The 144179-nt window shown below is 47.0% G+C and overlaps 1 protein-coding gene across 1 annotated transcript; it reads left to right on the forward strand.

The window, feature by feature from the left end:
* The first annotated feature begins 11856 nt into the window (after positions 1-11856).
* Positions 11857-74346, forward strand: LOC134929014 (putative tyrosine carboxypeptidase MATCAP2). The gene is made up of 7 exons (XM_063924886.1): positions 11857-11973; positions 22664-23205; positions 24287-24430; positions 52879-53011; positions 57237-57542; positions 70328-70425; positions 73066-74346. Exons 1-7 carry the CDS (start codon positions 11949-11951, stop codon positions 73225-73227), a joined length of 1410 nt encoding a protein of 469 aa, XP_063780956.1. The 5' UTR covers positions 11857-11948; the 3' UTR covers positions 73228-74346.
* Positions 74347-144179: the final 69833 nt, after the last annotated feature.

Raw genomic sequence — 144179 nt, forward strand, 5'->3', positions numbered from 1 at the left:
TGCGGAACGGTTTGGGGCGGGTTTATAGTAATGAGCACAGACACTCCTCCATCATTAATCAAACCAATCACGGACGAGTGACAAAAACGAAACTTAGGAAAAAAACGCGTCCGGGAATGGAAAAACACTGCCGTAAAAGAAAAAATGGAGCATTCGTAAAAAAAAAAAAAAAAAAAAACACGGCCGCAAAAACACAAAATCGGCCGCATTCTACCTTGGAAAAATAAGATTTTACTTACCGATAAATCTGTTTCTCGGAGTCCGTAGTGGATGCTGGGGTTCCTGAAAGGACCATGGGGAATAGCGGCTCCGCAGGAGACAGGGCACAAAAAGTAAAGCTTTTTCCGATCAGGTGGTGTGCACTGGCTCCTCCCCCTATGACCCTCCTCCAGACTCCAGTTAGGTACTGTGCCCGGACGAGCGTACACAATAAGGGAGGATTTTGAATCCCGGGTAAGACTCATACCAGCCACACCAATCACACCGTACAACTTGTGATCTAAACCCAGTTAACAGTATGATAACAGCGGAGCCTCTGAAAGATGGCTTCCAACAACAATAACCCGAATAAGTTAACAATAACTATGTACAATTAATGCTGATAATCCGCACTTGGGATGGGCGCCCAGCATCCACTACGGACTCCGAGAAACAGATTTATCGGTAAGTAAAATCTTATTTTCTCTATCGTCCTAGTGGATGCTGGGGTTCCTGAAAGGACCATGGGGATTATACCAAAGCTCCCAAACGGGCGGGAGAGTGCGGATGACTCTGCAGCACCGAATGAGAGAACTCCAGGTCCTCCTTAGCCAGAGTATCAAATTTGTAAAATTTTACAAACGTGTTCTCCCCTGACCACGTAGCTGCTCGGCAAAGTTGTAATGCCGAGACCCCTCGGGCAGCCGCCCAAGATGAGCCCACCTTCCTTGTGGAGTGGGCCTTTACAGATTTAGGCTGTGGCAGGCCTGCCACAGAATGTGCCAGTTGGATTGTGCTACAGATCCAACGAGCAATCGTCTGCTTAGACGCAGGAGCACCCATCTTGTTGGGTGCATACAATATAAACAACGAGTCAGATTTTCTGACTCCAGCTGTTCTTGCAATATATATTCTTAATGCTCTGACAACGTCCAGTAACTTGGAGTCCTCCAAGTCACTTGTAGCCGCAGGCACTACAATAGGCTGGTTCAGATGAAATGCTGACACCACCTTAGGGAGAAAATGCGGACGAGTCCGCAGTTCTGCCCTGTCCGAATGGAAAATCAGATATGGGCTTTTGTAAGATAAAGCTGCCAATTCTGACACTCTCCTGGCAGAAGCCAGGGCTAGAAGCACGGTCACTTTCCAAGTGAGATATTTTAAATCCACCTTATTTAGTGGTTCAAACCAATGAGATTTTAGAAAATCCAAAACTACATTGAGATCCCACGGTGCCACTGGAGGCACCACAGGGGGCTGTATATGCAGCACTCCCTTAACAAAGGTCTGGACTTCAGGGACTGAAGCCAATTCTTTTTGAAAGAAAATCGACAGGGCCGAAATTTGAACCTTAATAGATCCCAATTTGAGACCCATAGACAATCCTGATTGCAGGAAATGTAGGAATCGACCCAGTTGAAATTCCTCCGTCGGAGCACTCCGATCTTCGCACCACGCAACATATTTTCGCCAAATTCGGTGATAATGTTGCACGGTTACTTCTTTCCTTGCTTTAATCAAAGTAGGAATGACTTCTTCCGGCATGCCTTTTTCCATTAGGATCCGGCGTTCAACCGCCATGCCGTCAAACGCAGCCGCGGTAAGTCTTGAAACAGACAGGGACCCTGCTGAAGCAAGTCCCTCCTTAGAGGTAGAGGCCACGGATCTTCCGTGATCATCTCTTGAAGTTCCGGGTACCAAGTCCTTCTTGGCCAATCCGGAACCACTAGTATCGTTCTTACGCCTCTTTGCCGTATAATTCTCAATACTTTTGGTATGAGAGGCAGAGGAGGAAACACATACACCGACTGGTACACCCAAGGCGTTACCAGCGCGTCCACAGCTATTGCCTGCGGATCTCTTGACCTGGCGCAATACCTGTCCAGTTTTTTGTTGAGGCGAGACGCCATCATGTCCACCATTGGTCTTTCCCAACGGGTTACCAGCATGTGGAAGACTTCTGGATGAAGTCCCCACTCTCCCGGGTGAAGATCGTGTCTGCTGAGGAAGTCTGCTTCCCAGTTGTCCACTCCCGGGATGAACACTGCTGACAGTGCTATCACATGATTCTCTGCCCAGCGAAGAATCCTTGCAGCTTCTGCCATTGCACTCCTGCTTCTTGTGCCGCCCTGTCTGTTCACATGGGCGACTGCCGTGATGTTGTCCGACTGGATCAACACCGGTTTTCCCTGAAGCAGAGGTTCTGCCTGGCTTAGAGCATTGTATATTGCTCTTAGTTCCAGAATGTTTATGTGAAGAGACGTTTCCAGGCTCGTCCATACTCCCTGGAAGTTTCTTCCTTGTGTGACTGCTCCCCAGCCTCTCAGGCTGGCGTCCGTGGTCACCAGGATCCAATCCTGTATGCCGAATCTGCGGCCCTCCAATAGATGAGGACTCTGCAACCACCACAGAAGAGACACCCTTGTCCTTGGAGACAGGGTTATCCGTAGGTGCATCTGAAGATGCGACCCTGACCATTTGTCCAACAGATCCCTTTGGAAAATTCTTGCGTGGAATCTGCCGAATGGAATTGCTTCGTAAGAAGCCACCATTTTTCCCAGGACTCTTGTGCATTGATGTACAGACACCTTTCCTGGTTTTAGGAGGTTCCTGACAAGTTCGGATAACTCCTTGGCTTTTTCCTCCGGGAGAAAAACCTTTTTCTGAACCGTGTCCAGAATCATCCCTAGGAACAGCAGACGAGTTGTCGGCATTAACTGGGATTTTGGAATATTCAGAATCCACCCGTGCTGTTTTAGCACTTCTTGAGACAGTGCCAATCCCATCTCTAGCTGTTCTCTGGACCTCGCCCTTATTAGGAGATCGTCCAAGTATGGGATAATTAATACGCCTTTTCTTCGAAGAAGAATCATCATCTCGGCCATTACCTTTGTAAAGATCCGAGGTGCCGTGGACAATCCGAACGGCAGCGTCTGAAACTGATAGTGACAGTTTTGTACAACGAACCTGAGGTACCCCTGGTGTGAGGGGTAAATTGGAACGTGGAGATACGCATCCTTGATGTCCAAGGATACCATAAAGTCCCCCTCTTCCAGGTTCGCTATCACTGCTCTGAGTGACTCCATTTTGAACTTGAACTTCTTTATGTACAGGTTCAAGGACTTCAGATTTAGAATAGGCCTTACCGAGCCATCCGGCTTCGGTACCACAAAAAGAGTGGAATAATACCCCTTCCCTTGTTGTAGAAGAGGTACCTTGACTATCACCTGCTGAGAGTACAGCTTGTGAATGGCTTCCAAAACCGTCTCCCTTTCGGAGGGGGACGTTGGTAAAGCAGACTTCAGGAAACGGCGAGGTGGATCCGTCTCTAATTCCAACCTGTACCCTTGAGATATTATCTGCAGGATCCAGGGATCTACCTGCGAGTGAGCCCACTGCGCGCTGTAATTTTTGAGACGACCGCCCACCGTCCCCGAGTCCGCTTGAGAAGCCCCAGCGTCATGCTGAGGCTTTTGTAGAAGCCGGGGAGGGCTTCTGTTCCTGGGAAGGAGCTGCGTGTTGCTGTCTCTTCCCTCGACCTTTGCCTCGTGGCAGATATGAATAGCCCTTTGCTCTCTTATTTTTAAAGGAACGAAAGGGCTGCGGTTGAAAAGTCGGTGCCTTTTTCTGTGGGGGAGTGACTTGAGGTAGAAAGGTGGATTTCCCGGCTGTAGCCGTGGCCACCAAATCTGATAGACCGACTCCAAATAACTCCTCCCCTTTATACGGCAAAACTTCCATATGCCGTTTTGAATCCGCATCGCCTGTCCACTGTCGCGTCCATAAAGCTCTTCTGGCCGAAATGGACATAGCACTTACCCGTGATGCCAGTGTGCAGATATCCCTCTGTGCATCACGCATATAAAGAAATGCATCCTTTATTTGTTCTAACGACAGTAAAATATTGTCCCTGTCCAGGGTATCAATATTTTCAATCAGGGACTCTGACCAAACTACCCCAGCACTGCCCATCCAGGCAGTCGCTACAGCTGGTCGTAGTATAACACCTGCATGTGTGTATATACTTTTTTGGATATTTTCCATCCTCCTATCTGATGGATCTTTAAGTGCGGCCGTCTCGGGAGAGGGTAACGCCACTTGTTTAGATAAGCGTGTTAGCGCCTTGTCCACCCTAGGAGGTGTTTCCCAGCGCTCCCTAACCTCTGGCGGGAAAGGGTATAATGCCAATAATTTCTTTGAAATTATCAGCTTTTTATCAGGGGCAACCCACGCTTCATTACACACGTCATTTAATTCTTCTGATTCAGGAAAAACTATAGGTAGTTTTTTCATACCCCACATAATACCCTGTTTAGTGGTACCTGTAGTATCAGCTAAATGTAACGCCTCCTTCATTGCCAAAATCATATAACGTGTGGCCCTACTGGAAAATACGGTTGATTCGTCACCGTCACCACTGGAGTCATCGCCTGTGTCTGGGTCTGTGTCGACCGACTGAGGCAAAGGGCGTTTCACAGCCCCTGACGGTGTTTGAGTCGCCTGGACAGGCACTAATTGATTGTCCGGCCGCCTCATGTCGTCAAACGACTGCTTTAGCGTGTTGACACTATCCCGTAGTTCCATAAATAAAGGCATCCATTCCGGTGTTGACTCCCTAGGGGGTGACATCCTCATATTTGGCAATTGCTCCGCCTCCACACCAATATCGTCCTCATACATGTCGACACACACGTACCGACACACAGCAGACACACAGGGAATGCTCCTAACGAAGACAGGACCCACTAGCCCTTTGGGGAGACAGAGGGAGAGTTTGCCAGCACACACCAAAAGCGCTATATATATATATCAGGGATAGCCTTATAATAAGTGCTCCCTTATAGCTGCTTTGTTATATCAAAATATCGCCATAAATGTGCCCCCCCCTCTCTGTTTTACCCTGTTTCTGTAGTGCAGTGCAGGGGAGAGACTTGGGAGCCGTCCTGACCAGCGGAGCTGTGAGAGGAAATGGCGCCGTGTGCTGAGGAGATAGGCCCCGCCCCTTTTCTGGCGGGCTCGTCTCCCGCTATTTAGAAAAATTAGGCAGGGGTTAAATATCTCCATATAGCCTCTAGGGCTATATGTGAGGTATTTTTAGCCTTTATAGGTAATCATTTTGCCTCCCAGGGCGCCCCCCTCCCAGCGCCCTGCACCCTCAGTGACTGCCGTGTGAAGTGTGCTGAGAGGAAAATGGCGCACAGCTGCAGTGCTGTGCGCTACCTTTTGAAGACTGCAGGAGTCTTCAGCCGCCGATTCTGGACCTCTTCTGTCTTCAGCATCTGTAAGGGGGCCGGCGGCGTGGCTCCGGTGACCATCCAGGCTGTACCTGTGATCGTCCCTCTGGAGCTTGATGTCCAGTAGCCAAGAAACCAATCCATCCTGCACGCAGGTGAGTTGACTCCTTCTCCCCTCAGTCCCTCGCTGCAGTGATCCTGTTGCCAGCAGGAATCACTGTAAAATAAAAAACCTAGCTAAACTTTTTCTAAGCAGCTCTTTAGGAGAGCCACCTAGATTGCACCCTTCTCGGCCGGGCACAAAAATCTAACTGGAGTCTGGAGGAGGGTCATAGGGGGAGGAGCCAGTGCACACCACCTGATCGGAAAAAGCTTTACTTTTTGTGCCCTGTCTCCTGCGGAGCCGCTATTCCCCATGGTCCTTTCAGGAACCCCAGCATCCACTAGGACGATAGAGAAAACACGAATGACATCGACATCGAAAAATGAAAATAATCAAAACACGACAGCATAGTAAATGAGGCATAATAAATTCAAAAAGTTGCAAAATCACACATTCGATGTCATTCGTGTTTAAACTTTAATCTCATTCTGAAAAATAAGAATTTTAGTAAATATACCCCAATGACTCATTTTTACCCGGGACAGTGGTTGGAGAGTGACCAAAGAACAGTAACGGCACGTTCATGCTGACTGCAAGACATGGACATATGCCTCTGTTTGGAGGTGGATCGCTTGCAGGTGCTCGGTCCCTGGTATAGCATATGAACTGGTGATGATAATGATCAGTGGCCATTTCTAATTGGCTCAGTGCATCTGAATTCTCCCCATTATTTATGGCAAAACTGTAGTACTGTAAGTATTGTTATCTATTTGCATCATTCTAGTGATATCAGTAATCATATTTCACCTTTTAAACAGGAAGGTGATAGATATACATTTTTATAGTATCTACATTGTATACACAAACACATAGCATTTATTACTATTACTGTGAAGCCACACCTCCTGCCATATGCCAGGCACATATTCTACTGTTGCCTCCAGGAATAAAGAAGATGCCTATACTACCCTTCATGCATATGTGGTCATTTCAGCAAGATGCTGCCTTTTTAGAGTGAACTTAGAATGTGGGATTTAGATGCAAAATAAATCCAACTCTGCATGAGCCCCATTCTGTAATGTACATGATGTAGTGTTTGTGGCATTAATATCACAGGTAGGCTCTCCTTAGTATTCTGTTATATGCAGGGGCATCAGAACGTTTTTTTGCTGGGGGGGGGGGGGGCAAGATAAAATCTCTTTTTGGCGCCCCTAGCATCTGGCCACCATAGATGGGTCGCTTGCACCTGTACGGCACTCTAGAGCAGCTGGGAGTGAGTGGCCTCTTGTATACATTACACCTGGTAGAGCCCATTACACACATTATGCCAGGTAGAGCCCATTATACACATTTCACCTTGTAGAGACCATTACACATGCTACATATGACGCCTGGTAGAGCCCATTTCACGTTACACATTACGCCTGGTAGAGCTCATTGCACGTTACACATTACACTTGCTAGAGCCCATTACACATGTTACACATTACGCCTGGCAGAGCCCATTACACATTACACATTACGCCTGGCAGATCCCATTACACATGTTACACATTATGCCCGGTAGAGCCCATTACACGTTACACATTACGCCTGGTACAGCCCATTACACATTACACATTACGGCTGGTAGCGCCCATTACACATTACGCCTGGTATAGCCCATTACATGTTACACATTACGCCTGGTACAGCCCATTACACATGGTACACATTACGCCTGGAAGAGCCCATTACACATGTTACACATTACGCCTGGTAGAGCCCATTACACGTTACACATTACGCCTGGTAGAGCCCATTACACATGTTACACATTACGCCTGGTAGAGCCCATTACATGTTACACATTATGCCTGGTAGAGCCCATTATACACATTACGCCAGGCAGAGCCCATTACACATGTTACACATTATGCCAGGTAGTGCCCATTATACATATTACGCCAAATATAACCCATTATACACATTATGCCAGGTAGAGCCACTTGTACACATTACGCAAGGTAGCGCTTATTATACATATTACACCTGGTAGAGCCCATTACACGTTACACATTATGCCTGGTTACCCATTATACACATTACGCCAGATAGAGACCATTATACACATCTGCTAAATAGAGCGACTCCTCCTCCTCCTTGCTCCTCTCGCTACTCCTTCCCCACAGCCAGCAGCTGTGTTGCTGCTTACCTCTGCTGCCACGAGCAGCACGTCTCTGCAGAGCGTAGACACTTCAGGAAATGTGGTGGGTTTGGCGGAGCCAGGGCCGGCCGGAGCCTAATTTTTTTGGTAAGCATGGTTTCATGTGGAAGAGGCATGGCCACAGAAAAGTACCAATTCACATTACACCTCACAGTAACATCCGTTACTCACATTACACCGCACAGTAGCGTCTGTCACATTAAACCGCGCAGTAGCGTCTGTCACATTACACCGCGTAGTAGCATCCATCACATTACACCGCAAAGTAGAGTCTGTCACATTACACCACATAGTAGCGTCTGTCACATTACACCGCACAGTAGCGTCTGTCACATTACACCGCACAGTAGAGTCTGTCACATTACACCGCACAGTAGCGTCTGTCACATTACACCGCACAGTAGCGTCTGTCACATTACACCGCACAGTAGCGTCTGTCACATTACACCGCACAGTAGCGTCTGTCACATTACACCGAACAGTAGCGCCTGTCACATTACACCACAGAGTAGCGTCTGTCACATTACACCGCACAGTAGCGCCTGTCACATTACACCGAACAGTAGCGTCTGTCACATTACACCGCACAGTAGCGTCTGTCACATTACACCACAGAGTAGCGTCTGTCACATTACACCGCACAGTAGCGCCTGTCACATTACACCGCAAAGTAGCGTCTGTCACATTGCACCGCACAGTAGCGTCTGTCACATTACACCGCACAGTAGCGTCTGTCACATTACACCGCACAGTAAAGTCTGTCACATTACACCACAGAGTAGCGTCTGTCACATTACACCGAACAGTAGCGTCTGTCACATTACACCGCACAGTAGCGTCTGTCACATTACACCGCACAGTAATGTCTGTCACATTACACCGCACAGTAGCATCTGTCACATTACACTGCACAGTAGAGTCTGTCACATTACACCGCATAGGGTCTGTCACATTACACCGCACAGTAGAGTCTGTCACATTACACCGCATAGGGTCTGTCACATTACACCGTACAGTAGCGCCTGTCACATTACACCACACAGTAGAGTGTGTCACATTACACCGCACAGTAGTGTCTGTCACATTACACCGCACAGTAGAGTATGTCACATTACAAAGTAGGGGAGAGAGAAAAAGAGAAGGAGGGGGGGTTGGAAGGGGAGAGAGGGGGGGGGGCATGAAGGGAGAGAGAGAGAGGGGAGGGTGAGAGAGTGGGGGGTGGAGAGTGAGGGGGGGAGGGGAGAGAGAGAGAGACCTTCTCTGACATGGTTCCAGCTCCCTGTCCCTCCTGCAGCCTTTTGACTTTGTGTCCCACACAGCATCTCCTTATGTTCCCTTCCCCCAGACCCCTCTAACCTGTGTCTAGTGTGAGCCACCCATGGGAGTGGAGGGCCGGGCAGAGGAGGACCGTCATCACCAGACAGGCAGGCAGGCAGGAGAGGAGGGCTGGGCGGAGGAGGTACATCACTGTGGAGCCGCTGGGATCTGGCGGGCGGCCACGCGCTGTTCAGTGAGTGAAGATGACTCACTCACTGAGCAGCAGTGCCCTCCACTGACCGGCGCTCTACGCGGCTTGCAGACCCCTCGTATGCGACGCGTCGGCGCTGGCCGGAGCACAAGGGGAAGGAAGCTTCAGCGCTGCCTGCTGTTTGAAGTATCAGTGCCGGATGCACCGCTGCAGTTCTAATACAGCGCAAGAAAAGGGAAGGGAGATTTTTTTGCTGCGCCAATGTGTCTCAATTATCTTAAATAAATTTAAACAAAACTAATATCTCAGACATAAGATCACAAGTGTCAGAAGTGTGTGCGCCTCTATAAGGAGTAGTGTGTTACTCCTAAACTGATGAGCTGGAGAAGAAATGGGTGGAAAATAGAAGCGCTCAACACTTACTGACACTGTGATCCAGGGTTAATTCACAACCAAAGGGTCCAAAAGAATTTTTGGTATATTATAAAAATTATTTATTAAGATACAATAAAAATTGCACAATACACAAGATATATATCTAACATAAAAACCCTTATCCTCACTGGATTTCTGTATCAATAATTTTCTGCACTCACATCAGTTGCAAGTATGTGTCAACAAAAAAATGTCAACTGGATGACTAGCAGCAAATTAATTGTAACAATTGTTGCAGTAAAAATACCAAGGCTGTTTGTTTGACACTATTGAATGTTCAGTCAAACACAATTGTTAGATGTGAAGGTTAAATATGTATATTGAATGCAATCATAGGCTCTATATTCAAGAGCTGTATTCTGAAACGTCTCAAAGTTCCAGGAGCCGACATAGATGATAGTGAATAGTTAGATTACCTCTCCGATAAAGCTGAGTGGTCCCGAGCGTCCTCGGGTGAGTCCAGAAAGCCCAAGTTGAATTGCAGAGTTGAAAGTATTAGCCGTGCTGGCCGGGGTCCCGCTATTTAGCCTGTTATCCCTGGGCGTGCACCGCCCGTTGCAGTGTGTAGGGAGAAACAGGTGTGCGGCTGCTATAATGAGAAGCCCGCTGCAGGGATCAAATACTTAGTGGGACGCCTCAATCTCCCTGGACTAGCACTGTCCGTTGGAAATGTAGGGGAGAGAGGCTGCTGGCCACCCACTGACGCTGTACGGAGCTGGGAGTACGGCTATGTCCTATCCTGGAGCCCGCACCGCCCGCTCCCGCAGATGGCACACCGGAGCCGTGCGGAGAGTCCCAGAACACGCAATCAGTCAGTGAGGAACAAAGGGGGAGGAGTCCTGACGCGTTTCGTCACGTGACCCGTGACTTTTTCAAAGATGACTCCAATAGCAATGTGCACTCTATTTAAGGTGTTCATAATAAACCACCCACATGTTTATTCAATACAATCAGCACAATCAGTAATTTACCTTTTACAAGGCAATTCCTTCAAGACACCTTTGGTTGTTTATACACTAATTATAACACTAATTATAACAACGGTTAGATGGAGACTCTCTCTCTCCATAGTTACTGTTTATAAATACCTATTAAAAGGCACTGCATAAGACAGTGTGAGACAATGGCGGAGTTAAAAAATATATATAAATAGAAGAAAAAATAATAATGTGCTAACACAATAAAAATAAGAATGGTTACATAATAATAATTAAAATAATTCAATTTTTATTTTTATTTTTAATTTTTAATATAGCAGCTGTCAACGAAAATCCACTGCGTAGATTCAATGTGAAGTACATTAAAAAAATATACATTGACATAATAAAAATCAAAATCAAATTGAAAATAAAAATAAATATAAAAATAGAGATCAAAAATGAAAAAAATGAATGAGCGTATAAGCTGAGGAGACAATAAACACTGAGCCCTAGTATTTTATAGTGATGGCCCTTTTTAAGGTTCCCATAATTATGATGAATTCAATAATCATGGGTAGACCCATTTTTGAGGAGGGGACTATAGATAGTTGTTCCAACTTCCACACCTATGTAATGGGTGGAGGGATCAATAGTCATTAATAACGCTCTGGCGATCCCATAATATGTAATCTGCATAAAGGACAACAGAAATAAGAAGAGACCCAAGGTTTCCTTATATCTTAAGGGAGGTCAAAGAAGACCAATGGCGAGGCAATGAGTGTGGGAATGACTGAAATGGGGGAAACAAAGAGAAGAGGGAACAGGGAGGTGCCGGTGTTCTATACACTATGTTATGGATCAATTTCAATATATTCGTTGAGGCCCTCAGGATTGAGGGTCCGCAGCCGATGTATCCAGAAGTTCTCCCTGCGACATAGTCTGCCAATCCTATCTCCCCCTCTAACTGTGGAGCTAATGGTCTCAATACCCATAATTACTAGACCTTTAGGGTCCTGATTATGGGATTGGAAAAAATGCTTCGCTGAAGCTGCTGATATCTGCTGCACAGGCATGCAGTTGTGGATCCGAGTGAATGGTGCCTCTCTCATGATTTGGGGGAAGCGAGTTGCCCCCTTGCCCCTCCCCCCCCCCCCCATTCCGACGCCTCTGGTTATATGTACATTTTAGGCGCTATTTACATAAGTTAATTTTCAGTGCAGTGCCATTCAAGCAGCTGGAGGTCCTTTGCTCTATGACATAGTACCAACTGTTGCCATGGAGATCAACATGCTACAGTTGGTGTCACTGGCCATATGTCAGCAGACAGTCTAGCTGTCAGTCGGTCCATATTTTTGGATAAATACCAGTGATACATCGCACAAAAATGATAGAATTGATGTCCATAAAAAGTGAGTAAAAAGGAATAGTAAGGATATTATAGTACAATAGGGGGTGTCTATCTATCTATCTATCTATCTATCTATCTATCTATCTATCTATCTATCTATCTATCTATCTATCTATCTATCTATCTATCTATCTATCTATCTATCTATCTATCCATCTACAACTCCCCACAACAGTTGTTAATTTTATACCCCATAATAGTGCTTTAGTTCATTTTCTAAACCATAGTAGTGCCTTCGTTACTGCATACTTGCCTACTTTAAATTTCTCCTCTCCGGGAGGAGCCCGGAGAGGAGACGCTGCAGGAGACTTCGGGGGGCAGGGGCGATTTGCGGATCCACGGGAAGGGGGGCGGCAGGGCTAAAATAACACGATTTGCATCATTTTAACACCTTCCCCGCCCCACGGACCCACGAATACGGGTGGGTATCTCTCCATCCTGCCCGCAATACTAGGGTGCGAGCAGGATGTGGGAGACCTGCCTACTCTGCCGGGGGTGCAGGGGGCTACCCCAAAATACAGGAGCCTCCTGCAGCTTCTGGGAAAGTAGATAAGCATGGTTACTGTTATGCCACATAGTAGTGCCCTAGTTTTTTTATGAACTATAATAATGCCCTAGTTCACATTGTAGGTCTGCCAGTACATATTGGGGGTCATTCCGAGTTGTTCGCTCGCTACCAGATTTTAGCAGCATTGCACACGCTAGGCCGCCGCCCTCTGGGAGTGTATCTTAGCTTAGCATAATAGCGAACGAAAGATTAGCAGAATTGCGAATAGAAAATTCTTAGCAGTTTCTGAGTAGCTCGAGACTTACTCCTACACTGCGATCAGCTCAGCCCGTTTCGTTCCTGGTTTGACGTCACAAACACGCCCTGCGTTCGGCCAGCCACTCCCCCGTTTCTCCAGACACTCCCGCGTTTTATCCTTGCACGCCTGCGTTTTTCCGCACACTCCCAGAAAACTGTCAGTTTCCGCCCAGAAACACCCACTTCCTGTCAATCACACTCCGATCACTTCAGCGATGAAAATTCTTCGTTCGGACATGAGTAAATCTACTAAGTTTTGTGCTAAAATACTTAGCGCATGCGCACTGCGTACCATGCGCATGCACATTTTTGCCTTAATCGCTCCGTTGTGAAAATCGGCAACGAGCGAACAACTCGGAAATGACCCCCAGAGTTCAGAGTTGATAGCAGCAGCAAATGTGTTAGCAGTTGGGCACAACCAAGTGCACTGCAGGGGGGGGGGGGGGGGGGGCAGATATAACATGTGCAGAGAGAGTTAGATTTGGGTGGGATGTGTTCAAACTGAAATTTAAATTGCAGTGTAAAAATAAAGCAGCCAGTATTTACCCTGCACAGAAACAAAGTAACCCACCCAAATCTAACTCTCTACAAATGTTATATCTACTGTACCTCCCCTGCAGTGCACATGGTTTTGCCCAACTGCTAACAAATTTGCTGCTGCAATCAACTCTGAATTACCCCTATTATGCAGCACAATACCCCCAATTTATATTATGTCACACTATAGTACCTTCACTTTTTGTTATGCCACATTACCATGCCCCAGTCCATATTATGTAACATTTTAAAGACCTTCCAGTTCATTTTATACCACATTACAATGAGCAGGACCAGTGGTGTAACTAGATATTTTGTGGGCCCCAAAGTAAAAGTTTGTAATGGCCCCTATGTATAACCCAGTGGTGAAAAATGCTTATAACACATGTAACTGTGACAGGGAAGGTGGCCACTCTCAGCTCTGGGCCCCATAGCAGCTGAACTGCCTGCAGCTATGGTAGCTATGCCCTTGTTACTCAGTAATAATTATTACAGTACCATTATTGTTTAAATAATAATATTCATCCCCTATAAGTCTTTAATAATTACAATACCCTCTCTGTTATTGAAAAATTGTAATTCTTTCACCCGCAATATTATTTATTATTTAGAATACTTTTTACTTTTATTTTAGTCTTATTTTTCATGGATTGGAATAACTTGTATTCCACTTAGCTGTTATCTCCATATCTCCTCTATTCAATAGAATATATTGAGAAATACTGAGGATACAATGACGCACATGTAGTGCTGGAAGCAAATGCAAACTTTTTTTCAAGCAAATTGCATTTTTGCAATTACTTATACACACCAAAATTTTATATGTCTGGTCCCATGCCGTCTCAGATGCATTTCCTGTTGTAACCCCTTGTGCCATATGGGACAGGACCAGGGGCGCTTTAAGAGAGGAGGAGGCCCGTGTCCAGTCTCCTCCGTTTGGCCCCCCCCTGCCAGGAGTGCTGTAGAGTTTGAGCACTAGAGGGCTTAGACTCTACTGCGCACGCACAGATCTCTGGGAAAATGGTGTGGAGGCCATTTTCCCAGTGATTTCTCTACTGCGCATGCGTAGAACTCCATGAAAATGGCCGCTGCGCCATTTCACAGGGATTTAACAGTGCTGGTGACGATGGCGCGGATCTCCAGAGGGGTGAGTATTTAAAAAAATAGGTGCAGCATGTTCGGTGTGGGCCCCCCTGGACTCAGCGGCCTGTGTGCACCACATACACTGCACCCATTATAAATACACCAGTGGCCAGGACAGTGGTTGGAGAATGACCAAAGAGCAGTAAGGGCATGTTCATGTGAAATGCATCCCATGTTGACCTCTAGACATGGACATGCATCTGTTTGGAGCTGGATCACTTGCAGGTCCTTGTGCCTAATACAAAATATGGTGATGATAATGATCAGCAGCCACTTCTGATCGACTCAGTATACCTGAATCCCTCCTACAAATGATGATAAAACTGTATAATGTCAGTATTGCACCATTACAGTAATATCAGTGATATTAGCAACCAGTCTGCATTAATAAAGCATATTTCATCTTTTAAAACTGAAGGTGATGAATGAGATTTGAACTTAAAATCTTTATTCTGTATGCATTGTGTGCACATAGCACTTACCACTATAATTGTGAAGCCACACATACTAGCATAAAGCAGGCACATATTCTACTGTTGCCTCTAGAGGCCTAAACTGCCCTGGCCTAGCTAGATGCATCTTGCATATGTGGCTACTTCAGTGAGAGGCGCCCTTTTTCAGAGTGGAATTAGAATGTGGGATTTAGATGCAAATTATATCCAACTCCGCATCAGCCACATTATGTACGTGATGCTTTATATGTTGTGTCTGTGGCATTAATATCACAGGGAGGCTCTCTTAGTATTCTGTTATACAGTATGTACATTTTGGCTGTTAGTTACATAAGCTGATTTACAGGGCAATGCCACCCAAGCAGCTGGTACTATGTCACAGAAGGCCTTTGCTCTATCACATAGTACCAGCCAGTGGCAGATTTTGCCTATGGGCTGCATGACTGCAGCCCCCAAGGAAAAATCCGCCACTTCAGCACAGATTTTGTGAAGTCAGATGTAGTCCGTGAGACTGCACTAGCTTCACTGAGACTGGCAGTGACTTCCTATTGGAAGTACTACCTGCCAGTCAGAGACACTACAGGCAGTCCCATTGGAAGGTCTTTCCTCCCACCTGTCACGCCTAGCAAGGTTTGAGGATCCGGCAGCTGAGACTTGCCCAAGGAAGTAGTTATCTGCGGATGAATAAGATGAGGGGGTTGGATATAGTTCCTTCTCATGGGACAAGGGGCAATGAAGAAGGCAGTGGAGCTAAGAGTCAGTGAGGTTTTAGTTCTTGAGAATGAGGCTGAGGTAGAGAACTGTGGCTTGTGAACGATGACTTAAAGACGTAGTTGTAGACAAAGAACTGTGAGTTGGGGCTTGAAAGACAAGGCTGTAGATAATGAACTGCGGAACTGTGCATGGTGGTTAAAGACGTGGCTGGAGACAAAGAACTGTGGACTGTGACTTGAAAGACGAGGCTGTAGATAATGAACTGTGGACGGTGGTTCAGAGACGTGGCTGGAGACAAAGATCTGTGGCTTGAAAGACGAGGCAGACAGCCCGGGGCCGTCCGTGCCCAAAGGGTCTTACTGGACCGGGGTTTCCAGGAGCGCTTTCACAGGCAGCAGTAGGTTAGGAACGGCAGGGCTGCAGCAGCAACTGAGAACCGGCTAAGCAGGGTTAGGAGTAACCAGAATATGGCAAGAATCCTGGGAGCACAGGGCTAAAGCACCTACAACAGGGTTGTAACTTGAAGCACTGGCCTCCCTGTCATAAACCAGCCCCCTTTTATAAAAAAACAACCTATCTAGAACAGTGACTGGCTGAAGTCATATTCATGTAAAAATAAGATTTTACTTACCGATAAATCTATTTCTCGTAGTCCGTAGTGGATGCTGGGGACTCCGTCAGGACCATGGGGATTAGCGGCTCCGCAGGAGACAGGGCACAAAAATAAAGCTTTAGGATCAGGTGGTGTGCACTGGCTCCTCCCCCTATGACCCTCCTCCAAGCCTCAGTTAGGATACTGTGCCCGGACGAGCGTACACAATAAGGAAGGATTTTGAATCCCGGGTAAGACTCATACCAGCCACACCAATCACACCGTACAACTTGTGATCTGAACCCAGTTAACAGTATGACAACGTAGGAGCCTCTGAACAGACGGCTCACAACAAGAAAACAACCCGATTTTTTTGTAACAATAACTATGTACAAGTATTGCAGACAATCCGCACTTGGGATGGGCGCCCAGCATCCACTACGGACTACGAGAAATAGATTTATCGGTAAGTAAAATCTTATTTTCTCTAACGTCCTAGTGGATGCTGGGGACTCCGTCAGGACCATGGGGATTATACCAAAGCTCCCAAACGGGCGGGAGAGTGCGGATGACTCTGCAGCACCGAATGAGAGAACTCCAGGTCCTCTTTAGCCAGGGTATCAAATTTGTAGAATTTTACAAACGTGTTCTCCCCCGACCACGTAGCTGCTCGGCAGAGTTGTAATGCCGAGACCCCTCGGGCAGCCGCCCAGGATGAGCCCACCTTCCTTGTGGAATGGGCCTTGACAGATTTAGGCTGTGGCAGGCCTGCCACAGAATGTGCAAGTTGAATTGTGCTACAAATCCAACGAGCAATCGCCTGCTTAGAAGCAGGAGCACCCAGCTTGTTGGGTGCATACAGTATAAACAGCGAGTCAGATTTTCTGACTCCAGCCGTCCTTGAAATATATATTTTCAATGCCCTGACAACGTCCAGCAACTTGGAATCCTCCAAATCGCTAGTAGCCGCAGGCACCACAATAGGCTGGTTCAGGTGAAACGCTGACACCACCTTAGGCAGAAAATGAGGACGCGTCCGCAGTTCTGCCCTGTCCGAATGGAAAATCAGATATGGGCTTCTATACGATAAAGCCGCCAATTCTGACACTCTCCTGGCTGAAGCCAGGGCCAGTAGCATGGTTACTTTCCATGTAAGATATTTCAAATCCGCCGATTTGAGTGGCTCAAACCAATGGGATTTGAGAAAATCCAAAACTACATTAAGGTCCCACGGAGCCACTGGGGGCACAACCGGGGGCTGTATATGTAGTACTCCTTTTACAAAAGTCTGGACTTCAGGAACTGAAGCCAATTCTTTCTGGAAGAAAATCGACAGGGCCGAAATTTGAAACTTAATGGACCCCAACTTGAGGCCCATAGATAATCCTGTTTGCAGGAAATGTAGGAATCGACCCAATTGAAATTCCTCCGTGGGGGCCTTCCTGGCCTCACACCACGCAACATATTTTCTCCAAATGCGGTGATAATGTTGTGCAGTCACCTCCTTCCTGGCTTTAACCAGTGTAGGAATGACCTCTTCTGGAATGCCTTTTTCCCTTAGAATTCGGCGTTCAACCGCCACGCCGTCAAACGCAGCCGCGGTAAGTCTTGGAATAGACACGGTCCCTGCTGAATCAGGTCCCGTCTTAGAGGTAGAGGCCACGGATTTTCCGTGAGCATCTCCTGAAGTTCCGGGTACCAAGTTCTTCTTGGCCAATCCGGAGCCACGAGTATCGTTCTTACTCCCCTTTGCCGTATAATTCTCAGTACTTTGGGTATGAAAGGCAGAGGAGGAAACACATACACTGACTGGAACACCCACGGTGTTACCAGAGCGTCCACAGCTATTGCCTGAGGGTCTCTTGACCTGGCGCAATACCTGTCCAGTTTTTTGTTGAGGCGAGACGCCATCATATCCACCTTTGGTTTTTCCCAACGGTTCACAATCATGTGGAAGACTTCTGGATGAAGTCCCCACTCTCCCGGGTGTAGATCGTGTCTGCTGAGGAAGTCTGCTTCCCAGTTGTCCACTCCCGGAATGAACACTGCTGACAGTGCTATCACATGATCTTCCGCCCAGCGAAGAATCCTTGCAGCTTCTGCCATTGCTCTCCTGCTTCTTGTGCCGCCCTGTCTGTTTACGTGGGCGACTGCCGTGATGTTGTCCGACTGGATCAACACCGGCTGACCCTGAAGCAGGGGTTTTGCCAGGCTTAGAGCATTGTAAATCGCTCTTAGCTCCAGTATATTTATGTGAAGAGACATCTCCAGGCATGACCATACTCCCTGGAAGTTTCTTCCCTGTGTGACCGCTCCCCAGCCTCTCAGACTGGCATCCGTGGTCACCAGGACCCAGTCCTGTATGCCGAATCTGCGGCCTTCTAACAGATGAGCACTCTGCAACCACCACAGAAGAGACACCCTTGTCCGTGGCGATAAGGTTATCCGCTGATGCATCTGCAGATGCGATCCGGACCATTTGTCCAGCAGATCCCACTGAAAAGTTCGTGCGTGGAATCTGCCGAATGGGATTGCTTCGTAAGAAGCCACCATCTTTCCCAGGACTCTTGTGCATTGATGCACAGACACTTTTCCTGGTTTTAGGAGGTTCCTGACAAGTTCGGATAACTCCTTGGCTTTCTCCTCCGGAAGAAACACCTTTTTCTGAACCGTGTCCAGAATCATTCCCAGGAACAGCAGACGTGTTGTCGGGGTCAACTGAGATTTTGGAAAATTCAGAATCCACCCGTGTTGTTGCAGCACTACTTGGGTTAGTGCTACTCCGTCCTCCAGCTGTTCTCTGGACCTTGCCCTTATCAGGAGATCGTCCAAGTAAGGGATAATTAATACGCCTCTTCTTCGCAGAAGAATCATCATTTCGGCCATTACCTTGGTAAAGACCCGAGGTGCCGTGGACAATCCAAACGGCAGCGTCTGAAACTGATAATGACAGTTTTGCACCACGAACCTGAGGTACCCTTGATGTGAAGGGCAAATTGGGACATGCAGGTAAGCATCTTTTATGTCCAGGGACACCATAAAGTCCCCTTCTTCCAGATTCGCTATCACTGCTCTGAGTGATTCCATCTTGAACTTGAATTTTTGTATGTACAGGTTCAAAGATTTCAGATTTAGAATAGGTCTTACCGAGCCGTCCGGCTTCGGTACCACAAATAGCGTGGAGTAATACCCCTTTTCCTGTTGTAGGAGGGGTACCTTGACTATCACCTGCTGAGAAAACAGCTTGTGAATGGCTTCCAATACCGTCGCCCTGTCTGAGGGAGACGTTGGCAAAGCAGACTTTAGGAACCGGCGAGGGGGAGACTTCTCGAATTCCAACCTGTAACCCTGAGATACTACCTGCAGGATCCAGGGGTCCACCTGTGAGCAAGCCCACTGCGCGCTGAAATTCTTGAGTCGACCCCCCACCGTTCCTGAGTCCGCTTGTAAAGCCCCAGCGTCATGCTGAGGGCTTTGCAGAACCCGCGGAGGGCTTCTGTTCCTGGGAAGGAGCTGCTTGCTGCCCTCTCTTACCCTTTCCTCTGCCTCGGGGCAGATATGACTGTCCTTTTGCCCGCTTCTTATAGGACCGAAAGGACTGCGGCTGAAAAGACGGTGTCTTTTTCTGTTGGGAGGGGGTCTGAGGTAAAAAGGTGGATTTCCCGGCAGTTGCCGTGGCCACCAAATCCGATAGACCGACGCCAAATAATTCCTCCCCTTTATACGGCAATACTTCCATATGCCGTTTGGAATCCGCATCACCTGACCACTGTCGTGTCCATAAACTTCTTCTGGCAGATATGGACATCGCACTTACTCTCGATGCCAGAGTGCAAATATCCCTCTGAGCATCTCGCATATAAAGAAAAGCATCCTTTAATTGCTCTAAAGTCTGTAAAATACTGTCCCTATCCAGGGTATCAATATTTTCAGTCAGGGAATCCGACCAGACCACCCCAGCACTGCACATCCAGGCTGAGGCGATGGCTGGTCGCAGTATAACACCAGTATGTGTGTATATACTTTTTAGGGTAGTTTCCAGCCTCCTATCAGCTGGATCCTTGAGGGCGGCCGTATCAGGAGACGGTAACGCCACTTGTTTTGATAAGCGTGTGAGCGCCTTATCCACCTTAGGGGGTGTTTCCCAGCGCGCCCTAACCTCTGGCGGGAAAGGGTATAATGCCAATAACTTTTTTGAAATTAGCACTTTTCTATCTGGGTTAACCCACGCTTCATCACATACATCATTCAATTCCTCTGATTCAGGAAAAACTACAGGTAGTTTTTTCACCCCCCACATAATACCCCTTTTTGTGGTACTTGTAGTATCAGAGATATGCAAAGCCTCCTTCATTGCCGTGATCATATAACGTGTGGCCCTACTGGAAAATACGTTTGTTTCTTCACCGTCGACACTAGATTCAGTGTCCGTGTCTGGGTCTGTGTCGACCGACTGAGGTAAAGGGCGTTTTACAGCCCCTGACGGTGTCTGAGACGCCTGGGCAGGTACTAACTGGTTTTCCGGCCGTCTCATGTCGTCAACTGATTTTTGTAATGTGCTGACATTATCACGTAATTCCATAAACAAAGCCATCCATTCCGGTGTCGACTCCCTGGGGGGTGACATCACCATTACCGGCAATTGCTCTGCCTCCACACCAACATCGTCCTCATACATGTCGACACACACGTACCGACACACAGCAGACACACAGGGAATGCTCTATTGAAGACAGGACCCCACTAGCCCTTTGGGGAGACAGAGGGAGAGTTTGCCAGCACACACCCAAGCGCTATAATATATATGGGAACAACCCTATATAAGTGTTGTATCCTTATAGCAGCTTAAATATAGTAATATCGCCAAAAAAAGTGCCCCCCCTCTCTGTTTTACCCTGTTTCTGTAGTGCAGTGCAGGGGAGAGTCCTGGGAGCCTTCCTCACAGCGGAGCTGAGCAGGAAAATGGCGCTGTGTGCTGAGGAGAATAAGCCCCGCCCCCTATTTCGGCGGGCTCTTCTCCGGAGTTTGTGAGATCTGGCAGGGGTTAAATACATCCATATAGCCTCAAGGGCTATATGTGATGTATTTTTTAGCCATAAAAAGGTATTATACATTGCTGCCCAGGGCGCCCCCCCAGCGCCCTGCACCCTCCGTGACCGCTGTGTGAAGTGTGCTGACAACAATGGCGCACAGCTGCAGTGCTGTGCGCTACCTCAGGAAGACTGAAAAGTCTTCTGCCGCCTGCTTCTGGACCTCTTCCATCTTCGGCATCTGCAAGGGGGGTCGGCGGCGCGGCTCCGGGACCGGACTCCATGGCTGGGCCTGTGTTCGATCCCTCTGGAGCTAATGGTGTCCAGTAGCCTAAGAAGCCAATCCATCCTGCACGCAGGTGAGTTGACTTCTCTCCCCTAAGTCCCTCGATGCAGTGAGCCTGTTGCCAGCAGGACTCACTGAAAATAAAAAACCTAAAAACTTTTTCTAAGCAGCTCTTTAGGAGAGCCACCTAGATTGCACCCTGCTCGGACGGGCACAAAAACCTAACTGGGGCTTGGAGGAGGGTCATAGGGGGAGGAGCCAGTGCACACCACCTGATCCTAAAGCTTTATTTTTGTGCCCTGTCTCCTGCGGAGCCGCTAATCCCCATGGTCCTGACGGAGTCCCCAGCATCCACTAGGACGTTAGAGAAATAGTTACTTTAAAACTTAAACTGACTTTAAACCTGTTGTATGTACTCTACCAAACATCATTGCACTGTCAGTAAAGAAGTCTGGTTAGTCAAGGTCCTAATTCATTTATACGTAACATATATCTTACATGTTAGATTTTAATCAATAGGTCAGAGACAGAAGTGGGCATCAATTACTGTCCTAGACTGCTGAGTTACAACAAGAATAAAACAGTTCTTATTGTAGCCAGGGGCACCAAAAGGGGTGGGAGGAAGGTACGCCTTACCTGTGCCTGGGTTACTTGGAATGGCCTGTGCCAGTTGCTGAGGTACTACTGCTGAGGGTGACAAATTTACTCCTTTGCAGTTTGCAGCACAACCCTTTGTGGCTCGTGGTACCCTCCTTTGCTGCGCCACACATAGTATTTTTTCATTTCTGTAGGAGGGGACATGGCCACCCCTCCCACATTTGGTCACATCCCCCTCAGTACCATCCCATATCCCCTCTCGATTACTCTTTTTGCAGCTGGAATACTATCTCAGAGATTCTCTGACTGTCCTATATAAAAAAAAAAACACTCAGTAGGCTATAACATAAATGGCCTACCCAGAAGTCAATACTCCAGAATTGTTCTTGTTCATTTGTTTTTTGGTCATTAGGAAGGTACAGAAATTTTATGAGATCATTTTAATTTGTTTAATTACACAGTGAAAACCCAAAGGATAACTGACCTCTTTTTAATCCATACATGAATATTGTTGATGTGATTATATTTCATACAGAAAGCCTTCAGTGGCCCAGAGAAGGAAGCTCAGTTTTAAGTGTGGCGAGAGCACATATTGTGGCACCTGCAAAAAACATCCAAGAATTGCCAACGAGCATCAGGCAGGACACATTTGGAGCAGGAATCAGCCACAACAACAGCTTACTTCCACCGATTGCAGCTTCCTCTCGTAACACTTTGTTATGTACAAGCAGAACCAGGCCTAGTTATAGCTGTGTGTCCAGTGGTTATAATTCACAGAACAACTCAGTAACTGGAAATAGAATAGTATTGGCAAACCAGCCTAAAGCCAATCTGAAAAACCATGACTTGCTGAATTCAACTGTAGGAAAGAACGACATCCCAGGGAAAAACGAAGAAAGCATCTCAGAGAAAACAAAATGCATCTTAAGTGCTCTGAAGCCCATAAATATTGCTCAAGAAAAATCTAAGTTTTTCAGTTCATCATATACATACAATCCTCAGTTTAAATATCAAAATCCTGCATTACCAGATGATCTAGGAAAGCACAGCGTTGCCTCCAACAGATTCCTGAAACAGGTACAGTTTATGGCATTTATTTTTGTTATACATTCTTTTTTCCCTATAAAATATTATGAAGATACTGTACATCACTTACAGGGGCCCATTTATCTTTGAATATTTGCAGCTTATTCCCCATTTGCACCCATTTTTGGGGGTAACCACAAATAATTAGTGGGCCCGATTCAGTAAGGATTGCAAATTCTGCAAATTAGCAGAATTTGCAATCCTTGTCATTGCATGCTGGGGCCGTCCATTGCAGGGCAAGGCCGCCCAGCATGCGACCCACCGCCTCCCGCCCTATGATGAAGCAGAAATTGCGATCGCATCGCAATTTCTGCTTCATCGCAGAAATTAGGGATACCTCCTGCCGGTGCAGCTTTGCTGTGCCCGCAGGAGCCCTGCTGCCATGTTCCCGACGTCACGCAGCCACCATGATCACGCCCATGCCACGCTCCTGTTCGCACCGCACCACTTCACGTTTGGCTGCCTACGCCCCCGCAACACTCCGTCTCCGCCCTGGAGATCTAAAGTTGGTGTTAGCCAGCTGTAGCCTATGGGCTACAGATTGCATAATAAGGCAGGAGAGACTAATACAGTATTTGTACTCCACAACCACCTCTTGCATGTCATGTGACTGCTGAAGAGCTATGCTTTCCTGCCATGATGTGTCTCCTCTGTTGAAGTAAAACCCACACATAACATTTACAATAAACAAAGAAAACAAAATAGGGTCAGCCAGGGGGAATCCAAGATGCAAAAAGGAAGACAACCTCCTTGGTCAACCAATTAATTGTATATTCTCCAGAAAATACTCACCCCCTTGTTTTGCATATGATACCACCCAGCAAATTAATCTACCAGTCCGCCCAGAGTAAATCCACACCCGCCTTTTTACATGCAACATGAATTTCCTTACATCTTCTGTAACCTGGTCACTTCTATGCCATCAGGGTAAAAGACCCTCCATTATCTCCTAATTGACCTGTCAGCTCTCTATATTGGAACATTAAAAGCTTTAAAAAAAGTTACTGTTTTCTTTTAAGTCTCTAAATATATATATATATATATATATATATATATTTCTCTTTGTGTACAGGCAATTAACATCATGCAGAGAGCAATTAATAAATATGGCAGCTATGAAAAGTTTGAAACAGCAACTGGAGGAAGTCATCTGTCAAAAAGTCAAATATTGCGTCATGTTGAAAAATATATAGAAAAAGAAGGTTGTCTGGGTGAGGTAAGTGGCCTAAAGTTTCTTTTCTTAACCCTTTAGTGATCTGGCTTCTCTGTAGCTTCCTTCCACTACACATTTTTTTTTTTTTTTTTGTGTGCCAGTTAAAACACAATCACCTTTTTTATTTCTTAGGGTACCAGAGTGACTTTTATATCGTTTTTATTACACTTTTTAAATCATATTTTTGGGGGTTATAAATTGAAAGGAAACAATTAAGAAATACAGTTTTCCATGATTATGGCTTTTATGCAAATATTGCACCACTAAAAAGCATGTTCTTAAATGTTTTCCCATTTTCCACCCATTTATTTTTTTTATTTATACCTAACATATATTTCTCTGACGTCCTAGTGGATGCTGGGGACTCCGTAAGGACCATGGGGATAGCGGCTCCGCAGGAGACTGGGCACAAAAGTAAAGCTTTAGGACTACCTGGTGTGCACTGGCTCCTCCCCCTATGACCCTCCTCCAAGCCTCAGTTAGATTTTTGTGCCCGAACGAGAAGGGTGCACACTAGGTGGCTCTCCTGAGCTGCTTAGTGAAAAGTTTAGTTTTAGGTTTTTTATTTTCAGTGAGACCTGCTGGCAACAGGCTCACTGCATCGAGGGACTAAGGGGAGAAGAAGCGAACTCACCTGCGTGCAGAGTGGATTGGGCTTCTTAGGCTACTGGACACCATTAGCTCCAGAGGGATCGAACACAGGCCCAGCCATGGAGTCCGGTCCCAGAGCCGCGCCGCCGGCCCCCTTACAGAGCCAGAAGCAAGAAGAGGTCCGGAAAATCGGCGGCAGAAGACATCCTGTCTTCACCAAGGTAGCGCACAGCACTGCAGCTGTGCGCCATTGCTCCTCAGCACACTTCACACTTCGGTCACTGAGGGTGCAGGGCGCTAGGGGGGGGCGCCCTGAGCAGCAATAAAAACACCTTGGCTGGCGAAAATACATCACATATAGCCCCCAGGGCTATATGGATGAATTTTAACCCCTGCCAGAATCCATAAAAAAGCAGGAGAAAAGTCCGCGAAAAAGGGGCGGAGCCTATCTCCTCAGCACACTGGCGCCATTTTCCCTCACAGCTCCGTTGGAGGGAAGCTCCCCTGGCTCTCCCCTGCAGTCACTACACTACAGAAAGGGTTAAAAAAGAGAGGGGGGCACTAATTAGGCGCAGTATTAACAATACAGCAGCTATAAGGGGAAAAACACTTATATAAGGTTATCCCTGTATATATATAGCACTCTGGTGTGTGCTGGCAAACTCTCCCTCTGTCTCCCCAAAGGGCTAGTGGGGTCCTGTCCTCTATCAGAGCATTCCCTGTGTGTGTGCTGTGTGTCGGTACGTTTGTGTCGACATGTATGAGGAGGAAAATGATGTGGAGGCGGAGCAAATTGCCTGTAATAGGGATGTCACCCCCTAGGGGGTCGACACCTGAGTGGGTGAACTGTTGGAAGGAATTAACAGTGTCAGCTCTTTACAAAAGACAGTGGTTGACATGAGACAGCCGGCTACTCAGCTTGTGCCTGTCCAGACGTCTCATAGGCCGTCAGGGGCTCTAAAGCGCCCGTTACCTCAGATGGCAGATACAGACGCCGACACGGATACTGACTCCAGTGTCGACGGTGAAGAGACAAATGTGACTTCCAGTAGGGCCACACGTTACATGATTGAGGCAATGAAAAATGTTTTACACATTTCTGATAATACGAGTACCACCAAAAGGGGTATTATGTTCGGTGAGGAAAAACTACCTGTAGTTTTCCTGAATCTGAGAAATTAAATGAGGTGTGTGATGAAGCGTGGGTTTCCCCCGATAAAAAAGTTATTGGCATTATATCCTTTCCCGCCAGAGGTTAGGGTGCGTTGGGAAACACCCCCTAGGGTGGATAAAGCGCTCACACGCTTGTCAAAACAAGGGCTCTACCCTCTCCTGAAATGGCCGCCCTTAAGGATCCTGCTGATAGAAAGCAGGAGGGTATCCTAAAATGTATTTACACACATACTGGTGTTATACTGCGACCAGCAATCGCCTCAGCCTGGATGTGCAGTGCTGGGTTGGCGTGGTCGGATTCCCTGACTGAAAATATTGATACCCTAGATAGGGACAGTATATTATTGCCTATAGAGCATTTAAAAGATGCATTTCTATATATGCGTGATGCACAGCGGAATATTTGCCGACTGGCATCAAGAGTAAGTGCGTTGTCCATTTCTGCCAGAAGAGGGTTATGGACACGACAGTGGTCAGGTGATGCGGATTCCAAACGGCATATGGAAGTATTGCCTTATAAAGGGGAGGAGTTATTTGGGGTCGGTCTTTCAGACCTGGTGGCCACGGCAACAGCTGGGAAATCCACGTTTTTACCCCAAGTCGCCTCTCAACATAAGAAGACGCCGTATTATCAGGCGCAGTCCTTTCGTTCCCATAAGGACAAGCGGGCAAAAGGTTCCTCATTTCTGCCCCGTGACAGAGGGAGAGGAAAAAGGCTGCAGAAATCAGCCAGTTCCCAGGAACAGAAGCCCTCTCCCGCCTCTGCCAAGCCCTCAGCATGACGCTGGGGCTTTACAAGCGGACTCAGGCACGGTGGGGGCCCGTCTCAAGAATTTCAGCGCACAGTGGGCTCACTCGCAAGTAGACCCCTGGATCCTTCAGGTGGTATCTCAGGGGTACAAATTGGAATTCGAGACGTCTCCCCCTCGCCGTTTCCTAAAGTCGGCTTTACCGACGTCTCCCTCCGACAGGGAGGCAGTTTTGGAAGCCATTCACAAGCTGTATTCCCAGCAGGTGATAATCAAGGTACCCCTCCTGCAACAGGGAAAGGGGTATTTTCTCTAACGTCCTAAGTGGATGCTGGGGACTCCGTAAGGACCATGGGGAATAGCGGCTCCGCAGGAGACTGGGCACATCTAAAGAAAGCTTTAGGACTAACTGGTGTGCACTGGCTCCTCCCCCTATGACCCTCCTCCAAGCCTCAGTTAGATTTCTGTGCCCGACGAGAAGGGTGCACACTAGGGGCTCTCCTGAGCTTCTTAGTGAAAGTTTTAGTTTAGGTTTGTTATTTTCAGTGAGACCTGCTGGCAACAGGCTCACTGCATCGAGGGACTAAGGGGAGAAGAAGCGAACTCACCTGCGTGCAGAGTGGATTGGGCTTCTTGGCTACTGGACATTAGCTCCAGAGGGACGATCACAGGCCCAGCCTGGATGGGTCCCGGAGCCGCGCCGCCGGCCCCCTTACAGAGCCAGAAGAGCGAAGAGGTCCGGAAAAATCGGCGGCAGAAGACGTTCCTGTCTTCAATAAGGTAGCGCACAGCACTGCAGCTGTGCGCCATTGCTCTCAGCACACTTCATACTCCGGTCACTGAGGGTGCAGGGCGCTAGGGGGGGCGCCCTGAGACGCAATAAAACATGATAAAAATACCTTACATGGCAAAAAATACATCACATATAGCTCCTGGGCTATATGGATGCATTTAACCCCTGCCAGAATATACAGAAAAACGGGTGATAAGGTGCCGAAAAGGGGGCGGAGCCTATCTCCTCAGCACACTGGCGCCATTTTCCCTCACAGCTCAGTTGGAGGGAAGCTCCCTGGCTCTTCCCTGCAGTCACTACACTACAGAAAGGGTTAAAAAAAGAGAGGGGGGCACTAATTAGGCGCAGTATTAAAACATACAGCAGCTATAAGGGGAAAAACACTTATATAAGGTTATCCCTGTATATATATATAGCGCTCTGGTGTGTGCTGGCATACTCTCCCTCTGTCTCCCCAAAGGGCTAGTGGGGTCCTGTCCTCTATCAGAGCATTCCCTGTGTGTGTGCTGTGTGTCGGTACGTTTGTGTCGACATGTATGAGGAGAAAAATGATGTGGAGACGGAGCAGAGTGTCTGTAACAGTGATGTCACCACCTAGGGGGTCGACACCTGAGTGGATGTACTGTTGAAAATTACGTGACAGTGTCAGCTCTGTATAAAAAAACAGTGGTTGACATGAGACAGCCGGCTACTCAGCTTGTGCCTGTCCAGACGTCTCATAGGCCGTCAGGGGCTCTAAAGCGCCCGTTACCTCAGATGGCAGATACAGACACCGACACGGATACTGACTCCTGTGTCGACGGTGAAGAGACAACCGTGATTTCCAGTAGGGCCACACGTTACATGATTGAGACAATGGAAAATGTTTTATACATTTCTGATAATACGAGTACCACCAAAAAGGGGTATTATGTTCGGTGAGGGAAAAACTACCTGTAGTTTTCCTGAATCTGAGAAATAAAATGAGGTGTGTGATGATGCGTGGGTTTCCCCCCGATAACAATTGATAATTTCTTAAAAAGTATTGGCTGTATACCCTTTCCCGCCAGAGGTTAGGGTGCGTTGGGAAACACCCCCTAGGGGGGATAAGGCGCTCACACGCTTGTAAGAACAAGGGCTCTACCCTCTCATGAGATGGCCGCCCTTAAGGATCCTGCTGATAGAAAGCAGGAGGGTATCCAAAAATGTATTCACACACATACTGGTGTTATACTGCGACCAGCAATCGCCTCAGCCTGGAGGTGCAGTGCTGGGTTGGCATGGTCGGATTCCCTGACTGGAAATATTGATATCCTAGATAAGGAATAGGATAGTATATTATTGCCTATAGAGCATTTAAAAGATGCATTTCTATATATGCAGGATGCACAGCGGAATATTTGCCGACTGGCATCAAGTATAAGTGCGTTGTCCAATTCTACCAGTAAAATGGTCAGGTGATGCGGATTCCAAACGGCATTTGGAAGTATTGCCTTTGAAAGGGGACATTTGGGGTCGGTCTTTTAGACCTGGTGGCCACGGCAACAACTGGGAAATCCACGTTTGTACCCCAGGTCGCCTCTCAAAATAAGACGCCGTATTATCAGGCGCAGTCCTTTGTTGGCAAGCGGACAAAAGGTTCCTCTTTTCTGCTCGTGACAGAGGGAGAGGAAAAAGGCTGAAGAGATTACCCAGTTCCCAGGAACAGAAATCCTTTCCCGCCTCTGCAAAGCCCTCAGTATGACGCTAGGGCCTTACAAGCTCAGGCACGGTGGGGGCCCGTTCTCAATGAATTTCAGTGCGCAGTGGGCTCACTCGCAAGTAGACCCCTGGATCCTTCAGGTAATATCTCAAGGGTACATATTGAAATTCGAGACGTCTCCCCCTCGCCGTTTCCAAAAGTCGGCTTTACCGACGTCTCCCTCTGACAGGGAGGCAGTTTTGGAAGCCATTCACAAGCTGTATTCCCAGCAGGTGATAATCAAGGTACCCCTCCTGCAACAGGGAACGGGGTATTATTCCACACTATTGTGGTACCGAAGCCAGACGGCTCGTGAGACCGATTCTAAATCTAAAATCTTTGAACACTTACATACAGAGGTTCAAATTCAAGATTGAGTCACTCAGAGCAGTGATTGCGAACCTGGAAGAAGGGGACTACATGATGTCTCGGGACATCAAGGATGCTTACCTTCATGTCAAAATTTACCCTTCTCACCAAAGGTACCTCAGGTTATGGTACAGAGCTGTCACTATCAGTTCAGACGCTGCCGTAGGGATGGTCCACGACACCCCGGGTCTTTACCAAGGTAATGGCCAAAATGATATCCCTTCGAAGGAAGGGAATTTTAGTTATCCCTTACTTGGACGATTCCCTGATAAGGGTAAGATCCAGGGAACAGTTGGAAGTCGGTGTAGCACTATCTCAGGTAGTGTTGCGGCAGCACGATTGGATTCTCAATATTCCAAAATCGCAGCTGGTTCCGACGACTTGTCTTCTGTTTCCTAGGGATGTTCCTGGACACAGTCCAGAAAAAAAGGTGTTTCTCCCGGAAGAGAAAGCCAGGGAGTTATCCGAGCTAGTCAGGAACCTCCTAAAACCGAACCAAGTCTCAGTGCATCAATGCACAAGGGTTCTGGGTAAAAATGGTGGCTTCCTACGAAGCAATCCCATTCGTTAGATTCCACGCAAGAACTTTCCAGTGGAACCTACTGGACAAATGGTCCGGGTCGCATTTTCAGATGCATCAGCGGATAACCCTGTCACCAAGGACAAGGGTATCCATCCTGTGGTGGTTGCAGAGTGCTCATCTTCTAGAGGGCCGCAGATTCGGCATTCAGGACTGGGTCCTGGTGACCACGGATGCCAGCCTGCGAGGCTGGGGAGCAGTCACACAGGGAAGGAATATCCAGGGCTTAGGGTCAAGCCTGGATACATCACTTCACATAAATATCCTGAAGCTAAGGGCCATTTACAATGCTCTAAGCTTAGCAAGACCTCTGCTTCAAGGTCAGCCGGTGTTGATCCAGTCGGACAACATCATGGCAGTCACCCACGTAAACAGACAGGGTGGCACAAGAAGCAGGAGGGCAATGGCAGAAGCTGCAGGGATTCTTCGCTGGGCGGAAAATCATGTGATAGCACTGTCAACAGTATTCATTCCGGGAGTGGACAACTGGGAAGCAGACTTCCTCAGCACGACCTCCACCCGGGAGAGTGGGGACTTCACCCAGAAGTCGTCCACATGATTAAAAAACTCGACAGGTATTGCGCCAGGTCAAGAGACCCTCAGGCAATAGTTGTAGACGCTCTGGTAACACCGTGGGTGTACCAGTCAGTGTATGTGTTCCCTCCTCTGCCTCTCATACCCAAGTTACTGAGATTGATAAGAGGGAGAGGAGAAAGCACTATATTCGTGGCTCCGGATTGGCCAAGAAGGACTTGGTAACCGGAACTTCAAGAGATGCTCACGGAGGATCCGTGGCCTCTACCTCTAAGAAGGGACCTGCTCCAGCAAGGACCCTGTCTGTTCCAAGACTTACCGCGGCTGCGTTTGACGGCATGGCGGTTGAACGCCGGATCCTGAAGGAAAAAAGGCATTCCGGATGAAGTCATCCCTATCCTGATCAAAGCCAGGAAGGATGTAACCACAAAAACATTATCACCGCAATTGGCGAAAATATGTTGCGTGGTGCGAGGCCAGTAAGGCCCGACGGAGGAAATTCAACTGGGTCGATTCCTACATTTCCTGCAAACAGGAGTGTCTATGGGCCTGAAATTGGGGTCCATTAAGGTTCAAATTTCGGCCCTGTCAATTTTCTTCCAAAAAGAACTAGCTTCAGTCCCTGAAGTTCAGACGTTTGTAAAAGGGGTACTGCATATACAGCCTCCTTTTGTGCCTCCAGTGGCACTTTGGGATCTCAATGTAGTTTTGGGTTCCAAAAGTCACATTGGTTTGAACCACTTAAATCTGTGGAGTTAAAATATCTCACATGGAAAGTGGTCATGCTGTTGGCCCTGGCCTGGGCCAGGCGCGTGTCAGAATTGGCGGCTTTATCCTGAAAAAGCCCTTATCTGATTTTCCATTCGGACAGGGCGGAATTGAGGACTCATCCTCAGTTTCTCCCCAAGGTGGTTTCAGCGTCTCACCTGAACCAACCTATTGGTGGTGCCTGCGGCTACTAGGGACTTTGAGGCCTCCAAGTTGCTAGACGTTGTCAGTGCCCTGAAAATATATGTTTCCAGGACGGCTGGAGTCAGGAAATCTGACTCGCTGTTTATCCTGTGTGCACCCAACAAGCTGGGTGCTCCTGCTTCTAAGCAGACTATTGCTCGTTGGATTTGTAGTACAATTCAGCTTGCACATTCTGTGGCAGGCCTGCCACAGCCAAAAATCTGTAAATGCCCACTCCACAAGGAAGGTGGGCTCATCTTGGGCGGCTGCCCGAGGGGTCTCGGCTTTACAACTTTGCCGAGCAGCTACTTGGTCAGGAGCAAATACGTTTGTAAAATTCTACAAAATTGATATCCTGGCTGAGGAGGACCTGGAGTTCTCTCATTTGGTGCTGCAGAGTCATCCGCACTCTCCCGCCCGTTTGGGAGCTTTGGTATAATCCCCATGGTCCTTACGGAGTCCCCAGCATCCACTTAGGACGTTAGAGAAAATAAGAATTTACTTACCGATAATTCTATTTCTCATAGTCCGTAGTGGATGCTGGGCGCCCATCCCAAGTGCGGATTGTCTGCAATACTTGTACATAGTTATTGTTACAAAAATCGGGTTATTATTGTTGTGAGCCATCTTTCAGAGGCTCCTCTGTTATCATGCTGTTAACTGGGTTCAGATCACAGGTTATACGGTGTGATTGGTGTGGCTGGTATGAGTCTTACCCGGGATTCAAAATCCTTCCTTATTGTGTACGCTCGTCCGGGCACAGTATCCTAACTGAGGCTTGGAGGAGGGTCATAGGGGGAGGAGCCAGTGCACACCAGTTAGTCCTAAAGCTTTCTTTAGATGTGCCCAGTCTCCTGCGGAGCCGCTATTCCCCATGGTCCTTACGGAGTCCCCAGCATCCACTACGGACTATGAGAAATAGAATTATCGGTAAGTAAATTCTTATTATTCCACACTGTTGTGGTACCGAAGCCGGACGGCTCGGTGAGACCGATTTTAAATCTAAAATCTTTGAACACTTACATACAGAAGTTCAAATTCAAGATGGAGTCACTCAGAGCAGTGATTGCGAACCTGGAAGAAGGGGACTACATGGTGTCTCGGGACATCAAGGATGCTTACCTTCATGTCCCAATTTACCCTTCTCACCAAGGGTACCTCAGGTTTGTGGTACAGAACTGTCACTATCAGTTTCAGACGCTGCCGTTTGGATGGACCACGGCACCCCGGGTCTTTACCAAGGTAATGGCCGAAATGATGATACTCCTTCGAAGGAAGGGAGTTTTAGTTATCCCTTACTTGGACGATCTCCTGATAAGGGTAAGATCCAGAGAACAGTTGGAGGTCGGTGTAGCACTATCTCAGGTAGTGTTGCGGCAGCACGGTTGGATTCTCAGTATTCCAAAATCGCAGCTGGTTCCGACGACTCGTCTTCTGTTCCTAGGGATGATCCTGGACACAGTCCAGAAAAAGGTGTTTCTCCCGGAGGAGAAAGCCAGGGAGTTATCCGAGCTAGTCAGGAACCTCCTAAAACCGAGCCAAGTCTCAGTGCATCAATGCACAAGGGTTCTGGGAAAAATGGTGGCTACCTACGAAGCAATCCCATTCGGCAGATTCCACGCAAGAATTTTCCAGTGGGACCTGCTGGACAAATGGTCCGGGTCGCATCTTCAGATACATCAGCGGATAACCCTGTCACCAAGTACAAGGGTGTCCCTCCTGTGGTGGTTGCAGAGTGCTCATCTTCTAGAGGGCCGCAGATTCGGCATTCAGGACTGGGTCCTGGTGACCACGGATGCCAGCCTGCGAGGCTGGGGAGCAGTCACACAGGGAAGGAATTTCCAGGGCTTATGGTCAAGCCTGGAGACATCACTTCACATAAATATCCTGAAGCTAAGGGCCATTTACAATGCTCTAAGCTTAGCAAGACACTGCTTCAAGGTCAGCCGGTGTTGATCCAGTCGGACAACATCACGGCAGTCACCCACGTAAACAGACAGGGTGGCACAAGAAGCAGGAGGGCAATGGCAGAAGCTGCAAGGATTCTTCGCTGGGCGGAAAATCATGTGATAGCACTGTCAGCAGTATTCATTCCGGGAGTGGACAACTGGGAAGCAGACTTCCTCAGCAGACACGACCTCCACCCGGGAGAGTGGGGACTTCACCCAGAAGTCTTCCACATGATTATAAACCGTTGGGAAAAACTCGACAGGTATTGCGCCAGGTCAAGGGACCCTCAGGCAATAGCTGTAGACGCTCTGGTAACACCGTGGGTGTACCAGTCAGTGTATGTGTTCCCTCCTCTGCCTCTCATACCCAAGGTACTGAGAATTATAAGATGGAGAGGAGTAAGCACTATATTCGTGGCTCCGGATTGGCCAAGAAGGACTTGGTAACCGGAACTTCAAGAGATGCTCACGGAGGATCCGTGGCCTCTACCTCTAAGAAGGGACCTGCTCCAGCAAGGACCCTGTCTATTCCAAGACTTACCGCGGCTGCGTTTGACGGCATGGCGGTTGAACGCCGGATCCTGAAGGAAAAAGGCATTCCGGATGAAGTCATCCCTATCCTGATCAAAGCCAGGAAGGATGTAACCGCAAAACATTATCACCGCATTTGGCGAAAATATGTTGCGTGGTGCGAGGCCAGTAAGGCCCGACGGAGGAAATTCAACTGGGTCGATTCCTACATTTCCTGCAAACAGGAGTGTCTATGGGCCTGAAATTGGGGTCCATTAAGGTTCAAATTTCGGCCCTGTCAATTTTCTTCCAAAAAGAACTAGCTTCAGTCCCTGAAGTTCAGACGTTTGTAAAAGGGGTACTGCATATACAGCCTCCTTTTGTGCCTCCAGTGGCACCTTGGGATCTCAATGTAGTTTTTGGGTTCCAAAAGTCACATTGGTTTGAACCACTTAAATCTGTGGAGTTAAAATATCTCACATGGGAAGTGGTCATGCTGTTGGCCCTGGCCTGGGCCAGGCGCGTGTCAGAATTGGCGGCTTTATCCTGTAAAAGCCCTTATCTGATTTTCCATTCGGACAGGGCGGAATTGAGGACTCGTCCTCAGTTTCTCCCTAAGGTGGTTTCAGCGTTTCACCTGAACCAACCTATTGTGGTGCCTGCGGCTACTAGGGACTTGGAGGACTCCAAGTTGCTAGACGTTGTCAGGGCCCTGAAAATATATGTTTCCAGGACGGCTGGAGTCAGAAAATCTGACTCGCTGTTTATCCTGTATGCACCCAACAAGCTGGGTGCTCCTGCTTCTAAGCAGACTATTGCTCGTTGGATTTGTAGTACAATTCAGCTTGCACATTCTGTGGCAGGCCTGCCACAGCCAAAAATCTGTAAATGCCCACTCCACAAGGAAGGTGGGCTCATCTTGGGCGGCTGCCCGAGGGGTCTCGGCTTTACAACTTTGCCGAGCAGCTACTTGGTCAGGAGCAAATACGTTTGTAAAATTCTACAAATTTGATACCCTGGCTGAGGAGGACCTGGAGTTCTCTCATTTGGTGCTGCAGAGTCATCCGCACTCTCCCGCCCGTTTGGGAGCTTTGGTATAATCCCCATGGTCCTTACGGAGTCCCCAGCATCCACTAGGACGTCAGAGAAAATAAGAATTTACTTACCGATAATTCTATTTCTCGTAGTCCGTAGTGGATGCTGGGCGCCCACCCCAAGTGCGGATTGTCTGCAATACTTGTACATAGTTATTGTTACCAAAAATCGGGTTATTGCTGTAGTGAGCCATCTTTTCTAGAGGCTCCTCTGTTATCATGCTGTTAACTGGGTTTAGATCACAAGTTATACGGTGTGATTGGTGTGGCTGGTATGAGTCTTACCCGGGATTCAAAATCCTTCCTTATTGTGTACGCTCGTCCAGGCACAGTATCCTAACTGAGGCTTGGAGGAGGGTCATAGGGGGAGGAGCCAGTGCACACCAGGTAGTCCTAAAGCTTTACTTTTGTGCCCAGTCTCCTGCGGAGCCGCTATCCCCATGGTCCTTACGGAGTCCCCAGCATCCACTACGGACTACGAGAAATAGAATTATCGGTAAGTAAATTCTTATTTTTCTTTAGTTTAATAACTATCACTGTATGGGTCACTACATATATTTTGTAGCAGCTGTTGGTTTGCTGTAGCTGATACACCATTCCTGCTATGTGATTGGGTACTGCATCCTGTACACATTCTGCAGCATTCCGTTGGACACTGTGCAGAAATTAACAGCAACCATTCATAACATTTATAGACTGTCCCACTGGAATTCTGGATGGTCATTAATAGCTTGACTCCTGGTGTGAGGACACAGAGCATGTGGCTGCCATTCCTCAAAATGCAGAGAATAGATCTAAAGCTCATGCCCATCAGATGGAGAAAAAAACAATGTCTAACAGGGTTAATCACGTACCTTATCCTTCAATATAGTTACATTACAGCTTCTCTATTGTTGCATTCATTTTGTAATGTCAGTATTTTTGATTCACCAGAATGCACTTAATTTTAACTCTAGCAAAAGCCCTTCAATGTTAATGAGTGAGTAGATTGGCATCAGATTCCATTATGGTTATGATTATTTCTAGCCTTTAGTACCTTTAGTATTATTTGTGGTCCTCACTAAAGAGGTGGATAGGATTCTGTGGCCGGAGAGGCTCCAGCCACGCGGAAAATGGCCGCCGCGGCACTGAAGGGGTTAACCCCTAGTGCCCGGCGCCATTATACAGGACAATGGGCGCTTGGCGCCATATTTAAAAATGTTGTGGGCGCTTGGCGCCAGATTTGAAAAACTGTGGGCGCTAGGCGCCGTGTTTAGAAAAATGTAAAAAGGAAATGTATGTATGCTGTGCCGTGGTCCCGGAGCTCTCCGGAGACTACGGCAGTGAGGGCAGCCCCCGGCGCGCTCAGCAGAGTGTGCGCGCCGGGGGAGAGGGCAGCCGCTGACCGATCGGTGCAGCCCCGGGCGCACTGGAGTGTGCGCGCCGGGGAGAAGGGAGAGCCGCCGCTGGGGGCCGGGAGCTCTGCTCCCGGCGCCTCAGCCCAGCACGGGTGGCCAGCCGCAGCAGCCGGGACGGACGTCCCGGGCTGCTGGCCGGCGAGGGGGGGGGGGGGTGCGCCGCAGCCCGGCTCCCCGCCGGACGCTGCGGCGAGACACCAAAATCAGCGCCGCATACAGGGGACCGGGCTAGCTGGTTCCCTGCGCGGCGAGGCCACCACAGGCGCCGCTCATGGGGGACCGGGCTAGCCGGCTCCCTAGCGGCGTGGGTGCAATTAGGCTGGTGAGCAGGATGATGAGCGCTGGGGTCCGGGAGCTACGCTCCCGGCACCTCAGCGCTGCAATAGAGCCAGAGTCACGGCGGCCGGGACAAGTGTCCCGGGCCGCCGGGCTTCGGTACAGGGGGGTGCGCCGCTGCGTGCGGCGAAGCCACAAAGTTAGTGCCACACTGGGGGGACAGGGAGAGCCAGCTCCCTGGACCCCAGTGGCAGGCAGGCTGGAGGGTGGGGGAAGCCAGCCCCATACCTCCAGCACTGAGAGAGCCCTAGCAGCCAGGCTGCAGGGCTAGGGGAGCCAGCACAGACAGGGTCCTAGCAGCCAGGCTGCAGGACTAGGACACAGTATTCCACAAACCAGACATTGTGTAAAAAATAATAGAAAGTACAGTGTGTTGTAAGGCACTGCAGTGCCTAGGTATGTGGAGCCTGTGCAGGCTCAGAGTGTATTTAAATGTATAACATGTACAGTGTGATTTAAATGTAATGTATTTAAAGGTAAATTGCACTTACTTGGTTGTGTGTCCCAGGAGGGGGGAATCCATGGCTGTGCAGGCTGATGGATTCTCCCAGACCTTTTCCCCAAAACGGAATGCTTTCCCATCCAGCCTCACACTTCGAAGGGGCACAGGGAGAAAGAGAAGCAGCTCAGCTATGAAACAAGCTGAGTGGTTTCTTGGAGCTCCATGGAGATCACCCGTAGTGGCCTAGAAACCTGGACCGGGGAGCCAGGCTGCCCAGCAGGGGAGCCCAAATCCAGGCTGCAGGCAGTAAGCTGGGTCCCGGGCAGGTTTCTGGAAGTCAGATTTAGGAGGGAAAACTTCCCCCCAGCCAGACTGAACGGCATCGGGGCGTATCCTGATCCTCCAAGATGGGAGAGTCAAAGGAGACCGACCACTCCCCACTGTCCATAGGGGACAATGTAAGCTGTGCATGAGACCAAGGCATGCACAGCTCATGGGTAAACATTGATTGGTTGTGCACCACAGGGCGGGCTTACCCCCTGTGGTAAGGGGTCTTGGAGAGGGATAAAAGGAGGGCAGTTGGCCCATAGGATTGTGTATTGTAACATCTTATTCTGCTGAAAACATCTGATTGTATGCTGTTGCCCCTAGCAATAGGGAGGAGCCTTTTTAAAGGTTATTGAGCAAATAAACATCATTGCCTCAAGAAGACTGCTTCATCTTGTGACCAACAGGGTTAGGCCAAACCTAGCCCCGTCCTCCGGCTATCCAGGGAAGCACCTAACGTCTCCAAGCTCCGCCTTCCGCCAGCTACCGGTAGAGGCCTAGCAAGTGGCTAGTGGGGATTCGTCAGCACCACACAGCTGTGGTAAAGCAGTGCGTCAGCACATACAGAGCAGAACCGTGGTTCCAATCGCCACGGCAGGTTAGGAGTTTGGTGGTGGCAGCGAGAACCCGCCCACAGCGCAGTGGGTGGAGTCAGTAACAGGCGGTTACTGACGGTAAGCGGGAATCCCCTATGTGGTCAGGCCTCGTGCGGCTTGACCTTCCATTCTGTGCGCAGCTAACGGGACGCGAAAGCGGCGAGTGCTTTCGTACGGTACCGTCCTGTCACAGAAATTGGTGGCATAGTGGTGGGATATTCCCAGGCGGCTTTTCATCACCCGATTGGAGAAGCCGAGTTACTCAGGAGAGGAGTAACTGCAGCGCAGGAGAACGCACAAGATGGCGGAATTCAGTGGAATGTCCAAGGGCGATCTGGAGATCGTGTGCCAGGAGAAGGGTGTGGATATCCCTTCCAACGCGTACAGAAGCGTCATGAAGGCGGCGCTCAGGAGCGTGGAGGAGTCTCATCGGGCGGAGGTGGAAAGCACTGACGGCGTCAGCATCGCAGAGGACGGCCCAACAGTGGACCTTCGTAAGGAACCGGTGAGAACCACAAGCCCCGCCCTCTCTCACAGCAGCAGTGTTTCCCAGCAATCCCTAGCAGGGCCAGGATCCCAACGTCCCAGGGGGGGCGGCCCGGATACCCTAGCAGATCGGCTAGCGGAATTGGGGGAAAGGGCAACGGAGCAAGAGCGCTTGATCATCATCCAGATGTGGCGTGATGAGCGGGCACCACAGGCTGTGGTACCCCGGGAGCCGTTGTCAGCTGTTGTACACAGATCGGGACGCATTCAGTTTGCCAAGTTTGCAAACAGTGATGGGGACATTGATGGACATTTGCAAGTTTTTGAAAGGACTTGTAAACTACACGATTTACCCAAGTCGGAGTGGGTGAGACACCTTGTACCCACTCTGTATGGAGAGGCCTTGGAGGCCTATCGAGGAGTGGCCACGGAGGACTGTGGGAACTACGACGAAGTCGCGAAGGCCCTCCTCCAGCGATTCTTCACCACTCCAGAGTCTTACAGGAAGAAGTTCAGAGACTTGCCCAAGAATCCTAGCAGCACCCATGAGCAGTTCGCCACCCAGCTGCGGCAGTACGTGGTGAAGTGGGTGAAGGATTCGGAAGCCACTACATGGGACGCACTGATCGACCTGATCTGCAGGGAGCAGTTCTACCGCAGGTGCGCCCAAGAAGTGAAGGAGTGGGTGCTAGATCGGGAGCCACCCAGTTTAAAGATGGCTGCCCAGTTAGCAAGTATGTGGCAATTCGGCCACAGGGGCAGAAGCGCCCAGCCAGCAGCCAGCTCCAAAAGACTGCACCACCAAGGGGACCCCCCTCTTCAGCTCATCACCCCCAAAGACAAGCATATTCCAACCCGGGTGCTTTTGGCCAGCAACCGCACCGCAGCATCCCTGCAACTGATCAGAGATCATCGGTGCCACGACTGGAGAAGAAGTGCTATGGCTGTGGGAAAATCGGACATCTGAGGATGAACTGCCCTGCATCCCAAGCACCCCAGACTCGTGCCCCAAATCTGAGTGCTGGAGCCCGGCTCGCTTGTTTGACGAGAGGAGATGAGCCTACAGAGACTGTTCCCCCTCCAGTCAGTCCGATGGAGTGTGGCGAGAGACAGGTGCACTCTGCGGAGAGAGTCACCTGCATGGCCAAACAGCCCCTACACAACATGTGGAGGCACCTGCAGCCAGTCCACGTGGGATCCCTGCAGGGAGAAGGCCTAAGAGACTCTGGGGCCTCAATCACTGTGGTGAGCCCCCACCTTGTAGATCCTGCTGCAGTATTGCAGGGTCGCACTGCCACGGTCACCCTGGCAGAAGGAACAGAGAAAGCGGTTTCCATGGCAAGAGTCTACCTGGACTGGGGAGCTGGACCAGAGTTGCGAGAAGTTGCCGTCATGGATGGTCTCCCAACTGATGTGGTCCTAGGAAATGATCTGGGTGGTGGGATCGTCACTACGTTTGTTGGCGCCATTCCCCGGAGTCAAGATCCAAAACCACCGTTGACATCAGCTACTCCAGCACAGCCCAGCCCAGAGGAAAAGACTACAGCTGCTAGACAACTGCCAGCACAGCCAACCACAGCATCAACCAGCCCAGAGGAAAAGATTACAGCGGCTAGATCAGCACATCGACCCCGCATGCCTTTTGCCTCTGGTATGCCTACGTCCCCTAGCAACGCAGAGGATGTCGGTTCCAGCTCGTTTGATCCTGTGGGGGTGCCCAATGATGCTCCTGACCCAAGTGGTTTGCCAACTCCGGCGGTGAGTATGAGAAACCACACTGACTTTTCCATGACTGACCCCTACCAGACTGACCCTAGTAGTCCCCACCTAGATCCCCCTGTAGAGTGTCCCAATTTAGGAGAGATTGAGGGCCACAGGCAGGAGTTTAGAGAGGCTCAACTCTCTGACCCATCCCTGATAGGCATGAGGCGCCACTCTGGCAGCGGCCTTGACAGGGTTGGGGCGGGAAGTATGACCTGGCGGGAAGGGTTAAGGTACAGGGTAGCCAGGAAAGTGGGAGGGGATAGACCAGATAGGGAATGTGTCCAACTGGTCCCCGCAGGGAACTTTCCTGCGCAACCGGTGTCGGTTGCCAGCGAAACCCCTTTGGACAGTAACCCGGAGAGAGAGACCGTACCCTGAAGTGCCTGACACAGAGCTTACCCTGGTCTGGAATGTCGGATGACGCCCAGACCAACTGTAAGGCTGGTGCCATGCGTTGGCAGCCGGGGCACTCCAGCGGTTGTGTTGTCTCTGGGCCTCTGCCCATAGGAGAACCCTTGCAGCAAGTTGCTGTGGACATAGCAGGTCCCCTGCCTGTGCGCCGTAGATCGGGGAAGACATGCAGCCTCCCTGTAGTGGATGCCACACAGGATCCAGAGGCTGGTGGTCTGGCCGCCATCACTGTGGCACAGGTAGTGGACGAGGAGGAAGGAGTAGGCCTAGGTGACAGGGTAGGTTTCCCGAGTCATAGGTCAACAGAGGAGGATGGGAGGGCAGGTCTGACAGTTCGGGCAGACAGTTAACAGATAGGTATGACGGAGGTGCAGTGCCTGGGGCACCATGTGGGAGGAGACAGGGGTAGGCCCAAACCAGAGGGGGTGGAGGCAACCAGAGGCTGTCCCCGACCCACATCCCCCAGACAGGTACTGACCTTAGAACCTGTAAGGCCCTACGGACATGTTGTCATTGACTTTAGTCCTGTAGTGAACCCCTTGACAGAGATGGCTAGGAAGGGCATTCCCAAGTCAGTGGACTTTGCACCCGCTTGCGAGTTGGCATTCCAGTCATTGAAGGAGGCTCGGGTACCCGCTCCAGTGCTGATGGCGCACATTCTTGACCAGGACTGTGTGTTACGAACTATTGCTCCACTGCACGGACTGGGAGCAGTACCGAGCCAGAAAGAGCCATATGGGCAGGAGCACCCTGTGGCCTGGTTGAGCAGTATACTGCTATTGTGGGAGGTGGGGTATGCCACAATTGGGACACCGTGGGTGGCACTTGTTTGTAACCGGCCCCCCACCGTGGTGACTTACCACCTACCTGTTAGGTGGCTGCAACCTACCTTGGGGGAATTGGACAGACTTTTGTGGTGGAGCCTTGAACTTGGACTTCAGGTGGACTATTTGAACATTGGCCCTCATTCCGAGTCGTTCGCTCGGTATTTTTCATCGCATCGCAGTGAAATTCCGCTTAGTGCGCATGCGCAATAATCGCACTGCGACTGCGCCAAGTATCTTTGCTATGAAGAAAGTATTTTTACTCACGGCTTTCTCATCGCTCCGGCGAACGTAATGTGATTGACAGGAAATGGGTGTTACTGGGCGGAAACACGGCGTTTTATGGGCGTGTGGCTAAAAACGCTACCGTTTCCGGAAAAAACGCAGGAGTGGCCGGAGAAACGGGGGAGTGGTTGGGCGAACGCTGGGTGTGTTTGTGACGTCAAACCAGGAACGACAAGCACTGAACTGATCGCACAGGCAGAGTAAGTCTGGAGCTACTCTAAAACTGCTAAGTAGTTTGTGCTCGCAATATTGCGAATACATCGGTCGCAATTTTAAGATGCTAAGATACACTCCCAGTAGGCGGCGGCTTAGCGTGTGTAACTCTGCTAAATTCGCCTTGCGACCGATCAACTCGGAATGAGGGCCATTGTGCACCCACGAAGAGAGGCCCACTACACTATGGATGAACTGTCTAGGCCAGAGCCTACAACCCCCAGGTAGCGTCCCCTTCACCCCAACGGACTGCGGGACCAGGACCCAAATCGTTGGGACATAGGTCCCTGGTTGACCCACTTGAATGGGGGGGGAGGAGTGTGGCCGGAGAGGCTCCAGCCACGCGGAAAATGGCCGCCGCGGTACTGAAGGGGTTAACCCCTAGTGCCCGGCGCCATTATACAGGACAATGGGCGCTTGGCGCCATAATTAAAAATGTTGTGGGCGCTTGGCGCCAGATTTGCAAAACTGTGGGCGCTAGGCGCCGTGTTTACAAAAATGTAAAAAGGAAATGTATGTATGCTGTGCCGTGGTCCCGGATCTCTCCGGAGACCACGGCAGTGAGGGCAGCCCCCGGCGCGCTCAGCAGAGTGTGCGCGCCGGGGGAGAGGGCAGCCGCTGACCGCCGGAGTCCGGGAGCTCCGCTCTCGGCAGAGATCGGTGCAGCCCCGGGCGCACTGGAGTGTGCGCGCCGGGGAGAAGGGAGAGCCGCCGCTGGGGACCGGGAGCTCTGCTCTCGGCGCCTCAGCCCAGCACGGGTGGCCAGCCGCAGCAGCCGGGACGGACGTCCCGGGCTGCTGGCCGGCGAGGGGGGGGTGCGCCGCAGCCCGGCTCCCCGCCGGACGCTGCGGCGAGACACCAAAATCAGCGCCGCATACAGGGGACCGGGCTAGCCGGCTCCCTGCGCGGCGAGACCACCACAGGCGCCGCTCATGGGGGACCGGGCTAGCCGGCTCCCTAGCGGCGTGGGTGCAATTAGGCTGGTGAGCAGGATGATGAGCGCTGGGGTCCGGGAGCTACGCTCCCGGCACCTCAGCGCTGCAATAGAGCCAGAGTCACGGCGGCCGGGACAAGTGTCCCGGGCCGCCGGGCTTCGGTACAGGGGGGTGCGCCGCTGCGTGCAGCGAGGCCACAAAGTTAGTGCCACACTGGGGGGACAGGGAGAGCCAGCTCCCTGGACCCCAGTGGCAGGCAGGCAGGCTGGAGGGTGGGGGAAGCCAGCCCCATACCTCCAGCACTGAGAGAGCCCTAGCAGCCAGGCTGCAGGGCTAGGGGAGCCAGCACAGACAGGGTCCTAGCAGCCAGGCTGCAGGACTAGGACACAGTATTCCACAAACCAGACATTGTGTAAAAAATAATAGAAAGTACAGTGTGTTGTAAGGCACTGCAGTGCCTAGGTATGTGGAGCCTGTGCAGGCTCAGAGTGTATTTAAATGTATAACATGTACAGTGTGATTTAAATGTAATGTATTTAAAGGTAAATTGCACTTACTTGGTTGTGTGTCCCAGGAGGGGGGAATCCATGGCTGTGCAGGCTGATGGATTCTCCCAGACCTTTTCCCCAAAACGGAATGCTTTCCCATCCAGCCTCACACATCCAAGGGGCACAGGGAGAAAGAGAAGCAGCTCAGCTATGAAACAAGCTGAGTGGTTTCTTGGAGCTCCATGGAGATCACCCGTAGTGGCCTAGAAACCTGGACCGGGGAGCCAGGCTGCCCAGCAGGGGAGCCCAAATCCAGGCTGCAGGCAGTGAGCTGGGTCCCGGGCAGGTTTCTAGAAGTCAGATTTAGGAGGGAAAACTTCCCCCCAGCCAGACTGAACGGCACCGGGGCGTATCCTGATCCTCCAAGATGGGAGAGTCAAAGGAGACCGACCACTCCCCACTGTCCATAGGGGACAATGTAAGCTGTGCATGAGACCAAGGCATGCACAGCTCATGGGTAAACATTGATTGGTTGTGCACCACAGGGCGGGCTTACCCCCTGTGGTAAGGGGTCTTGGAGAGGGATAAAAGGAGGGCAGTTGGCCCATAGGATTGTGTATTGTAACATCTTATTCTGCTGAAAACATCTGATTGTATGCTGTTGCCCCTAGCAATAGGGAGGAGCCTTTTTAAAGGTTATTGAGCAAATAAACATCATTGCCTCAAGAAGACTGCTTCATCTTGTGACCAACAGGGTTAGGCCAAACCTAGCCCCGTCCTCCGGCTGTCCAGGGAAGCACCTAACGTCTCCAAGCTCCGCCTTCCGCCAGCTACCGGTAGAGGCCTAGCAAGTGGCTAGTGGGGATTCGTCAGCACCACACAGCTGTGGTAAAGCAGTGCGTCGGCACATACAGAGCAGAACCGTGGTTCCAAACGCCACGGCAGGTTAGGAGTTTGGTGGTGGCAGCGAGAACCCGCCCACAGCGCAGTGGGTGGAGTCAGTAACAGGCGGTTACTGACGGTAAGCGGGAATCCCCTATGTGGTCAGGCCTCGTGCGGCTTGACCTTCCATTCTGTGCGCAGCCAACGGGACGCGAAAGCGGCGAGTGCTTTCGTACAGTACCGCTGGCAAAAAGTACTCCCCATGAGCCAGCTGGGGCTGCGTCCGTTACAATGGTTTTGGTATATTCTTTGTGACATAGTTAGTGGAGAAAAAATGGAACACTTGATTGGGTGTTGGCCTACCACATGTGGCCAGTACAGCCTTTATGCACCATGGAAGTGGTCTACCAATGTCTGCAATGTGTGGGATAAAGAAAGTCACTCCAATGACGCTTTGTTGATAGTGATGGAAAATTATGTTTCTAGTGTCACCCCATAGTGTCTAGTGTCAGCTCTCACCCCATGTTTCTAGTGTCAGTCTAAACCCAATCGATTGGGTTTAGAGCTGACTAAGCGAGCTATATATACGTATGTTGCTCATGAAACTATTGAGTAACCATACATGCTCTGTGGATGGAGGCATAGCCTTACTTGTAGGCTCCATTTCATCAGGAAAGAAATGCTCCAACATACAGTAGGATGAAAATAATCCCTATGGGACAGATTTATTAAGCCTGGTGAAGTGATAAAGCAGAAGGTGATAACGCACCAGCCAGTCAGCTCCTAACTGTCATTTTTCAAACCCAGCCTGTGACATGGAAGTTAGGAGCTGATTGGCTGGTGCGTTTTCACCTTCCACGTTATCACTTTACCAGGCTTAATAAATCTGCCCCTGAGTACCAGTATGTAATGTTTAGCATTGACATTGCTGTCTGTGACTGACTGCACCTAAAGCATGTCAGGAAAATACATCCCAAAACATCACAGAACAGCTAATCACAGTTAACAAAAAGCACTCTGGCCTCTGGAGCTGTTGGGTTAGCACCATATATATATATATATATATATATATATATATACTGCTCAAAATAATAAAGGGGGAACACTAAAATAACACATCTTAGATCTGAATGAATGAAATACTCTTATTAAATGCTTTGTTCTTTACATAGTTGAATGTGCTGACAACAAAATCACACAAAAATTATAAATGGAAATCAAATTTATTAACCCTGTAGAATGTTCTGCTGCCTGCAACATCCTCCAGCATGACCGGTTTGGCAGTGGGTCAGTAATGGTGTGGGGTGGCATTTCTTTGGGGACCTGCACAGCCCTCCATGGGCTCGCCAGAGGTAGCCTGACTGCCATTAGGTACCGAAATTAGATCCTCAGACCCTTTGTGAGACCATATGCTGGTGCGGTTGGCCCTGGGTTCCTCCTAATGCAAGACAATGCTAGACCTCAAGTGGCTGGAGTGTGTCAGCAGTTCCTGCAAGATGAAGGCATTGATGCTATGGACTGGCCCGCCCGTTCCCCAGACCTGAATCCAATTGAGCACATCTGGGACATCATGTCTCGCTCCATCCACCAACGCCACGTTGCACCACAGACTGTCCAGGAGTTGGCGGATGCTTTAGTCCAGATCTGCGAGGAGATCCCTCAGGAGACCATCCGCCACCTCCACAGGAGCATGCCCAGGTGTTGTAGGGAGGTCATACAGGCACGTGGAGGCCACACACACTACTGAGCCTCATTTTGACTTGTTTTAAGGACATTACATCAAAGTTGGATCAGCCTGTAGTGTGTTTTTCCACTTTAATTTTGAGTGTGACTCCAAATCCAGACCTCCATGGGTTAATACATTTGATTTCCATTGATACTTTTTGTGTGATTTTGTTGTCAGCACATTCAACTATGTAAAGAACAAAGGGGGTCATTCCGAGTTGTTTGCTCGCAAGCGGATTTTAGCAGATTTGCTCATGCTAAGCCGCCGCCTACTGGGAGTGAATCTTAGCATCTTAAAATTGCGAACGATGTATTCGCAATATTGCGATTACACACCTCGTAGCAGTTTCTGAGTAGCTCCAGACTTACTCGGCATCTGCGATCAGTTCAGTGCTTGTCGTTCCTGGTTTGACGTCACAAACACACCCAGCGTTCGGCCAGACACTCCTCCGTTTCTCCGGCCACTCCTGCGTTTTTTCCGGAAACGGTAGCGTTTTTTCCCACACGCCCATAAAACGGCCTGTTTCCACCCAGTAACACCCATTTCCTGTCAATCACATTACGAACGCCAAAACGATGAAAAAGCCGTGAGTAAAATTCCTAACTGCATAGCAAATTTACTTGGCGCAGTCGCAGTGCGGACATTGCGCATGCGCATTAAGCGGAAAATCGCTGCGATGCGAAGATTTTTACCGAGCGAACAACTCGGAATGACCCCCAAAGTATTTAATAAGAATATTTCATTCATTCAGATCTAGGATGTGTTATTTTAGTGTTCCCTTTATTTTTTTGAGCAGTGTATATATATATATATATATATATATATATATACAGAAAATCCCTGCACTCTCACAAATACTACAGCCAATTGCTGGGGTGCCTATCAGAGTCCAGCCCTTTTTGGGGCGGGGCCCATAGAACAATACAGGATATCCCACACTCATGGGAAACGATAGCACTCTCCAGACTTAGCATCCAATAAAGCAAATAGTAAATTTAATGTAAGGGTAATCTCACAGTTCAAGTGTTGTTTCAAAAGCGATTTCCAACGTTTCGGTCCCTGGCGGGACCTTTTTCAAGGATTAAACAGTCAGTCAGCAAGGTCAGCGATACAGCATGGGTCAGCTTTCCAGGAAACTGGAGACACAGATAATGCCTCACCGGCCCCTGCTAAATACCCATCTAGAAGGCGCCAGACACGCCCCCTACACGGCCGTGGGCCATGTGGAACACATAGGTGGAACGCAAGCATATCACTACCGCCGGAAGTGAGCTGCGTCCAGAGGTTTGGCTCATACAATAAATCAAAGTAGCGGTCACTGTGAAAGTGTGAACCGCACTTGGAACGCAGTGCGTCACTTCCGGTGACGCGCTGCGTCCATGGCAACCGCTGTCAGCCACTCTAAGTTGCGGACACCATGTCCGTTAGCATCACGGGTCGCGGCGCCGGGTAAATTGCACCTAAGCAACATAAGATAAAGGGTGACAACTTAATGGTGTCGTGGGGCTCTTGTAGTCAGTATTGTTCATATAACTATATAGGTGGTGCCAACCCAACATATATATACATTTGTCGAGAACAGTGTGAAGGATCAGTACATGTTAGGCTGTAAAGTCACTTAGCTGTGAAGTATGTTAGCGTAAAGTATGAGGATAATATTAATATAAACATCGGAACTATACCGGAAATAAACAGGACAAACAGAAGGACAGCATACTATCTTCCCCACCTCCACAAAAAGAACTGCAATCAACATACTACAGTGAGTTACCTAATCCACTACCACCAATGCCTGCAGACTGCATAGCCTGGACACTGAACTCCCTGTCTGATTAACTAACAACCCTACTGCTCTCACACATTGCTTTCTGCTCCTCAGTTACGCTATCTACATCCACTATCGAACAATCTCAGCCTTCCGAGCCTTCCATTATTTCCCAATAATTCCTGTTTGCACTGTCTTTGCTTTTACTACACCCCCCTTCTCATTGTCCATTCTATATTACACCCACTCCATTCTATATTATTCCTCTGAACAACACTACTGTACTGGAATTATGTCTCCTCAATCCTGTCCCATACCAATCCTCAATACTAGGTCACCCCCCCCCCCCCAATTTCCAGACCACACACACACATTCAGAAACCAGCTAACCTGATCCCCATCTCCCCTGTCCCATCCCTTCCTTTCTCCTGTGCACTCTGGAATGCTAGATCAATCTGCAACAAGCTGCCAACTATCCACGACCTCTTCATCTCCCACTCTTTTAGCCTTCTCACCATCACTGAAACCTGGCTCTCCTCCTCTGACACCACCTTCCCTGCTGCCCTCTCCTATGGAGGCCTCTCCTTTCCCACTTGGTCAGACATGATGACCGCCAGGGTAGAGGAGTGGCCATCCTTCTCTCCCCAAACTGCAGCTTTCATGTCATCCCACCTGAGCCTTCCCTCACCTACTCCACCTTTGAGGTCCACACTATCCACCTCTTCTACCCCATTCACCTCCTTGTAGCAGTTGTCTACCGCCCTCCTGGCCGATGTTCACCATTCCTTGACAACTTTGCTGCCTGGTTTCCCCACTTTCTCTCCCCCGACCTCCCCTTTATCATCCTCGGTGACTTTAACATCCCTATTGACATCACTAATGCAGCTTCCAGTAATCTTCTTGCCCTTTCCTCCTTCTTTGGACATTCTCAATGGACCTCCACCTCTACTCACAATCTCGGCCACTCCCTTGACCTTGTCTTCACCCACCGATCTGATCTCTCTGATTTCTCTAACTCTTCCTTCCCTTTCTCTGACCACATCTGCTTTTTTTCACCCACTCATCTTCCCCTCTCCTCTCCACGCCCAGACCCACCATCACCAGACGCAATCTTGGGTCTCTCGAACCTGCTATCCCGTCCTCCCTCGAGACTTTCCTCTCTCCTCTTTCCACCATGGCCTGTTCCGACCAGGCAGTCTCCTTCTATAACTCTTCCCTAACCTCTGCTCTCGAGCCTGTGGCCCCCCTCTCCTCTGTCCCCCTCCGCCGCTCTAAACCCCAACTCTGGCACACCAAAATAACATGATTCTTACAAAAATGTTCATGCTGTGCTGAATGCTTCTGGAGGAAATCTCACACTCTGGCGGACTTCCTCCATTTCAAGTTTATTCTCTCCTTCTACAGCTCTGCTCTTTCTCTTGCCAAGCAATCCTTTTTCCAAGTACTCATCTCTTCACAGTCCTCCAGTCCATGCTGTCTCTTTGAAACTTTCAACACTCACCTTCACCCCCCCCTCCTCCTCCCCTCCCATACTGCCACTGTCTTTGCCTAATTCGTCATCTCCAAAATTAAGGAAATTTGTCACAATAGCTTCTCCCGTCACCACTCTGCTGCCTCCTGCCCCCATCATCCTTCCCCTCCATCTATCCCACCATGTCCTCCCAGTACAGACAAGGAAGTCTACTCCCTCATCTTATCCTCCCACCCCTCAACCTGCCTCCAGGACCCCTCCCTTCCCGTCTTCTCTACCCCACTGCCTGCTCCAAAACATTGGCCTCTCTAGCACTGTCCTTGACTAGTTTACCTCTTACCTCACTAACCGCTCCTTCTCTGTGTCTGCCTCTGGCACCACCTCACACCCTTCCAATCTTCTTGTTGGTTTCCCTCAGGGTTCTGTCCTCAGCCCCCTTCTGTTCTCCCTGTACACCTCTTCCCTGGGTGCGCTCATTAACTCCTTTGGCCTTCAATACCACCTCTATGCTGATGACACACAACTCTACCTCTCCTGATCTGTCCTCCTCTGTCCTCTCTCAGGTTTCCAGCTGCCTCTCCACCATCTCCTTCTGGATGGCTGAGTGCTCTCTGAAGCTCAACATGGACAAAACTGAACTCATTATCTTTCCCCCAGTCAGAGTAACATCCCCTACCAATATCACTGTTAACACCATCATCTCCCCCGTTCCCCAACTCTGCTGCTTGGGCGTCACTCTTGACTCCTTCCTCTCCTTTGAACCCCACATCCAAGCTCTGGCACAATCCTGTCGGTTCCAGCTACGCAACATTGCTTGTATCAGGCCATTTCTCTCTCAGAGTGTAACTAAACTCATCATACACTCACTGGTCATCTCACGGCTTGACTACTGCAACGTTCTCCTCACCTGCGCCCATCTTGCTCCCCTCCAATCTGTCCTTTTCTCCGCAGCTAGGTCTATCTTCCTCTCCCGCCGCTCCACATCTGCCATTCCCCTTCAACAAAATCTGCACTGGCTCCCATTACCTACAGAATCCTCTTTAAACTCCTCACCCTCACATACAAGGCTATCTCTAATTCCACTGCTCCTCCTATCCCTTCATACTCCTTCCACCCACTATGGTTGGCCAATGAGCGTTGCCTCTCCTCTACCCTGGTCACTGCTTCCCATGCTTGAGTTCAAGATTTTGCCTGTGCTAAACCCCTTCAGTGGAAAGCGCTCCCCCACTCCATTAGACTCTCAACAACCTTGCAAAGCTTCAAACGGCACTGAAAACCCACCTATTCATCAAAGTGTACCCTTCCGATGCATAACCTAGTCCTAAGGCTGCTCCTCCATCACCCTGCCTCGTGCCTTGACCATCTCTGCTTTGATTACATCCTGCCATCAGGCTACCTCCCGCTTGCTTGCACCTCATGTCATCTGTCTGTCGCCTCTTCCTACAAGATTGTTAGCTCCTCCCCGCAGGGCCCTCTTTCCTCTTGTTGTCAAAACCCTCTTCTCAACACATTTCACTCACAACCCTCTCCTACTCAGCGCCCACCTTTACCCGCTCTTTCTTCTGTTGGTAAAGGCTCATCTCCATCTACAGATGGAGTCTCCGTTATCTTTGCCTGTCTAGTCGCAGGTGTGCACTCCCGGCGTGACTGACTAGGCGATCCGTCCGCCTAGTCACGCCGGGAGTGCACAGAGACACTCCCATTCAGAGCGGCTCTGTTCAGGCGCGTGGATGGAGACGCTCTCCATTCAAGTGAATGGGGCGCGTCTCCATCCGGGCGCGCACTCCCGTCCAGACAGAGACGCTCACAGTGACTAGGCTAGTCACACACGGAGCAAAGATAACCGAGGCGCCATCTGTATGGCCACCAGCTCCTAGTGGTACGCTGATCACTCACTCACTACTTACATCTTAGCTGTATTATGTTTTGAGAATTGTGGTGCACTTTGTTACCTGTACTCTATTTTTATTATTTATTTTCTGTAATGTTAAGTTTTGTCTCCCTGTACTGTCCTTTGTACGCCGCTGCGAATCACTTGTGGCGCCTTATAAATATAATGTAATAATAATAATAATAATAAAAAGGATATTTCCTGTCTCCATATCACTTTCTCCACTGCGTGGTATTCCACCGCCTGTGCCTTTTACCCGCTGAATGCAGAAACATGCACAATCAGGTGATATGAGCATTGTATGCTCTGCAATCAGACTATGTTACTGTATGCTGCTCTTTGGCGCTGTGTTTATGATTAATCTGTACTGATCACTGAAACTCTCCGTAAACATGTCACAAATATCATCTCATAGCCAAAGTCACTGAGGTCACCTCTTGTAGCCATGCTAACCATAATTTTAGGCAATCAGAATAGTCTCGTATTTTATACATAACCCTGATGACACTGAGAAATCATTTGCCTAATGAACAAATGAGCCGCACTTTCTTGCTTTCAATATGCATGGTCACTCAAACCTAATTAACATCACTAAATGATTAAATGTTATATTTCAGCTTGTCGCAATGTAATTCCAGTAATATATGGGTTTCTTATATACAGTATATGAAATCAAGATGTGTGAGCTAGTATACAGGGGGAGATGTGGTCAGAGACCGCTCAACACACATCTCTCCCCCCACTCAGAACAGCACGATGTGTGCTGAGCGAGGGGAGGGGGGGGGGGACGCTCATTTCACCCAGCGGTGAAATGAGTGATGTGCTAGATTGTGCCTGCATGCAGGACAATCTAGCACAGGCTATCGCTGTGGGGCATATACATGGAGAGATCCGTGCTGAACTTCTTCAGATTGCTTAGAATTTAAGCACGGATCTCTCCGTGTGTACCCCCCTTAAAGTATATTTATTTTTGTGTTACTGTGCAATCATAAAACTGTTGCCATTCAATATATTGAAACAGTTCATGTCTTATTTTTGATTAATTGTTGTTTATTGTCTGTCAATAGTCTGTGGCTCAAACTTTTTAAAAATCAGTAAACTAACAGGTTTCAACTTACGTATGCTTTAAAATGTTTGTACTGCTTCCAGCCTATTATGTTCTGCCACATAAGATGACCATGTTCTTCTCCATGTTACAGATTGCTGTCCACCTTTCAGATGACATGATTTCGCGAGCATGTATGTCAGAGGTGAAGGGTCAGCCGACAGTGACCATTAATGTTTCTGTTGCCCGGGAAAAGTGGCTTGAAGGGACACTTAGACATGAAATAGGTACTGTACTCTGCTGCTTTATATTCCCTGATGTTTTCTTTCCAATCTAAAAACAGTCTCCTCTGGTTCCTTTTCTGTATATTGTTTGAGACAATATTTTCTATTATAGAGAACATAAACACATTTTTTTCTTCACTGTTGTACTAAAGCACTGCTGGATGTAGATTTGGATACACTGGGGGAAAACAATTATTTTAAGCGCTGCTATAATTAATGAGCAATTCCATTGTTCTGGGTGCCCATTAATGGGCACTTGGCCCACCTAAAGAGACAGGGTTTAGTTGCATACAGCGGCTAAACATGTCTAAAGTCCTGGATGGTGCCCAAACATCTGTACGAGTACCCAAATCTCAGACTTTTTGGACATTTCTTCTTACCATCTCAGAAGGCTGTTAGAAGAAATGTGTCACCATCCCTCCCCCCTCCCTTCCCCGCAGCACTCGCGCCCAAACAGAGCATCAATTGAACAATTAAATTGCTCCATTAGGCATCCACTAGCTAGTGACAACAAGTCCCATTATGGGGCTGATGGAGTGTGGATTCTCACACTGCACATGCTCAGGAAATAATCGGTCCCAATCACACACAAAGGTAGCTCTATTCCAAGTTATTTGCAAAGTGCACAAACTTTTGCTTGTGGCCAAAGATGTGGAACAAGGTAGAACATGATTGTTCTAATCTATGTCATAAGACACTTGACTAAGACTTTCCATGGTGTTCTCCCATTTTTATTCTATCATCATGTATAATCACCTTCCATAAAACATAACCACTCAAAATCCATGCTTTCTCATTTGTGTAAATCTGTGTTTGCAATTCTCATTTGTGTAAATTTATGTGTTTGCATAATATACATGTCTGTGCCATAGTTGTCACGATCCAGGTAATTCCTTATCAGTATTTACCTTCCAATTGCCTCCTGAGACTGTCCCAGTGTTCCAAGCCTGGATTCCATCTGCACTGTCTGTGTGCAGCACGCTGCATCTCTGTCTCTAATCTCCTTACTGTGATTCTGGCAGCATCAGGGTTAAGTTTCACATGCAAGTTACAAACAATCTTTCCCTCCAAAAGCTAACATGGGCGCAGCCATGTTTTCCTAATCACGATACCTTTCAGCCTATCAGCTGCACTCTGCTCTCAGCCTGATTACCCAGCAGCTGCACTCTGGTCTCTGGTTAATCAGCCAGCCAATCCCTGTTTCCCAGCTGGTATAAATATCTTGTTCCTGGGGTGGAAAGATGTCAGTGCTTCAATAGTCTTCAGTGATTCCAGTGTGCAGTTCTTCCATGGACTTTCTCTGCAGTACAGCCTGACTCTGCAGGGTCTCAACATTGCTCCCTGTGACTGGCAGTTACCTGAGACCGGCTTCCAGCTTCTAGCTTCCAGCGGTGCTCTGCTCTGCCAGTAACCATCGGTGTTCCGCCATCGATCCCAAGTCTCCATCGGTGTTCCGCCATCGATCCCAAGTCTCCATCGGTGTTCCACCATCGATCCCAAGTCACCATCGGTGTTCCGCCATCAATCCCCAGTAACCATCGGTGTTCCGCCATCGATCTCCAGTCACCATCGGTGTTCCGCCATCGATCTCCAGTAACCATCGGTGTTCCGCCATCGATCCCAAAGTAACCATCGGTGTTCCGTCATAGATTCCAAGTCATCAGTATTCCTCTGAACTGTGTTTAATAAACCTTTGAACTTTCCTTCGTTGTCTTGGTCACGCCTTCGGGCATTTGTTCTAAAGGTTCCCTGCATGTCTAAGAACCCTGTACTGCCTCCCAGGTACACATATACCTCAGCCCCTACAACTGAGGCTTCCCCCTGGTCAGCACCAGCCCTCAGTTGTGACAGTAAGCACTGACCTAATGGATCCGGCCGAAGACCAGGTCCAAGCGACCAGGCCGATGCAAGAACTTGCAGCCTGCCTTGAACGTCAGGAGACTGCACAGGGCCATGTGATCCGCTGTCTCCAGGACCTCTCCTCTCGGCTGGATGGATGGAATACAAGTAACCCTCCGTGGTTCAGGGGCGTCCAGTGTGCCGACTGCAGTACCTTTGGTGGTATCCCCACCCACCATTCCCGTTTCTGCTCCTTGTCTCCATTTACTGACACCTGCCAAGTTTGATGGTTCCCCAAAAGCCTGTCGGGGTTTCCTAAATCAGTGTGAGATATATTTTGAGTTACAGCCTGGCAGTTTCCCAACTGACCGCACCAAGGTTGCTTACATCATCTCCCTCCTCAGTGGCTCCGCCCTCGATTGGGTATCACCTCTATGGGAGAAGTCTGATGCCCTGCTCTCTTCATATGCAGATTTCGTGGCAACCTTCAGGCGCATCTTTGATGAACCAGGTCGTGTGACCTCTGCCTCCTCTGATATCCTCTGGCTACGTCAGGGGACACGAACAGTCGGTAAATATCTGTTACAGTACCAGATCCTAGCGTCCGAACTTTCCTGGAATGATGATGCTCTTTTCTCAGCCCAAGGAGGGGCGTCTGTGTCTACAGCCCAAGGAGGGGCGTCTGTGTCTACAGCCCAAGGAGGGGCATCTGTGTCTACAGCCCAAGGAGGGGTATCCAATGTTCAAGCTCTAGTAGGGGCATATGAGTCTTCTCAAAAAGGAGTTTCTGATCTGTCAACCCCAGGAGGGGTGCTGGAGAAAACAACCCTGAGAGAGGTGTCTGATTCATCAACCCCAGGAGGGGTCACCAAAGTTTCAGTCCCAAGGGAAGTATCCAGAGCCAAGTTCCCAGATGGAAATTTTTGTGCTACAGATGCAGTTATGAACTCCTGTTTGCCGTCTTCAGAGAGCACCACCCTGTTGGCATCCAGCATGGACCAGGTCCAGGATGGTCTAACTGAACACTCAGATACCACTCATTCCGGTTCTAACCGGATTCTGACTCTTTCAGTTCCAGCTGATTCAACGGTCTCCAAACTCAATCCTGTCCTATCCGTCGGCCCAAAGTCTCCGCCGGCCTCAGCCGGTTCAAGTTTGTCTGGACTCAATCTGGTCTCGTCCATAGGTCCAGTACAGTCTCCTCTGGTTCCAGCCAGTTCAAGTTCATCAGGATTCAATCTAGATTCTTCCGTTTGTTCAGGTAAAGAATTTATAAGAAGTGTCCTGGGGCCACTCCTAAAGGAGGGGGTGCTGTCACGATCCAGGTAATTCCTTATCAGTATTTACCTTCCAATTGCCTCCTGAGACTGTCCCAGTGTTCCAAGCCTGGATTCCATCTGCACTGTCTGTGTGCAGCACGCTGCATCTCTGTCTCTAATCTCCTTACTGTGATTCTGGCAGCATCAGGGTTAAGTTTCACATGCAAGTTACAAACAATCTTTCCCTCCAAAAGCTAACATGGGCGCAGCCATGTTTTCCTAATCACGATACCTTTCAGCCTATCAGCTGCACTCTGCTCTCAGCCTGATTACCCAGCAGCTGCACTCTGGTCTCTGGTTAATCAGCCAGCCAATCCCTGTTTCCCAGCTGGTATAAATATCTTGTTCCTGGGGTGGAAAGATGTCAGTGCTTCAATAGTCTTCAGTGATTCCAGTGTGCAGTTCTTCCATGGACTTTCTCTGCAGTACAGCCTGACTCTGCAGGGTCTCAACATTGCTCCCTGTGACTGGCAGTTACCTGAGACCGGCTTCCAGCTTCTAGCTTCCAGCGGTGCTCTGCTCTGCCAGTAACCATCGGTGTTCCGCCATCGATCCCAAGTCTCCATCGGTGTTCCGCCATCGATCCCAAGTCTCCATCGGTGTTCCACCATCGATCCCAAGTCACCATCGGTGTTCCGCCATCGATCCCCAGTAACCATCGGTGTTCCACCATCGATCTCCAGTCACCATCGGTGTTCCGCCATCGATCTCCAGTAACCATCGGTGTTCCGCCATCGATCCCAAAGTAACCATCGGTGTTCCGTCATAGATTCCAAGTCATCAGTATTCCTCTGAACTGTGTTTAATAAACCTTTGAACTTTCCTTCGTTGTCTTGGTCACGCCTTCGGGCATTTGTTCTAAAGGTTCCCTGCATGTCTAAGAACCCTGTACTGCCTCCCAGGTACACATATACCTCAGCCCCTACAACTGAGGCTTCCCCCTGGTCAGCACCAGCCCTCAGTTGTGACAATAGTATTGTGAGTTAGTTATTATGAATTTATCCATGCACCAAAATGTCATTTCCATTTTAGAGATAATTTAAAAAGCTGTATTTCTTGTTTAAATGCAGGAACCCATTATTACCGTTTAGTGAACAACAAGCAGCAGCCATGGTGTAACAGTCACTGGCGCGAACAATATGGTCTAAAGCCTAGCAATATCACTGAAGAAGGCCTGGCTAGCATCCACAGTGTTGTGACAGACAAAAATCCTTTCCTGTGGAGAGCTGCACTGCTGTATTACACAGTTTACCAAGCCAGCCAGATGTCCTTCTGTGAGCTGTTCAAGATCTTGGCTCAGTATGTGGAAGACCCTGACACAAGATGGCATTACTGTATGCGTGCAAAGAGAGGCTGCACTGACACATCCCAGCCAGGTATAGGACAGCTTTCTATTTCATAAATCAGTATGGGGTATATTAATCGGGTTGGGGCTAAAATGCTGGAGGGTGGGATGCCAGTGGTCAGAATATTGACAGCGGCTTCCCGCTGTTTAGAATCCCAACAGGGGGCAGGAAGCAAGCTGCCCTTCACCCCCCCTTACTGCAGCCTAACCTTAACCCTCCCCGGTGGTGCCTAACCACCCCTCCCCACAGCCAAACCTAACTGTCCACGGCAGGGGCGTTTCAACAGAGGAGGGGGCCCGTGTGCACCACCGGGAGGGCCCCCTCCTCTGTACGGCACTGTAGACTCCGGCATTGTGCCGGAGTCTACTGCGCATGCGCAGGTCTCCGAAAACATGGCGCCCGCCATGATCCGGAGACCAATTTGGCTACAGCACATGTGCGCCGGCCATTTTGGCGGCGATTTCCGCCACGATCGCAGCACCCGACACTGGACTTTGGAAAGGTAAGTATTAAAATGGGTGCAATATGTGCGGTGTGGGCCCCCCTTGACCCAGAGGCCCATGTGCACGGCACACATTGCACCCATTCAAAAAACGCCAATGGTCCACGGGGGTGCCTTACCCTAACCTCCTTCCCAACAGCCTAAACCTCCCCCCCCCCCCCCCCCCACAGCCTAGCCCAAACCGAGTCCTAATAGGGGTGCCGGCATTCTGATTAGCATCGCCATCGGTCTTTCGACAACTGGGATCACGACCGCCGGAATCCTGACCGGATCCCAAATTAACTAGGTGGTAGGTTTTCAAAACCGCTGAGTTTCAGTGGTGTGCCAGCAGGATTTAAACTGGCAATAATATTAAGCGCATAACATGCCTGTTTTTTACATTTAATTATTATTAATTTTGAAGACCCACCACTTATATGAGCTTAGGAAGAAAATATGTCCCACCATTTTGCAAAGCATAAGTTTTAAGAGTAAACAAAAATACTGAACCACTCTTCAAGTTTTAAGGATCTTATAGACCAGGGGTGTCAAAGACAAGGCCCGCGGGCCAAATCCGGCCCGCCAGACCTCGTCTGATGGCCCGCGGTGCCGCCGCCATGAAACCCCCTTCTCCCGAGTGCCCAGCTGGGGGGGGCGGGGTTTCGCGGAATGACGCGATTGCGTCGTGACGTCACGGCGCAAACGCGTCATTCAACGAAACCCCGTCGGAGGAGGGAGAAGGGAGCCGCGCAGACGAGGAGGGAGAGGCGGCTGAAGAGCGGCGAGAACCGCTTCAAATGTAAGTCAGCCCCTCTCCCTTCCTCTCTTTCTCTCTCTCTCCCTCCTTCCACCACCTGCCACAATGTGTAAAATGGGGACCTGTACCTGCCGCTATGTGTAAAATGGGGACCTGTACCTGCCGCTATGTGTAAAATGGGGACCTGTGCCTGCCACAATGTGTAAAATGGGGACCTGTGCCTGCCACAATGTGTAAAATGGGGACCTGTGCCTGCCACAATGTGTAAAATGGGGACCTGTACCTGCCGCTATGTGTAAAATGGGGACCTGTGCCTGCCGCAATGTGTAAAATGGGGACCTGTGCCTGCCGCAATGTGTAAAATGGGGACCTGTGCCTGCCACAATGTGTAAAATGGGGACCTGTGCCTGCCACAATGTGTAAAATGGGGACCTGTACCTGCCGCTATGTGTAAAATGGGGACCTGTGCCTGCCACAATGTGTAAAATGGGGACCTGTGCCTGCCACAATGTGTAAAATGGGGACCTGTACCTGCCGCTATGTGTAAAATGGGGACCTGTGCCTGCCACAATGTGTAAAATGGGGACCTGTGCCTGCCACAATGTGTAAAATGGGGACCTGTACCTGCCGCTATGTGTAAAATGGGGACCTGTGCCTGCCACAATGTGTAAAATGGGGACCTGTGCCTGCCACAATGTGTAAAATGGGGACCTGTACCTGCCGCTATGTGTAAAATGGGGACCTGTGCCTGCCGCAATGTGTAAAATGGGGACCTGTGCCTGCCGCAATGTGTAAAATGGGGACCTGTGCACTATAAAAGGGGGCACATGGCTGGGCACTATAAAAGGGGGCACATGGCTGGGCACTTTAAAAGGGGGCAGATGGCTGGGCACATATAAGGCAGGTGGAGCGGTAAATTTTGGATAGACCTACAGATACAACCGGCCCTTTGATGGGGACCAAACTGCTGATGCGGCCCCCGATGAATTTGAGTTTGACACCCCTGTTATAGACTGTAGCTCTATCTGGGCCATTTTAATATATGGGCAGAAAAAAAGAAAGAACATTTTTATGACTTGCCAAGACTGGGAAGCAGTATCACCACATGGGTGGGTGACACCCCGAGTGGCGCTGTGAGGTATTCTCATGCAGGCCAAAGGCACATACAATAGAGCTTGGCATAGGCGACGGGGGGTGTCAAATGGGAAACCTGAACCAGGCTTCAGAGCTCAGAGGGGCCCCAAGGACACAACACTTAGTGAGCTGTCTTATCCAAATAGGGCAGCGAGCTGTAGGTGGTGTGGCCGCCTTCACAGGAGAGTGTGTGCCCGCTCTTCCGGGTCCAGCTCTGTTGCAGGGACATATGGCAGCAGCTCCGCTGGCCAGGATTCCGGTGCCCTGCACCAGCCCGTTCTAGTGGGGTCTGCTGTGTGGTGTTGGGTCTGGATACTGGGGAGTGCAGCACAGGTGAATCTCTCCCCAGGATAAGAATGGCTTGGTGAGGGGGTACAGTCCTTTGGGATGAGGTGGGGGAGCTGGGAATGCAGCATGGAGTCATTGGGGAGAGATAGACTGCGGGATGTGGGGGAGGAAGGAAAGAGGGAGACAGACTGTGGTGTGTGTAGGGGAGGAAGGATAGCTGCACACATTTATATGTGTATAAATATATTATAGCACAGCAAATTCTGTTGTACTTTGTTTAATGCACAATGTTATTAAAAATATTGTATTAAATGACCTTCAGGCTGTGTTTATAAGGTGTATATGAAACATAAATGCATTCTGTGCTTAGACTTGGGTCCCATCGCCATGATATCGCATTATGATATGCAATTATTCCAAAATACGGAAAAATCCTATATCCAAAATACTTCTGGTCCCAAGCATTTTGGATAAGGGATACTCAACCTGTATTGACAATTTTATTGCTAGGGATTTTCCCAACTTAGTTGCCTTGAGGTCCTCTCAAACCTTAATCTGGCCCTGAATGTGTATTGCACATCCTGCACTTATTGAATGGGGATTGTAATATCCTGTGTTAATTTGTCCTCTATGATATATCCTGCATTAGCAATGCATACCATCCAACTGTCCCGAATTCGGTGGGACAGCAGCTCAGATTGCTGATCATGACCCCTACAGTGACGAAAATGGGGGCATGGCCCGCAATTGCGGCACATAAGGCCATACCCCCTAGCTTGGAGACCACGCCCCCTAATTTTGGACGCACGACTTCGGCGCACGTCTGTGTCCTGCCTCCCAATGTTAGAAAGTTGGAAGGTATACATTAGACATGTGTTAAGTTGCAGGGATACTTAATTCATTTGAAAACTTCCATATCTGCATCATCTTTTAGGTCCCATGGTCACATGCCCATTATCAATAGTTCTGATATTGATTCACATATAACTAGGTCTAGCTGAGTCTAAAAGGCACAATGCATTTACAAGATGTTGCCACATTATACCAATAATGACCTATATGATAATACTGTAAAGTATACTTGCCTAAACTCCCGTAACGACCAAGATGCTCATGAAAACTGGCCACTACCTCCCGAGATGGGCAATGATGCAATTTGTGTTGGACTGCGTCATCATAGTCACGCCCCCTGTTGTACAATGCTGGTATTCTCTGCATTGTATGGTGAGTGGCGTGGCTATGATTACACAATCACGGAAACTGCGCCCGTGTACAGCCTTCTGTAACTTGTGATGTCATCACCCTGCCCACTGTGATGCGTTAAGCCGCTGTTTAGGGGGCGCGGTCCGGCCAACGCAGGCGTGGCCGGACCGTTGGGGGGGGGGGGGGGGCGGGCTGCGGCGGCTGGGTGACGTCACACGCAGCCGCTGCGACCCGGGCAGTGAGGAGATTCTCCCTGGCCAGGAGTTACTCCTGAAATGCAAAAGCATCGCCACTGTGCGATGCTTTGGCATTTCTGTGTGTGTGTGTGGGGGGGGGGGGGGGGGGCACTGACATGTGGGGCCTACTAGCCCTGTGCTGGGTGTGTCCCCCGCATGTCTGAGTGCCTGATCGTAGCTGTGCTAAATTTAGCACAGCTACAATCAACTTAGAATGACCCCCTATGTCAGGGGTGTCAAACTCAAATTCATCGGGGGCCGCATCAGCAGTTTGGTCCCCATCAAAGGGCCGGTTGTATCTGTAGGTCTATCCAAAATTTACCGCTCCACCTGCCTTATATGTGCCCAGCCATCTGCCCCCTTTTAAAGTGCCCAGCCATGTGCCCCCTTTTATAGTGCCCAGCCATGTGCCCCCTTTTATAGTGCACAGGTCCCCATTTTACACATTGCGGCAGGCACAGGTCCCCATTTTACACATTGCGGCAGGCACAGGTCCCCATTTTACACATAGCGGCAGGTACAGGTCCCCATTTTACACATTGTGGCAGGCACAGGTCCCCATTTTACACATTGTGGCAGGCACAGGTCCCCATTTTACACATTGTGGCAGGCACAGGTCCCCATTTTACACATTGCGGCAGGCACAGGTCCCCATTTTACACATTGTGGCAGGCACAGGTCCCCATTTTACACATTGTGGCAGGCACAGGTCCCCATTTTACACATTGCGGCAGGCACAGGTCCCCATTTTACACATTGTGGCAGGCACAGGTCCCCATTTTACACATAGCGGCAGGTACAGGTCCCCATTTTACACATTGTGGCAGGCACAGGTCCCCATTTTACACATTGTGGCAGGCACAGGTCCCCATTTTACACATTGTGGCAGGCACAGGTCCCCATTTTACACATAGCGGCAGGTACAGGTCCCCATTTTACACATTGTGGCAGGCACAGGTCCCCATTTTACACATTGTGGCAGGCACAGGTCCCCATTTTATACATAGCGGCAGGTACAGGTCCCCATTTTACACATTGTGGCAGGCACAGGTCCCCATTTTACACATTGTGGCAGGCACAGGTCCCCATTTTACACATAGCGGCAGGTACAGGTCCCCATTTTACACATTGTGGCAGGCACAGGTCCCCATTTTACACATTGTGGCAGGCACAGGTCCCCATTTTACACATTGCGGCAGGCACAGGTCCCCATTTTACACATTGCGGCAGGCACAGGTCCCCATTTTACACATAGCGGCAGGTACAGGTCCCCATTTTACACATTGTGGCAGGCACAGGTCCCCATTTTACACATTGTGGCAGGCACAGGTCCCCATTTTACACATTGTGGCAGGCACAGGTCCCCATTTTACACATTGTGGCAGGCACAGGTCCCCATTTTACACATTGTGGCAGGCACAGGTCCCCATTTTACACATAGCGGCAGGTACAGGTCCCCATTTTACACATAGCGGCAGGTACAGGTCCCCATTTTACACATTGTGGCAGGCACAGGTCCCCATTTTACACATTGTGGCAGGCACAGGTCCCCATTTTACACATTGCGGCAGGCACAGGTCCCCATTTTACACATTGCGGCAGGCACAGGTCCCCATTTTACACATAGCGGCAGGTACAGGTCCCCATTTTACACATTGTGGCAGGCACAGGTCCCCATTTTACACATTGTGGCAGGCACAGGTCCCCATTTTACACATTGTGGCAGGCACAGGTCCCCATTTTACACATTGTGGCAGGCACAGGTCCCCATTTTACACATTGTGGCAGGCACAGGTCCCCATTTTACACATAGCGGCAGGCACAGGTCCCCATTTTACACATAGCGGCAGGTACAGGTCCCCATTTTACACATAGCGGCAGGTACAGGTCCCCATTTTACACATAGCGGCAGGTACAGGTCCCCATTTTACACATTGTGGCAGGTGGTGGAAGGAGGGAGAGAGAGAGAAAGAGAGGAAGGGAGAGGGGCTGTCTTACATTTGAAGCGGTTCTCGCCGCTCTTCAGCCGCCTCTCCCTCCTCGTCTGCGCGGCTCCCTTCTCCCTCCTCCGACGGGGTTTCGTTGAATGACGCGTTTGCGCCGTGACGTCACGACGCAATCGCGTCATTCCGCGAAACCCCACCCCCCCCACTCGGGAGAAGGGGGTTTCATGGCGGCGGCACCGCGGGCCATCAGACGAGGTCTGGCGGGCCGGATTTGGCCCGCGGGCCTTGTCTTTGACACCCCTGCCCTATGTCTTGTAAAGAGCAGGGAGTAGAAAAAAAAACTATTATGACAAAAGTATATAAATGTTAACAACAGGTTTTATAATGAGATTTTAGTCTACAGGTATATAGTATAAGTGCTGAGGTTCTTATTAGTGATGAGCGGGTTCGGTTTCTCGGAAACCGAACCCCCCCGAACTTCACACTTTTTACACGGGTCCAAGGCATACTCGGATTCTCCCGTATGGCTCGGTTAACCCGAACGCGCCCGAACGTCATCATCCCGCTGTCGGATTCTCGCGAGATTCGGATTCTATATAAGCAGCCGCGCGTCGCCGCCATTTTCACTCATGCATTGGAAATGTTAGGGAGAGGACGTGGCTGGCGTCCTCTCCGTTTATTAATAATATTTGTGCTTATTGCTTAATTGTGGGGACTGGGGAGCAGCTGTATTATATAGGAGTATAGTGTAGAGTTTTGCCGACAGTGACCACCAGTATACGTTGTCTGCCTGAAAAACACTCCATATCTGTGCTCAGTGTGCTGCATATATCTGTGCTCACACTGCTTAATTGTGGGGACTGGGGAGCAGCTGTATTATATAGCAGGAGTACAGTGCAGAGTTTTGCTGACAGTGACCACCAGTATACGTTGTCTGCCTGAAAAACACTCCATACACTCCGTGTATTGTTGATGCAAATATGTGTGCTTGCTTTACTTATTGCTTAATTGTGGGGACTGGGGAGCAGCTGTATATTAATATAGGAGGAGTACAGTGCAGAGTTTTGCTGATCAGTGACCACCAATTTTATCCGTTCTCTGCCTGAAAAAAATGCTCCTTATCTGTGCTCAGTGTGCTGCATATATCTGTGCTCACACTGCTTAATTGTGGGGACTGGGGAGCAGCTGTATTATATAGCAGGAGTACAGTGCAGAGTTTTGCTGACAGTGACCACCAGTATACGTTGTCTGCCTGAAAAACACTCCATATCTGTGCTCAGTGTGCTGCTTTATTGTGGGGACTGGGGACCACCAGTAAAATATTATATAGGAGGAGTACAGTGCAGAGTTTTGGTCACCAGTGACCACCAGTATACGTTGTCTGCCTGAAAAACACTCCATATCTGTGCTGCATTGTAGACAGTATATAGTAGGAGTACAGTGCATAATTTTGCTGACCACCAGTATATAATATATAGGAGTACGGTACAGAAGGCCACTGCTGTACCTACCTCTGTGTCGTCAAGTATATATCCATCCATACCTGTGGTGCATTTCAGTTTTGCACAGTTTGCTGACCACCAGTATATAATATATAGCAGTACGGTACAGTAGGCCACTGCTGTACCTACCTCTGTGTCGTCAAGTATACTATCCATCCATACCTGTGGTGCATTTCAGTTTTGCACAGTTTGCTGACCACCAGTATATAATATATAGCAGTACGGTACAGTAGGCCACTGCTGTATCTACCTCTGTGTCGTCAAGTATACTATCCATCCATACCTGTGGTGCATTTCAGTTTTGCAGTTTGCTGACCACCAGTATATAATATATAGCAGTACGGTACAGTAGGCCACTGCTGTACCTACCTCTGTGTCGTCAAGTATACTATCCATCCATACCTGTGGTGCATTTCAGTTTTGCACAGTTTGCTGACCACCAGTATATAATATATAGCAGTACGGTACAGTAGGCCACTGCTGTACCTACCTCTGTGTCGTCAAGTATACTGTCCATCCATACCTGTGGTGCATTTCAGTTTTGCACAGTTTGCTGACCACCAGTATATAATATATAGCAGTACGGTACAGTAGGCCACTGCTGTACCTACCTCTGTGTAGTCAAGTATACTATCCATCCATACCTGTGGTGCATTTCAGTTTTGCACAGTTTGCTGACCACCAGTATATAATATATAGCAGTACGGTACAGTAGGCCACTGCTGTACCTACCTCTGTCTCGTCAAGTATACTATCCATCCATACCTGTGGTGCATTTCAGTTTTGCACAGTTTGCTGACCACCAGTATATAATATATAGCATTACGGTACAGTAGGCCACTGCTGTACCTACCTCTGTGTCGTCAAGTATACTATCCATCCATACCTGTGGTGCATTTCAGTTTTGCACAGTTTGCTGACCACCAGTATATAATATATAGCATTACGGTACAGTAGGCCACTGCTGTACCTACCTCTGTGTCGTCAAGTATACTATCCATCCATATTTGTGGTGCATTTCAGTTTTGCACAGTTTGCTGACCACCAGTATATAATATATAGCAGTACGGTACAGTAGGCCACTGCTGTATCTACCTCTGTGTTGTCAAGTATACTATCCATCCATACCTGTGGTGCATTTCAGTTTTGCACAGTTTGCTGACCACCAGTATATAATATATAGCAGTACGGTACAGTAGGCCACTGCTGTACCTACCTCTGTGTCGTCAAGTATACTATCCATCCATACCTGTGGTGCATTTCAATTTTGCACAGTTTGCTGACCACCAGTATATAATATATAGCAGTACGGTACAGTAGGCAACTGCTGTACCTACCTCTGTGTTGTCAAGTATACTATCCATCCATACCTGTGGTGCATTTCAGTTGTGCGCAGTATATATAGTAGTAGGCCATTGCTATTGATACTGGCATATAATTCCACACATTAAAAAATGGAGAACAAAAATGTGGAGGTTAAAATAGGGAAAGATCAAGATCCACTTACATCTCGTGCTGAAGCTGCTGCCACTAGTCATGGCCGAGACGATGAAATGCCATCAACGTCGTCTGCCAAGGCCGATTCCCAATGTCATAGTAGAGAGCATGTAAAATCCAAAAAACAAAAGTTCAGTAAAATGACCCAAAAATCAAAATTGAAAGCGTCTGATGAGAAGCGTAAACTTGCCAATATGCCATTAACGACACGGAGTGGCAAGGAACGGCTGAGGCCCTGGCCTATGTTCATGGCTTGTGGTTCAGATTCACATGAGGATGGAAGCACTCATCCTCTCGCTAGAAAAATGAAAAGACTTAAGCTGGCAAAAGCACAGCAAAGAACCGTGCGTTCTTCTAAATCACAAATCCCCAAGGAGAGTCCAATTGTGTCGGTTGCGATGCCTGACCTTCCCAACACTGGACGGGAAGAGCTTGCGCCTTCCACCATTTGCACGCCCCCTGCAAGTGCTGGAAGGAGCACCCGCAATCCAGTTCCTGATAGTCAAATTGAAAATGTCACTGTTGAAGTACACCAGGATGAGGATATGGGTGTTGCTGGTACTGAGGAGGAAATTGACAAGGAGGATTCTGATGGTCAGGTGGTTTGTTTAAGTCAGGCACCCCAGGAGACACCTGTTGTCCGTGGGACGAATATGGCCATTGACATGCCTGGTCAAAATACAAAATAAATCAGCTCTTCGGTGTGGAATTATTTCAACAGAAATGCGGACAACAGGTGTCAAGCCGTGTGTTGCCTTTGTCAAGCTGTAATAAGTAGGGGTAAGGACGTTAACCACATAGGAACATCCTCCCTTATACGTCACCTGGACCGCATTCATCAGAAGTCAGTGACAAGTTCAAAAACTTTGGGTGACAGTGGAAGGAGTCCACTGACAACTAAATCCCTTCCTCTTGTAACCAAGCTCCTGCAAACCACACCACCAACTCCCTCAGTGTCAATTTCCTCCTTACCCAGGAAAGCCAATAGTCCTGCAGGCCATGTCACTGGCAAGTCTGACGAGTCCTCTCCTGCCTGGGATTCCTCCGATGCATCCTTGAGTGTAACGCCTACTGCTGCTGGCGCTGCTGTTGTTGCTGCTGGGAGTCGATCGTCATCCCAGAGGGGAAGTCGGAAGACCACTTGTACTACTTCCAGTAAGCAATTGACTGTCCAACAGTCCTTTGCGAGGAAGATGAAATATCACAGAAGTCATCCTGCTGCAAAGCGGATAACTCAGGCCTTGGCAGCCTGGGCGGTGAGAAACGTGGTTCCGGGAACCACCGTTAATTCAGAGGCAACTAGAGACTTGATTGAGGTACTGTGTCCCTGGTACCAAATACCATCTAATACCATCAAATACCATATCTCTAGGCAGGCGATACCGAAAATGTACACAGACCTCAGAAAAAGAGTCACCAGTGTCCTAAAAAATGCAGTTGTACCCAATGTCCACTTAACCACGGACATGTGGACAAGTGGAGCAGGGCAGACTCAGGACTATATGACTGTGACAGCCCACTTGGTAGATGTATTGCCTCCCGCAGCAAGAACAGCAGCGGCGGCACCAGTAGCAGCATCTCGCAAACGCCAACTCGTTCCTAGGCAGGCTACGCTTTGTATCACCGCTTTCCAGAAGAGGCACACAGCTGACAACCTCTTACGGAAACTGAGGAACATCATCGCAGAATGGCTTACCCCAATTGGACTCTCCTGGGGATTTGTGACATCGGACAACGCCACCAATATTGTGCGTGCATTACATCTGGGCAAATTCCAGCACGTCCCATGTTTTGCACATACACTGAATTTGGTGGTGCAGAATTATTTAAAAAACGACAGGGGCATGCAAGAGATGCTGTCGGTGGCCCGAAGAATTGCGGGCCACTTTCGGCATTCAGCCACCGCGTGCCGAAGACTGGAGCACCACCAAACATTCCTGAACCTGCCCTACCATCATCTGAAGCAAGAGGTGGTAACGAGGTGGAATTCAACTCTCTATATGCTTCAGAGGATGGAGGAGCAGCAAAAGGCCATTCAAGCCTATACATCTGCCCACGATATAGGCAAAGGAGGGGGAATGCACCTGACTCAAGCGCAGTGGAGAATGATTTCAACTTTGTGCAAGGTTCTGCAACCCTTTGAACTTGCCACACGTGAAGTCAGTTCAGACACTGCCAGCCTGAGTTAGGTCATTCCCCTCATCAGGCTTTTGCAGAAGAAGCTGGAGACATTGAAGGAGGAGCTAAAACAGAGCGATTCCGCTAGGCATGTGGGACTTGTGGATGGAGCCCTTAATTCGCTTAACCAGGATTCACGGGTGGTCAATCTGTTGAAATCAGAGCACTACATTTTGGCCACCGTGCTCGATCCTAGATTTAAAACCTACGTTGTATCTCTCTTTCCGGCAGACACAAGTCTGCAGAGGTTCATAGACCTGCTGGTGAGAAAATTGTTGAGTCAAGCGGAACGTGACCCGTCAACATCTCCTCCTTCACATTCTCCCGCAACTGGGGGTGCGAGGAAAAGGCTAAGAATTCCGAGCCCACCCGCTGGCGGTGATGCAGGGCAGTCTGGAGCGAGTGCTGACATCTGGTCCAGACTGAAGGACCTGCCAACGATTACTGACATGTCGTCTACTGTCACTGCATATGATTCTCTCACCATTGAAAGAATGGTGGAGGATTATATGAGTGACCGCATCCAAGTAGGCACGTCAGACAGTCCGTACGTATACTGGCAGGAAAAAGAGGCAATTTGGAGGCCCTTGCACAAACTGGCTTTATTCTACCTAAGTTGCCCTCCCTCCAGTGTGTACTCTGAAAGAGTGTTTAGTGCAACCGCTCACCTTGTCAGCAATCGGCGTACGAGGTTACTTCCAGAAAATGTGGGGAAGATGATGTTCATCAAAATGAATTATAATCAATTCCTCCGTGGAGACATTCACCAGCAATTGCCTCCAGAAAGTATACCCTGAGATGGTGGATTCCAGTGGGGACGAATTAATAATCTGTGAGGAGGGGGATGTACACAGTGAAAGGGGTGAGGAATCGGAGGATGATGATGAGGTGGACATCTTGCCTCTGTAGAGCCAGTTTGTGCAAGGAGAGATTGATTGCTTCTTTTTTTGGTGGGGGCCCAAACCAACCAGTCATTTCAGTCACAGTCGTGTTGCAGACCCTGTCGCTGAAATGATGGGTTCGTTAAAGTGTGCATGTCCTGTTTATACAACATAAGGGTGGGTGGGAGGGCCCAAGGACAATTCCATCTTGCACCTCTTTTTTCTTTCATTTTTCTTTGCATCATGTGCTGTTTGGGGACTATTTTTTTGAAGTGCCATCCTGCCTGACACTGCAGTGCCACTCCTAGATGGGCCAGGTGTTTGTGTCGGCCACTTGTGTCGCTTAGCTTAGCCATCCAGCGACCTTGGTGCAAATTTTAGGACTAAAAATAATATTGTGAGGTGTTCAGTGTTCAGAATAGACTGAAAATGAGTGGAAATTATGGTTATTGAGGTTAATAATACTATGGTATCAAAATGACCCCCAAATTCTATGATTTAAGCTGTTTTTGAGGGGTTTTTTGTAAAAAAACACCCGAATCCAAAACACACCCGAATCCGACAAAAATTTTTCAGGGAGGTTTTGCCAAAACGCGTCCGAATCCAAAACACGGCCGCGGAACCGAATCCAAAACCAAAACACAAAACCCGAAAAATGTCCGGTGCACATCACTAGTTCTTATTCTAGTATCTCTTCTTTTCATCCTCACAGGCTGCTGCAGCAAAGATCAGGTGTACCTAGACGGGATTTTACATCTTTTGAGGCACAGAGACACCATCAATTTCCGCCTGCTAACGTGCATGGGCCAGGTATAGTTTATGAGCAATATGTCTTTCAGTAATGAAATACCGTAATATGAAAGTAATAATTATTGCATTTAATTTATAGTCAAACATTGCTCGTATAGTAACACAGTGTACAATCTCTGTCCTAAGATTGAAGTTTCCAAAGAATCTCTGTCCCCAAGACTTTATAGAGGCAGGGTTGGCCCCAGGTTTTCTGGAGAACCCTGCCACCTACACCCACCCCAATCTCCCCCACTCACACTTATACACACAGTTAAGCCCCGTACACATTGGGGGGACATGTGTGCTAAGCGATCTAGCACAGACCGCTCAGCACACATCTCTCTCCACGCTCAGCACTCTGCACCAAATCTAGAGTCAGCGATAGCGTCACGCGGGACCGCGCACCGCTGTCGCTGGCACCCTACAAACGGAGAGATCCATGCTTATTTTCTAAGCAATCTAGTCAGATTGCTCAGAATTTAAGCACGGATCTCTCCGTGGGTACCCCCCTTAATAAAAACCACACATTGGACCCCACAGGAAAAAAACACATTTGGCCCCACAGAAGAAAAAACAACAACACATATCACCCTTTATATGCCTCAAAGTCCCCTTCATGCCAATCAGCTTAGGGTTCTCTCGTGTCCTTATATGCTATACCAGAGCAACCTCATGCCCTTGCCTTGGGTTACTTACCTACACCACTGAATGTCCAGTCTAAAGTATGATAGACATAACTCCTTTCTGTACACCATAACTATCTCTCTTCCCTGCTTCTGCTTAGGCTCACTGTCCACTGACACTCCAGTCAGGGGCGTTTCTAGAAAGGATGAGGCCCATGTGCAGGATCCGTCTGGGCTCCCTCCTCTCTAGTCGGCAGCACTGTTACTCTGGGCACTAGGATGCCAGAGTCTAGAGGGCATGCGCAGATATCCGGGAAAATGGCATGAAGGACATTTTCCCAGTGATTTTTCCTACTACACATGCGCAAAACACCAGGATAATGGCACTGTGCCATTTCCCCAGTGATTTCTGCAGCGCTGCTGCAGCGCCGTGGAACTCCGGAGGGGAAGTGTGAAAAAGAATGGGTGCAGTGACTCCAGGCATGCCTGTGGCCGGAGGGATTATTTAGAGCAGAGCTTCCAGAACCACTATTACAGTCCAGATTTTAAGGATATCCATGCTTGAGCACAGGTCACTTAATTAGTACCTCAGTCAATTTAATTTAACCGTCTGGACTCAAACATGGGATATCCTTAGAATCTGGACTGTAATGGCATTTGGAAAGCTGTTTTTGAGGACATAAATAGATAGATATATGAACACACAGTTACCCACTGACAGTGACGTCACTGGCGACGGTCCCATGTGCTTTAGCTGGCGGTCCTGGTGGAGGTAGCTGCATTGCTCACCCTGTGGGGTGGTGCCACTATGCAGCTGCACGGCTCGAATGGCCCTCAAGCTCGCCCTGTATGGAGGGCAGCATTATTGTTTGTTAATAAAATGTATTGGATGGAAGCTGCAGCTGCCCAGTAACAAACTTAAGTATGGAACTCCCTGTTTTGCAAAGATGCCTACTGATAGATACTGTGTGTGCTGATAACATTATACATGAACAGTATCTGTTGTTGGAAACCTTGGGGGTAATTCCGACCTGATCGCATGCTAGCTATTTTTTTAAGCACTGCGATCAGGTTAAAACTCGGCAAAACTGCGCATGCGTATGCACCGCAAATGCGCAGGCGTGTCGTACGGGTACAAAGCGGATCAGTGCTGGGCGATGGATGTAACGAAGAATCCATTCGCACAGCCGATCGCAAGAAGATTGACAGGAAGAAGGCATTAATGGGTGTCAACTGACCGTGTTCAGGGAGTGGTTGGAAAAACGCAATAGAGAACTTCCCAATGATAACATAACAATACACAGAGGATCCAAATGACAACCATACAACAAAGAGAACTTTATAATGCCCCTCTACAGAAGAGGACATCCCAGTGACCACCATGTATAAGAGGACATCCCAGTGACCATGAAACAGGACAGACAACCTTCCAGTACAGTACATTGAGTATTCCACTGACTGACAGAAAATACATTGCAGTATAGTGAGCATCCCAGTGACTGGTATAGAGTACATTGAGGATCCTAATGAGCACAGCAAAATAAATAGAGCATCCAACTGACGTTTATATATAACACCATTGTATACCTCATTGGGTATGGTATGCCGGCGGCTGGGATCGTGGCGGTCAGCATACCACGCCGGGATTCTAGCAGCCAGAATGCTGGCATGGGGGCAAGTGCAAAGAAGCCCTTTGCGGGCTCTGTGGCTCGCCACAAGTTCTATTCCCACTCTATGGACACCCACGAGTGGGAATAGCCCGTTAGCCGGGATTCCGACTGTAGGCATTGTCAGTGGTCGGGATTTCGGCGTCAGTATCCTGACCGCCGGTATCCTGACTGCCGGCAATGTAACCTTTTTTTTTCTTCTTTATATGACAGATTTATTTGTTTTAGTGAGTAAAATCCAAGAGAAAATCCATTTTAATTCCATAATATAAGAAAATAAATGTGAAAAATGCCAAAGTAGGTGAATTGTATAGCCACTTCATTTTAAGGCTTATATTTATCTAATAAAAGTATTTTGTTATTTTTTCAAGGTGTCCTATGAAGATATGTACCGTTTGAAGCAGTTTGCTGTATTTCCCAATGCTAGAATTCCTCAGTTCCTAAAAAATCGAGGACAATACATGAAACATCTGACAAACATTATGAAAGTGAATGGCCTGACAGACAAAAAGCTGAGGAAATTAATCATGTGACCACACCACTGACTACAGTTGGACTCCATTGCAGACCAGGAGAATGTTTAAGGTTGCTTCAAGATGTCTGCCCAAGGAGGTGGTTCCAGCTTCAGTAGGTGACTCTCAGGCCACAGCTCCAAGAGAGGACTTTCAGGCCACAGCACCATGAGGGGTTTCTTGGGCCAAAGCCTCAGTAGGGGACTGCCAGACCACAGCTCCAGGAGGGGTTTTAGAGGCCATAGCCCCAGGATGGAGTTCAGAGGCCACAGCCCCAAGAGGGGGTTCAGAGGCCACAGTCCCAGGAGCTAATTTGGGCCACAGCCCCAGGAGTGGATTTTGGGCCGCAGCCCCAGGAGTGGATTTTGGGCCACAGCCCCAGGAGTGGACTTTTGGGCCACAGCCCCAGGAGGGGACTTTTGGGCCACAGCCCCAGGAGGGGACTTTTGGGCCACAGCCCCAGGAGGGGACTTTTGAGCCACACCTCCTGGAAAGGACTTTTGTGCCACACCTCCTGGAAAGGACTTTTGAGCTACACCTCCTGGAAAGGACTTTTGAGCCACACCTCCTGGAAAGGACTTTTGTGCCACAACTCCTGGAAAGGACTTTTGAGCCTCAGCTCCTGGAAAGGACTTTTGGGCCACATCCCACGGAGGGGACTTTTGGGCCATAGCTCCTTGAGAGGACTATTGGGCCACAGCTCCTGGAAAGGACTTTGGGCCACAGCCCCAGGAGAGCACTTCTGGGTCACAGACCCAGAGGGAGACTTTTGGGCTACAGACCCAGGAGTGGTCTTTTGGGCCACAGCCCCAGGAGCGGACTTTCTGGATTCAGAAACACAAGTGGAATCCTAACAGACACATTATTCATTATTTTTAATTTTCAACCAACATCTTGCAAACATATAATTAAATTATTAGTATACACAACCTAAATGTAAAGTGTTACATACTCCTTATGGTTTTTGTAACAGTTATACAGGTTTTTCTGGTGATTCTATAATAATCTGCCTTTAACAATTGATAATAGTACAGGTTGAGTATCCCATATCCAAATATTCCGAAATACGGAATATTCCGAAATACGGACTTTTTTGACTGAGAGTGAGATAGTGAAACCTTTGTTTTTTGATGGCTCAATGTGCACAAACTTTGTTTAATACACAAAATTATTAAAAAATATTGTATTAAATGACCTTCAGGCTGTGTGTATAAGGTGTATATGAAACATAAATGAATTGTGTGAATGTAGACACACTTTGTTTAATGCACAAAGTTACAAAAAATATTGGCTAAAAGGACCTTCAGGCTGTGTGTATAAGGTGTATATGTAACATAAATGCATTCTGTGCTTAGATTTAGGTCCCATCACCATGATATCTCATTATGGTATGCAATTATTCCAAAATACGGAAAAATCCAATATCCAAAATACCTCTGGTCCCAAGCATTTTGGATAAGGGATACTCAACCTGTATTAAGTGTGGTAGCAAAACCATAAGGTGCAGTTTCAGCACTGCCTTTATATTTCATGATCATTAATTCATAGTTTTAGAATAGATAAATTGGGCAGGATGTGACTGAGGACCCTGGCGTGCAGACTGGTAAAAATGTTGATGCTCCTGAAATGCTCCTATCTGATAGGCAAGTATATACAAGTTCATACCCAATCATCTATTTACAGTACTAGTTATGTTGGGAATACACGGTCAGATAAAATGGATAAAATATGCAGGAGGTGCAATAAATGACATCAATGAAGGTGCAGCAGAGCACATATATTGTACTAGGTTATTCATCGCGCCCTACGGACGCTCTTCACACTGTTGCAACCCTTGCACACCCTTGGGGCGTGCAATATTTCTATTATATGGAGTATTAGCTCCAATCAGAAATTTGTGAGTGGTTAAATATTGCACGGCCAAAGGGCGTGCAATGGTTAACCATAGCCCTTGTGACGGCGTGAACATCGCACGCAGGGCATGATGAATCACCTAGTAGGTGCTGTGTATAAAGAAATAGTGAAACCAAGTGGCGCCACTTTACACATTCAGTGATAATAAAATTGCTTACACGATAATGATGTACCAAATACTTCAAAATTTCAAATAGGTTGTCATAGATTTTCCTTTGGATGATCAGCACTATAAATAAAAAGGAAGACAAAACATAGTGCAATCCTGTTGATAATAAAGATGAATTTTTATTTGTTACTGGTCCCACTCACATGAAGGAACAAGCAAAATTGCATGTAGCAATCAAAACTCTGGATATGCACAATTCCACTTCATAAACACTGATTAAAATTGGCATATAACAAAGATGTGCTGAAGAAACATCTGGGGAGCAAGATCCCGCAAGATCTCTGGCTCCCTGGTCCTTAGAACAGCACACACAGTCCCCTGCTAAGCACACACAGGCCCTCATTCCGAGTTGATCGCTCGCTAGCTGCTTTTAGCAGCAGTGCAAACGCTAGGCCGCCGCCTTCTGGGAGTGTACCTTAGCTTAGCAGAAGTGCGAACGAAAGATTAGCAGAACTGCTCCAAAAATTTTTCATGCCGTTTCTGAGTAGCTCCAAACCTACTCCTACCTTGCGATCACTGCAGACAGTTTAGTTCCTGTTTTGACGTCACATACACGACCTGCGTTCGGCCAGCCACTCCCCCGTCTCCCCAGGCACGCCTGCATTTTTACCTGACACGCCTGCGTTTTTTAGCACACTCCCGGAAAACGGCCAGTTACCTCCCAGAAACGCCCCTTTCCTGTCAATCACTCGCCGATCAGCCGTGCGACTGAAAAGCGCCGCTAGACCTTGTGAAAAACTGCATAGTTTTGTGTGAAAGAACTTCGCGCGTGCGCACTGCAGCCCATACGCATGCGCAGAAATGCCTGATTTTTGCCTTATGACCGTGCTGCGAACGAAAGCAGCTAGCGTTCAACTCGGAATGAGGGCCCCAGTCTCCTGCTAAGCAGGGGACTGTGTGTGCTGTTCTAAGTAACCTGGGGTATACCTGAGTAAGCGGGACTTTTGGTGACTATACTCCTGAATTACGAGTTGCGGGATCTTGCTCCTCAGATGTTTCTTCAACACATCTTTGTTATTTATTTATTTATTTATATGTGTTTGTGAGTGTGTCTTTTATTAAAATTCTTAACTATAGCCCTCATTCCGAGTTGTTCGCTCGCTAGCTGCTTTTAGCAGCATTGCACACGCTAGGCCGCCGCCCTCTGGGAGTGTATCTTAGCTTAGCAGAATTGCGAACTAAAGGTTAGCAGTTCTGCTACTAAATATTTACCTGCAGTTTCTGAGTAGCTCCAGACCTACTCCTAGATTGCGATCACTTCAGACTGTTTGGTTCCTGGTTTGACATCACAAACACGCCCTGCGTTCGGCCAGCCACTCCCCCGTTTCTCCAGCCACTCCTGCGTTTTTACCCTGGCACGCCTGCGTTTTTTAGCACACTCCCTGAAAACGCTGAGTTGCCGCCCAGAAACACCCACTTCCTGTCAATCAAACAACGAACACTCGAGCGACGGAAAATCGTTGCTCGAGCTTCAATAAAGCTACTAAGTTTTATGTAAAAGTACTTAGCGCATGCGCGCTGCGTACCATGCGCATGCGCATTTTCCACCTGATCGCTGCGCTGCGAAAAACGGCAGCGAGCGAAGAACTCGGAATGAAGGCCTATATTCACAGACGGTACTGTTACTACACTATTATTATTTTATATTTCAAGTGCCTGATGGAGAAAAAATATGTGTACAACATATTTATGAAGTCGAATCGTGCATATCCAGAGTTTTGATTGCTACATGCAATTCTGCTTGTTCCTTCATGTGAGTGGGACCAGTAACAAATAAAAATGAATCTTTATTATCAACAGGATTGCACTGTGGGGGTCATTCCGAGTTGATCGCTAACTGCCGTTGTTCGCTGCGTAGCGATCAGTGAAAAAAACAGCTAATCTGCGCATGCGTATGCACCGCAATGCGCACGCGCTTTATACCGGTACGTAGTCCATTGTGGTTTTGCACTGGTTCTAGCGACGATTCCAATCGCACAGCCGAACACAAGGGGATTGACAGAAAGAGGGCGTTTATGGGTGGCAACTGACCGTTTTCTGGGAGTGTTTGGAAAAACCCAGGCGCGGACGGGCATTTGCAGGGCGGGTGTCTGATGTCATTACCGTGTCACTCGTCGCAGCAATCATCGCACAGGATAAGTAACTACAGGGCTGGTCTTGTTTTGCACAAAATGTGTTTGCAAGCGCTAGGCTGCACAGGCGTTCGCACTCCTCACTCCTGCAAAGCAAAAATACACTCCCCCGTGGGCGGTGACTATGCGTTTGCACGGCTGCTAGCAAGCGATCAACTCGGAATGACCCCTTATGTTTTGTGTTCCTTTTTATTTATAGTGCTGATCATCCAAAGTAGTGATGAGCGGGTTCGGTTTCTCGGAAACCGAACCCCCCTGAACTTCACCCTTTTTACACGGGTCCGAGCCATACTCGGATTCTCCCGTATGGCTCGGGTAACCCGAGCGTGCCCGAACGTCATCATCCCGCTGTCGGATTCTCGCGAGATTCGGATTCTATATAAGCAGCCGCGCGTCACCGCCATTTTCACTCGTGCATTGGAAATGTTAGGGAGAGGACGTGGCTGGCGTCCTCTCCGTTATTGTTGAACTTGATTGTGCTGTGCACTATTGCTTAATTGTGGGGAGGGCTGGGGAGCAGCTGTATAATATAGGAGGAGTACAGTGTAGAGTTTTGCTGATCAGTGACCACCAGTTATCCGTTCTCTGCCTGAAAAAAACGCTCCATATCTGTGCTGTGTGCTGCATATATCTGTGCTCACACTGCTTAATTGTGGGGACTGGGGAGCAGCTGTATATATAGCAGGAGTACAGTGCAGAGTTTTGCTGACAGTGACCACCAGTATACGTTGTCTGCCTGAAAAACACTCCATATCTGTGCTCAGTGTGCTGCTTTATTGTGGGGACTGGGGACCACCAGTATAATATTATATAGGAGGAGTACAGTGCAGAGTTTTGCTGACCAGTGACCACCAGTATATAATATATAGCATTACGGTACAGTAGGCCACTGCTGTACCTACCTCTGTGTCGTCATTAAGTATACTATCCATCTACATTCTATACCTGTGGTGCATTTTAGTTTTGCAGTTTGCTGACACAGTGACCACCAGTATACTATATATAATAGCAGTACGGTACGGAAGGCCACTGCTGTACCTACCTCTGTGTCGTCATTAAGTATACTATCCATCTACATTCTATACCTGTGGTGCATTTTAGTTTTGCAGTTTGCTGACACAGTGACCACCAGTATACTATATATAGCAGTACGGAAGGCCACTGCTGTACCTACCTCTGTGTCGTCATTAAGTATACTATCCATCTACATTCTATACCTGTGGTGCATTTTAGTTTTGCAGTTTGCTGACACAGTGACCACCAGTATACTATATATAGCAGTACGGAAGGCCACTGCTGTACCTACCTCTGTGTCGTCATTAAGTATACTATCCATCTACATTCTATACCTGTGGTGCATTTTAGTTTTGCAGTTTGCTGACACAGTGACCACCAGTATACTATATATAATAGCAGTACGGAAGGCCACTGCTGTACCTACCTCTGTGTCGTCATTAAGTATACTATCCTTCTACATTCTATACCTGTGGTGCATTTTAGTTTTGCAGTTTGCTGACACAGTGACCACCAGTATACTATATATAGCAGTACGGAAGGCCACTGCTGTACCTACCTCTGTGTCGTCATTAAGTATACTATCCATCTACATTCTATACCTGTGGTGCATTTTAGTTTTGCAGTTTGCTGACACAGTGACCACCAGTATACTATATATAATAGCAGTACGGAAGGCCACTGCTGTACCTACCTCTGTGTCGTCATTAAGTATACTATCCATCTACATTCTATACCTGTGGTGCATTTTAGTTTTGCAGTTTGCTGACACAGTGACCACCAGTATACTATATATAATAGCAGTATGGAAGGCCACTGCTGTACCTACCTCTGTGTCGTCATTAAGTATACTATCCATCTACATTCTATACCTATGGTGCATTTTAGTTTTGCAGTTTGCTGACACAGTGACCACCAGTATACTATATATAGCAGAACGGAAGGCCACTGCTGTACCTACCTCTGTGTCGTCATTAAGTATACTATCCATCTACATTCTATACCTGTGGTGCATTTTAGTTTTGCAGTTTGCTGACACAGTGACCACCAGTATACTATATATAATAGCAGTATGGAAGGCCACTGCTGTACCTACCTCTGTGTCGTCATTAAGTATACTATCCATCTACATTCTATACCTGTGGTGCATTTTAGTTTTGCAGTTTGCTGACACAGTGACCACCAGTATACTATATATATAATAGCAGTACAGAAGGCCACTGCTGTACCTACCTCTGTGTCGTCATTAAGTATACTATCCATCTACATTCTATTAGAGATGAGCGGGTTCGGTTTCTCTGAATCCGAACCCGCCAGAACTTCATGTTTTTTTTCACGGGTCCGAGCGACTCGGATCTTCCCGCCTTGCTCGGTTAACCCGAGCGCGCCCGAACGTCATCATGACGCTGTCGGATTCTCGCGAGGCTCGGATTCTATCGCGAGACTCGGATTCTATATAAGGAGCCGCGCGTCGCCGCCATTTTCACACGTGCATTGAGATTGATAGGGAGAGGACGTGGCTGGCGTCCTCTCCGTTTAGAATAGATTAGAGAGACACTTGATTTACTAATTTTGGGGAGCATTAGGAGTACTCAGTACAGTGCAGAGTTTTGCTGATAGTGACCAGTGACCACCAGTTTTATTTATAATCCGTTCTCTGCCTGAAAAAAGCGATACACAGCACACAGTGACTCAGTCACATACCATATCTGTGTGCACTGCTCAGGCTCAGGCCAGTGTGCTGCATCATCTATTATCTATATATAATATTATATATATCTGTCTGACTGCTCAGCTCACACAGCTTATAATTGTGGGGGAGACTGGGGAGCACTACTGCAGTGCCAGTTATAGGTTATAGCAGGAGCCAGGAGTACATAATATATTATATAGTGAGTGACCACCAGACACACAGTGCAGTTTATTTAATATATCCGTTCTCTGCCTGAAAAAAGCGATACACACAGTGACTCAGTCAGTCACATACCATATCTGTGTGCACTGCTCAGGCTCAGGCCAGTGTGCTGCATCATCTATATATATTATATATCTGTCTGACTGCTCAGCTCACACAGCTTATAATTGTGGGGGAGACTGGGGAGCACTACTGCAGTGCCAGTTATAGGTTATAGCAGGAGCCAGGAGTACATAATATTATATTAAAATTAAACAGTGCACACTTTTGCTGCAGGAGTGCCACTGCCAGTGTGACTAGTGACCAGTGACCTGACCACCAGTATATATAATATTAGTAGTATACTATCTCTTTATCAACCAGTCTATATATTAGCAGCAGACACAGTACAGTGCGGTAGTTCACGGCTGTGGCTACCTCTGTGTCGGCACTCGGCAGCCCGTCCATAATTGTATATACCACCTAACCGTGGTTTTTTTTTCTTTCTTTACACATACATACTAGTTACGAGTATACTATCTCTTTATCAACCAGTCTATATTAGCAGCAGACACAGTACAGTGCGGTAGTTCACGGCTGTGGCTACCTCTGTGTCGGCACTCGGCAGCCCGTCCATAATTGTATATACCACCTAACCGTGGTTTTTTTTTCTTTCTTTATACATACATACTAGTTACGAGTATACTATCTCTTTATCAACCAGTCTATATATTAGCAGCAGACACAGTACAGTGCGGTAGTTCACGGCTGTGGCTACCTCTGTGTCGGCACTCGGCAGCCCGTCCATAATTGTATATACCACCTAACCGTGGTTTTTTTTTCTTTCTTTATACATACATACTAGTTACGAGTATACTATCTCTTTATCAACCAGTCTATATTAGCAGCAGACACAGTACAGTGCGGTAGTTCACGGCTGTGGCTACCTCTGTGTCGGCACTCGGCAGCCCGTCCATAATTGTATATACCACCTAACCGTGGTTTTTTTTTCTTTCTTTATACATACATACTAGTTACGAGTATACTATCTCTTTATCAACCAGTCTATATTAGCAGCAGACACAGTACAGTGCGGTAGTTCACGGCTGTGGCTACCTCTGTGTCGGCACTCGGCAGCCCGTCCATAATTGTATATACCACCTAACCGTGGTTTTTTTTTCTTTCTTTATACATACATACTAGTTACGAGTATACTATCTCTTTATCAACCAGTCTATATATTAGCAGCAGACACAGTACAGTGCGGTAGTTCACGGCTGTGGCTACCTCTGTGTCGGCACTCGGCAGCCCGTCCATAATTGTATATACCACCTAACCGTGGTTTTTTTTTCTTTCTTTATACATACATACTAGTTACGAGTATACTATCTCTTTATCAACCAGTCTATATTAGCAGCAGACACAGTACAGTGCGGTAGTTCACGGCTGTGGCTACCTCTGTGTCGGCACTCGGCAGCCCGTCCATAATTGTATATACCACCTAACCGTGTTTTTTTTTTCTTTCTTTATACATACATACTAGTTACGAGTATACTATCTCTTTATCAACCAGTCTATATATTAGCAGCAGACACAGTACAGTGCGGTAGTTCACGGCTGTGGCTACCTCTGTGTCGGCACTCGGCAGCCCGTCCATAATTGTATATACCACCTAACCGTGGTTTGTTTTTCTTTCTTTATACATACATACTAGTTACGAGTATACTATCTCTTTATCAACCAGTCTATATATTAGCAGCAGACACAGTACAGTGCGGTAGTTCACGGCTGTGGCTACCTCTGTGTCGGCACTCGGCAGCCCGTCCATAATTGTATACTAGTATCCAATCCATCCATCTCCATTGTTTACCTGAGGTGCCTTTTAGTTGTGCCTATTAAAATATGGAGAACAAAAATGTTGAGGTTCCAAAATTAGGGAAAGATCAAGATCCACTTCCACCTCGTGCTGAAGCTGCTGCCACTAGTCATGGCCGAGACGATGAAATGCCAGCAACGTCGTCTGCCAAGGCCGATGCCCAATGTCATAGTACAGAGCATGTCAAATCCAAAACACCAAATATCAGTAAAAAAAGGACTCCAAAACCTAAAATAAAATTGTCGGAGGAGAAGCGTAAACTTGCCAATATGCCATTTACCACACGGAGTGGCAAGGAACGGCTGAGGCCCTGGCCTATGTTCATGGCTAGTGGTTCAGCTTCACATGAGGATGGAAGCACTCAGCCTCTCGCTAGAAAAATGAAAAGACTCAAGCTGGCAAAAGCAGCACAGCAAAGAACTGTGCATTCTTCGAAATCCCAAATCCACAAGGAGAGTCCAATTGTGTCGGTTGCGATGCCTGACCTTCCCAACACTGGACGTGAAGAGCATGCGCCTTCCACCATTTGCACGCCCCCTGCAAGTGCTGGAAGGAGCACCCGCAGTCCAGTTCCTGATAGTCAGATTGAAGATGTCAGTGTTGAAGTACACCAGGATGAGGAGGATATGGGTGTTGCTGGCGCTGGGGAGGAAATTGACCAGGAGGATTCTGATGGTGAGGTGGTTTGTTTAAGTCAGGCACCCGGGGAGACACCTGTTGTCCGTGGGAGGAATATGGCCGTTGACATGCCAGGTGAAAATACCAAAAAAATCAGCTCTTCGGTGTGGAGGTATTTCACCAGAAATGCGGACAACAGGTGTCAAGCCGTGTATTCCCTTTGTCAAGCTGTAATAAGTAGGGGTAAGGACGTTAACCACCTCGGAACATCCTCCCTTATACGTCACCTGCAGCGCATTCATAATAAGTCAGTGACAAGTTCAAAAACTTTGGGTGACAGCGGAAGCAGTCCACTGACCAGTAAATCCCTTCCTCTTGTAACCAAGCTCACGCAAACCACCCCACCAACTCCCTCAGTGTCAATTTCCTCCTTCCCCAGGAATGCCAATAGTCCTGCAGGCCATGTCACTGGCAATTCTGACGAGTCCTCTCCTGCCTGGGATTCCTCCGATGCATCCTTGCGTGTAACGCCTACTGCTGCTGGCGCTGCTGTTGTTGCCGCTGGGAGTCGATGGTCATCCCAGAGGGGAAGTCGTAAGCCCACTTGTACTACTTCCAGTAAGCAATTGACTGTTCAACAGTCCTTTGCGAGGAAGATGAAATATCACAGCAGTCATCCTACTGCAAAGCGGATAACTGAGGCCTTGGCATCCTGGGTGGTGAGAAACGTGGTTCCGGTATCCATCATTACTGCAGAGCCAACTAGAGACTTGTTGGAGGTACTGTGTCCCCGGTACCAAATACCATCTAGGTTCCATTTCTCTAGGCAGGCGATACCGAAAATGTACACAGACCTCAGAAAAAGAGTCACCAGTGTCCTAAAAAATGCAGCTGTACCCAATGTCCACTTAACCACGGACATGTGGACAAGTGGAGCAGGGCAGGGTCAGGACTATATGACTGTGACAGCCCACTGGGTAGATGTATGGACTCCCGCCGCAAGAACAGCAGCGGCGGCACCAGTAGCAGCATCTCGCAAACGCCAACTCTTTCCTAGGCAGGCTACGCTTTGTATCACCGGTTTCCAGAATACGCACACAGCTGAAAACCTCTTACGGCAACTGAGGAAGATCATCGCGGAATGGCTTACCCCAATTGGACTCTCCTGTGGATTTGTGGCATCGGACAACGCCAGCAATATTGTGTGTGCATTAAATATGGGCAAATTCCAGCACGTCCCATGTTTTGCACATACCTTGAATTTGGTGGTGCAGAATTTTTTAAAAAACGACAGGGGCGTGCAAGAGATGCTGTCGGTGGCCAGAAGAATTGCGGGACACTTTCGGCGTACAGGCACCACGTACAGAAGACTGGAGCACCACCAAAAACTACTGAACCTGCCCTGCCATCATCTGAAGCAAGAAGTGGTAACGAGGTGGAATTCAACCCTCTATATGCTTCAGAGGTTGGAGGAGCAGCAAAAGGCCATTCAAGCCTATACAATTGAGCACGATATAGTAGGTGGAATGCACCTGTCTCAGGCGCAGTGGAGAATGATTTCAACGTTGTGCAAGGTTCTGATGCCCTTTGAACTTGCCACACGTGAAGTCAGTTCAGACACTGCCAGCCTGAGTCAGGTCATTCCCCTCATCAGGCTTTTGCAGAAGAAGCTGGAGGCATTGAAGAAGGAGCTAAAAGGGAGCGATTCCGCTAGGCATGTGGGACTTGTGGATGCAGCCCTTAATTCGCTTAACAAGGATTCACGGGTGGTCAATCTGTTGAAATCAGAGCACTACATTTTGGCCACCGTGCTCGATCCTAGATTTAAAGCCTACCTTGGATCTCTCTTTCCGGCAGACACAGGTCTGCTGGGGTTGAAAGACCTGCTGGTGACAAAATTGTCAAGTCAAGCGGAACGCGACCTGTCAACATCTCCTCCTTCACATTCTCCCGCAACTGGGGGTGCGAGGAAAAGGCTCAGAATTCCGAGCCCACCCGCTGGCGGTGATGCAGGGCAGTCTGGAGCGACTGCTGATGCTGACATCTGGTCCGGACTGAAGGACCTGACAACGATTACGGACATGTCGTCTACTGTCACTGCATATGATTCTCTCAACATTGATAGAATGGTGGAGGATTATATGAGTGACCGCATCCAAGTAGGCACGTCACACAGTCCGTACTTATACTGGCAGGAAAAAGAGGCAATTTGGAGGCCCTTGCACAAACTGGCTTTATTCTACCTAAGTTGGCCTCCCACAAGTGTGTACTCCGAAAGAGTGTTTAGTGCCGCCGCTCACCTTGTCAGCAATCGGCGTACGAGGTTACATCCAGAAAATGTGGAGAAGATGATGTTCATTAAAATGAATTATAATCAATTCCTCCGCGGAGACATTGACCAGCAGCAATTGCCTCCACAAAGTACACAGGGAGCTGAGATGGTGGATTCCAGTGGGGACGAATTGATAATCTGTGAGGAGGGGGATGTACACGGTGATATATCGGAGGGTGAAGATGAGGTGGACATCTTGCCTCTGTAGAGCCAGTTTGTGCAAGGAGAGATTAATTGCTTCTTTTTTGGGGGGGGTCCAAACCAACCCGTCATATCAGTCACAGTCGTGTGGCAGACCCTGTCACTGAAATGATGGGTTGGTTAAAGTGTGCATGTCCTGTTTTGTTTATACAACATAAGGGTGGGTGGGAGGGCCCAAGGACAATTCCATCTTGCACCTCTTTTTTCTTTTCTTTTTCTTTGCATCATGTGCTGATTGGGGAGGGTTTTTTGGAAGGGACATCCTGCGTGACACTGCAGTGCCACTCCTAGATGGGCCCGGTGTTTGTGTCGGCCACTAGGGTCGCTAATCTTACTCACACAGTCAGCTACCTCATTGCGCCTCTTTTTTTCTTTGCGTCATGTGCTGTTTGGGGAGGGTTTTTTGGAAGGGACATCCTGCGTGACACTGCAGTGCCACTCCTAGATGGGCCCGGTGTTTGTGTCGGCCACTAGGGTCGCTAATCTTACTCACACAGCGACCTCATTGCGCCTCTTTTTTTCTTTGCGTCATGTGCTGTTTGGGGAGGGTTTTTTGGAAGGGACATCCTGCGTGACACTGCAGTGCCACTCCTAGATGGGCCCGGTGTTTGTGTCGGCCACTAGGGTCGCTAATCTTACTCACACAGCTACCTCATTGCGCCTCTTTTTTTCTTTGCGTCATGTGCTGTTTGGGGAGGGTTTTTTGGAAGGGCCATCCTGCGTGACACTGCAGTGCCACTCCTAGATGGGCCCGGTGTTTGTGTCGGCCACTAGGGTCGCTAATCTTACTCACACAGCTACCTCATTGCGCCTCTTTTTTTCTTTGCGTCATGTGCTGTTTGGGGAGGGTTTTTTGGAAGGGACATCCTGCGTGACACTGCAGTGCCACTCCCAGATGGGCCCGGTGTTTGTGTCGGCCACTAGGGTCGCTTATCTTACTCACACAGCGACCTCGGTGCAAATTTTAGGACTAAAAATAATATTGTGAGGTGTGAGGTATTCAGAATAGACTGAAAATGAGTGTAAATTATGGTTTTTGAGGTTAATAATACTTTGGGATCAAAATGACCCCCAAATTCTATGATTTAAGCAGTTTTTTAGTGTTTTTTGAAAAAAACACCCGAATCCAAAACACACCCGAATCCGACAAAAAAAATTCGGTGAGGTTTTGCCAAAACGCGTTCGAACCCAAAACACGGCCGCGGAACCGAACCCAAAACCAAAACACAAAACCCGAAAAATTTCAGGCGCTCATCTCTACATTCTATACCTGTGGTGCATTTTAGTTTTGCAGTTTGCTGACAGAGTGACCACAAGTATACTATATATAATAGCAGTACGGTACGGAAGGCCACTGCTGTACCTACCTCTGTGTCGTCATTAAGTATACTATCCATCTACATTCTATACCTGTGGTGCGCCTCTTTTTTTCTTTGCATCATGTGCTGTTTGGGGACAATTTTTTTGAAGTGCCATCCTGCCTGACACTGCAGTGCCACTCCTAGATGGGCCAGGTGTTTGTGTCGGCCACTTGTGTCGCTTAGCTTAGTCACACAGCGACCTTGGTGCGCCTCTTTTTTTCTTTGCATCATGTGCTGTTTGGGGACAATTTTTTGAAGTGCCATCCTGCCTGACACTGCAGTGCCACTCCTAGATGGGCCAGGTGTTTGTGTCGGCCACTTGTGTCGCTTAGCTTAGTCACACAGCGACCTTGGTGCGCCTCTTTTTTTTCTTTGCATCATGTGCTGTTTGGGGACAATTTTTTTGAAGTGCCATCCTGCCTGACACTGCAGTGCCACTCCTAAATGGGCCAGGTGTTTGTGTCGGCCACTTGTGTCGCTTAGCTTAGTCACACAGCGACCTTGGTGCGCCTCTTTTTTTCTTTGCATCATGTGCTGTTTGGGGACTATTTTTTTGAAGTGCCATCCTGCCTGACACTGCAGTGCCACTCCTAGATGGGCCAGGTGTTTGTGTCGGCCACTTGTGTCGCTTAGCTTAGTCACACAGCGACCTTGGTGCACCTCTTTTTTTCTTTGCATCATGTGCTGTTTGGGGACTATTTTTTTAAAGTGCCATCCTGCCTGACACTGCAGTGCCACTCCTAGATGGGCCAGGTGTTCGTGTCGGCCACTTGTGTCGCTTAGCTTAGTCACACAGCGACCTTGGTGCGCCTCTTTTTTTCTTTGCATCATGTGCTGTTTGGGGACTATTTTTTTGAAGTGCCATCCTGCCTGACACTGCAGTGCCTCTCCTAGATGGGCCAGGTGTTTGTGTCGGCCACTTGTGTCGTTTAGCTTAGTCACACAGCGACCTTGGTGCGCCTCTTTTTTTATTTGCATCATGTGCTCTTTGGGGACAATTTTTTTGAAGTGCCATCCTGCCTGACACTGCAGTGCCACTCCTAGATGGGCCAGGTGTTTGCGTCGGCCACTTGTGTCGCTTAGCTTAGTCACACAGCGACCTTGGTGCGCCTCTTTTTTTCTTTTCATCATGTGCTGTTTGGGGACTATTTTTTTGAAGTGCCATCCTGCCTGACACTGCAGTGCCACTCCTAGATGGGCCAGGTGTTTGTGTCGGCCACTTGTGTCGCTTAGCTTAGTCTCACAGCGACCTTGGTGCGCCTCTTTTTTTCTTTGCATCATGTGCTGTTTGGGGACTATTTTTTTTAAGTGCCATCCTGCCTGACACTGCAGTGCCACTCCTAGATGGGCCAGGTGTTTGTGTCGGCCACTTGTGTCGCTTAGCTTAGCCATCCAGCGACCTCGGTGCAAATTTTAGGACTAAAAATAATATTGTGAGGTGTTCAGAATAGACTGGAAATGAGTGGGAATTATGGTTATTGAGGTTAATAAAACTATGGGATCAAAATGACCCCCAAATTCTATAATTTAAGCTGTTTTTTAGGGTTTTTTGTAAAAAACACCCGAATCCAAAACACACCCGAATCCGACAAAAAATTTTCGGTGAGGTTTTGCCAAAACGCGTCCGAATCCAAAACACGGCCGCGAAACCGAATCCAAAACCAAAACACAAAACCCGAAAAATGTCCGGTGCACATCACTAATCCAAAGTAAAATCTATGACAACCTATTTGAAATTTTGAAGTATTTGGTACATCATTATTGTGTAAGCAATTTTGTTATCACTGAATGTGTAAAGTTGCGCCACTTGGTTTCACTATTTTAGTGGGTTGGGGAGGGGGGGAACGCCAAGGGAGGGGGAGGGTGCGGGGGTGCCGCGGGTGGGGGAGGGGAGGGTGCAGGCCTGCATCCAGCCATCTCTCCTATATATTTGGGCAGATCTGTGACTGTATGACTCTGACTCCGCCCAGCATTGTGTCTCCACCCAGCGTTAGGAAATGAGTCACAGAGTCATAGATTTGGGCTAATATATAGGAGATGTACAGTGCACTTGAGAGGACATACATCCCAGGTGTAGTCCTGACTGTTCCTCCTGCATCCGTGACTGCACGTACAACCGTCATAAAGTTAAATGGCATAAACTGGCATTATATAAATATTAATAATAAATCATGTGTCGGCAGCCTAAGTGATGCAACCTTGGAGACTGACAGAGATCAGGCTCAGGGGTAAATTTCTGAAAGCTTGGAGAGAGATAAAATGGGAGAGATAAAGTACCAACCAATCAGCTCTTGTCATTTTTTAAACAATCGCAGAAGCTGATTGGTTAGTACTTTATCTCTCTCCAATCTTTGCTAAATCTTCCCCTTGGTGGTGTTGAATGCAAAGCCTAAGAGTGATGTTCATATTGAAGAATACATAAAAAGCTACTGTATTAGATCAAGCAAGCACTCACCCATAATCCTAATCTCATGGAGCTGTTAATAAAAAGATGGTGCTAGAGCAGGCATTCCCAACTGAGGTACTCAAGGCACACTAACAGTCCAGGTTTTAGTGATATCCATACTTGAGCACAAGTGACTTTATTAGTACCTCATCTATTTTGATTTAATCATCTGTGCTGAAGTATGGATATTACTAAAACCTGCGCTGTTAGTGTGCCTTGAGGACCAAGGTTGGGAATGCCTGTATTAGAGTAATGGGTCAGCCTATGGACTGTTAAGGGCCCTACATATTTAGCGATCCGCCGCCGAGCTGCCCGATGGCGGATACGGCCGACGGGCGACCCGGTGGCAGTGACGGGGGGAGTGAAGTTTCTTCATTCCCCCCGTCACCCGGCTCCATAGAAGTGCAGGCGAATATGGACGAGATCGTCCATATTGGCCTGCATGCACAGGCGATGGGGCATCAGTGATGAACGAGCGCGGGGCCGCGCATCGTTCATCGCTGCTGCCTCCACACTCAAATATATGAACGATATCTCGTTCATTAATGAATGCGATCGTTCATATCTTTGAGTATTATTGCCCAGTGTGTAGGGCCTATTAGCCTATATGAAAGACCTGGGCATGGGTACAGAAACTTTGTTCCTACCATTATCTCAACATATTCTATATGATTGATGTGGACTATAAGGTAAAAAGGGGTGGTCTTCTGTTTGCCGGCGGTCGGGCTCCCGGCGCTCAGTATACCGGCGCCGGGAGCCCGACAGCCGGCATACCGACACTTATTTTCCCTCGTGGGGGTCCACGACCCCCATAGAGGGAGAATAAAATAGTGTGGCGCGCGTAGCGCGCCACCGTGCCCGTAGCGTGGCGAGCGCAGCGAGCCCGCAAGGGGCTCATTTGCACTCGCCAAGCTGTCGGTAAGCCGGCGGTCGGGCTCCCGGCGCCGGGATGCTGGTCGCCGGGAGCCCGACCACCGGCCAGCCGTAGTGAACCCGGTAAAAAGAGGGTGGGTTCCAATGGTTTGACTAAGAAGGGGCAGCTTAATTAGAGTGGGAGTCTTGACTTGACTGTCTTTGGGATTGGAGTGCGAGTGAGGTGTTTTGTTCATATGTTTGTAAATCCAGTCATCAGGACCCAGAGACATGTGAGTTCACTGCTGTGCTGTTTTTATTCGATCACCAACTCCAGACACACTGCACACTGGACCACCCACTTCCCAGCATCCCCCTGGTCCCAGGGACCATCACTGAAGATTCAGGCTTACACATGTTAGTAAGGGAGTGTCTACAAATATTAAGCATTCTAATACACTAACATCACATCCTCTTTTCTATAAAGATAAGCCCTGTACGCTTCAATGCAACAATTAACAACGTCATATTAAGAACATCATCTAACACGTTTCAATGAGTCTCTCAGGTCTGCGTATTTCCCTTTTGGGTCTTTTATACACAGTCTGTGTTTCATCGACCATGTTGGACCTTTCTAGAATCGTGGTTTGTTCACCATTATGAGGATCATCATACATGTCAGATGAAGGGTATTCTTCAGTCATGTTGTCTTCATTATGGTTAGGTTGAGATCTTAAATCCACCCGATTTCTTCTTACTTCCGTTCCACGCTCTGTACGTATAGTATAAGATCTTGGTGCTACTTGTGCTTGCACAATACCTTTCTGCACCCAAATACCTTTCTCATGATCTCTGAGACGGACTTGGTCACCCGATTTTAGATCAGATAAGCTTTTTGCTCGCCTGTCATGGAACAGTTTCTGTTTCACCTGTTGACGTTCCGTACTCAGTCTGACCAACGCTGAGTTATGTGTATTAAGCAGTTCATCATGTATCGGGAGATTTACTCTAATCCTCCTTCCCATCAGCATTTGTGCAGGAGAAAGTTCATTCTGTAAAGGTGTACTGCGGTAGATTAAAAGACTTTTGTAGAAATCTTCTTTACCTTCTTGAGCTTTTTTCATGAGACTCTTTACAGTTTTTACTGAACTTTCCACCAACCCATTTGAGCGTTGATAGTGGGGACTTGACGTAGTATGGACAAATTCCCACTCATCAGCAAATTGTCTAAATTCAGCACTGGAAAACTGAGGACCGTTGTCAGTGAACACTTCCATATGAACACCATGCCTTGCAAAGATTGACTTCATGCAATTGATTACGGCTTTACTAGTAGTTGTATGTAGTGTCTTCACCTCAGGGTAGTTAGAGTAATAATCAGTCACGACAATGTACGTTTTCCCATTACAATCAAACAAATCTGCGCCAACTTTCTGGTAGGTCTCTCTGGCACTGCGTGAGGACTCAGCGGCCCGACTTGTTGTTTCGGTCTATACGTAAGACATAATTCACATGTAGCTGTAGTCTGTGCTATGTCTTGGTTCATTCTTGGCCAATACATAACTTCACGCGCTTTCCGCTTACATTGTTCTTCTCCTAAGTGGCCTTCATGTATCTTGCACAGCATAGTTTTTCTTAGTCGTGCAGGTATTACAAACCTATTACCTTTGTAAATAATACCATCGACAACTGTAAGGTCACTGCGGTACATCCAATAATCATGGATAGACAGCGGGCACGCATGTTTTTCTGCTGGCCAACCTTTCAGAATGATATCTTTCAACACTTTCATTGTGTCATCTGTCTCAGTTTCTTTCCTAATCTGTTCTTGTTTTGCAAGAGACACTGGTAGAGAAGCTACGATCAAATTAACATAGGCTTCTATCTCTTCATCCATCAGACTTTTGGAACCTTCACTTTTGTCCACAGCACGAGAAAGTGTATCAGCAATGTACATGTATTTGCTGGGACAGTACAGCAAGTGTACATCATATTTCTGTAGTCTGATAAGCATTCGTTGAATTCTCATGGGACAGTCATGTAATGATTTAGTCATGATATCTACCAATGGCTTGTGGTCAGTTTCCACTGTAAATGTTTGACCATACACAAACAGATGAAATCGCTCACATGCATATGTGATCGCTAGAAGTTCTTTTTCTACCTGAGCATACCTTGTTTCAGCACTTGTCAGTGCTCTTGATGCATAGATTACTGGTTGCCATGTATCCTCATGCTCTTGTAACAGCACTGAGCCTAGGCCAAATTGCGAAGCATCTGTTGAAATTCTTATTCTTTTCGCAGGATCAAAGAATTTTAGCACTGGTTGCTCTGTAATGATCTGTTTCAAGTTTTGCCAACTTTCTTGTTGTTCATGTAACCACATCCACTCATTATCTTTGTCCAACAACCATCTAAGAGTGGCTGTTCGTTCAGAGAGTTGAGAAATAAACTTTCCTAAGTAAGTAATCATTCCTAGGAATCTTCTGACGTCGTCTTTGTTGTTAGGACGTTCCATGTTCACTATGGCTGATATTTTCCTTGGGTCTGGTTTTACACCTTGATCCGAGACCACGTCGCCCATAAAGGTAAGTGTATTCACGCCAAATTCACATTTGTCCTTGTTTAGCTTTAGATTCACTTTCTTGACAAGTTCCATTACTTGTCTCAATCTAGAATCATGTTCTTCCTTTGTAGATCCCCAGACAATAATGTCATCCATCATTGTTTCAACACCTGGAATATGTTAAAAAATCATGTGTATCTTTTTGTGATATACTTCTGGAGCCGACAATATTCCATATGGTAGTCGAAGAAATCTGTATCAACCTTCTGGTGTATTAAATGTACAAAGCTTTGAGCTGGCCTCATCTAGCTTCATTTGCCAGAATCCTGAAGATGCATCCAATTTACTGAACCATTTTGCTCCCGCAAATTGCGACATGATTTCATCTCTGGTTGGTAGTTTGAAATGTTCTCGTTTAATAGCTTTGTTTAAATCTCTGGGGTCTAGACATATTCTGAGTTGTCCATTTTTCTTTTCAACAATTACTAAGGAACTTATCCATTCAGTAGGCTCATCAACTTTCTGTATCACACCCAAGGCTTCCATGCAATTTAACTCTTGTTTCAGTTTTTCTCTCAGCGCAAACTGCACTTTTCTACAGGGGTGTATCACTGAAGAAACTTGCGTGTCTATATTTCTTTTTTGCTCTCCAGGCAAACAACCTAGACCTTCAAACAAGTCTCTGTATTCTGTAAACATCGATTTGCAGTCATCTTCTACTTGTGATGTCACCATAAAAACTTTCTTTAGCAAGCTTAGTTTCTCACAGGAACTTAATCCTAGAATCGGTTGCACATTTTTATCCACAATCAGTAGAGATGTTTTAAACTGTTGTCTCTTATATTTCAGTGTCACTAAGCATGTACCTTTCACAGGAATTTCCTCCCCAGTGTACCCTGTAACTTTCACTTTGGCTGGATGAAGTTTAGGTTTTACTCTAAAAGTCTTATAGTCTTGAAACGATATTAAATGCACCTGCGCGCCAGTATCAAGCTTAAACGGAATGACAATCTCATTCACAGTTAAAGGGACAATCCATTCTTTCTTATCTGCACTGCAAAGTTCAATGCAATCCACAAAGAATTCCTCTGTTTAACAGCATGCAGATTGGTTGTTTCACTTTTCATTTTACAGCATTTGGCAAAGTGATTAAGTCTACCACATTTCATGCAGGTTTTACCATAAGCCGGGCACATTTTAGGATTGTGAGCATTTCCACATCTACTACACATTTCCTTATTAGACTGTGGCTTAGACTGCTTCATTCTTGAGAATGGAGGTTTGCTTGGCTCTGTTTTCTGCACTACATGTACATCAGCTTCCTTGTGTAATGTTTTTGCTTGAAATCTAGTTATTTCTGCAGATCTACACATAGTCACTGCCTTGTCTAGTGTTAGGTCTTGCTCTCTCAGCAGTCTCTCTCTGAGTCCATTATCAGGTATTCCACAGACAATGCGATCTCTAATCAGTGAATCCTTTAAATCACCAAACTCACAGGTTTTACTGAGTGATTGCAGCTCTGTAACATACTGATCAAATCCATCTACAGACTTCTGATCACATGTGAAAAACTTATATCTTTCATATGTCACATTTTTCCTTGGCACAAAGTAATCTTCAAACTTTTGCATTACAGAAGATAGCACCATATTCTGCCCCTCAGCAAACTGAAAACTATTATAAATGTCCAGCACATCCTCTCCTATCACATGGAGGAAAATGGATGCCTTAGTTTTGTCAGCCTCTGTATCAGCTCCACATGCAGCAAGATATATATTAAACCTTTGCTTAAATCTTTTCCAGTTTTCAGACAAGTTACCAGACATCAGCATGCCGGTTGAAGGAGCTAGTTTATCCATGGTTACTCACTGTTTGAAGAGAGCTGCACACGGCAGGCTTTGCAGACACTGAGTATCACAGCCTTACAGACTTCTGCAAGATTCTTTCACACTCTGAGAGCACTAGCAGTCCAAGTTATACTTCTTCTGACACCATGTTTTGTTCATATGTTTGTAAATCCAGTCATCAGGACACAGAGACATGTGAGTTCACTGCTGTGCTGTTTTTATTCCATCACCAACTCCAGACACACTGCACACTGGACCACCCACTTCCCAGCATCCCTCTGGTCCCAGGGACCATCACTGAAGATTCAGGCTTACACATGTTAGTAAGGGAGTGTCTACAAATATTAAGCATTTGAATACACTAACATCACATGAGGGAGGTTCCTGAGGAAGAGGTAAGCCATATTACTGTAATGGCAAGGATGCTGATGGACATTGAAATAAGTAGATCATAGATGGATGTAAATTTGCTACAAACAGATCTGTTACAGAGTGCACAGGAAAAGGGGACGAAGAGTGGTAGAAAGATGTGAGTAAGTACAAGGTTAATGAGAGTTTTGGATAGAAAAAGATGGGGTCTGAGTCTCGGTAAGTTGTTGACAGAGTCAATAAATAGAGGAAGTTTTGCACTGGGGCATGAAGGGCCCACCGCAGTGTGGGGTGCAGTGGTAGGGTCCCATACTTAGGTGTGTGGTCAGTCTCCAGAAAGAGCGTGGCCAGGTGCCACACTGGTTTGCCTGATCATGAGAGAGCATTGGCTAGGCCCCTTGATATATTATATATATATATATTTTAGACTGCTAGTGCAAGCATGATATTGTACCAGAGTAATAGCAGCAATGCACTATAGAGAATACACCATAGTCTTGTGCGGTATAAAGTAACACATGTATATTTCAAGTGCACAGTCTGGAAACTCATCCCTAGAGGAGGAGGTGGGGCCCCCAGATGCTTCCCCTGCACCTCTGTGGGCCAATCCAACCCTGAATAGAAGTATTGTGATAATTAGGACATGAGAGCATGATTTGTGATTGTGAGGCGTGTGTCTGCTTGTGTAAATCAGTGAGTGCAGTGGTAGCAGGGAGCAGAACAGATCATCATATGAAAAAGGAAAGGGTGAGGGGAAAATACTGATGGGTGGGGGGAGACAAAGGACCTGATTCAGAGACCAACGCAGATCGCTGCATATGCAGCCAGATCTGCATCCATCTCCTCACATGTTGGGGGCCACCCAGCACAGTGCAAGGCCGCCCAGCATGTGTGATAGGCCGCCTCCCAATGCGTCCACAATTACATTGTGGACACATCGAATTAAGGTTGACCCCAGGCAGCACAGCCTGGCTGCGCTGTCAGGTGATCCACCGCCATTTTTCTAATGGAGCAGTTGCGTGTGATGTCTCGCAGCCACCCCAAAAATGCCCCGCTCGGCTGCTGCATACGGACACTCGGCTGCGTCCATCTCTGAATAAGCCCCATAGGCTGCTGGTGAGAGAAGAAGTTTAGAGAGAAGTATTATGGAAGTGAGTAGGAGTAACAGAGATGGTAGAATTGAGTAGGTGCATGGTAGTGATGTCAATTAATGTGTATTATTAGGCAATGAGAGATTTTTCACACCACCGCATTAAAATGGGTTATTGCTGAGTTAACCCGGGTAGTGGCTCTGTGTGAAAAGGTCCCAGAAACATAACCCAGGTCCAGTGACCCGGGAATCCAACCCTGATAGCGAGCAGGGTTGGACACAGCAAGGACCAGAGTAACGTGGCGATGTGAATAGGTGACCCGGGACCTGTTTACAGCACAGGGAGAGCTGTCTCAGTGGCACTTGGAGATGATGTCATTTACCCTGTAACAATGTCATCTCCAAGCAGGGGCGGATCCAGAAGAAAATGACAGAGGGGGCACCATAGAAGGGACAAGTACATTTGCGTGCGCCTTCAGCGTATTTGCTCCCAGAAAAGGGGTGTTTCCCCACTACAAGGGGTGTGGCCTCACAGGACAGGGAGAGAGCGAGAGAGTGACTTGCAGTAGGTGACAGGGAGAGTTACTATCAGTTGGTGACAGCTAGTGGTTGATGGAGAGTGGCAGTGGGAGAGAGGGTGACTGGTAGTGTGTGACTGGGTATAGAGTGGCTGGCAGTGGGTGACAGGGAGAGGGTGAATGGCAGTGGGTGACAGGGAGAGGGTGAATGGCAGTGGGTGACAGGGAGACTGGCAGTGGGTGACAGGGAGACTGGCAGTGAGTGACAGGGAGAGGGTGACATATGATTCAGTGTGATGTGGGACCCTATGACACACATATACGTGGGGAGGGAAAGTGGCACAGGTTAAAAAAAAAGTTTTCATTTTTTTATACAAAAAAATGTCTATTGTCATCTTGCATAATATACCACATACACATAAAAAACACACACATCTCACTGACTCACCTTCCCTAGCATATCACAGGCGGATCCCTCTAGCCAGAGTTCTATTATGCACAATAACTGTAGGCTGGAGTGAACAGAGGATACGGTAAGTCTCCCCCAGCACTGAGCCCACTCCCGCGAACTCCAGTAATGCTCCCCAGTCTCCAGCACAGTCCGCAGCTCTGGGCACACAACAGCACCTGCTGTATTGTAGCAACAGGCAGCCGCCGGGTCTCCTGAAACTACCGTAGTTCCATGAGTAGGTTTGCGCACACAGCAGCACTTCGCTGCACCTAGCCTACTACATTAGCAGTATGGTAGCAGCAGACAACAGCTGGCAGAGCTGGATTAAGGCTTTGGGGGGCCCGGGGTATTTAAGACAGGGAGAACATAAGGTATAAAATGAAAAGTATATATATATATATATATATATATACACTGCTCAAAAAAATAAAGGGAACACTAAAATAACACATCCTAGATCTGAATGAATGAAATATTCTTATTAAATACTTTGTTTTTTACATAGTTGAATGTGCTGACAACAAAATCACACAAAAATGATCAATGGAAATCAAATTTATTAACCCATGGAGGTCTGGATTTGGAGTCACACTCAAAATTAAAGTGGAAAAACACACTACAGGCTGATCCAACTTTGATGTAATGTCCTTAAAACAAGTCAAAATGAGGCTCAGTAGTGTGTGTGGCCTCCACGTGCCTGTATGACCTCCCTACAATGCCTGGGCATGCTCCTGATGAGATGGCGGATGGTCTCCTGAGGGATCTCCTCCCAGACCTGGACTAAAGCATCCGCCAACTCCTGGACAGTCTGTGGTGCAACGTAGCGTTGGTGGATGGAGCGAGACATGATGTCCCAGATGTGCTCAATTGGATTCAGGTCTGGGCAACGGGCGGGCCAGTCCATAGCATCAATACCTTCGTCTTGCAGGAACTGCTGACACACTTCAGCCACATGAGGTCTAGCATTGTCTTGCATTAGGAGGAACCCAGGGCCAACCGCACCAGCATATGGTCTCATAAGGGGTCTGAGGATATCATCTCGGTACCTAATGGCAGTCAGGCTACCTCTGGCGAGCACATGGAGGGCTGTGCGGCCCCCCAAAGAAATGCCACCCCACACCATTACTGACCCACTGCCAAACCGGTCATGCTGGAGGATGTTGCAGGCAGCAGAACGTTCTTCTTGGCGTCTCCAGACTGTCACATCTGTCACATGTGCTCAGTGAGAACCTGCTTTCATCTGTGAAGAGCACAGGGCGCCAGTGGTGAATTTGCCAATCTTAGTGTTCTCTGGCAAATGCCAAACGTCCTGCACGGTGTTGGGCTGTAAGCACAACACCCACCTGTGGACATCGGGCCCTCATACCACCCTCATGGAGTCTGTTTCTGATCGTTTGAGTAGACACATGCACATATGTGGCTTGCTGGAGGTCATTTTGCAGGGCTCTGGCAGTGCTCCTCCTGTTCCTCCTTGCACAAAGGTGGAGGTAGCGGTCCTGTTGCTGGGTTGTTGCCCTCCTACGGCCTCCTCCACGTCCCCTGATGTACTGGCCTGTCTCCTGGTAGCGCCTCCATGCTCTGGATACTACACTGACAGACACAGCAAACCTTCTTGCCACAGCTCGCATTGATGTGCCATCCTGGATGAGCTGCACTACCTGAGCCACTTGTGTGGGTTGTAGGGAGGTCATACAGGCACGTGGAGGCCACACACACTACTGAGCCTCATTTTGACTTGTTTTAAGGACATTACATCAAAGTTGGATCAGCCTGTAGTGTGTTTTTCCACTTTAATTTTGAGTGTGACTCCAAATCCAGACCTCCATGGGTTAATAAATTTGATTTCCATTGATCATTTTTGTGTGATTTTGTTGTCAGCACATTCAACTATGTAAAGAACAAAGTATTTAATAAGAATATTTCATTCATTCAGATCTAGGATGTGTTATTTTAGTGTTCCCTTTATTTTTTTGAACAGTATATATATATATATATATATATATATATATATACACACTTAGGGGATAGCGAACAACCAGTCACTAGACACTTTAGCCAAGCTGCCCATCCACTTGCAACATTACGTTACAGAATGATAGACCATGTACCACCGATGGTAAGGGGTGGTAAAAGACCTCTCAGACTACTACAACTAGAGTCTGAATGGATCTTTAGAATGGGGACAATAAGCCCCAAAGGTTTAAATGAGCAGCTTGGACTCAATTGTTTTTTATAGGGTTTACGTTTATAGTAATGTATGTTTATGTAAATTATGTCCTATATAAGCCGTCTTGAAGCATACGATTGAATCATGACCGATGTATTTATTTGTATATCTTGATACAATGCATTGTTTATGTGGGATAGCCGGTCTCATTACATATAAAGAAATTGATTGATCTAATATTGCTATAACATCAGTATGTGTAATTATATATCCATTAAGCAGGTTGTTTTGACCATTGAAATGTTTGGAACATTATTGATAGGATATGGCTGTTGTTCATGTATATGCAGCATTGTTTGTTTGACACTGTGGTGATTTTTTATCTACTTGTGACATCATTCTAGCCCTAACCGCATGGGGAGGGGACTGAGGTGAGGGCATTACTTACGTGTAACCAGATGGGAGGGGATTCCCGACCCCGGTGATTGGTCTTTTGGAGGTGTACACGTCTTTAAATGCTATCAGTTTTTGTATGTTTGTTGTCTGAGGAAAGTGCCACTACACAATACACGGGCACTGAAACGTTACTTGAAAACTTACCACTTGTACATGTGATTTATCTTCGTGTCTCGGAGTGCCGCTCCTGAGTATCTGGATTACACACACACACATATATATATATATGATGAAATAGTGGTAGTACGGCGCCACAGGTGTATGCAAATAGAGTAAATACAGGGTTAAGGTAATATACTCAACCGTGGACACCCCTTAATGAATATAAGGTGTCAGCTAGCCCCCAAATAAATTTAGGCAGTGATAAGCTGCCTTAAACTTAGAAATAAAGAAAAGGGGGGGGGGGGGGGGGGGCGTCAGCGACCAACAGTGTCAATTAGATTTAAATTAAGTATGAAGAAGTAGCAGGATACGTTCCGATAAAAAGATAAAATATATTTATTTATAAAAAAGGGGGTTTAAGATAACAAAGGTATGGGATACAATTAAATTACATCAAAAAAAAAGAAGAGCTAAAAAGTATAAAACAGTACAAAACATGTAAAAATCTAATAGGATAAGAGAAAGGTGCTTATCTTAAAAAATGGAGGGTCAATTAGAGGTACACCCAGGGTGTACCTCTAATTGACCCTCCATTTTTTAAGATAAGCACCTTTCTCTTATCCTATTAGATTTTTACATGTTTTGTACTGTTTTATACTTTTTAGCTCTTCTTTTTTTTTTTTATGTAATTTAATTGTATCCCATACCTTTGATATCTTAAACCCCCTTTTTTATAAATAAATATATTTTATCTTTTTATCGGAACGTATCCTGCTACTTCTTCATACTTAATTTAAATCTAATTGACACTGTTGGTCGCTGACGCCTCCCCCCCCCCTTTTCTATATATATATATATATATATATATAAATACTGTGAAAATATATATATATATACTGTATATACACACACACACATGTATATATATATATATATATATATAGGTGAGGGAGAGAGACAGGGTGGGGAGGGTACTGAGGGGGAGAGACAGGGAGGGGGAGGGTGCTGAGGGGGAGATACAGGGAGGGGGAGGGTGCTGAGGGGGAGATACAGGGAGGGGGAGGGTGCTGAAGGGGAGATACATGGAGGGGGAGGGTGCTGAAGGGGAGATACAGGGAGGGGGAGGGTGCTGAGGGGGAGATACAGGGAGGGGGAGGGTGCTGAGGGGGAGATACAGGGAGGGGGAGGGTGCTGAAGGGGAGATACATGGAGGGGGAGGGTGCTGAGGGGGAGATACAGGGAGGGGGAGGGTGCTGAGGGGGAGATACAGGGAGGGGGAGGGTGCTGAAGGGGTGATACATGGAGGGGGAGGGTGCTGAAGGGGAGATATAGTGGCATGTAGTGCACTGATGTAGTGTAGCATATAAGGGCATGTAGCGTAGTGATATAGGCCCTCATTCCGAGTCGTTCGCTCGGTATTTTTCATCGCATCGCAGTGAAATTCCGCTTAGTGCGCATGCGCAATATTCGCACTGCGACTGCGCCAAGTATCTTTGCTATGAAGAAAGTATTTTTACTCACGGCTTTCTCATCGCTCCGGCGAACGTAATGTGATTGACAGGAAATGGGTGTTACTGGGCGGAAACACGGCGTTTTATGGGCGTGTGGCTGAAAACGCTACCGTTTCCGGAAAAAACGCAGGAGTGGCCGGAGAAACGGGGGAGTGGTTGGGCGAACGCTGGGTGTGTTTGTGACGTCAAACCAGGAACGACAAGCACTGAACTGATCGCACAGGCAGAGTAAGTCTGGAGCTACTCTAAAACTGCTAAGTAGTTTGTGCTCGCAATATTGCGAATACATCGGTCGCAATTTTAAGATGCTAAGATACACTCCCAGTAGGCGGCGGCTTAGCGTGTGTAACTCTGCTAAATTCGCCTTGCGACCGATCAACTCGGAATGAGGGCCATAGTGTAGCATATAGGGTATGTAGTGCGGTGCATAGGGTCATGTAGTGTAGTGATGTAGTTCAGCGTGTAGGGGATGTAGCATAGTGATGTAGTGCAGTGGATAGGGGAATGTACTGCAGTGATTAAGTGTAATGATATAGGGCAGGGGTGTCAAACTCAAATTCATCGGGGGCCGCATCAGCAGTTTGGTCCCCATCAAAGGGCCAGTTGTATCTGTAGGTCTATCCAAAATTTACCGCTCCACCTACCTTATATGTGCCCAGCCATCTGCCCCCTTTTAAAGTGCCCAGCCATGTGCCCCCTTTTATAGTGCCCAGCCATGTGCCCCCTTTTATAGTGCACAGGTCCCCATTTTACACATTGCGGCAGGCACAGGTCCCCATTTTACACATTGCGGCAGGCACAGGTCCCCATTTTACACATAGCGGCAGGTACAGGTCCCCATTTTACACATTGTGGCAGGCACAGGTCCCCATTTTACACATTGTGGCAGGCACAGGTCCCCATTTTACACATAGCGGCAGGTACAGGTCCCCATTTTACACATTGTGGCAGGCACAGGTCCCCATTTTACACATTGTGGCAGGCACAGGTCCCCATTTTACACATAGCGGCAGGTACAGGTCCCCATTTTACACATTGTGGCAGGCACAGGTCCCCATTTTACACATTGTGGCAGGCACAGGTCCCCATTTTACACATAGCGGCAGGTACAGGTCCCCATTTTACACATTGTGGCAGGCACAGGTCCCCATTTTACACATTGTGGCAGGCACAGGTCCCCATTTTACACATAGCGGCAGGTACAGGTCCCCATTTTACACATTGTGGCAGGCACAGGTCCCCATTTTACACATTGTGGCAGGCACAGGTCCCCATTTTACACATTGCGGCAGGCACAGGTCCCCATTTTACACATTGCGGCAGGCACAGGTCCCCATTTTACACATAGCGGCAGGTACAGGTCCCCATTTTACACATTGTGGCAGGCACAGGTCCCCATTTTACACATTGTGGCAGGCACAGGTCCCCATTTTACACATTGTGGCAGGCACAGGTCCCCATTTTACACATAGCGGCAGGTACAGGTCCCCATTTTACACATAGCGGCAGGTACAGGTCCCCATTTTACACATTGTGGCAGGTGGTGGAAGGAGGGAGAGAGAGAGAAAGAGAGGAAGGGAGAGGGGCTGACTTACATTTGAAGCGGTTCTCGCCGCTCTTCAGCCGCCTCTCCCTCCTCGTCTGCGCGGCTCCCTTCTCCCTCCTCCGACGGGGTTTCGTTGAATGACGCGTTTGCGCCGTGACGTCACGACGCAATCGCGTCATTCCGCGAAACCCCGCCCCCCCCAGCTGGGCACTCGGGAGAAGGGGGTTTCATGGCGGCGGCACCGCGGGCCATCAGACGAGGTCTGGCGGGCCGGATTTGGCCCGCGGGCCTTGTCTTTGACACCCCTGATATAGGGGGTAATTCAGAGTTGATCGCAGCAGCAAATTTGTTAGCAGTTGGGCAAAACCATGTGCACTGCAGGGTGGGGCAGATGTAACATGTGCAGAAAGAGTTAGATTTGGGTGTGGTGTGTTCAAACTGAAATTTAAATTGTAGTGTAAAAATAAAGCAGCCAGTACTTACCCTGCACACAGGCCCGGCGCATCCCGCTCAGCAGGTAGGCGCCAGGCTGGAGAGGCGATCTGCCTGCTCTGCATCCCTGCCCCCCCTTCCCCCTTCTGCTGCCGGCAGTTGCGCCTGTAACACCGTATGTCAGGCAGCGACGCCGGCAGCTGTGCAGATAGAGACAGACGACCAGACTACAGCAACCCCCTCTGCCCCGGCCCGTCTCGTTCTGCAGTGCCTCATATTGCGGGTGCTGCTGCGGCCACTCACCCTACCGCTCACTTCTCCCGTGCGGCCACCAGAATCGGAAAGACCCCAGACTCCTTCCAGCGGCGGGTGTTACCGCGCAGGCATGGGCTGAGACGGCGGGCAGCGCTGGAGCCAGAAACCCGGCATCACCAGCAGGTGGTCGCGGGCCGCAGATATAAGTTCTTGTCACTGAGCAGGCTGCAGGGGGAGGGAACGTGGGAGCAGCAGCCGGGTTAACATATAAACAGAGACTCCTGGAAGTCTCTCATCAGCCGAGAGTCACTAGGTCTCATAGGTAATAAGGAAGGGGTTCGTATCGCCGGCCGTCAGGGACACAACAGTGACCACCCCCCACCCTTTGTGTTCTGTCCCAGTCATTGTCATCACCCCCCCCCGTGTTCTGTCCCAATCCTTGTCACCACCACTGTATTCTGTCACTTTGTCACCCCCCCACATGTTCTGTCCCAACCATTGTCACCCTTCCTGTGTTCTGTCCCAGTCATTGTCACCACCCCTGTCTTCTGTCCGGGTTCAGTGACAGGGGTGTACAAATGGCACACCCCTCCCGGGCTAGAGGTACAGAGGGGCCCCCAGGTACGGAGGGGCACAAAACGAGCCAGCTGCTGCTAACTTTTATTTATAATACATACTGCACCAGCCATCCATCTGCCGCCATCCGTCACCCCCTGCTCGCTGACCCCCTCCCCAGCAACTCCTGTCACTTGCTGTGTGTAGCGCAATGATGCTGCCATTGCGGTGTCATGAAATGCTATCCAGGATAGCATTTCATGACACCGCAATGGCAGCGTCATTGTGCTACACACAGCAAGATTCTCACAGCAAGATAGTATGCTGCACCTGTGCTGAAAATCTCCTGTCCTCATTGCCACGGCCAGCATACAGCAGAAGGATGCGACCTGTCCAAGCACCACAAGCAAGCTGCAGGAGCATTGTGTGTCTACTCCGCACTTGCAGAAACCCTCCCTACCAAATGTGCGGTAAGCGTATATTTATTTAATTTAAATCCAATGTACTGTAATACTGACAACTTTCCACAGCCATGAGTGCCGCACCACTAATACTGTATCTACCTAACTTTCATGTGAAGGCACCAGATGTGTGTGTGTGTGTGTGTGTGTGTGGTGTGTGTGTGCGTATTTATATGTCCCCTTAGGGCTTACTTGCTCCTGTGCCCTCCTTAGTAGACCTGTGTCTCTATAATAGAATACAGATGAAGGCGGCACTCAGAGGCTGGTGAATGGTGTAAAAGCGAATTTAATTAAGTCAACGTTTCGGAGACGTGGATTGCTGTGCCTAGGAAGGGTAGTACAGCTATGAAATGTTGACTTAATTAAAACCACTTATACACCGTTTAGCAGCCTCTGAGTGCATTCTTCATCTCTCTCTATCTATCTATCTATCTATCTATCTATAATATACAAATAGAGAATTCAGCACTCACCATAACAAGCTCACTTGTCCTCACAACATCAATAAATAAATGATGGGGGTTTAGTTAGTGAATTGGCCAATGCACGGAAGCCTGCATGCCGCTCCACGGTACCCCACCTACATGCAGGTCCTACACTATAACAAAGCCTTAAGAAAAGATATGTGGCAGGCATACATTAAACTTAGTGGGCATATTTGCAGTTATATTATGTGATACAGTTGCCAGGTTTTAATTCTTAAGGCTTTGTGATAGTGTAGGACCTGCATGTAGGTGGGGTACCGTGGAGCGGTATGCAGGCTTCCGTGCATTGGCCAATTCACTAACTAAACCCCCATCATTTATTTATTGATGTTGTGAGGACAAGTGAGCTTGCTATGGTGAGTGCTGAATTCTCTATTTGTATGTATTTGGGTAGGTGGCCATGGGCTGCATGCACCCCACCCTATGAGTGGTGAGTGCAGACACTGCACCCCGCTTCTGGGGTGGCGAGTGCTGTGGTTTTCTATATTTGTTTGTATATTATGGGTTTAATCTTTGGTTAACTCTTATTAACCATGGTCACAGGCCTTTTCATGCACCCCTGTGTAATCTCAATTGTTCTAAACCTGTGTCAGCTGCTCCTTAGTAATTTACCGGCTGTGTCAGGTGACTAGTATGCCTTTAAAAGCCACTAGATATGTGGCAGGCATACATTAAACTTAGTGGGCATATTTGCAGTTATATTATGTGATACAGGTGTCAGGTTTTAATTCTTAAGGCTTTGTGATAGTGTAGGACCTGCATGTAGGTGGGGTACCATGGAGCGGTATGCAGGCTTCCGTGCATTGGCCAATTCACTAACTAAACCCCCATCATTTATTTATTGATGTTGTGAGGACAAGTGAGCTTGCTATGGTGAGTGCTGAATTCTCTATTTGTATGTATTTGGGTAGGTGGCCATGGGCTGCATGCACCCCACCCTATGAGTGGTGAGTGCAGACACTGCACCCTGCTTCTGGGGTGGCGAGTGCTGTGGTTTTCTATATTTGTTTGTATATTATGGGGTTAATCTTTGGTTAACTCTTATTAACCATGGTCACAGGCCTTTTCATGCACCCCTGTGTAATCTCAATTGTTCTAAACCTGTGTCAGCTGCTCCTTAGTAATTTACCGGCTGTGTCAGGTGACTAGTATGCCTTTAAAAGCCACTAGATATGTGGCAGGCATACATTAAACCTAGTGGGCATATTTGCAGTTATATTATATGTGATACAGTTGCCAGGTTTTAATTCTTAAGGCTTTGTGATAGTGTAGGACCTGCATGTAGGTGGGGTACCGTGGAGCGGCATGCAGGCTTCCGTGCATTGGCCAATTCACTAACTAAACCCCCATCATTTATTTATTTATTGATGTTGTGAGGACAAGTGAGCTTGCTATGGTGAGTGCTGAATTCTCTATTTGTATGTATTTGGGTAGGTGGCCATGGGCTGCATGCACCCCACCCTATGAGTGGTGAGTGCAGACACTGCACCCTGCTTCTGGGGTGGCGAGTGCTGTGGTTTTCTATATTTGTTTGTATATATATATATATATATAAAAAATATCTTTCCTGAGATCACGCTCTTATTTGCGACGCTGTCCCTTTGTGAAGTAAGGGAGGGCACAAATTTATAGTTTGCAGGAGGGCGCCGAACACCCTAGCACCGGCCCTGCCTGCACAGAAACAAAATAACCCACCCAAATCTAACTCTCTCTGCAAATGTTATATCTGAGAACCTACAGTGCACATGGGGGGTAATTAAGACCTGATCGTAGCAGCCAATTTGTTAGCAGTTGAGCAAAACCATGTGCACTGCAGGTGGGGCAGATATAACATTTGCAGAGCCTTGCCCCGGGGTGAGGAAAATCAGAGTTTTGGCCCTGTCAGAGAACCCAAATTCGACCTATACAGCAATCTGGCAAATCCCCAATGGAAAATCCAATTCCCAGATAGGCAAAATACAACCTGTTAAAAAGCCCCAACTCGCCGATTGTGATCATTTTAGATCGGAAATGGCACATTGAGCTTATACATGTTGGATTTTGACAATTTTGAAAGACAATAGTCTTTAGACAAAATGCAGGATTGTGCCAACTGCTTGTTGGTGCGTGGGCTACATAACAGTGCAGTTTCCTCTCAGACTTGCAAGTGAAATTTTGTACCACATGCAGATCTTTTAAAATGTGTCAGTAACTAATCAATACACCTGTGGTCCTGCAAAGAGTATGGAAAACATTATAATTTATTAATATTATCAGTTATTTATATAGCGCACACATATTCCGCAGTGCTGTACAGAGAAAGTTTGCCCATTCAAATCAGTCCCTGCCCCAGTGGAGCTTACAATCTATATTACCTATCACATGTACACACAGACACATTCACACTAAGGTTAATTTTTTTTTTTCGTTTGGTGCCAATTAACCTACCAGCATATTTTTGGATTATGGGAGTAAACTGGAGTACCCAGAGGAAACCCACGCAAGTACGGGGAGAATATACAAACTCCACACAGATAGGGCCATGGTGGGAATCGAACCCATGACCTCAGTGCTGTGAGGCAGTAATGCTAACCATTACACCATCCGTACTGCCCCTGAGGGAAACCCTGGATTAGAACCTTGCCAACAATGTGCAAAGAAGAATATGTAGTGGAATGAGGCTTTGGTCGCTGCCTGATGTTTGAGTACGGAATACTGCCAGTTTTCTAATAGTGTATGAAATACCAGTGAGTGAAACTCAGCTACCAGTGCAGAAAGAGAGAAACAAATGGTAATCTTTGTAAAGTGCACAATAACCAAAGACATTTAGGTTAGCTGAAATTACTTGCATGGTTAAAAGAGACACAGAGACATCAAGCTGGCCCTGAGCTAGAGTGGGGGCGTGGGCCCTCTTAGCGATGTAACCTGTCATATTGTGCACTGCTACAATTGTGCATGCTCACTGGGGTAGGGCATTTGCTCCACCTCCGTAGCTGGCTTGGCTCTCGGTGGGTCCTAGACAGGTCCATGCGCAAGGAAATTTTTTTTATCAACCAACACTCTTCTCTTCTCACCTGATGGTTAATGAAATAATGATCAATATTAGAGATGAGCGGGTTCGGTTTCTTTGAATCCGAACCCGCACGAACTTCACTTTTTTTTTCACGGGTCCGAGCGACTCGGATCTTCCCGCCTTGCTCGGTTAACCCGAGCGCGCCCGAACGTCATCATGACGCTGTCGGATTCTCGCGAGACTCGGATTCTATATAAGGAGCCGCGCGTCGCCGCCATTTTCACACGTGCATTGAGATTGATAGGGAGAGGACGTGGCTGGCGTCCTCTCCATTTAGATTAGATTTAGAAGAGAGAGAGAGAGAGAGATTGCTGTGATACTGTAGATTAGAAGAGAGTGCAGACAGAGTTTAGTGACTGACGACCACAGTGACCAGTGACCACCAGAGACAGTGCAGTTGTTTGTTTTATTTAATATATCCGTTCTCTGCCTGAAAAAAACGATACACAGTCACACAGTGACTCAGTCTGTGTGCACTGCTCAGCCCAGTGTGCTGCACATCAATGTATTGTATATAAAGCTTATAATTGTGGGGGAGACTGGGGAGCACTGCAGGTTGTTATAGCAGGAGCCAGGAGTACATGATAAATAATATTATATTAAAATTAAACAGTGCACACTTTTGCTGCAGGAGTGCCACTGCCAGTGTGACTAGTGGTGACCAGTGCCTGACCACCAGTATATTAGTAGTATTGTATACTATCTCTTTATCAACCAGTCTATATTAGCAGCAGACACAGTACAGTGCGGTAGTTCACGGCTGTGGCTACCTCTGTGTCGGCACTCGGCAGGCAGTCCGTCCATCCATAATTGTATTATAATATATACCACCTAACCGTGGTTTTTTTTTCATTCTTTATACCGTCGTCATACTAGTTGTTACGAGTATACTACTATCTCTTTATCAACCAGTGTACAGTGCGGTAGTTCACGGCTGTGGCTACCTCTGTGTCGGCACTCGGCAGGCAGTCCGTCCAACCATAATTGTATTATATACCACCTAACCGTGGTTTTTTTTTCATTCTTTATACCGTCGTCATACTAGTTGTTACGAGTATACTACTATCTCTTTATCAACCAGTGTACAGTGCGGTAGTTCACGGCTGTGGCTACCTCTGTGTCGGCACTCGGCAGGCAGTCCGTCCATCCATAATTGTATTATAATATATACCACCTAACCGTGGTTTTTTTTTCATTCTTTATACCGTCGTCATACTAGTTGTTACGAGTATACTACTATCTCTTTATCAACCAGTGTACAGTGCGGTAGTTCACGGCTGTGGCTACCTCTGTGTCGGCACTCGGCAGGCAGTCCGTCCAACCATAATTGTATTATAATATATACCACCTAACCGTGGTTTTTTTTTCATTCTTTATACCGTCGTCATACTAGTTGTTACGAGTATACTACTATCTCTTTATCAACCAGTGTACAGTGCGGTAGTTCACGGCTGTGGCTACCTCTGTGTCGGCACTCGGCAGGCAGTCCGTCCAACCATAATTGTATTATAATATATACCACCTAACCGTGGTTTTTTTTTCATTCTTTATACCGTCGTCATACTAGTTGTTACGAGTATACTACTATCTCTTTATCAACCAGTGTACAGTGCGGTAGTTCACGGCTGTGGCTACCTCTGTGTCGGCACTCGGCAGGCAGTCCGTCCATCCATAATTGTATTATAATATATACCACCTAACCGTGGTTTTTTTTTCATTCTTTATACCGTCGTCATACTAGTTGTTACGAGTATACTACTATCTCTTTATCAACCAGTGTACAGTGCGGTAGTTCACGGCTGTGGCTACCTCTGTGTCGGCACTCGGCAGGCAGTCCGTCCAACCATAATTGTATTATAATATATACCACCTAACCGTGTTTTTTTTTTCATTCTTTATACCGTCGTCATACTAGTTGTTACGAGTATACTACTATCTCTTTATCAACCAGTGTACAGTGCGGTAGTTCACGGCTGTGGCTACCTCTGTGTCGGCACTCGGCAGGCAGTCCGTCCAACCATAATTGTATTATAATATATACCACCTAACCGTGGTTTTTTTTTCATTCTTTATACCGTCGTCATACTAGTTGTTACGAGTATACTACTATCTCTTTATCAACCAGTGTACAGTGCGGTAGTTCACGGCTGTGGCTACCTCTGTGTCGGCACTCGGCAGGCAGTCCGTCCATCCATAATTGTATTATATACCACCTAACCGTGGTTTTTTTATACCACCTAACCGTGGCAGTCCGTCCATAATTGTATACTAGTATCCAATCCATCCATCTCCATTGTTTACCTGAGGTGCCTTTTAGTTCTGCCTATAAAATATGGAGAACAAAAAAGTTGAGGTTCCAAAATTAGGGAAAGATCAAGATCCACTTCCACCTCGTGCTGAAGCTGCTGCCACTAGTCATGGCCGAGACGATGAAATGCCAGCAACGTCGTCTGCCAAGGCCGATGCCCAATGTCATAGTACAGAGCATGTCAAATCCAAAACACCAAATATCAGAAAAAAAAGGACTCCAAAACCTAAAATAAAATTGTCGGAGGAGAAGCATAAACTTGCCAATATGCCATTTACCACACGGAGTGGCAAGGAACGGCTGAGGCCCTGGCCTATGTTCATGGCTAGTGGTTCAGCTTCACATGAGGATGGAAGCACTCAGCCTCTCGCTAGAAAACTGAAAAGACTCAAGCTGGCAAAAGCACCGCAAAGAACTGTGCGTTCTTTGAAATCCCAAATCCACAAGGAGAGTCCAATTGTGTCGGTTGCGATGCCTGACCTTCCCAACACTGGACGTGAAGAGCATGCGCCTTCCACCATTTGCACGCCCCCTGCAAGTGCTGGAAGGAGCACCCGCAGTCCAGTTCCTGATAGTCAGATTGAAGATGTCAGTGTTGAAGTACACCAGGATGAGGAGGATATGGGTGTTGCTGGCGCTGGGGAGGAAATTGACCAGGAGGATTCTGATGGTGAGGTGGTTTGTTTAAGTCAGGCACCCGGGGAGACACCTGTTGTCCGTGGGAGGAATATGGCCGTTGACATGCCAGGTGAAAATACCAAAAAAATCAGCTCTTCGGTGTGGAGGTATTTCACCAGAAATGCGGACAACAGGTGTCAAGCCGTGTGTTCCCTTTGTCAAGCTGTAATAAGTAGGGGTAAGGACGTTAACCACCTCGGAACATCCTCCCTTATACGTCACCTGCAGCGCATTCATAATAAGTCAGTGACAAGTTCAAAAACTTTGGGTGACAGCGGAAGCAGTCCACTGACCAGTAAATCCCTTCCTCTTGTAACCAAGCTCACGCAAACCACCCCACCAACTCCCTCAGTGTCAATTTCCTCCTTCCCCAGGAATGCCAATAGTCCTGCAGGCCATGTCACTGGCAAGTCTGACGAGTCCTCTCCTGCCTGGGATTCCTCCGATGCATCCTTGCGTGTAACGCCTACTGCTGCTGGCGCTGCTGTTGTTGCCGCTGGGAGTCGATGGTCATCCCAGAGGGGAAGTCGTAAGCCCACTTGTACTACTTCCAGTAAGCAATTGACTGTTCAACAGTCCTTTGCGAGGAAGATGAAATATCACAGCAGTCATCCTACTGCAAAGCGGATAACTGAGTCCTTGACAACTATGTTGGTGTTAGACGTGCGTCCGGTATCCGCCGTTAGTTCACAGGGAACTAGACAATTTATTGAGGCAGTGTGCCCCCGTTACCAAATACCATCTAGGTTCCACTTCTCTAGGCAGGCGATACCGAGAATGTACACGGACGTCAGAAAAAGACTCACCAGTGTCCTAAAAAATGCAGTTGTACCCAATGTCCACTTAACCACGGACATGTGGACAAGTGGAGCAGGGCAGGGTCAGGACTATATGACTGTGACAGCCCACTGGGTAGATGTGTGGACTCCCGCCGCAAGAACAGCAGCGGCGGCACCAGTAGCAGCATCTCGCAAACGCCAACTCTTTCCTAGGCAGGCTACGCTTTGTATCACCGCTTTCCAGAATACGCACACAGCTGAAAACCTCTTACGGCAACTGAGGAAGATCATCGCGGAATGGCTTACCCCAATTGGACTCTCCTGTGGATTTGTGGCATCGGACAACGCCAGCAATATTGTGTGTGCATTAAATATGGGCAAATTCCAGCACGTCCCATGTTTTGCACATACCTTGAATTTGGTGGTGCAGAATTTTTTAAAAAACGACAGGGGCGTGCAAGAGATGCTGTCGGTGGCCAGAAAAATTGCGGGACACTTTCGGCGTACAGGCACCACGTACAGAAGACTGGAGCACCACCAAAAACTACTGAACCTGCCCTGCCATCATCTGAAGCAAGAAGTGGTAACGAGGTGGAATTCAACCCTCTATATGCTTCAGAGGTTGGAGGAGCAGCAAAAGGCCATTCAAGCCTATACAATTGAGCACGATATAGGAGATGGAATGCACCTGTCTCAAGTGCAGTGGAGAATGATTTCAACGTTGTGCAAGGTTCTGATGCCCTTTGAACTTGCCACACGTGAAGTCAGTTCAGACACTGCCAGCCTGAGTCAGGTCATTCCCCTCATCAGGCTTTTGCAGAAGAAGCTGGAGGCATTGAAGAAGGAGCTAACACGGAGCGATTCCGCTAGGCATGTGGGACTTGTGGATGCAGCCCTTAATTCGCTTAACAAGGATTCACGGGTGGTCAATCTGTTGAAATCAGAGCACTACATTTTGGCCACCGTGCTCGATCCTAGATTTAAAGCCTACCTTGGATCTCTCTTTCCGGCAGACACAGGTCTGCTGGGGTTGAAAGACCTGCTGGTGACAAAATTGTCAAGTCAAGCGGAACGCGACCTGTCAACATCTCCTCCTTCACATTCTCCCGCAACTGGGGGTGCGAGGAAAAGGCTCAGAATTCCGAGCCCACCCGCTGGCGGTGATGCAGGGCAGTCTGGAGCGACTGCTGATGCTGACATCTGGTCCGGACTGAAGGACCTGACAACGATTACGGACATGTCGTCTACTGTCACTGCATATGATTCTCTCAACATTGATAGAATGGTGGAGGATTATATGAGTGACCGCATCCAAGTAGGCACGTCACACAGTCCGTACTTATACTGGCAGGAAAAAGAGGCAATTTGGAGGCCCTTGCACAAACTGGCTTTATTCTACCTAAGTTGCCCTCCCACAAGTGTGTACTCCGAAAGAGTGTTTAGTGCCGCCGCTCACCTTGTCAGCAATCGGCGTACGAGGTTACATCCAGAAAATGTGGAGAAGATGATGTTCATTAAAATGAATTATAATCAATTCCTCCGCGGAGACATTGACCAGCAGCAATTGCCTCCACAAAGTACACAGGGAGCTGAGATGGTGGATTCCAGTGGGGACGAATTGATAATCTGTGAGGAGGGGGATGTACACGGTGATATATCGGAGGGTGAAGATGAGGTGGACATCTTGCCTCTGTAGAGCCAGTTTGTGCAAGGAGAGATTAATTGCTTCTTTTTTGGGGGGGGTCCAAACCAACCCGTCATATCAGTCACAGTCGTGTGGCAGACCCTGTCACTGAAATGATGGGTTGGTTAAAGTGTGCATGTCCTGTTTTGTTTATACAACATAAGGGTGGGTGGGAGGGCCCAAGGATAATTCCATCTTGCACCTCTTTTTTCTTTTCTTTTTCTTTGCATCATGTGCTGATTGGGGAGGGTTTTTTGGAAGGGACATCCTGCGTGACACTGCAGTGCCACTCCTAGATGGGCCCGGTGTTTGTGTCGGCCACTAGGGTCGCTAATCTTACTCACACAGCTACCTCATTGCGCCTCTTTTTTTCTTTGCGTCATGTGCTGTTTGGGGAGGGTTTTTTGGAAGGGACATCCTGCGTGACACTGCAGTGCCACTCCTAGATGTGCCCGGTGTTTGTGTCGGCCACTAGGGTCGCTAATCTTACTCACACAGCTACCTCATTGCGCCTCTTTTTTTCTTTGCGTCATGTGCTGTTTGGGGAGGGTTTTTTGGAAGGGACATCCTGCGTGACACTGCAGTGCCACTCCTAGATGTGCCCGGTGTTTGTGTCGGCCACTAGGGTCGCTAATCTTACTCACACAGTCAGCTACCTCATTGCGCCTCTTTTTTTCTTTGCGTCATGTGCTGTTTGGGGAGGGTTTTTTGGAAGGGCCATCCTGCGTGACACTGCAGTGCCACTCCTAGATGGGCCCGGTGTTTGTGTCGGCCACTAGGGTCGCTAATCTTACTCACACAGCTACCTCATTGCGCCTCTTTTTTTCTTTGCGTCATGTGCTGTTTGGGGAGGGTTTTTTGGAAGGGACATCCTGCGTGACACTGCAGTGCCACTCCCAGATGGGCCCGGTGTTTGTGTCGGCCACTAGGGTCGCTTATCTTACTCACACAGCGACCTCGGTGCAAATTTTAGGACTAAAAATAATATTGTGAGGTGTGAGGTATTCAGAATAGACTGAAAATGAGTGTAAATTATGGTTTTTGAGGTTAATAATACTTTGGGATCAAAATGACCCCCAAATTCTATGATTTAAGCTGTTTTTTAGTGTTTTTGGAAAAAAACACCCGAATCCAAAACACACCCGAATCCGACAAAAATAATTCGGTGAGGTTTTGCCAAAACACGTTCGAACCCAAAACACGGCCGCGGAACCGAACCCAAAACCAAAACACAAAACCCGAAAAATTTCAGGCGCTCATCTCTAAATTGTAGTAAAATGTTTTTTTCATTCCTACAGTCAGGGTACAAAATATATTGGAGGTTAATAGAATCTTAGACTATACAGTACTTAGAATATACAGTAAATATAAACTTTAAAAAGACCAAATTGGCTTGGTATATAATAAATGCTTGTACTATCTAACAAAAGCTTCTAGCTAGAATGAATGAAACAACAGAGAAGCAATATCCAAAGGTAAAATATAAAACTAGATAGAAAAGTGGATAAAAGAAATAGTAATAGTAGCAATAATGAATCTATAGCAGGGCCGTTTCTAACCAATTTGGCTCCCAGTGCGAGATTTAAAAATGCGCCCCCCCCCCCTTCATAGATATAAAGAGGAAAACCATGCGGCGCGTGCTCCCGGCAAGGGGGTGTGGCCTCGTTAAAATGGGCATTGCTTTAAGATGGGCGTGGCCTCATCTGATCTCATCATCACGGCCACCACAGGATTAAAAAAAAAAAGGCCTCATTTTACACATTACAGCAGGCAAGTGTCCCCATTTTACACATTGCGGTAGGAAAGTGTCCCCATTTTACACATTGTGGCAGGCACGTGCCCCCATTTTACACAGTACGGCAGGCAAGTGTCCCCATTTTACACATTGCGGCAGGCAAGTGTCCCCATTTTACACATTGCGGTAGGAAAGTGTGCCCATTTTACACATTGTGGCAGGCACGTGCCCCCATTTTACACAGTACGGCAGGCAAGTGCCCCCATTTTACACATTGCGGCAGGCACGTGCCCCCATTTTACACATTGCGTCAGGAAAGTGTCCCCATTTTACACATTGCGTCAGGAAAGTGTCCCCATTTTACACATTATGGCAGGCACGTGCCCCCATTTTACACAGTACGGCAGGCACATGTCCCCATTTTACACAGTACGGCAGGCAAGTGTCCCCATTTTACACATTGCGGCAGGCAAGTGTCCCCATTTTACACATTGCGGCAGGCACGTGCCCCCATTTTACACATTGCGGCAGGCACGTGTCCCCATTTTACACATTGCGGCAGGAAAGTGCCCCCATTTTGCACATTGCGGCAGGCACATGTCCCCATTTTACACAGTACGGCAGGCAAGTGTCCCCATTTTACACATTGCAGCAGGCAAGTGTCCCCATTTTACACAGTATGGCAGGCAAGTGTCCCCATTTTACACAGTATGGCAGGAAAGTGCCCCCATTTTACACATTGCGGCAGGAAAGTGCCCCCATTTTACACATTGCGGCAGGCACGTGTCCCCATTTTACACATCACGGCAAGCAAGAGTCCCCAATTTACACATTCCGGCAGACTGCGTCCCCATTTTACATATTACGGCAGGCAAGTGTCCCCATTTTACACATTCCGAAGACAGGTGTCCCCAATTTACACAGTACGGCAGCTGTTGGTGGTGAGGGGCGAGGGAGGGAGGGAGAGAGAGAGAGAGAGGGAGAGGGGCTGACTTACATTTGAAGCGGTTCTTCCCGCTCTTCAGCCGCCTCTCCCTCATCTGCGCGGCGCCGGCCGGCTTGGCTCCCCCTTCTACCTCCTCCCGAGCGTCCAGCTCGGGGGGGGCGGGGTTTCGCAAAATGACGCGATGGGTCATGACGTCACGACGCAAACGTGTCATTCCGCGAAACCCCGCCAACCGAGCGGGGCACTCGGGAGGATATGGGAGGGGGGATTTAGTGCTGAAGAAGTGCCGCGGCGGGCGCCCCGTGCGGTTGCACGGCTCGCCCGCCGCAAGAAACGGCACTGATCTATAGTACAGTGATGAAATGCAATGTATGTAGAAAATTTTTCCATACTCTTGAGATTTTATTTTCAGAGATATCTGTGAGACACATTTACACGTGTGAGCCTCAAATGGACATTGGGGGTAATTCAGAGATGATCGTAGATGTGCTAAATTTAGCACATCTACATTCATTTACTCTGACATGCGGGGGGATGCCCAGCACGGGGCTAGTCCGCCCCGCATGTCAGGCCCTACCCCCCCCCACCTCCCGCACAAGTACAATAGCATCGCACAGCTGCAATGCTTCAGAACTTGATAAGTAGCTCCCTACCTGCACAGCCCCTGCACACTGGCAGGGAGCTACTTGTCGCTTGTGTGACGTCACGCAGCCACATCGGCCTGCCCCCCACATGGTCCAGGCACGCCTGCATTGTCTGGACTACGCCCCCAAAATGACGGTCAAACGCCGCTGGCCCGCCTCCTCCCGCCCAACGAACACCTCTGCCTGTCAGTCAGGCAAAGGCGATCGCAGGGCTGAGATGCTGGTAGCATCTCTGGCATGCACATGCGCAGTTCCGATCTGATCGCCCGCTGTGCGAAAACGCACAGCAGCTATCAGGTCTGAATTAGCCCCATTGTCTTTTAAAGTAGTTAGAGTAATTGATCCAAAAGTTCTGTATGTTGATTGTGTCTGTGTGAGAAGCAATGAAAGAGCAGTGTATTTGTGTGTATAGTGTAAGTAATAGGTATTGTGGAATGTAATATACCCCTTTCACACAGAGCTGAGAACCAGGGTTATTGCTGGGGAAAGCTGGTGTGACCTGGGTCCAGACTCGGTGTGAAAAGGTAGACCCGGGTCTTGCATCCTTGGTCCGACTTGGGTCCGCTAGCCAAGTCGTAACCATGGTTATTAACGTGGAACCGACAGTAAAGACCTAATTCAGAGATGGTCGCAGCAGCAAATTTGTTAGCAGTTGGGCAAAACCATGTGCACTGCAGGGGAGGGCAGATGTAACATGTGCAGAGAGAGTTAGATTTAGGTGGGGTGTGTTCAAACTGAAATCTAAATTGCAGTGTAAAAAACAAAGCAGCCAGTATTTACCCTGCACAGAAACAAAATAACCCACCCAAATCTAACTCTCTCTGCACATGTTATATCTGCCGCACCTGCAGTGCACATGGTTTTGCCCAACTGCTAACAAATTTGCTGCAGCGATCAACTCTGAATTACCCCCAAAGTTGTTTGTCTAAAATAATCACATACAATGGAGGAGATCAGTTAAAAAACTTTTTATAGGTTTTAATAAAAAACAATCAAAACATATAATATAAAAACACTAGTTCTGAGAATCATTTATGTATTAATGCAGTTCTGTCATCTAGGTAATATTCTACCACTTGGATCCCGGACTATAAAATGATGATTTAACTCCAATAATCAAACACTTATTAGAAACTGACAGCTGGTATTACCCATCCATGAGGAAGAAATGCAGTCTTTAGGCAATTTGCAGGTGTCTTAGCTACATTATGTGGCTCAGTGGGTTTTTCATATAGATGCTGCTGCAGTATAGAAATGGATTCTTGGAAAGATCAATCCTTAGAAGTTTGATGAGACAAAGTCCATATCAAGATCCCTTTTTAGTAGGTGGATAAATAGACAGTTCCAGTGGAAGATTGCTGTACTTAACGCGTTTGCCTGGGCTCGGTCACCCAGGTTCATCAGAAGTGATTCTCAGTGAGACCTGTGGTCTATTTAAACCCCCCTAATGGGTTTGTACAGCAATTAGCAGGTGTTATCATAATAAACTCATCCATCATTCATAAAAGCATGCAAACATTTCTATATTAATGCAATCCCATATCAAGTATAAATATATCTGTTTTTTAACATTTTGTAAAGAGATAATATAATATTATACTATTCTTATTAAAGTTACTGTGGTCACATGACCGTTTTTAAAGACTCTCAATTATCTGCAGGTGAATATTCAGTTGTGTCCCCGGGTTGCCATGTGTCCCAGAATGCATTAGTGCACTCCACATAGGAGAACTGGGGCTGTTCGTAGCAAGCTCCCCATCTGGCATGAAAAGCCCACAGGTCGCACTGCCGGGAAAGCCGGAAGTGGCCTGTGGAGCAACCATGGTTATATCTGGGTCCGACCCAGGTTGGCTGCAGCGTGTAAGGCAGAATTGGGTTCTGGCAGAGGTATACAAGGGGTAAGTATAGCTGAAGCCCTGGCTCCAACCCTTGTTCAGTATCGCTGATCAGAGCCGGGACTTCAGTGTGAAAGGGCTGTAAGAGTATAGGAAACCAGTATAACAAGGAAGATAAGATTTCTGATATGAGGTATAACCATCTGTAAGTAATGCACTGTGGGGCTAATTCAGATGTGTACATTGTTGCTATCACTTCTGCTTCCTTGAGCAGTGATAGCTTTGTATGTATGCATCAGGAGGCATGTATTACAAGTACATGTCTCCTGCTCTAGTATTGATCCAAGCTGCGTCCTAGAATGCAGGCATTGGATCACTGCGACACCAACGGGGTGTCTTGTTACACCCATAGGACGGCGCAGGCTGGCCATCGCATTTCCTTGTAAGAGGCCGGGAAATCCCCGTCCAACAATGGAGATCCTGGCCTCTTCCCTCCCCTAAATGTCGGTGTCACGCCTCCGTTTTCACAAATGGAAGACATCGATGCCCCCTCCCCGCCCCGAACAGCATCATACTGTCATCACTGACACTCTGATGCTGTACTGTTTGGGCACGCGCCGAATGTTATCTGCACATGCGCAAAGTACCATACATCAGTAGTGATGTGCACCTGAAATTTTTCGGGTTTTGTGTTTTGGTTTTGGGTTCGGTTCCGTGGCCGTGTTTTGGGTTCTGACGCGTTTTGGCAAAACCTCACCGAATTTTTTTTGTCGGATTCGGGTGTGTTTTGGATTTGGGTGTTTTTTTCAAAAGACCCTAAAAAACTGCTTAAATCATAGAATTTGGGGGTCATTTTGATCCCATAGTATTATTAACCTCAATAACCATAATTTCCACTAATTTTCAGTCTATTCTGAACACCTCACAATATTATTTTTAGTCCTAAAATTTGCACCGAGGTCGCTGGATGGCTAAGCTAAGCGACCCTAGTGGCCGACACAAACACCTGGCCCATCTAGGAGTGGCACTGCAGTGTCACGCAGGATGGCCCTTCAAAAAAATACTCCCCAAACAGCACATGACGCAAAGAAAAAAAGAGGCGCAATGAGGTAGCTGTGTGACTAAGCTAAGCGACCCTAGTGGCCGACACAAACACCTGGCCCATCTAGGAGTGGCACTGCAGTGTCACGCAGGATGGCCCTTCAAAAAAATACTCCACAAACAGCACATGACGCAAAGAAAAATGAAAGAAAAAAGAGGTGCAAGATGGAATTGTCCTTGGGCCCTCCCACCCACCCTTATGTTGTAAAAACAGGACATGCACACTTTAACGAACCCATCATTTCAGCGACAGGGTCTGCCACACGACTGCGACTGAAATGACTGGTTGGTTTGGGCCCCCACCAAAAAAGAAGCAATCAATCTCTCCTTGCACAAACTGGCTCTACGGAGGCAAGATGTCCACCTCATCATCATCGTCCGATTCATCACCCCTTTCACTGTGTACATCCCCCTCCTCACAGATTATTAATTCGTCCCCACTGGAAACCACCATCTCAGGTCCTCGTGTACTTTCTGGAGGCAATTGCTGCTGGTGAATATCTCCATGGAGGAATTGATTATAATTCATTTTAATGAACATCATCTTCTCCACATTTTCTGGAAGTAACCTCGTACGCCGATTGCTGACAAGGTGAGCGGCGGCACTAAACACTCTTTCGGAGTACACACTGGAGGGAGGGCAACTTAGGTAGAATAAAGCCAGTTTGTGCAAGGGCCTCCAAATTGCCTCTTTTTCCTGCCAGTATACGTACGGACTGTCTGACGTGCCTACTTGGATGCGGTCACTCATATAATCCTCCACCATTCTTTCAATGGTGAGAGAATCATATGCAGTGACAGTAGACGACTTGTCAGTAATCGTTGGCAGGTCCTTCAGTCCGGACCAGATGTCAGCATCAGCAGTCGCTCCAGACTGCCCTGCATCACCGCCAGCGGGTGGGCTCGGAATTCGTAGCCTTTTCCTCGCACCCCCAGTTGCGGGAGAATGTGAAGGAGGAGATGTTGACGGGACGCGTTCCGCTTGACTTGACAATTTTGTCACCAGCAGGTCTTTGAACCTCTGCAGACTTGTGTCTGCCGTAAAGAGAGATCCAAGGTAGGTTTTAAATCTAGGATCGAGCACGGTGGCCAAAATGTAGTGCTCTGATTTCAACAGATTGACCACACGTGAATCCTGGTTAAGCGAATGAAGGGCTCCATCCACAAGTCCCACATGCCTAGCGGAATCGCTCTGTTTTAGCTCCTCCTTCAATGCCTCCAGCTTCTTCTGCAAAAGCCTGATGAGGGGAATGACCTGACTCAGGCTGGCAGTGTCTGAACTGACTTCACGTGTGGCAACTTCAAAAGGTTGCAGAACCTTGCACAACGTTGAAATCATTCTCCACTGCGCTTGAGACAGGTGCACTCCACCTCCTTTGCCTATATCATGGCCAGATGTATAGGCTTGAATGGCCTTTTGCTGCTCCTCCATCCTCTGAAGCATATAGAGGGTTGAATTCCACCTCGTTACCACCTCTTGCTTCAGATGATGGCAGGGCAGGTTCAGGTGTTTTTGGTGGTGCTCCAGTCTTCTGTACGCGGTGCCTGTACGCCGAAAGTGGCCCGCAATTCTTCTGGCCACCGACAGCATCTCTTGCACGCCCCTGTCGTTTTTTAAATAATTCTGCACCACCAAATTCAAGGTATGTGCAAAACATGGGACGTGCTGGAATTTGCCCAGATGTAATGCACTCACAATATTGCTGGCATTGTCCGATGTCACAAATCCCCAGGAGAGTCCAATTGGGGTAAGCCATTCTGCGATGATCTTCCTCAGTTGCCGTAAGAGGTTTTCAGCTGTGTGCCTATTCTGGAAAGCGGTGATACAAAGCGTAGCCTGCCTAGGAACAAGTTGGCGTTTGCGAGATGCTGCTACTGGTGCCGCCGCTGCTGTTCTTGCAGCGGGAGGCAATACATCTACCCAGTGGGCTGTCACAGTCATGTAGTCCTGAGTCTGCCCTGCTCCACTTGTCCACATGTCCGTGGTTAAGTGGACATTGGGTACAACTGCATTTTTTAGGACACTGGTGAGTCTTTTTCTGACGTCCGTGTACATTCTCGGTATCGACTGCCTAGAGAAGTGGAACCTAGATGGTATTTGGTAACGGGGGCACACTACCTCAAGAAATTGTCTTATTCCCTGTGAACTAACGGCGGATACCGGACGCACGTCTAACACCAACATAGTTGTCAAGGCCTCAGTTATCCGCTTTGCAACAGGATGACTGCTGTGATATTTCATCTTCCTCGCAAAGGACAGTTGGACAGTCAATTGCTTACTGGAAGTAGTACAAGTGGTCTTCCGACTTCCCCTCTGGGATGACGATCGACTCCCAGCAGCAACAACAGCAGCGCCAGCAGCAGTAGGCGTTACACTCAAGGATGCATCGGAGGAATCCCAGGCAGGAGAGGACTCGTCAGACTTGCCAGTGACATGGCCTGCAGGACTATTGGCTTTCCTGGGTAAGGAGGAAATTGACACTGAGGGAGTTGGTGGTGTGGTTTGCGCGAGCTTGGTTACAAGAGGAAGGGATTTACTGGTCAGTGGGCTGCTTCCGCTGTCGCCCAAAGTTTTTGAACTTGTCACTGACTTATTATGAATGCGCTGCAGGTGACGTATAAGGGAGGATGTTCCGAGGTGGTTAACGTCCTTACCCCTACTTATTACAGCTTGACAAAGGCAACACACGGCTTGACACCTGTTGTCCGCATTTCTGTTGAAATAATTCCACACTGAAGAGCTGATTTTTTTGGTATTTTCACCAGGCATGTCAATGGCCATATTCCTCCCACGGACAACAGGTGTCTCCCCGGGTGCCTGACTTAAACAAACCACCTCACCATCAGAATCCTCCTTGTCAATTTTCTCCCCAGCGCCAGCAACACCCATATCCTCATCCTGGTGTACTTCAACACTGACATCTTCAATTTCACTATCAGGAACTGGACTACGGGTGCTCCTTTCAACACTTGCAGGGGGCGTGCAAATGGTGGAAGGCGCAAGCTCTTCCCGTCCAGTGTTGGGAAGGTCAGGCATCGCAGCCGACACAATTGGACTCTCCTTTGGGATTTGTGATTTCGAAGAACGCACAGTTCTTTGCTGTGCTTTTGCGCAAGTCTTTTCTTTTTTCTAGCGAGAGGATGAGTGCTTCCATCCTCATCTGAAGCTGAATCACTAGCCATGAACATAGGCCAGGGCCTCAGCCGTTCCTTGCCACTCCGTGTCGTAAATGGCATATTGGCAAGTTTACGCTTCTCCTCAGACGCTTTCAATTTTGATTTTTGGGTCATTTTTTTACTGATCTTTTGTGTTTTGGATTTTACATGCTCTCTACTATGACATTGGACATCGCCCTTGGCAGACGACGTTGATGGCATTTCATCGTCTCGGCCATGACTAGTGGCAGCAGCTTCAGCACGAGGTGGAAGTGGATCTTGATCTTTCCCTATTTTTTTAACCTCCACATTTTTGTTCTCCATATTTTGCGCACAACTAAAAGCCACCACAGGTATACAATGTAGATGGATGGATAGTATAGTATTACTTATACTTATGGACGACGAGTGAAGACACAGAGGTAGGTACAGCCATGGCCTACCGTACTGCTGCTTAGTGCTTATATATAAATATAATATACTGTATAACGGACCTGGTGGACAGTGTCAGCAGCAGACTGCTAAACTAATATGAAGAAAGAAAAAAAAAACACCACAGGTATACAATGTAGATGGATGGATAGTATAGTATTACTTATACTTATGAACGACGAGTGACGACACAGAGGTAGGTACAGCCGTGGCCTACCGTACTGCTGCTTAGTGCTTATATATAAATATAATATACTGTATAACGGACCTGGTGGACAGTGTCAGCAGCAGACTGCTAAACTAGTATGAAGAAAGAAAAAGAAAAAACACCACAGGTATACAATGTAGATGGATGGATAGTATAGTATTACTTATACTTATGGACGACGAGTGACGACACAGAGGTAGGTACAGCCGTGGCCTACCGTACTGCTGCTTAGTGCTTATATATAAATATAATATACTGTATAACGGACCTGGTGGACAGTGTCAGCAGCAGACTGCTAAACTAGTATGAAGAAAGAAAAAAAAAACACCACAGGTATACAATGTAGATGGATGGATAGTATAGTATTACTTATACTTATGGACGACGAGTGACGACACAGAGGTAGGTACAGCCGTGGCCTACCGTACTGCTGCTTAGTGCTTATATATAAATATAATATACTGTATAACGGACCTGGTGGACAGTGTCAGCAGCAGACTGCTAAACTAGTATGAAGAAAGAAAAAAAAAACACCACAGGTATACAATGTAGATGGATGGATAGTATTACTTATACTTATGGACGACGAGTGACAAGTCGACACAGAGGTAGGTACAGCCGTGGCCTACCGTACTGCTGCTTAGTGCTTAATTATATATATAATATACTGTATAACGGACCTGGTGGACACTGCAGTGTCAGCAGACTGCTAAACAAACTAGCATGAAGAAAGAAAAAAAAAACACCACAGTGTTTTTCGGGCAGACAAACGTATACTGGACTGGTGGTCACTGTCAGCAAAACTGTGCACTGTACTCCTGCTATAACTGCTCCCCAGTCCCCACAATTAGGCAGTGTGAGCAGTGCACTCAGCACAGATATATCATGCAGCAGTGCAGCACACTGAGTGAGCACAGATATGGTGGAGCGTTTTTTTTCAGGCAGAGAAACAACGGATTAAACTCAAAACCCTGCACTGTACTCCCTAACAGCTTCTCCCCGTCCCCAATCCTCCCCACAATTATAACTAACTAAGTTCTAATATAATACAACGGACTCGGAGAGGACGCCAGCCACGTCCTCTCCCTATCAATCTCAATGCACGTGTGAAAATGGCGGCGACGCGCAGCTCCTTATATAGAATCCGAGTCTCGCGAGAATCCGAGTCTCGCGAGAATCCGACAGCGGGATGATGACGTTCGGGCGCGCTCGGGTTAACCGAGCAAGGCGGGAGGATCCGAGTCGCTCGGACCCGTGTAAAAAAAAGGTGAAGTTCGGGCGGGTCGGATTCCGAGGATCCGAACCCGCTCATCACTATACATCAGTACTTTACAGCATGGGGCGCAGATGCAACTGGACCTGAATGAGGTCTAGTGTACACTGATGATTCTAACTGTATTATCTTACAGTGAATTTCTTACTTCAAAGTCAGTATTCATGCCCTTGAATACCAGGGTGCCTATCTAGTAAATCCATTTGGCTTCTTCTTGGGACATCTTGGTTATGAAATCTCCCCTTTCCAGCACATAGCAACTTTTTGGGGCACATAAATAAGGTTCACTGTGGTGTAAACAGATCAATGTATCATGATGTCATTTTCTGCAGTGCGGTCCCATCCTGCATTGCTGCTTACTGCAGAGGTGTGGTATGTCTTCTTAAGGGATGCGTTTAGCATCCAGGTGGATGGGATGCCGGTGGTCATGTGACTGATAATAGAATCCTAACACTACTCAGGAGACCTTGCGTCGGAACACTGACAGCCGACATCCCAAAGTTAAGTATCGGGGTTTGGGGGGGACTTCCTGAGGGTTAGCCCTAGCCGCCACCCCTGGAAGGTTAGTGTAGGGGCGGATAAAAATACTTACCCCTTTCGATGATGGGATCTTCAATGTCGGGATGCCACTGTCGGCATCCCAACCACCAGTATTTCTTACCGAACCCCTTCTTAACACTGCAATGTATCAAGTAGTTGCCAGACGTGTTGCACAAACTCTTTGGTGATCTGCTGACCCCCCAGTGTCACATCTGCATAGTGCTGATCAGTTAAGTTGTTCAATGCAGTCATTTTTTTCTCACAAGCAATATATGACATATACTGTATAACAGGCACTAAGTTATAGAAATAAGGCTGTAAGTTAAAACCAGCGTGCTTTACCATCTGATACACCCAGTGATGTGCGGTGGTTTGAGGCAGGTGAGGCAGAGCCTTTCCTGTCATACTATCGTTTGTGCCAGAGTTTTGACTGTATAAAGTATATGAAAAATACAAATAATTTGTTTGAAATATCTTCTTTGCATTATTCTATTGATTTTTATAGCCAAAACTCTGGAGTAAAAAGTCTACGGCAGGTGAGGCAGTGCCTCACCTGTCTATCTTTTCCTCACATCTCTGATCAAAACTCACCAAATTTCCAGGAGTTTATACTGCTGCACCTGTGTATAATGCCCAGATGTACCCTTTGGCCCATATATTGGCTGTAAATCTGTCTCTGCGGCTTGCCATTGCCTCCTGAGCCATTTAGCTCACCGCACATCCTTGGATACACCTGTGTTATTGCTCATAAGAGGTCTGATGCTGAATTGAATGTACACCTGTTGATGGAGTTTATCTCACATGTTTTTGCACTGCATACTCTCCGACTCCAAGCATACGCAAGTACAAGTGTTGTACAGTTGTATGCACATCTCCACTCATGGCTGCAGAGACTGGGCTTTAAGGGTGAGCTCTCATGTAGGCAAGGTTCAGTGAAGGAGTGATGACAAAACTGCGGGTCACAGAGTTGGTTGTGTAAGAATAATACATCCATTTTCCAGGCATATCTTTTATAGCAAATGATGCGCATTGATGATTAATAGCAAACCAAACATAAATTAGGATAGCAATGGGTGCACAGCAACGGGCATACACTCCTCTGCATATGGAAATGCACTTTCTTTTCTATAGAGACACATGAGGGAGCATATTTGCCTGATTTCCGTCAAAATCAGCATCACATCTTTGGGAGGAACTGACCTCTCTTATAAACTAAACTAAAATCAGCAAACAAGTGTAAGCTCTCACGAGCAGGGCCCTCTTCCCTCATGTGCCTTTCCTTCTCTTACTTAAACCATCTTCTACGCCATACTCCCTTCAAAGGCACCAAATCTGTCTGTTTTCTGTCACCCTAATATTTATTTCAGTTCCGTCTGCTGATGTAGACATGTTTATATACCCTGTACTGAACTATATTGTCTTGACCTGTAAGTAACAGTTTTCCTGTTTTGCTTATTTGGTTATGTACACTTGTGGCGCTATATAAAGGATAAAAATAAACGGAGTAAAAACAACAGGAATGTTACCGACTTCGCATAGAGACATACTGTACATTATTTATATCTTAATAGCAAACTAAATACTACGGGGTAAATTTACTAAGGTGGGAGATTTTTAGAACTGGTGATGTTGCTCATAGCAACCAATCAGATTGTATCTATTATCTTCTAGAAGCAGCTAGACAAATGTTAAGTAGAATCTGATTGGTTGCCATGGGCAACATCACCAGTTCTAAAAAACTCCCACCTTAGTAAATTTACCCCTACATGTATGCAAACAATTTGAGGGCAAAATAGTTATCACCTCCCAATGGCAAAATACATAAATAATCAATCCCAATGCTTTTCTTATATTTATCTGGTCTGAGATCTGACTGCCCCCTCAATTAAATAAATACCCCAGTTGTGACATCATCCCATCTCCGGTCTAAATTACTGTTAAACCCCAGCTTTGACAAATAAAATCATACCTCAGATTAATGGTTGCAATCCAATTCAACTACTAAAAAGTTTGACATAATGCAGGGATAGGAGAGGTGATGTGGACCCACATCGGAAGCACCTTTTTCTAGCTGCTGGCACAACAGGCAAAAATAATTCCTGCAGCCTTTAAACCTCTAGGTAACATTCCAGAAATGGCCAACGGCACCTTCTAGAAGAAAATAATAAATCAAATTCTTACTTTTCTTAGCACTGGTTGCAGAATTTCTGACCTTGTACAGTGATACTGTATATTGGATGCATATCATCTAAAACAGTGGGTCTTAAAGTCGATTCTCAGGATGAGATATAGTTATGTGACCGGCGGTCAGGAGACCGGCTTTCGCAATACCGACAAGTAAATCCCGCCCCCTCACAATCCCAACAGTCGGTATGCCGACTAACAGGGACTATACCCATAGAGTGGGAACAGAACCTCGCCACTGAGCCTGCAAGGGGGTTCATTGCGTTTGCACCCCACCCCCACCTGGCGTCGGTATGGTGACCGGCGCTCAGGACCCCGCACAGTTCATGTTTTCCAGGTCACCTGTGGATCTTTGAAATGTCACAGTTGGTGATACACCTGTGCCCAGCTAGGTGACATGGATGAATTGTATGTGGTCCTGAGGACATTATTGTGCTGCTCAATAATTTCACATTTACTTATAATAAATACAAAAATGTATTACTGAAATCTTTATTCTGATTTAGATTTACAATACACAGCATTCCCAAGAAAAGCTCTTCTAAAATTAACTTGGATTAAAGGTTTGTTTTGTATCAGATATAACTAAGTAACAGTTCAGAGTTTACTTTCTGGTCTTAATTTTTCTGATGCTTAGGTTGTATCATAGTGAAATACAGGATTTTGTGCTTATTCTGCATCAATATAAATTACAATAACATACTGTTTCTTCCAAAACTGACCTGCAGCGAATCAATACAAGCTGTGGCTGCAACTAGCACACAGTTGTTTTGTCAACCTTACAATGTGGACAGTGATAAAATGGACAGCATAATGCCAGCAGCATTTTACTGACACGGTACCAGTGGCGGATCTAGACTTTACTTTTAGCAGGGGTGGTTTAAGAATTAATACCGACTCTTCCACTTTCTACTCAATGCTCCTCTCACTTACAGTCCTGCCCCTCCCAAAAGGGTTGGGTATGCATGACCGGCGAAAAGGAGACCACCGGTCAAGCATATCTCTGCCGGTATCCTGGCAGCGGAATGGCGGGGGGACGGACGGGACGAGCGCAACAAGCCCCTTGCGGGCTCGCTGCGCTTGCCACGCTGCGGGCTCGGTGGTGACTGGTTCTTTTCCCACTCTATGGGTGTTTTGGACACCCATGAGCGTGAGAAGTCCCTGCTAGTCTAGTCGGTATGCTGTCTGTCGGGATTATCAGGGGGCAGGATGTAGGGTGAAATGTTGTGACCGGCAGTCTCCTGACTGCCGGTCACATAACTACATCCCCTCCGCCAACACATTACATGCCACACAGTGTCCCCAAACACATTATATGCCACAAAGTGTCCCCCAAACACATTATATGCCACACAGTGTCCCCCAAACACATTATATGCCACATGATACCCCCAATCACATTATATGCCACACGCTGCCCCCAAGCACATTATATGACACACAGTGCCCCCAAACACATTATATGACACACAGTGCCCCCAATCACATTATATGCCACACGGTGCGCCCAAACACATTATATGCCACACGGTGCCCCCAAGCACATTATATGACACACAGTGTCCCCAAACACATTATATGCCACATGGTGCCCCCGAACACATTATATGCCACACAGTGTCCCCCAAACACATTATATGCCACATACTGTCTTCTAGTACCTCTCTGTGCATGAAAGGGCACACGGGCAGCTACTGATCCAGTAATCTGTGTCACACGGCAGGTGCTTACCGCCGCAGGTCCCGGGATCCATCTTCTGCTGGTGCGGCTGCCTGCGGCCGCACGGGGACGTGGCTGGGTCGGCGGCGGGAGTGACGTCTTCCGGAGGCTGGAGGGAGGACCTAGTGGCCTGCAGCTTCCTGGCGTGTCTGCAGTGCTGGGAGCGGCCATGTTGGAGACCAAGAGCAGCACCAATGAGCGTGATGGGTGAGTGTCAACCAATCCTGTTTTCCTGCTGCCTATAAATAGGCTGGGATCATAGCATTCTGTGCCAGTGCTTTGTTGTGGTTACTCTGTGCCTTAAGCTCTGTGCTCCCACAGCTTGTTCTGTGCGTCTCTTGTTAATTGCTCCCATCAGGCTCTCCGAGTTCTCAGCCGACTCTCGCTGCACAACGCGCGCGAGCTCTCCAGTGCACGGACAAGGTCAACCGCTCTCCCACCGGTGCCTTCGGATTCCGCAGGATTCTCACGGTGGTTCGCCAGCTTCAGCCTGTGCTCTTCATTCCCATCTTCACATCATACTGCAACCAGTCTTCACAGTTCTTCATTCACATCCTCGCACCATCCGGCAACCAATAAAACAGAAAAATAGGAAAGTGTCTCAAGTGGCGCAATGCAGCTATAGTACTCGATGGTTTAAAATAAATGTCACCACATTTAAAAACGAGAATAGATACAACAAATATAAACCTTCCTAGTACACACAGCGCAATTAAAAAGAGAGGTAAAATTGCGTTCCTGATTGGATTATGCGGACTCAGATGTCTCTGTCCGGCCTTCCAGGTGAGTAGAATCCGACTCGTATTATTTCAAATATGAAACAGAAAAAAATAAAAGGACAACCAATGTGTAGTATTTCACAACAACAAATGGGTCAGAAGTGTCTTTGAATCCACACAAATAGATATCCAGATTCAGCGTACCCCACTCACTCAGTGATAGGTGGATATATGCATATAAAGGTATCTTTATGTCATCAAATGTCGTGTCTATACACCCTTGGAGTGCGTCGTAAAGACCGATGGGAAGGGGAGAAATTCGTCAATATGTAGAGCGTACCCGAAAACTCACAGGAAAAAGAATGATGTGAGGTACATAAAGGTTTCTTTCAAATGTGTCATTTAGTTGCACACAGCGTACCCAGACTCACTCTTGATGATGTGAAGCAATTCCTATGAAGGTATCTTTACTTGGATTTCTTGGTAAATAATTCTTTCTTCTAAGTTATACCGTATGTCCTCAGTGTTTTTACATAAGGAAATGAAGCAAAAAGAAAAAAGCCAATGTGTAGTATATATCGATTGATATATGGATCTGATAAATTGATCTCCTATTAAAATACCAGATATAAGGTGCAGGGGGAGCAATTTGTAATGGACTTACACCGTATAAAGCAGCAAATTAAATGGTGTGTTAGGCCTTATAGCAGAATATTTGCAAATAGAGTGGCGTACCCAAACACTCACAGAAACACCACCAGTGACAAACACATCAAGGTATCTTTTTCAAGGGTGCAGATAATCTTCATATATCGCGTACCAAGACTCACACGTGTAAATCAGGCGCCGTTCCTATCAAGGTATCTTTATACAATGGGTCAGGTAATCTCATTCCAAGTCGTGGTTTTCCATAAAAATAAAAATTTATTGGACTCCACAAACTCCGCAAAGGAGTATACAAAAATACAAACACATAAATAAAAAAGGAAAAAAAATCCAGCAAACAAAAAAAGGATGACTTTTTTTTAAAGTATAAAAAGCAAAGTCCACATGGATTCAATTAAAAATGGCTACTCACGCTCCTTGTAGTATAATCAACGCGTTTCGGTCTAATAGACCTTTATCAAGATGAACTGGAGTGTCTAGGAGTGAAATATTTATAGTACAGGTAGCCAATAAGAATTTACAGGAAGTGACATCATTAGATTACATCTATTTAATTCTATGGATCCGGACTGATTATAATAACATTTGCCCACTAAACACCTTTATACATGCTTTTCCAATCAAATAGGTATGTCCTTATTTTATTTTTAAACAAAAGTAACAGACCTAAAACAAAGAACTATAGAAGTCAGCGCCGAGCGGAAGTTCCGGTCCTCCGGGGGTAGATGGGAAATGTAGTCCTGTTGAAGAAGACATCTATTCCATTCATATGCGGCTCCCGGAACCGGAAGTGAGGCTCCGTCGACGGAGCTAATATTTCACTGGGGTTTCATGGGAAATGTAGTTCGAGTGGGACTTCAATAAAAGGAACTGTAGTCAATAAATATATGCTGAAGATTATGGAAAATGTAATCAGTAATCGTTACATCCAAAATTTTGCATGATAAGCAAAACATGTTTAGAATCACTTAAACATGTACCTTAGCGTTAAGTCGACATAGAGATCACATACATCAGTAAAAAGGAAACAATCACTAAACCAAAACCGTATTATTATAAGAACCACTTGAGTTCGAAATCACAATTAAGGCCGTGGGGACTCAAGGTATTATAATTATAGATACAATTCATTTCAGATCTAGCCAAGGCACATACTGTGTTTTTGTTTCTCAAAGACCCTTTTATATGTTTTATACCGAAGAAACCTGTGATGTCAGAAACCAGACAATTGTGTATATTTTTAAAATGTAGGGATAAAGAGTGGGTGTCTAGCCCCTTCTTTATATTCCTTATATGTTCTCCTATTCGCACTTTAAAAGGGCGTGATGTACGTCCTATATAAAATAAATTGCATTTGCATCTGATCGCATAAACAATATTTTTTGTATCACATGTTATAAAGTCGATAATATCTATATCCATATTATTAATCGAGATCTTCGTGATTTTACTTTGTCCTTCACTTTTGATATTTTTGCAGCCAATGCTGCTCCCACATCTAAAAAAAACCTTTAGATGTGACCCTTGGTCCAGACGGTAAAGAAAGAAGGGCGCTGAATACTAATTTATTTTTTAGGTTGGGTGCCTTACGATATATGTGTACCGGTTGAGCTGGTACCAGGAATCCAATAATTGGATCTCTTTTTATAAGACCCCAATGTTTCTTTAAGATATGTTCAATGGACTTGTATTGGGTGTTAAACTCTGTGATGAACGCCCATTCGTACCTGTCGATCTTTGTGTTCTTATTATTACTTATTAAAAGATCCTTATGTTCTGTCTCATTAGTTCTTAATCTAGCTTCCTCTATTTTTCCTTTATTATAGCCACATATTTCAAATTTCTGAATTAAATTCGATGCTTGACTCTGAAAAGTGGCTTCTTCACTACAATTCCTTTTCAACCTTTTTAATTGGCTCACAGGGATTGAATTAAGCCAATTGCTGTGGTGGCAGCTGGTGGCTGCAATGTAGGTACCACAGTCAGTGGGCTTAGAAAAGGTCTTGGTATTAATTTTCTTTTCTTTGATGTAGACCGTGATATCTAAGAAATTAATGGTTTGCTGGTCCATCTCAAAAGTGAGTTTGATATTTCTATCATTTGCATTGAGTGTGGTACAAATTTTTTTTTTTTTTAGAGAAGCTTCATCACCCCTCCATACAAAAAAGATGTCATCTATGTATCTTGCATAGGACACCAGGTTCACCCCGAGTTCGGGACTAGACCAGATGGAATTGGTCTCCCACAACCCCATAAAGAGGTTGGCGTAACTCGGGGCAAACCTGGTGCCCATAGCAGTGCCCGTTTTTTGGATGTAAAATTGATCTTTAAAAAGAAAAAATTATTATGAAGAATGAATATACTATTATAAATCATAAACATGGAATAGAGGCGGTTTCTTTCTTTTTGAATCAAACTGATCTAACAGGTGATATAAGGAATCTTGTATTAGAGGGTATACAATACATTCTTCATAATAATTTTTTTCTTTTTAAAGATCAATTTTACATCCAAAAAACGGGCACTGCTATGGGCACCAGGTTTGCCCCGAGTTACGCCAACCTCTTTATGGGGTTGTGGGAGACCAATTCCATCTGGTCTAGTCCCGAACTCGGGGTGAACCTGGTGTCCTATGCAAGATACATAGATGACATCTTTTTTGTATGGAGGGGTGATGAAGCTTCTCTAAAAAAATTTTGTACCACACTCAATGCAAATGATAGAAATATCAAACTCACTTTTGAGATGGACCAGGAAACCATTAATTTCTTAGATATCACGGTCTACATCAAAGAAAAGAAAATTAATACCAAGACCTTTTCTAAGCCCACTGACTGTGGTACCTACATTGCAGCCACCAGCTGCCACCACAGCAATTGGTTTAATTCAATCCCTGTGAGCCAATTAAAAAGGTTGAAAAGGAATTGTAGTGAAGAAGCCACTTTTCAGAGTCAAGCATCGAATTTAATTCAGAAATTTGAAATATGTGGCTATAATAAAGGAAAAATAGAGGAAGCTAGATTAAGAACTAATCAGACAGAACGTAAGGATCTTTTAATAAGTAATAATAAGAACACAAATAGCGACAGGTACGAATGGGCGTTCATCACAGAGTTTAACACCCAATACAAGTCCATTGAACATATCTTTAAGAAACATTGGGGTCTTATAAAAAGAGATCCAATTATTGGATCCCTGGTACCAGCTCAACCGGTACACATATATCGTAAGGCACCCAACCTAAAAAATAAATTAGTGTCCAGCGCCCTTCTTTCTTTACCATCTGGACCAAGGGTCACATCTAAAGGTTTTTTTTAGATGTGGGAGCTGCATTGGCTGCAAAAATATCAAAAGTGAAGGACAAAGTAAAATCACGAAGATCTCGATTAATAATATGGATATAGATATTATCGACTTTATAACATGTGATACAAAAAATATTGTTTATGCGATCAGATGCAAATGCAATTTATTTTATATAGGACGTACATCACGCCCTTTTAAAGTGCGAATAGGAGAACATATAAGGAATATAAAGAAGGGGCTAGACACCCACTCTTTATCCCTACATTTTAAAAATATACACAATTGTCTGGTTTCTGACATCACAGGTTTCTTCGGCATAAAATATATAAAAGGGTCTTTGAGAAACAAAAACACAGTATGTGCCTTGGCTAGATCTGAAATGAATTGTATCTATAATTATAATACCTTGAGTCCCCACGGCCTTAATTGTGATTTCGAACTTAAGTGGTTCTTATAATAATACGGTTTTGGTTTAGTGATTGTTTCCTTTTTACTGATGTATGTGATCTCTATGTCGATTTAACACTAAGGTACATGTTTAAGTGATTCTAAACATGTTTTGCTTATCATGCAAAATTTTGGATGTAACGATTACTGATTACATTTTCCATAATCTTCAGCATATATTTATGGACTACAGTTCCTTTTATTGAAGTCCCACTCGAACTACATTTCCCATGAAACCCCAGTGAAATATTAGCTCCGTCGACGGAGCCTCACTTCCGGTTCCGGGAGCCGCATATGAATGGAATAGATGTCTTCTTCAACAGGACTACATTTCCCATCTACCCCCGGAGGACCGGAACTTCCGCTCGGCGCGGACTTCTATAGTTCTTTGTTTTAGGTCTGTTACTTTTGTTTAAAAATAAAATAAGGACATACCTATTTGATTGGAAACGCATGTATAAAGGTGTTTAGTGGGCAAATGTTATTATAATCAGTCCGGATCCATAGAATTAAATAGATGTAATCTAATGACGTCACTTCCTGTAAATTCTTATTGGCTACCTGTACTATAAATATTTCACTCCTAGACACTCCAGTTCATCTTGATAAAGGTCTATTAGACCAAAACGCGTTGATTATACTACAAGGAGTGTGAGTAGCCATTTTTAATTGAATCCATGTGGACTTTGCTTTTTATACTTTAAAAAAAATGTCATCCTTTTTTTGTTTGCTGGATTTTTTTTCCTTTTTTATTTATGTGTTTGTATTTTTGTATACTCCTTTGCGGAGTTTGTGGAGTCCAATAAATTTTTATTTTTATGGAAAACCACGACTTGGAATGAGATTACCTGACCCATTGTATAAAGATACCTTGATAGGAACGGCGCCTGATTTACATGTGTGAGTCTTGGTACGCGATATATGAAGTTTATCTGCACCCTTGAAAAAGATACCTTGATGTGTTTGTCACTGGTGGTGTTTCTGTGAGTGTTTGGGTACGCCACTCTATTTGCAAATATTCTGCTATAAGGCCTAACACACCATTTAATTTGCTGCTTTATACGGTGTAAGTCCATTACAAATTGCTCCCCCTGCACCTTATATCTGGTATTTTAATAGGAGATCAATTTATCAGATCCATATATCAATCGATATATACTACACATTGGCTTTTTTCTTTTTGCTTCATTTCCTTATGTAAAAACACTGAGGACATACGGTATAACTTAGAAGAAAGAATTATTTACCAAGAAATCCAAGTAAAGATACCTTCATAGGAATTGCTTCACATCATCAAGAGTGAGTCTGGGTACGCTGTGTGCAACTAAATGACACATTTGAAAGAAACCTTTATGTACTTCACATCATTCTTTTTCCTGTGAGTTTTCGGGTACGCTCTACATATTGACGAATTTCTCCCCTTCCCATCGGTCTTTACGACGCACTCCAAGGGTGTATAGACACGACATTTGATGACATAAAGATACCTTTATATGCATATATCCACCTATCACTGAGTGAGTGGGGTACGCTGAATCTGGATATCTATTTGTGTGGATTCAAAGACGCTTCTGACCCATTTGTTGTTGTGAAATACTACACATTGGTTGTCCTTTTATTTTTTCTGTTTCATATTTGAAATAATACCTTCCGGCAACCAGTCTTCACAGTTCTTCATTCACGTCTTCACATCATACTGCAACCAGTCTTCACAGTTCTTCATTCACGTCTTCGCATCATCCAGCAACCAGTCTTCACAGTTCTTTATTCACGTCTTTGTATCATCCAGCAACCAGCCTTTACTGTTCTTCATTCACGTCCTTGCATCATCCAGCAACCAGTCTTCACAGTTCCACATTCACATTTTCACATCATCCGGCTAACAGTCTTCACAGTTCTTCAGCCTCGCCTTCGCATCTCTCAACAATTCAACTTAACAGTTCTTCAGTCTCGTCTTTATATCAACCTAAGTATATTCCTCACATTTCTTCAATATCTGCCTTGTATAATTCAATGACTTCATTTCCTGCAGTTTCCCAATCCTGAACTAATTAGTCTCAGTCTTTCCACAGTCTCATTCTGATCTGTTATCCTTAATAAATATATGAAAAGGAATTATCTTCATCCGCCTTGTTTCCAGCACTCAGGGGCAACTGTTCCTTTGGTTGGTCAGAGTCCAATGGATCCACAAACACAGCCTGTTCTGACAAGCTGCCCAGGATTACCGCTGCCACAGACATGCTTGCGGTGGCCGTCTTTGGAGGGAGCAATCCATCATGGAATTTATAGTTTATCTTTTACTGCTCAAAGCCTGATCAGTAAAAAAATAAACAACAAATCTCATGCACCCCTCCTCCTGCTCTGGCAGGCTGGGGCTGACAAGCTGAATGTCTAAGCTGCTTTATTGAGAGTGGCCAGTATGGCCAGGTCTTGGCTGATGTTTGCAGCTCTCCCAACCTCTGCTGCCTGCAGGAGCAGCTAAGTGGGCAGGGGCTTGGGCTGTGTGCTACGGGGAGTGATCACCCTCCCCCATAAATCTGCCTATGCATGATACTAATGCTAATTAAAGCATTTTAGCAAATGTTGGCAGTGTCGAAGTCAAAAATATTACATACACACAAATACAAACTCCAAACAGAGGTCTCTGTTCGTGCGCATACACGCAGCGTGCACAGGATATACGGTAGCATACGCATCCACACAGACAAGCCACAAAGAAATTTTCAACACTTATTTCATACAACACATAATTACACATAGACAAAACATGTCAAGCACCAGACATTATAATGTATTTATATAATAGAGTGTAACATCAGATATATATGTATTATTGGAACAGAACAAGTTAAATATATCATGCTTAGTGTCAAAATGATCAGGACAATGTGTGGAGTAATTTGATAGCTATGGGTAGATTGTAGCACATTGCAACGATTAGTTATTAGTTATAGTTATACAAAATGTATGAATACAAAGGACTTTCTGAGACTGGAAACTGGGTTCACAGTCATGGCCCTGGGGGCAGACACATGTGTTTGTAACATATGACAAAAGCCCTCACACTGACCTATGAGCTGTCGAGTTCTTGAGAGGTCTAGCCTCTGGACCAATGGAAGAAGATGAAACCCACTGTTGTATACACCCATTATTTTACTGTATAAAAATAGGGACCCAGAAGCAGGCAGCTCTCTGATACATTCTCATTCACTCTCACACACATTCTCATTCACTCTCTCACACACACACACACACACACACACACACACACACACACATTCACACACACACACACACACACACACACACACACACACACACACACACCCTTATCAGAAGTCTCCTACCTGATGACTGGCTGCCTGGGACCAGTGAAACTAAGCGTATGTATATTGGCTGGAACTGATTCATATGTAACTACAACTGCTTCTTTTATAACTGTAACTCTGTAACTATATTTATATATATTATAACTGAATGATATACTGTACATATGTAATTTTGTATGCATACCCTTTTAATATAAAATATATATATATATATATCTGAGCGTTGGACCTCAGCTTACAATGTGTGCGACTGCTTGCTTTCTCTTAAGGGATATAGTGCTGTGACGTTCAGCGCACTTTTATCGTATATGGTAATAAGATGCGCCTTGCGTCCGCAGTATATATTAACGCTGGCATTGAAATGTTTTTTTAAAATAATTGGAAATTCGCAGTTGGGTTCAATGCCCGCGATATCACGTACTTAATGATGCGCAGTACAGACGCGCTGTGGTCTACCCGATAAGGATGGACGCATCTAGATGCTGCTGAACTGCATACTTTTTCTGCGTTATCAGTAAGGCGCTGATATGAATCAAGGGAGAATAGATTTCTTTGTTGCCTGTGAGTGTGACAAAAACGCACAATATTAGAAATGCTACAGTGTACCTAACAATTGTTGCTAAACAAGGTTCAATAAGTTATTGTGTTTGATTCAGATTGGATTGTTTATCTGTTAAGTAAATTTAAAGAGCATTTAAAAGTTGGTGCATGACGGATAAAGCTGTGTTAGCATACTGCGTCCTATTCGCATACTGCTAACATAGGCCTGAAGTAGCAAAGCTTTGTTTGTGCTGAAAACACAGCGTGTGGAAATTTTTGTTACCATGCAGTGGGAATAGTCTATTTGGGTGATTTCCGCTGCTTGTATAATTTGTGATTTATTTGTGACAAAGGATAGAGTGTTTATATTCTGGCCGCATGGTATGGACACCATTTTGTCAAAGCACATGGTTTGGAAGGGGGAGGAGCAGTGGCCATTTAAGGTCTAATGTAAGGTACAGTAATGAATAGCAAATATTACCTGTTGTTCCTGATGTACAAATATGCATTAGTCTTAGAAGCCACTGTTAAGTTTGTTTAACTTCCAGGGAAAATGCAGTACCTTATAATACTACGGTGCGGGCCGCTGTGGCCGCTGAATGTAGACAATACCCCTACGACGTGAATGCACGTAGCATATGCACGCCGGCACGCTATGCGCACTATACAGCAACACGTGTGGTTGAATACACTTCTATACCCAAACAAAAATGGAATGCGACACCATTGTATATGTTATGTTGTGGTCCAACGCAGCAACAAATATTTACTTAAAATGATATACACAGAAATACAATATAACAGAGAAGAAGCTACAACCAATAGTACATACATTTGTTCGCCTGCGCCTCCCGGATCCGGTCCTCAGTCAGTCTTAGCAAGATAACCTTCAGAGAATAGACTGAGACCAGCCAGGAGGCCTTGCTTTTATACAATGTTCTAAAACACAATACAAAGGTAACTATAAACTCTTCTTCCATAGGTCAAGGGGCGGGTAATTTACAGTACATGAGGGGTCATAGGTTGGATGGAATAGGTGGGCGATGCTTTGTCCAGGTGTACTTGCAGAGGTCCTCCACTGGGTTCCCGCCGAATATGACGAGTACAGTAATTACAGTAAGTTATGAATATTGTATTCCTGCGCATATCTATGCGCAGGAGCATGCTATAATCTGAAAACTGCGATCGGAATGTAGCCCTGGGAAATACTGTACATCTGGATATCAAACACCATGTCCTAACCTAGTTCTGTCCCCTCACATCCTGTAAAGCTAAATATCTCTGTTGTTCTATTTCCTAAGCAAATGTAAGTTGCTGCTGTGGTGTGTGTAGACTATGTGTAAATTATGCACTATGTGGATAAAATATTAGATATGTCTTTGTGGCTTTTCTATGCGAATGGGTATGCTACTGTATTTACTCATGCCACGCGCTAATACGCAGGGCTTCACGAGCCAATGTACACAGCGTGCGCACGGCAGAACACGCGCCTTCACAGAGGCCACTCTGTGTCGTTTTTGCACGTGTTGAGTGTGGGTGTAATATTTTCAACTTTGACAGTCCACCCTTTGTCAGTAAACAATAACTGCCATAAATTACTAATTACAATGAAAATATTTCCTATACAATATGCACAACATTCCAGTAGGTACCTTGGAACAGGAGGAAGAGTTGTAGGTGGGAAATATATGGCCTAGTGGGATAGGAAAAAAAGCGTGTATGTATGAGTAAATGTTTGAGCGGGATGTATCATCGTGCCGTGTGAGTTCTATAAAAGCTTCAAGGTTCTGCGAAGTATACATTTAATCCTTCTCATCCCGTATTAAGGGCCTCGGACAACGAGTCACATTTGGTGTGTCAAGTACTCCAGTGGTTCCCCGTGTTCCTCTCATCATTTCATTCCATTCATCATTCTGGATTTCTCCTGTTCGCTTCAGACTCCAGCCATAGCCTGCCACAGCTCATCAGCAGTAAGAGACTTTCCTCAGGTGTTTGTTTCATTGCCTAAACCTGTGCACCTCGTTAATACATACCATCTTGTGCAAGCTTGCTTCATTGGGACTGTCTCCTGCCTGGGTCTTGTGTAGTTATAAGAACTTGAGTTATATACAGAGACTGTGTTCTTTCCAAGTAATACCAGAGTTCTGTTTACAAAACCATTTGCAACCAGTTACCAAATTATTCTATGTTTATGTTACCAGAGACTTTGTTTTATTTTAAACCATTTGCATTCAGTCATCAAGTTATCGTCAATATATATTTGTGTTGCCAGAGACTTTTGATTATTATCTTGGATTCAGTTACTGCTTGTTATTTCAGTTCTGTTACTGCCGGTTCTAAGTTATCATCCATTGCTATATCATTACTCTGTGACCTTTGTGTTTAATAAACATCAGTGCATATGCGCAGGACTTTATGCAGCCTCCACGATTCATACGTCATTCCAGCACTGACCCACTAGTGCCCCCTCCGGGAACAGACAAAATCAGAATCCTGACACCTTCACCTTGTTCGGCTCCTTCTAATAATAAATGGGGAGCAAATTTATCTGATAATACATGCAGGGAGATGTATGTGTATGCCATTATGTGTGGATTAACGTTTATCGGCTATGTGTGTTATTAACTGAAGATTGCAGAGATGAGGGTAAGACATATAAAGGTACACATAAATCAGGGTACACTGATGTAATTTCCGGTTGTAGATCTCTGGGTAGAGGGGAAAACAAAGAGATGGTGAAAGAAACAGGCCATAAAATTCATTTACACTCCTTATCACAACACTGTTTCTATGGTTGGGTCATATATCAAATCTGCCGCATTTACAACGCACCCGCTCCTTAGACTCATCAAATTTGTGTTATGTCTTTTTCGCCGCGTCAAAATTCGAACACATTTAAATATCAGGTTGATAATTATGACAACATCCAGGATACAGAGGAGGAACTTTCCTACACTTGCAATCACACTTTGTGCCCACTCTCCTAACCCAGAGAACCATTTGAGTGGGTTCAACCATGAGGCCCATCCGGTCAATTCATTACCCACAGCCGCTAAAGTGAGATTGTGTTTCCTTCTGAACTCCCACTTCAACTGCAAGATCTCGTCCATCTTTTGATCGATGATCTCCGTTGGGTCCTCGGTACTGTTCGTAATATATGTGCAGCACTTCACACCATATTGAGTCGCCAAAGTAACACAATAGCCACCTGTCACGGCCGTGACATAATTTAAGACCATCCTGTGGTGGACCAGTTTCTTCTTGTAGGTCTGTAGTTCCCTACCCGTATACCTGAAGGTGTCATCATACATCTCAGTGATATTATCTATCAAGTTTGCTAGCACATGGATGTACCTATAATTTATAATTCCTCTGACAGTATGGGTGATATCTAATGCGAGAAAAATCTGAATGCCGGTAGATTCATGGATCAAATTGGAGGTTATGAGCTCTCGCCTATCTATGAGGTGTCTCTTGAAAATGTGTTCATAGTGGGTGTGAGTATAAGGAGGCTGAGCGCTGCAGTGAATATCTTTTATTTTGTCATGTGTGATGGTCATGACTTCTGGTAGTACTCTGTCTATGTAGCACAACCCTTCAGAGCTCGGAGTAAGCCACTTGTATGCCTTCCTTCCACATATGAAATAGGTGTCATCTGGAAGAACATAGGGGACAAAATGTGTCAAGATCATATCACAAATAGTTTTCACGAAGAAACCGGTCCCCAGCTCTTCCCTCTGTTTGATACAAGTATCTGGCTGGATGACGTGTGCACAATATCCCTGTGACACTTTTCCAGCTCACATGGTTTTGATCCCACGTGTATATACCTGTATGGGAAGTACCTCCCACTTGTGGTTATCTCACGTACAAGCTCAGAGTTGATGGTTCTTTATCAGCTCTGTGTGAAAAGGTTATTGTCTGATTGTACCAATTTACTGGTTTCTGGAAATTGGATATGTTGAAACACAGTAGTGACCTATCTACATGGTACTGGTGGAGCTTTAAGCTAGGGGGCCTAGATATATTGAATTTTCTGTCCACCGGTCTCCCCCCATGTTTTTCGAGTACCTCATTTACTGTTAATGGGTATGGCACTAATCCCGATTTACTCTGTCCTTGAGGTACTTGTGAGCACACCCAGCATTCTGTTTGGTTTAAGACCGTACCCACTAATGAGTAGTAGTCACTGAAAGGATGTCTGCCAATATTGATATTATTGTTTGACTGACATCTCTGGATGCACCCATTTTCGACTGTTATCGCAGTACGTACATATGCAGTATTCATGAGACAATAACCCTTCACATTGCCTCCGAGCTCCGTGACTACCAGATCTCTTACTAATACCAGCTTTGACCAAAGAGATGGGCTGATCCTGGAGTCCTACGAATTCATCCTCTCCATCAGAACCCATTCCAGAGCCTTGCTCGACTTCTCAGGGGCCCTCACAAAAACAAATTGTCCTGATCAAAAATAGAAGCACAAGAAAAAGCCGTAACACAGTCTCTTGATGTAAATCCATTTCGGTAAGGAAAAAAAAAGGAGGGGAGAAAAAAATGAAGAGGGGGGGGGGGGGAGGGGGGTTTGGAGAGGAAAAAAAATAAGGCAACCGTCCTTGATTTGCTGTTCACCACGCTCAGGTGCCGTTCAACAGTCCTGCCTTTCAGCCTTCCCGGAACAGATTCTCTAGTGATATGAGGTTCTCTTCATCTTTCTCCTTCTCACAAGTTTTCTCCGGGTCAGTGACCTTCTTGCAGTTGAACGAGTGGACCCAAGTCTCTCTCTGCAACCTTCAGTGCTGTCGTGCTGGTCAACAAAACTTGATACGGTCCTTCCCACCTGTCAATGAGGCAACCTGAGCACAGAAAATTTCAAATCTTCACATAGTCCCCAGGTTCAATGTCATGATAATTACTGTTTGTTAGGTCAGGAATCGCAAGTTTCAGATTCCTTTGCTGGTTTCTCAGTTGCTGGCTCATCCAAACCAAATATTGCACAGTTATTTCATTATTGCACTTCAGATCATCCTGGTGGTCTATCATTACATGGGGCTGTCGTCCAAAAAGAATTTCTAAAGGTGATAGGTTAAGCGGTGACCTGGGAGTGGTTCTGATGCTGTACAGCACTAGTGGCAGTGCTTCTGACCACAACAGTCCAGTTTCAGCCATCACTTTGCTCAGCTTGTTCTTAATAGTGCTATTCATTCTATCCACCTTCGCACTGGCCTGTGGCCGGTAGGGAGTATGTAGCTTACTATTAAAACCCATAAGCTTGCACATGACCTGAAAGACTTCACCTGTAAAATGGGTACCCCTATCACTTTCAATCATTTTAGGGATACCATATCTACACACAAATTCTTGTACAATTTTCTTTGCAGTGAATACGGCAGTATTTGTGGCGGCAGGGAATGCCTCTATCCAGTTCGAAAAGACATCAGTACTTACCAAAACATACTTTAAATTCCTACAGGGTGGTAGCTGTATGAAGTTAATTTGTATTACCTGGAAAGGTTCTTCCGTAGGAGGGATATGGGATGGCTCCGTTGGTATCGTCTTACCAATATTCTTCCTCAAGCAAGTAAGACATGTCATTGCTTTCTTGCTCGCCTGAGAAGAGAACCCTGGTGCTCTCCAGTAGGCTCTTACCAATTTGCACATACCTTCCTTGCCCAGATGAGTCAGACCATGTGCTGCTTCAGCTAGGCTTGGGAGATATGCCCCGGGGGCCACTGGCTTACCTTGTCCATCTCTACAGAGTCCTGAGGACTCCTGACCATATTCCTTCGCCTTCCAGACTGCCTTCTCCTGTAGGGAACACAAATATTGCATTTCAGTTTACTGTTGTGTATTTGTTGTGTAGGGTAAAAACATCTCTAGAGGAGAAAGAGAGAGAAAAAAATAAAATATCAGGTTTGCGTTCACCAACGGGCTGTCACTTATGTCTGGTCTCATAGTAAGGTCAGATTCAGATATTCCACACCATCATGCATATCAGTGTCTATACAAAATTTCCCTTTACCAGTATTGTCATCCTCCACCCTTTGTGCATGACCAGGCACACTGCAGT

The sequence above is a fragment of the Pseudophryne corroboree genome, chromosome 5 (genome assembly GCF_028390025.1).
Source record: "Pseudophryne corroboree isolate aPseCor3 chromosome 5, aPseCor3.hap2, whole genome shotgun sequence".
NCBI lineage: Eukaryota > Metazoa > Chordata > Amphibia > Anura > Myobatrachidae > Pseudophryne > Pseudophryne corroboree.

Excerpts from the sequence above, each read along its gene's own strand:
- LOC134929014 (XM_063924886.1), top strand. The coding sequence starts at position 11,949 with ATGATAGAATTGATGTCCATAAAAA. Across the intron at positions 23,206-24,286 it reads CCAACAGATTCCTGAAACAG|GCAATTAACATCATGCAGAG; the intron begins GTACAGTTTATG and ends CTTTGTGTACAG. Across the intron at positions 70,426-73,065 it reads TGCTAACGTGCATGGGCCAG|GTGTCCTATGAAGATATGTA; the intron begins GTATAGTTTATG and ends TATTTTTTCAAG.